Here is a 144,179-nt window from a genome sequence, read left to right on the forward strand (position 1 = left end):
TAGAGGAGAGGAAAGTGATCAGGAACAGTCAGCATGGATTCACCAAGGGAAGGTCATGCCTGACTAATCTAATCGCCTTTTATGATGAGATTACTGGTTCTGTGGATGAAGGGAAAGCAGTGGATGTATTGTTTCTTGACTTTAGCAAAGCTTTTGACACGGTCTCCCACAGCATTCTTGTCAGCAAGTTAAGGAAGTATGGGCTGGATGAATGCACTATAAGGTGGGTAGAAAGCTGGCTAGATTGTCGGGCTCAACGGGTAGTGATCAATGGCTCCATGTCTAGTTGGCAGCCGGTGTCAAGTGGAGTGCCCCAGGGGTCGGTCCTGGGGCCCGTTTTGTTCAATATCTTCATAAATGATCTGGAGGATGGTGTGGATTGCACTCTCAGCAAATTTGCGGATGATACTAAACTGGGAGGAGTGGTAGATACGCTGGAGGGGAGGGATAGGATACAGAAGGACCTAGACAAATTGGAGGATTGGGCCAAAAGAAATCTAATGAGGTTCAATAAGGATAAATGCAGGGTCCTGCACTTAGGATGGAAGAATCCAATGCACCGCTACAGACTAGGGACCGAATGGCTCGGCAGCAGTTCTGCGGAAAAGGACCTAGGGGTGACAGTGGACGAGAAGCTGGATATGAGTCAGCAGTGTGCCCTTGTTGCCAAGAAGGCCAATGGCATTTTGGGTTGTATAAGTAGGGGCATAGCGAGCAGATCGAGGGACGTGATCGTTCCCCTCTATTCGACACTGGTGAGGCCTCATCTGGAGTACTGTGTCCAGTTTTGGGCCCCACACTACAGGAAGGATGTGGATAAATTGGAAAGAGTACAACGAAGGGCAACGAAAATGATTAGGGGTCTAGAGCACATGACTTATGAGGAGAGGCTGAGGGAGCTGGGATTGTTTAGTCTGCAGAAGAGAAGAATGAGGGGGGATTTGATAGCTGCTTTCAACTACCTGAAAGGGGGTTTCAAAGAGGATGGCTCTAGACTGTTCTCAATGGTAGCAGATGACAGAACGAGGAGTAATGGTCTCAAGTTGCAATGGGGGAGGTTTAGATTGGATATTAGGAAAAACTTTTTCACTAAGAGGGTGGTGAAACACTGGAATGCGTTACCTAGGGAGGTGGTAGAATCTCCTTCCTTAGAGGTTTTTAAGGTCAGGCTTGACAAAGCCCTGGCTGGGATGATTTAACTGGGACTTGGTCCTGCTTTGAGCAGGGGGTTGGACTAGATGACCTTCTGGGGTCCCTTCCAACCCTGATATTCTATGATTCTATGATTCTATAATCTAGATATGACCCAACACCTAAACAAATACTTTGCCTCAGTTTTTAATAAGGGTAATGAGGTGCTTGGGAGCAGTGGCAAGGTGGCTAATGGGAACAAGGACATGGAAGTAGAAATTATCACATGCAAAGTGGAAGCCAAACTCAAACAGCTTAATGGGACCAAACTGGGGGGGCTTGGATAATCTCCACCCAAGGATGTTAAAGGAACTGGCCACATGGAATTGTAAGCCCAATAGCAAGGATTTTTAATTTTAAACTTGGGGTGGGGGTTGTACCCTGTGGCTAGAGAATTGCACGTATAGTGTTATAACTCCAGGTTCTCAAACCTGGCCCACAAGGTTCATGCGAGCAGCCATGCACCAACCTTCCACCTGGTAGCCTAATGGCAGTAGCTTGTCTGGGACCCATGAAGCGCAGTCCCCATGTGAAGCTCCACCCCAGAGGTCCAGTTGGCAGAGTCCCAGAGCAGCTGATTGTCTTGCTGGCCCTACTTAAGCCAGCAGCAAGAACAGGAGGCTGTGTGAACTGGGCTCCACAGTGCTCTGGACTGTGTGCCTGGTGCTACCTACTCCCATTCCCCTGGCTTGATTTCCTGGCATCTGACTTTTGGTTCCTGACCTCCAATTTATCTCCTACCTCTGACACCCTTGTTTTCTGACCCAGACCGACTCTTGTTCCTGACTTGTGGTTTCAATCTCCAGTTTGTGTCCTGCTTCTGATCTCCAGGTATCCTGACCCAACTCACTCTTGACTCCTGTCTCATGACTGAGGACTCAGCTCTGACTTCTAGGTCTCGCTGCATTGACCCAGCTGTGACATATTACCTATATTTAAAGGTTGGGGGGGGGAAGTGATCCAGGAGACTATGGGCCCATTAGTTTGACATCAATTGTATGCAAGGTCTTAGAACAAATTTTGAGAGAGAAAGTAGTTGAGGACATAGAGATAAACAGTAATGGGATAAATAGTGTATTCTCTATAATTTGAAGTCCTTAAATAATTATTTGAAGACTTCAGTCACTTAGCCAGAGGGTATGGGCCTACTACAGGAGTGGGTGGGTGAGGTTCTGTGGCCTGCAATGTGCAGGAGGTTAGACTAGAAGATCATGATGATCCCTTCTCACTTTAAAGTCTATGATGACCCTTTACTGGTCTGGGGTAACCCCCAAAACATCACAAGGGAGCAAGGCTGGAAGGAGCATTTGGTAACACAGCTGGAAGCAAATGCTCTGCTGTTGGTCTTAAGAGCAGGTCTGCTGATACCTTCAGCCAGTTGGGTAGTTTGGCCAATCAGGTGGCTCACTGTGGACCCAGCTGTGCTGTCAGACTACCTGGTGGTTAAGTTAGCAGGCAAACAGGCCAGCTGCAGGTCTTTACTCTTGTCATTGTGCACCTATTCTATAGCTACAGCAGCAGCTGAATCTGTAAGGAGACTGGTCTGAGGTATGCAGGATGTGGAGAACATGGCAGGTAGAAGTAGTGGGTGAGCTGTGAAGGGGCCAGAGAGGTGTGGTGAGGGGAAAACCATTCATATGCTGTGTGAATTGGGAGTTGCTACACACACAACTAACTGTATTGGAGAATCTGTGTAGTGGATACATAGGGCACATCTATACTTATGGCTAAATTGGCACTGCTGCAATTGATACAGCAATGTTGATTTAGTGGGTCTGGTGAAGACCTGCTAAGTTGATGGGCAGAGTGTTCTCCCCTCGACTTCTGTACTCCAGCTCCCCTGAGAAGTGTAGGGGAAGTTGGCGGGAGCATCTCCCATTGACACAGCATAGGGTAGGCACCGCTGTAAGTCACCTAAGTTGCATCAACTTTCATTACGTAACTGAAGTAGCGTAAATTAAGTCGACTTTCAGCTTTAGTGTAGACCAGCCCATGATAAATGCTTGCATGTCTTAGAGAACTAAAATGTCTCTGTCACCCAGTAAGCGCTTCAGAAAGAGAAGTCAGAGAGTATTAAGAATGACTTGTCAGGAAAGATAAGGTGAATAGTTAAAAGCGGATGAATGATTTTCTGAACTATAAGACATACACAGCAATGACATAGAATGTTCCTGAACATTTTATTTTAGGATGCAGTGTGCTTCTAAATGTATGGAAAAGGCACTTAATAAAGGTTAAGTGGAAATTTATTCTGACAAGGAATGCTTTGCAAAAATCATCTAGCTTGATAGCATTTTCAGTTTAGGCACAATACGTTTGTGTCTTTTTGGTAGTAGCAAAATAATACAGATGATTCACATATACTGAGATAAAAATACTTCTTAGTTGGGAGAAGTTACTTTTAGTTGTCAATTATGGAGATATTAATAGAGATGGATCCAAACCACATGTAATATCTAAACTTAAACTAAACTCCAAGAGGTTCAATATCTGGATCTAATTTTTGTGGTTGGGCCTAAAAACTCACCTAAGAAATCCACCTACTTTATTGTTGTTTGATTTAAAAGCCTTCCAAATCCAAATCCAAATCCCTAACGCTTTTGATCTGACTTTTTTTTCAGGGCTCACGAACCTTGCCAAAATCAAAAGAAGAAACAGCTAATTCTTAGCAATTAAGGGGAAATTAGAACAATATATTGCTCAATTTTATCACTCTCTTTCTTTACTTTCAATGATTCAGAAGGCATACTTAAAAGTGATGCATAGATTTAATCAATCTGCTTCCTACTTTCCCTTTTGTTGCATCTGCTGCCCTTGGAAACAAGCACATAGAAGTGCTTCTTCACATTTTTTCCTCATCAACCTGACAAAAGGCAGTATCTGTCCATCTGGTCTGATATACAATCAAAAACAAAACAGGGCCAGCTGTTGAGGCTCTTCTAATGAGCAACCCCTCCGGGGTGTGTACATCTTCATATCGTCTTACCTGGGACCTTGCATGGAGCAGTTTGCAAATAAACTTGGGTGTATTTGTTTTTAATTGTCCCACTAGCTAGGCTAATAATTTTTGAATTTCAAATATTGTTGTGATTTGTTTCTTCCTTTATATATAGCCAGCAATTAGCTTGTTGTGATTATTCAGCATTCACAGCATTTCTTTTGAAATTCAAATTAGCATAACAGTCAAAGTATTAAACACATACAGTATCCTTCGAGTTTTCCAAATGTGCTTAATCTGAAAATCCTAGTTCAGCAGGAATCATGAGAAGGCATTTATGCCTTTAGACCAGCCTTGGGAAAAATTAACAGCTGACAAGGAAAATATGCTTTCATTGATGTATTTATTGATCATCAGGAGCTTGATCCAGAGCACACTGAAGTCAATCGGAATCTTTCTTCTGAATCATGCTTTGAGAGGGTGGCCAATTCTGAAATTTGCTTTCTCAGTATGATTAGGCTAATAGCATGTCTGTATTTGGCTGTTGAACATATTGTCCAAAGCTCTCAAGCCTTTTTGGATCAAAGAACTATAGAATTCTTGGATTAATATTGTCAAAAATTTTATATTACAATGTGTCCAGTACAGAACATTATTTCTGGGATATGTATGTTACCAAGTTGCTGTCATTTGCACAAAGGAGGAAAGAAATAGTTTTCATTGGATTTAGTTTATATTGGATCCTTTCATGTTTTCAACATCCTGCTCAATCCTAGGTGCTAAAGAGGAAGCTTTAGGACCCACCTCCATTCTGTATCATCTTCACAGCCAGGGAGGGCCCACTCACAGTGGGACCAGTGCGAGGTTTGCTGCACCACAAGGAGTGAGGTAAGATCTGAGGGGCTATATGTAGGTTGTTCATCCCTGATAGGATGCAGGACCTTAGTACCACAGAGGCTTCCTGTGTGACGATATCCGAATGGCAAGTGAGGAAACAGCCAGGGCAGAATTATGGAAGCCTGGAACAGGCTGGAGGAGTTGCTGCTGCAATGAGGATCCTTCAGTCCTGCACCCCCTGACAAGAGTGTGTAGTGTGCAGAAGGCTGCTACAGCCACTCTGCAGCTGGTGCTTGGGAGGATGTGATTCTTCCTATCCTCCTACAGGCTGCCTAGTGCCCTACTCACACTGGGCACCGGCATGAGGTTTCGGCCCTTGCTCCACAATTCCTATAACCCATTTGGAAAATACATTTTATTTGTAAGAAGTGTATTGTTCATTGTGGGACTGCAGTTATACACCAAAGTGAAAAGACCCAGCAGCAGTAAGGCCATGACAGAGACAGAGAAAAGTGAATTCACAGAGAAATGTTTCCATTTCCCCAGAGTATATGAAGAAACAGGAAAGGAACAAGGAAAAAAATGGAGGGAATAAGAAAAATGGACATTTAAAATCTCCCCCTTTCTACAGGCAGACTCCTGGACCCACCTTGTGCTCCATGTCGGTGAAGGGGACCCTGTGCACAGAGCTCATTGCAGGATTACAGCCTTAATTTGAATAATCTTCCCATTTGCCTCAGGTACTTATATGGCCCCCCATTACCATAGTATATGAGCACCTTATAGTCTTTAATGTATTTATCGTCAGCCCCCTGAGAGGTAAGGAAGTATCTGTCCTCATTTGACAAGATGGGCAACTGAGGCTAAGTGACTTGCCCAAGATCACACAGGAAGTCTGTGGCAGAGAAGAGAATTGTACCTGAGTATCCCAAGTCCTAGGTTTGTGCCCTAACCCTGGACCATCCTTCCTCTCCCAGATATCTGGAAACTGTATCAAGTGGACAAATCATAGTAGTTGCCTCATTAATGACATAATGTATGCTAGAAATCTGGTACCTTGTGGTGGAACAACTTAAATTTATTCCTGCTGTGTAAACAGTGGCATAAAACTGAATAACTTGCTCATGATATAATGAAGCAAAAAAAATAGTGGATCTAATTGTGTGAGATTCCAATCTCTTGTAATAAGGCACACAGGACATTGCTCCAAAGATCCAGAGATAAAAGAAAATCTGTTCTGGAAATAGACAACTAAAGAGATATGGCTGTGATGGGCCCAGTAAAGGAACTTTTGATTTTCAGAGGTGCTGAACACCCATAACGCCAGCTGAAATCAATGAGTGCTGCAGGTGCTCAGGACCCTTTGAAAATCAGACCCCTTAATGAAAAGAAGAACTACTGAGAAGGATTGAGTCAGTAAATATTTTCAGGGAAAACATAAGGGTAGTAAAAAAGCAAAACAAATTAACATGGGTCAATCAGGTTGAGACAGGCTTTTACAAATTTATTCGGGGGGGGGGGGGAGAAATGCAGTGAGAGTAATTTTGCCAACCATTACCATACAGTTCCCACAGATATAACCTACTCTAAATAAAAGGCAAGAACTGTGCTAATCTCAAATTCCACTGTGAAGAACTGTTGGCAAACCTTGACTTTTTAATAGTGGCCCTTGTACTTTTGAGAAAGTAGGCTCATTAATGAGGACGAAGATTAAATTAGTGCTGACTCAAACCTCTCTGTGCTAATGAACTCCTTTTTAATGAACTCCATTTTCCCTCCTTGTCTTCAGTAAGAAGAACATGGAAAAGAAATCTGAATAATTCGGAAGGTTCCTGTGAAATATCCATTTTAAAAGAATAAGTAATAGAACTCTTGGAATGTCTGAACAGATGCAATCAGCCAGTCTAGGAACAGCCCAAGGATATTAAGGGAATTAGCTAATAAATTCCATTTACAATTATTTCTGAATAATAAGACAACAGGAGAGGAATCCTGAATGAAAGCAAATGTAGAGTCAAATTTCATTATCCAGTCAGAAAAGGGAATCCTGACAATTACCATAACTTGTAACTTCTATCCACAGTAAAAAAAGAATGGAACAAAGACAAAATAAACAAATCTAGGGTGAGCCCTGAGTTACAGGTAATGTGTTTTAGGGTTCTATTCCAATGTCTATGGATGTCAATGAAAGAATCACACTCAGTGTCCATGTGCTATGCCACCCAGCTTTGGAATAGTCTCTAGGAGGAGCCCGTTCTATATGCCTGGCCTCCCGGGGCGGGGGGGGGGGGGAGAGAGGCGGTCTCGATTTTCTCAAGGGTAAGCCATGTGGTTTCATCGCTTTCTTAGATTGGACGTCTGGGCCTTAAGCACTCCTGCTTCATACTGTGAGCTCTGTTCAGCGAGTCCAACTGAGAGATACCCTGGTAGAGACTTGTCCACTCTTCAGGGATTAATGGACCTCCAGCAAGCATTTTCAGGGACGCTCAGAGTGTTATCAAAACAGTCGGGTTTATTAGTCAACTGGAACACAGCTAGGAAGTCCTTACAATAGGAGAGAGAACTGAAGGTTAAAGCCTAGACCATTCTGGTTAGCCCGGAGCCCAGACAAGCCATAGTGAACACCATCGTTCAAGCGCCATGTCTCTCCATCTGACCTTTTGGTCAGACTCCAGGTGAAAGCCCTGACTTCCTCCAGCAGCCAACTCTTACTCCCCCCTCCCGCCCCACCTCACACCTTCCCAATCCTTTGTTCTCAAGCTGTGAGACATTGCCCAGCTTCCCTGCAGAGAGGTGGGAAAATCTATCTCCCTCTGGTTATTGCTTGTTAGGGAAGCAGTGGGGGCAAAAAACTTATCTGGCTTTAAGATTAGACTTGATAAGTTTATGGAGGAGATGGTGTGATGGGATAACATGATTTTGGCATTTAATTGATCTTTAAATATTCATGGTAAATAGGCCCAATGGCCTATGATGGGATGTTAGATGGGGTGGAATCTGAGTTATCCAGGAAAGAATTTTCTGTAGTATCTGGTGAATCTTGCCCATATGCTCAGGGTTTAGCTGATCGCCATATTTGGGGTCGGGAAGTAATTTTCCTCCAGGGCAGATTGGAAGAGGCCCTGGAGGTTTTTCACCTTCCTCTGTAGCATGGGGCACATGTCACTTGCTGGAGGATTCTCTGCTCCTTGAAGTATTTAAACCACAATTTGAGGACTTCAATAGCTCAGACATAGGTGAGAGGTTTTTTGCAGGAGTGGGTGGGTGAGATTCTGTGGCCTGCGTTGTGCAGGAGGTCAGACTAGATAATCATAATGGTCCCTTCTGACCTTAATATCTATGAATCTGTTCAAAGAGGCAGTAAAACATTTGTCTCCATGGATGCCCATGGATCTTTTACTCCAAAAATTTCAGTGGAATACAGCAGACCTCTGTCATACTTTGTCCAAAATAACCAAAAACATTTCACATTAAAACTTCAGAAAAACAAAAGTGTGGAAAGGCGGGGAGAGAGAAGGGGGAAGAGGTGGAAAGAAACCAATTAAGCCGGTCAGGTCAGTTTAAAGTATAGGCTACCAGCAGCAAATTAAAGAAACTGAGAAAAAGAAGAAAAGGACATAGTTAGCTCTGAGCCAAGAATAGGCTCCCTGGGTTGAAACAGTTGGGAACCCTTATCCCCAGGTTCTCATTCTGGCTCTGGGAGAAAAGTGGGGGTTGTTACCTGCTCCTGCAAACCCTGCCATTTTGCACTATGAAACATTTTTTCCCTTCCTTTCTTTCTCTCCACTCCCCCAGGATGGAGTCCCAGCTCCAGTCTCTAAAGGTATCTGTTAACTCTGCTTTTGACTTTAAACCCTGGTTGTGCCAAATCATCTTTAACCATCCCTAACTAATTTACAACCCTTCAGCAGCCCTTGCTGAAGCAGCACCAAACTTGAAAGATTACTGGCAGCTTCCCATATCGCTGCCCTTACTTCAAACCTCCCACAAGCAGACTGAAGTGCCTCCTTTCCCCGGAAGGCATCCAGTCCCAATGGGCAGGGACCTTTTTCCACTACCCATATACCAAGGAGGGTGGGCTCCTCAGCCACCCTCCATCCCTCTGGGTCACCTAACACTTCCTCCATTTCCTTTTTAATCTCATCCCAGGTTGACCCCTGCACCTGGTATGGGCCCTGGTTCTTCCTTATCCATTTATCCAAAAAATCCTTTACACTGGCTTGCCAGAACCTGCAACTACTATCATGAGAGTTCGCTATACCCCCTCCAAGCAGTTGCACGGACTGCTGGGGAGCAGGACTTACAGGCTGCCACTTACCTGTCTGATGCGATGTATCCGAGTCACGGCACCAAGATGTTAGAGAGCTTATTCCTTCACCCACTTACTTCCCTGGTCCCTCTCGCATGAACAGAGAGCAACAATACCCGAAGTCCAAAGGTGCAGACAATTCTATTTTTATTGGGGTGAACTTCCAGCAAGCATGATTCCAGTTTCCTTCGTTAGTGTCCCCCTTCCCAGCTCTGACACCACAGAGCCTTACCCGTGTCCCTGTTCCCATTCCCTCCCTTAGCAAAACATGATTCCAATTTCCCCACCCCCATTCCCTGTTCTCTTCCTCCCCCCACTTCCTGATTGACTGCAGACTATATAGTAAAACTTGAGTTCTGCTTAGCTATACCTTAACCAATCATTTTACTGAAATTTAACTAACCAATCCTAACATATTGTAACATGATTATTTAACCAATTATATCCCACCACCTTAATTAGCTTACACCTAGCAAAATTAATTACACAGCAGACAGGAACAATCACAGAACCAGACAGAGATTATACAGACAAACAATAGGGAAATGGGGACTACAGTGATAGAACAAACACAGAAACGAGGATTTCACATCCCCGCTATTGATAAGTGAGTTCTTGCCAGACAGGATGCTATCAAACTAAGTTTTCTTTTACATTTTCTAGGCACTTCCTTTTCTCTGGAGGTGATAGGCACTATCAGGACAGGATTGTATTCCTAACAGCCCAATAGCACCTTATTTCAATGTGACTAGTTTGGAATGTGAGGATGTGACCAGTCGCTTCCCAGCTTATGGCTGCCTCTGCTGCTTAGCCAGAGATCTTAGCCTAAGAAGAGGGCCTCAGACTATCACAGTAAGAGAAGGACCTTACACCGGCACACAGTGATTTTGTTTCTTTCTTTTATACCTCTATAACTAGCTAAATGATAAGAATACACCTAAATTCTTAAAGTATAGGCCTTTACAGTCAGGCCTGAATATCTATATCCTAACAGGTATCAATGTCCTGGTGATTGGCTTTGCCATTGTCTGCATGGAGTCTCCTTTGATATGGGGTCAGCCTGGGCCAGTCTTTTTTTCTATGACCTATTTAGTTTCAGACACCAAGGCAACAGTCATAGCGGTGTCCCTTAGCGTGCCCTGAGAGCAAACAGTCCTTTCCTACCCACTGGATAACAATGCAACAATATAGGGGAAGCTGAGACGCACACTTGATTCATAACAATATTACAGAAAATTCCTAGTTCATCACAGAGAGCCCTCCATTGGCACAGGATCAGTCCCATTAACAATAAATCTTGGCAGAGAATCTGGATGACATTTTTGATAGGAATGTGGATGAAGGGTCTTAGTTAAGTATTTGATGCTCTTGCTCTTAGAAGGTATGCCTACACTGCAACATAATTAGTGAAACTCAAGTCAGTGAACCTTGGGTTTGAGAACTCAGGGCATGAGCATCTACATTGATTGCTGATCCTAAGCTGAGAATTTTTGAACCCAGGCTCCAACCTGGGGCTCTAGCATCCACAGCGCGGTATGCAGGCCCAAGTCCAACCAACCATACCCTAGACTGCCTAGCACCCTCCCGAAATGTGGCTGCTCTAGCGCTTTGTTCATGGGGAAAACTTGACTGTCCATCACTGGATGTTTAAGCAGCCCTCCAAAGCATCCTGCTGAGCTGTCGTTTTGGTCCTCGGGCTCCCAGCAACTAGAGCCAGCAATGTGGTGCAGTAACCCTTTGAAGAGTTTATCTCACTTTCACTTTCTCTTTTGTTTAGGGAAATGGGCAGAAGTTCAGTGATATGATGATGAACATTCTGCAGAGTTTTCTGACCCACTGAAGGTACCTGACAGTTAAGGATGGAGGAGGAAAAAGAAAAGGAGGAGCAGGACACAGACATGGCAGACTCTAATGGGCTGATGCTGCTCGTGACAGTTGGTATAGCTGCTGATGCCCCTTACGTAAACCAGCACTTCTGCAGGAGGGCCACAAGCAAATGTAAATATGGTAAAGGGACTCTACCCTCTATGGGGAAGAATGATTTAGAGTGTGTTCAGGTGAATGCACTGTCAGTTTTCTATGGAAAGGAAGTAGCCCCTCCCTCTGAGAAAGTGAGAGAAGGTGTCCCCTTCTCTTGGAGGTAGAAGATGTGCCAGTTGGAGGGGAAGAAGGGGATGGTTGAGGGATAGAGGCAGGCAGGGATGAGCCTGAATGCTTGTCTCCACTACCAGGTGGATCGACGCTGTGACAAGACGCTGTGAAGACCCACTAAATCGACCACCGAACACACTCCCATCGACTCTGGTACTCCACTGGAATGAGATGTGTTATTCATGTAGCTGGAATTGCGTAACTTAGGTCGACTTTAGATCGTACTGTATACCTGCCCCGAGAGAGAGACAGAATCTGAGAGTCAACTGAGATAGATTTCAGAGTAGCAGACGTGTTAGTCTGTATTCGCAAAAAGAAAAGGAGTACTTGTGGCACCTTAGAGACTAATAAATTTGTTAGTCTCTAAGGTGCCACAAGTACTCCTTTTCTTTTAACTGAGATAGAGAAAGGGAGAGAGGGCAGCCAGAGGGGAACTGGAACTGAGAGAAACCAAGAGTAAGTTGAGAGACTGAGATTGAGCAGGACAGACAGTCTTGCAGAACAGGGTCCCTTTAATTTGAAGCTGACTGGCTGGTCAAGTCAATCCTTGTTTTATGGCGTCTTCCTGAGCACTGGATCCAGTCATCTCATGTCATTGAGTTATTTTGTTCTGGAGATCTGGAACAGGAGAGCCAAATATCCCTCAGATCCAGTGAGTCTGGTCTAATGTATACCCCTGCAAGCAAGCATCACTGGAGTCAAGTCCATTTCTTCAGAGAGGTGCTTGTGGCTCAAAGACTGACTTGGGCTTTAGGCAGTGCCCAGTGAGATGTTTGGGGAAAAGGGAGCTTTGAACTAAAATAATAAAAATCTATAAGATAATAGCCTGTGCATACAGAGCTAGATATAGACATACTTCTTTTATTTAGAAGGTTATATTTAATGAAGTACACTTAATAGTGAGTTATTTTGTGTGTGTGTGTGTGTGTGTATTTGAACCATTGTAAGGTTTGGGTGTGTTTTTTGTTGTTGTTGTCTTTATTATATTGTAGGTAGGTGGAATCCAGTTCCAGTTTAAATAAAATCCCCGTTATGTTATTTTTTTGCCAATGAGTTGTATTATCTTGGCTACCTTTTAAATAACCTTTTATAAGGTGTACCAACTCCCCGCCTTCACCTACCAGGTAAATTATATCACCACTCTGACAGACCATTACTAAATCTTGGTTGGTGGTTTTGGGACAGGATGACCCCCAGATGAATTTCAAATTATAACACAATAACCCTATTCTGAGAGGTTTGTTTACACAGAGACTGGTGGGACCACATCACCATGCAGACCGGGGATGCCCAGCCGTGGGTCTAGAACATTTGCATGAAGAAATCTCTTTGCCTTGGCTTATGAAATTATATCCTGATCTCAGAGGCCCTTACAAAAGAAGGTTTAATTACACTCACAACAGGTGAAGAATGGTGGTTGAATGTATGTTTAGCAGACTGAAATCCTGCTGGTGCTGTCTATAGAACCATTTGGATTCTAGTGTCCTCAATGCTGTCCTCATTATTGTGACTTGCTGTACTGCACAATCTTTGTGAAGCCAAAGGTCCCTCTCAATGAACCTATGACAGTGACAAGATGCTAAACTGGTAATTAGCCATAAAGTGCAGCTACCACAGCTGCACCCAGGCAACAGAAATTAGAGCTGTTTTGTGCTCCCACATCATGGACTTGCATGGCCATTGGAAGATGGAGAATAGTACCATTATGAATGTGCTTGTGCAATGCTTCCAGTACATTAGATAAGGGGGTGTTGATTGCACTTATGATGATCACTTATGAAATGCTGAGGGGAGAGAACTCTGGATTTAGTGATCTGTATTGAGAAATAAATTGTTTGCATACAACTTCAATGTTGCTCCTTATGTGTTTATCATTTCAAATAGACACTATTGGGGATTGGTCCTGCTTTGAGCAGGGGGTTGGACTAGATGACCTCCTGAGGTCCCTTCCAACCCTGATATTCTATGAGACATGTTGTGATGAAGTGATGGCAATACAATTTCTTAATAAAATAAAAAAACTTTCTTTTTGAACGTTTATTAGAAAAGCACAATATGAAACTATTGGACAGCAGGCCAGTAGCCTTTCTAACAAAACACCAGCAATACCAAAACCTTTAACAAAACCATGAACAAAGTGCATAAACAAGTTCAAACAATGAAATCATTTCCAAGATGGAAACCACCTACTATGGTATGTCCCCTGGCCCCCTCTTCTCCTTTCCCATCATTACATGCTTGTCATGCACTGGGCACCAGGATTTAGGGGTGGAGGTAAACATAGAGGAGGGGCTTAGCATGGGGGACTGCATGGAGTACATTTGGCCTGTCCATCCACTGATAGGGTCCGACTCCATAGCCCATCCTGCCATGGAATTGTTCAAACTGTTGCTGATCTGCTGCACATTGCATTGTGGAGGGGACAGCAGGAGCCTGCAGTCTTGTGGGCAATAGTGAAAGCAAATGCTCACAACAGTTTCCTGATGTACTCTATCTTCCTCCCTTAACTGCTATTCCTCATCCAGAAACTGCAAAACTAGTGTCTGTTCCTGCACTGAAATCCTGTCCTCAAGCTGTACAGCAAGTCTGAGCATTTCCACTTGCCTCTCATCTTACCTTTCTATTTGCTACCCAATGGTACAGGCTTCTACTGGAATGCAGGCAGCTGTCAAGATACTACAATCTGTGGAGGTCAATGGTCTGGAAGCAGACAAGACACAGATGGTCGCAGTCTCAAGTGTTTCAGGGCATGAGCATACACAAATTCTTTTTGGAATTTCAAGGACACAAAATGTTATTTTGTAAAACTGTACTTCAATATATTGCTAGAAGGATGCTTCTGACCACAGATGTTCCCTGGACACAGCCAGTTTAATTGCAGTGAAAGACTTGCACAGAGAATGGTAAATTAATACCACAATCACGCTTTTCTAAAATTTGCAGACCAGTTTGGACACTGGGGGACAGTGATCGCTGTGGCATTCTACATAAGCCTTCCCTATCATTTCAGGCATTCCACATTTTGGAAGACAAAACAGTTCCCATAGTTCCCGAGTGGCAAAGAGAGGTTTTGTTCCAAGCTGCTGGGGAAGCCAGCTGTGTATTCAAGCATATGGAGAGTAAACAGCACATCTACGAGTGGAGTGGGGTGGCCAGCTACCAAGGTGGCCCTCAAAAATATGCCTTTTCCCAAAATGTGACGATCTATCTGGAGTTCCTGCTTCAGGAAAAGATTTCAGCTATCAGCACCCAGGATTAGGTCAATATTCATGAGGGAATTGACAGGACAGTGTGTTAGCCTTCACGTGGGATGGTACCATGGATTTGTATAAAGAAAAGGAGTACCGGTGGCACCTTAGAGACTAACAAATTTATTAGAGCATAAGCTTTCGTGAGCTACAGCTCACTTCATCGGATGTAGCTTATGCTCTAATAAATTTGTTAGTCTCTAAGGTGCCACCGGTACTCCTTTTCTTTTTGCGAATACAGACTAACACGGCTGCTACTCTGAAACATGGATTTGTATAGTGGCATCGGAATATTTTCTTTCTTATTATCTATCCCTTTGCTAATGGTTCCTAACATTTGGTTAGCTTTTTTGACTGCCACTGCACAGTGAGCAGATGTTTTCAGAGAACTATCCACAATGATTCTGATCTGGTTTTTGAGTGGAAACAGCTAAGTTAAACCCCATCATTTGTATGTATAGTTGGGATTATGTTTTCCAATATGAATTACCTTGCATTTATCAACAGTAAATTGCACTGGCCATTTTGTTGCCCAGTCACCCAGTTTTGTGAGATCCTTTTGTAACGCTTCACAGTCACTTTGGACTTAACTGTAATTGTGTACCATCTGCAAATTTTGCCGGCTCACTATATATCTTCTTTCCCAGACCATTTATGAATATGTTGAACAGCACTGGTCCCAGTGCAGATCCCTGGGGGATGCCACTATTTATCGCTCTCTATTGTGAAAACTGACCATTTAGTCCTACTCTTTGTTTCCAGTCTTTTAACCAGTTACAGATCCTCGAGAGGACCTTCCCTCTTATCCCAAGACTGCCTACTTTGCTTAAGAGACTTGGGTGAAGCTTTCTGAAAGTCCAAGTACTCTATATTCACTGGGTCACCCTTGTCCACATGTTTGTTGACCCCCTCAAAGAATTCTAATAGATTGGGGAAGCATGATTTCTCTTTACATAGGCCATTTTGATGCTGCCCTAACTTATTGTGTTCATCTATGTGCCTAATAATGCTGTTCTTTTCTATAGTTTCAATGAATTTGCCTGATATTGAAAGGTTTCAAAGTAGCAGCCGTGTTAGTCTGTATTCGCAAAAAGAAAAGGAGTACTTGTGGCACCTTAGAGACTAACAAATTTATTAGAGCATAAGCTTTCGTGAGCTACAGCTCACTTATGAAGTGAGCTGTAGCTCACGAAAGCTTATGCTCTAATAAATTTGTTAGTCTCTAAGGTGCCACAAGTACTCCTTTTCTTTTTCCTGATATTGAAGTTAGACTTACCATCCTCTACTTGCTAGAATTGCCTATGGAGTCTGTTTTTTAAAAATCGGTGTTATATTAGCTATCCTCCAGTCATCTGAGGTCTTTAAACCATGATTTAAGGACTTCAATAGCACATAGGTGAGGTTTTTCGTAGGAGTGGGTGGGTGAGATTCTGTGGCCTGCGCTGTGCAGGAGGTCGGACTAGATGATCAGAATGGTCCCTTCTGACCTTAGTATCTATGAAATCTATGAAATCTGCCACAGAGCCTTATACCACAGTTAGTAGTTCTGCAATTTCATATCTGAGTGCCTTCAGAACGTTTGGGTGAATACCAGTTGGTCCTGGTGACTTATTACTGTTTAATTTATCAATGTGTTCCAAAACCTTCTCTAATGACACCTCAATCTGGGACAGTTCCTCAGATTTGAAGAATGGCTCAGGTGTGGGATCTACTGCAGAGGATGTGAGGGAAAGAGCAAAGAATTTATTTAGCTTCTCAGCAACGGCCTTGTCTTCCTTGAGTGCTCCTTTAGCACCTCAGTCATGCAGTGTCCCACAGATTGTTTGGCAGGCTTTCTGCTTCTGATGTACTTAATAAAATTGTTGTTAGTTTTTATGTCTTTTGCTAGTTTCTCTTCAGATTCATTTTTGGCCTGCCTAATTGTACTATTACACTTGACTTGCCAGAATTTATGTTCCTTTCTATTTTCCTCAGTAGGATTTGAGGGAATTTTAAAATTTTTTAAATTGTCTTTTTGTCTCTAACTGCCCTTTTTATTCTGTTTAGCCAAGGTGGCATTTTTTTTTTAATTTGGAGTATACGTATAGTTTCTGCTGCCAGCGCCACAGTGAGCTGCTCCTCCAGGGGAGCATCAAAAAACGCATCCGAATACATTCCCAGGGTGTTCTGCAGCTGCTCCTGTGGGAAAGCCTCCTTCGGGACTGATTTAATCACTGGAGTCAATTTGGTGGCCTCATCCACCACCTGCTTCTGGCTCCCATTCATTCCCATTCTAGATTTTGGGGTCATCAGGTCACCATCCTGGCTGACCAGGTCATCATGCACCCCAGTTGGCTCTGTCCTAGGTGTAGTAGCCAGCACCCGGTCAAAATTAACAGCAAGTTCCCAGAGGTGGGGTTCTGCTCCCTGGCTAAGCACTCCAAGACCAACTACTGCAAAGTACGTTCCCTGCACTGGTCATCAGTCCAGTACATTTCCAACATGGCCAGCTTAGCTCTATTTAGTGATAGGCATAGTCATTCCTGGTACACTTACTAAAATCATTGCTTCACTCACCTCACACACCAGAGATTCAACAAAATCTGGCTGTGCCACGATGACTAGGAAGGAGCAGGCTTGGCAAAGGACTTCTGGCTGGTGGCCATTGCAAATGTAGATGAAGGTTCACTGTATTTGCTGCGCAGCAGTCAGAATACAAAGGGAAGGTTAAATGTTAAGCTGTACTTGAGCCAAGGTGGTTGCCTCCATTTCCTAGGAGTCGATTGGTGACTTGTGGGATAGAGAGGACAAAGAACACTTGTACAGGGATTTGTGGGACAGCATTTGTGGTCTCCTAGGCCTGAGTCCAGAGTGGCTGTGTCCACACTGTAGAACAATAGGATTTGAACCTTAGGTCCCAGCTGGACTTGGGCTTGTACCCTCCATCCCTGTGGGATCCTAGGACCCTTTGTTTGAGCCTGAGTCAGAGAGAGTTGTGTGTAGCTAGAAGAGGGGTTAGGGCTTGAGCCTGGGTCTGAGCCCAGGCTCATATTGCAGTGTAGGCATACCCAAAATCTTAACTGGAAAGCTAAGTGAAACTGACTTGAATAAAAACACTATCCCATAGACTGAAACTGGATAAAATGACATTAACAGGTAATGATAAATAGCAATCTAGTGAGCTGGCAAGAAGATGGTTTGTGGGGTACTGCAGGGATCAATGAGTCATATTGTAGCCCAAGAGCCTCATATAGAGGGAACCCTCCAGTTGTGTGCCTCTCCCTCCCAAATCTCCAGATCCAAGCACCCTACATTTTAGAAAAGTTTTGATGTATAGATTAAATCTTGAAATGGTTGGAAATGGTTTATTTCTTCAGAAAACAAATTACTTAACAGCAAAAATTAGGGTATTGAAAAATTTTGGCCCATACCCAAAATATTTCAATTCAGAAATGCTCTATGGGCTTCATGTGAGTTGTAGTTTGGTTGCCTCCATGTTTTCATTCTCCTCTACAGCTAGGCTCCTTGGTTGAACTATGTCTACCATGATGCACCATGATCTGCCCTGTGGTAAGCAGATGTCCTGCATCCTTGGACTCACAGAATGTGGTGTATCATTAGAGATTTAGTCCAGTAGGAAGCTTGGCCCACAGAGGAGAATGGGGACATGAAATTATTAAACTACAACTCCTGTGAGGTACTGTGGGAGCATTTCCAAATCAAAATATTTTGGGGTTTGGCCATTTTATTTTTTGATGAAAATCAAATTTTTTAATGGAAATCAGATCTCTTTTTGAGAAATTTTGTTTAGTTGAAAACCTAATTTTCCATTGAAAATAGATTTGATGGATTTTTTTTTAAATCTATTTAAATCCTCTATATTCAATAAACTAAACCCCAGCATAAAAAAGCATGACCTCTTGATAAACCTGGGAAACACTGGACTCAGATCTCAACTTTGAAGTTTAATTTAGCATCTTCATATATTCCCTTTTAAATTAAATTAAACAATTGGACACAGAAGTGGTTGCACTAATTAGACAAATGTACTTTGCTACTTTAGTTTGCTGCATCTCATTGATTGAAAACATTAGGTCAGGATTCTTGGTATTACAAAATTGTATTTGTTGTAGTGTTATACAACTACCTTATAGTGCTCCACAACACTTCCTGAGAAAATCAATGGTGACCTTGAAGTTAGGGATCTATTAGTTTAGTTCAAGTCTTGTTATGTTAGTAGAATACAAAGATGCTGATGTAATTATTATGGAATGCTCCCCTTCTTTTTTGCTTAGAATACACTGTGTTCCTTTTTTACGTCCTTTGCAAGCATGTACTGTGACCTGTTCTAGTTGAAAAATTCTAAAAGGAGCAACATTATAGCCATACATAATAAGTCTGCTCAAGGACATAAGCATCAGAAATCATGAGGATAAAGCAAAGATAGAATTATAGGGCCAGATCCTCAGTGGCTATAAATCGGCATAGATCCATTGATTTCAATTCAGATATGTTGCTTTAAATCAACTGAAGTTCTTGCCCATACTCTTCATTTATATATGTGTTTGGGAAGATATTACTTGAAGGAACAAAGTCATGCTGAAGAGCCAAAATCTATTTGCTGTGTACGTAAAATCTTGACCACAGGCTCTGCCAGCAACTTTTCACATAGGCCGAAAGTCCAAAGCTTGGTTTGAGCTGGGGGCCTAGACCACCATCAACAATATTGGCTAAGAGAAGCTGAATAAACAAGAGACAACCTTGTTTTTGCCAATATAAGCATGGTCAGCAGAATTCTAGATGGGGAGCAGTAATTGGTGTCCTTAACAGAAGCTACAGACATACCAAAGTATTGAAAGGGGCCTTCCATGTTTGCTCTTTTGGGCGGAAGGAAATAGAAAATACCAACCTTGAGTTCATGGAGAGGCTTAAGCATGTCAGTATGAGATATGACATCCTCCCCCCTTAGATGCCTAGGAATACAATGGGGCTCTCTGAAAACAATTTCTATTGCCATGTACTTTTCAATGTCTTTTTGCTTTAACCCCTAGGAATGTACCTGTTGGACAACCAGAAGGCTACCTCCTTCCTATGGACCCCAAATCAGAATTCAACATATATATTTTATAATTTATACACTTTATACATTGTTTAAGGGAAAACACCTGTGTACTAACAATGTTGTATGTTAACCTGAAACCATGGGTGGAGTCATTATGTAATCTTTTAGACTATTGGCTTATTGCACTTATCTTGTCTTGCTGCTAGACCTATCCAGGGGCTCAGGACCTCCCACGGCATTGCTTCCCTCTACCCACAGATAACCTATATAATCTAAAAAAGAAAAGGAGTACTTGTGGCACCTTAAAGACTAACAAATTTATTAGAGCATAAGCTTTCGTGAGCTACAGCTCACTTCATCGGATGCATTTGGTGGAAAAAACAGAGGAGAGATTTATATACACACACACAGAGAACATGAAACAAACTCTCTCTGTGTGTGTGTATATAAATCTCTCCTCTGTTTTTTCCACCAAATGCATCCGATGAAGTGAGCTGTAGCTCACGAAAGCTTATGCTCTAATAAATTTGTTAGTCTTTAAGGTGCCACAAGTACTCCTTTTCTTTTTGCGAATACAGACTAACACGGCTGCTACTCTGAAACCTATATAATCTATTGTAATCAATTGCTTGGCAGTGTCTCTGAGCCTAATAAGCAAAGTGACAGCACTGTGCGGAATAAACCCACATGCTGGATTGTACATGGTGTCCATTTTTGTTCCTTCACATGCTCTGGGTACAAAGAGAGAGATTTTTCAAAGACACAAACGGGAGTCAGCTGCCCACCTGTCAGTAGTGAGCTGCTTCAGCTAAGCCTTAGGAACGGTCAGCCCAGCTTCCAGGCAGGTTCATGAGCTCAGCTGGGTTGTGACAGGTCTACTTGATTGGCTCACCCACCTGATTGGCCGAAGGGAGCCAGCAGGCCTGCTTTTAAGCTTAGCAGGCTCAAAGCTTATGCTTGCAGCTGTGAGTGCTCCTGTACCTGCCTTTTCCCCAGTCTGCACTTTCCTGGCTTGCTCCTGACTCTGGCTTTAACCATTGGTTTGAATCTTAGGTGCTGCCCCTAACTCAACTTCAGCTCTGACCCTTGGTTTCAGTCCTGGTTCTTGACTCAGGTTTTTGGCTTCTGATTCCTGTTCCAATCACTGGGCTTGACCACCCATGCCCTAGTTGTGACACCAGCTCACAATGACTTCCAGTCAATTGGCTAAATGGCAATTTTATCTTTAAAAATAATCTTCTTGGAGCCTGCTTCTCCATTCACACAAATGCTTCTCCTAGCATTTAATAATAATAAAAGTTAAAAAGTCTTGGTACACTTCTTAATAGTTAAATTATATTTCTTGGCTTTTGCTACCTGTCCAGCACAGATCACTGCAGGGCTTAGAATGATGCATAGTGATATTTGGGAGTGGCGGGTGGCCGTGCCTGCGGATAGTCAATGTAAACAAACTGTCTCGTGGCCTGCCAGCGGATTACCCTGCCAGGCCACAGGTTGCCCACCACTGGTGTATGACTTGGCCGGAGGGCTGAGTCACTGAAGACCCTCCACAGAGAGTGATTGCAGGCATATACACTCAGCAAGGGGGCACTCACAAGAGGTGAGTGTGATCCCATTACAGTGCTGCATTAATTTTGTATTGTGCTAACTTTTTTATTAGAATATCATGCTGTGCTAAGGGAAATGCTAAGTCTAAGTATATATGTCAACACAGTTACCTCTGTTTTTGAGGAGATTACAAGTTTGCCTGACAATGTCAATTTCATTTATACTTTTTTAAAATAAAAAATAAATAAAAGGCATCCTAAAAATAGGTGTATTCATAAGAATCAGAACCAAAGTCCACTGATGTTGGATAGAAATGAAATTAGATATTTGGAAAATGCTCCAAGGACTTGTCATTACATTGTTATGCAAATGTATGTATAATCAGGTTGTCTAACTAATTTAAAATAATTTGAATAGCTAAAAGGATAATTTCTGATTCAGTGTTCAGCATGTTAGCTTGCTTCCTGTGAGCATATCTTGAAAAAATGAATGTGTCCAACTTCTACTACAATATACTATGTATACTAACTTTCTCAAGGACACTTTAAATTTATTTTAAATTTAAAATACTATTTATCATCTTAACATGAGATAAAAATGTATAATATCTGGGATCATTCTATCTTAATTTTTATACAGAGCATTTCAAGTGTTAGAAGGAAAGGGATGATTGACGACAATAAAACCATTGAATAAAATCCAAAAATATGGCTGGTTAAAAATAGAAAGTGCCTATTGAATCTTCAGGTCTTAACCATCCAGATTACTTTTATTGACTACTCCTGACAATGAATCGTTAAAACTGATGGCTAATTTACCCCACTGCTTTATAGAAAGAGAGCACAATATTGGGTGAGAGCTATGCAGATTTTCACCAGTTGAGGATCTGGCCCATTAAGTTTAATTAATGAAGGCATCTAACAAATTTATAAAGATGGGAACATTGTACAGGGCTGGGTCTAGCACAATGTCAGTGGAATGGGAAAGTCAGCTAAAATATGGCTACCTGTAGCCAAGATTGCTTTTTCTGACCTGAGCTGCCCATAATCCAACAGAAATTCTCAAAGTCTTCCAGTAGCTTTTTGCTAGACATGCAAAGCCTCATTATCTGAGAAGTGGATCTGAAAAACCCAGCCAAAACATAGTTATTTATCTTAGTGGATGAGTCTGAAGAGCGGTCATAGGGGCATTAGGAACTATTGTCTGCCTCGCTGACGAAAAGAAAACCCAACCTGTAGGGTGGCAGACATGTTCAGTTTCAGTTGGTGCGTTCATATCATGCCAATTGCTTTACTGGTGACACTTAGCTGTTTTTTGTCTGCTAAACTAGTGACCAGACATGTAGAGCCAAAGCCTCAGCTGGTGTAAATAAATGTAGCCACACTGAAGTCAAAGAAGTTATGTTGATTTGACCCCCAGACTGGATTTAATTGATTAACATAGACCTTATCTTCCCGCTGATGCAGTGTATGGAACACATGGAACTTGGTCTTCAACCCTTTAGATGTGCAGGCAGTGAGAGCATGAGCTGAACCTATTGACCTAACCAATGAAGATCTTTTTACAGCTGGAAACTCTCCTTGCCATCACCATCCTCCTTCAGGATTGTGTGCAGGAGACCATCCCACTTTTGCTGCCCCTTGCCATGCGTCTGATTCAAATGGCAGACTCCATGGGTAAAATGGACTCAGGACTGTCAGGTACTGTCTGACTGCAAGTGACTCAGAGTTTTGAATCTCTTGAAACATTGCCTTTTATGGCAGAAACCAATGATGGTTCAGGATGACTCAGTAAGATGTCAAGTGCTTATTGAAAAACGGTATGCGTGTAATACAGTGAGATTGGCTTGAACTATATAATATCTGCATTGCCTGTTGGAATTAAAGAGAGAAAAGTGCTGCTAAGAGACAAATATAAATGGCTCTCTTCAGTGATGCACACTCATTTCTATGTATCTTCAGATTCAAACAATAGGCAAATGAGCCTATCACACAGGCTTTCTCCAAAGACCAATAAATCATAAAAGTACATGTGCAGCAATATGCAGGATTTTAACAGTGCAAGACCCATGAACATTAATGAAATATCCCTTCTGTGGTGCTTTGAAAATGTACAGACACTCATCATACTGTCACCAGAGTTGTCATACTGTCACCAAGAGGATATAAAATGTACGCTGTCCAGATGATAGTCTCACTGACTATAGATAGCCCTTAGGAGTATATCAAAGCTGACAAGCCAAAAAATTTAACGCCCTTCTTTAATTTTTACATGTACAACTCACCAATACACCAGATACCACCAGTCTCTGTCAGGAAGAGGAGGAAAGGCTACAGCAGTCTTAAAAACCCTGTGTTTTGGCTGGGTGACCCACCACACCAAACCCAGAATGCTGATCCTGCCAGGATCAGAGATTTGGGCATGCACATGGGGTTTTATTCAAAGCATATGAAGGCAATGGATAAACCCTATTGACGTCAGTAGGGTTTGGATCAGCTCCATGAAGAAAATGTGTGCGTGCTTGTTATGCCATCATTAGATCTATGCAACAGCTTGCTTCTTGGGAGCTGTCAGAAGTGAAAATGATGAGGAAACCGTTGTTCTTTGAAGTACCTAATGAGCAGAAACCAAATTTGTTAGTCTCTAAGGTGCCACAAGTACTCCTTTTCTTGTCAATTTAGTTCCCTTGCAAAATGGAGCTAGCAGGGAGCATAGTAGAGTGTATGGGGCATGTGTACAGTACTTTGCAAGGATTAGTTATATCTTCAAGGACCCTAAGTAGTAGGATTATTATATTATGGGCTAAATCCTTAACTGGTGTAAACGGGCAGCGATCTATTGAAGCCACTGCAGTTCTGCCCATTTACACCAGCTGAGAATCTGTCCCATTACTGCTTGGGGAAGGTTGCTTGCCCAAGGCTCTGCAATGAAGGAGTGGAAGAGCTAGGAGTAGTTGGGAGTTCCTGGCTCCCAGTCCTGCTCAGTTGTCATAGGGATATAGGACTGGACACAGGCACCAGCTTCCAATTGTTCCTGTGGGTGCTGAATCCTCACTCAGCCCCAAGCCCCTCCCAACCTCTTCCCACCCCTGCTCTGCCCCTCCCCGCCTCTTCCCTACCTCTTTCCCCAAGCATGCCTCATTTCTGCTCCTCCCCCTCCCCGTCCCTCCAGCACCTCCTCCATGCCACAGAACAGCTGATCACAGTGGCCCAGAGGTGCTGGGAGGGAGGGGGATGAGTTGATTGGTGGCTGTCGGTGGGCAGGAGGCCCTGTGGGGAGGGGGGAGCTTGGCTGCTGGTGGGTGCTAACCACCTGCTAATTTTTTTTCCATGGGTTTTCCAGCCCTGGAACATCCACGGAGTCAGCACCTATGGGACTGGATGAGACTTCCTGGGTCATTAAGTCCAGTCCCCTCTGTCACAGGCACTCCATCATATAATCCTGTTCATAAACTTACCAAGCTCCATCTTTAAACTAGATGCCATCTCTGTTTGAAGATGTGACCGTCTTTTCTACTAGCATTAAGAAAAACTCTCAAACCTAAATATTAGGGAATGTCACCCTTTGGGATTCCGAATCTCAACAATGTGCCTTTAAAACAAAAAAGACTTTGTGTCCAAATGATGACTTTGTGTCCTAACTTTTGCAAATGTAACTATATGGCCTTTGTGGTCCCTTCTCACTTTACGGTTCTATGATTTTACATTTTTAGAATTTATTCATTTTGCGTATTCATTGTTTTGATATTAACTTTTTAACATAGTGTAATAAACAGGACTGCCTTACAAAGAGCTGATGACTCATTTAAAATAACAAAATCACCAATATGGGCCTCTGTATAACCAGGAATAAAAACAACCACCCACACAAAAAAGACTGATGTTGGAAGATACTGTTCAGAGTGTTTACATTCTAAATTGCGCTCTTTGAAATCAAGAAAATCTCTTGGGAAATATTTGAATTTCATGTGATTAGGACCTGAAAATAAAGGTCAGTGTGCATTTTAATACTTGAAGCGGAAAGGTTTGAATATTTTATTGTCATTCACCCTGGTAATATTTACAGCTATTAGAACCAATTTTGCAAAACTGAAGCAATATTTACTTTAGATGAAATGCACATATGGTCTTCATGAATAGTCAGTTACTTTCATTTGAGGCTCCATCACTGAGCTTGTTAAGTCACATAATTGTTGCAAGATATTCCACAATAGAAAATTATGTGCATTAATCAGGGTTTTACACAGAAAATGAAAACTGATCACACCTTACACAATAATGTCAAGCTCATCTCAATTCTTTCCTTCTCTCTTATACTTAGAAACTTTATCAACATTTCCTTGTGCTGTGTAGTTTGAGATCCTTTGCAACTGCAAATCTAGCCCTCTCAAAATGTTATTTGAGTGGGCAATATTTGGCTAAAGTCTATTAGCCCCAGTGTGTTTGCATGCAAGTGGAAGGAGAAGGTGCCCTTCCTTCCACTATTCCATCGACTATATAAAGGAAGACAGAATGCCAATGCATTCCCTGAGCATGTTGAGGGAGTGGAGTGGAGAGAAGCCTATCCAGAAGAATTCAACAGCTAAAGGGAAATGACCAAGGCCCTACACCTCTCTCCCATACACTATCTGGTGCTGGGATGGGGGTATGCATACTGCAGTCTTACAGAGGATATACAATAGTGTCATTCTGTGTGCCTCAGCGCTTGGCAGGAACAACGCTTATGGGCTCTGGCCCAGGCATTGAGACAGCTTCATGCTCTCATGGCCCGTGATACAAGCCATGACAAAGACCATAGTGTCTAGCTAGTTCATAGTGTTAGCCAGAACAGATTCTCAGTTACTTCGTAGTGTATGGCTAATATGTATGTGCATGGGATAGCAAACATGGAACAATAATTTAGATAAGGATTTTCAGAAGAAGAGAATTTCAAGCAAATTTCTTGTAGATTTACTTTGTACAAAGCACTGCACCAGATGACAAGGCTCTGTTAGAACATCCAGTAAAAGAAAAGAGGAAGTTTCTGATGAATGAACCAACCTCCAGATAGTGCACTGATGATCAGTTTATCATTGATGATGGGGAGTGGAGGGTCTTGGAGAAAGAGACCCTTGGCACTACCTGCCTTTCCTCTCTATCTTCCCCTCTTCAACAGCCTCATATTGTTGTTTCGCTTCCTCCTACTAACAATGGGCACCCTACAGCATCTCACTGCTCTGTTTGGTGGCTGGGTGTGGGTCATTGAGGTGCTCTCTTTCTGCAGCTGTACCATACTGGGAACCAGCAAACATGAATGTTTTCCCAGTGAAAAGTTCCACATGCTCAACACATTCAGTTGTCACCAGACCTTCAAGTTGGGTCTAGGGTTGCAGTTCCAAACTGGTGCACATCCTCCTATGTAGTAAGACCACTGTGGGAGGGGGTGCTGATGGTGATGACTTACAATCTAATTTAAGAGAAGCCACAACCAGTTCATGCAACAATAGGAGGGAAGGAGAACAAGGGTAACTGTAATATATTCACATAGTTACATAGGCCTGCTATGTGCTCACTACGATAGCTCTGAAGTAAGTGAGTGTGTGTGAGAAAGAGAGAGAGAGAGAGACATTTGGCCCCAACCTAATTTTGGCATCAAGCAGAAGTAGTTCTTGAGGTAGGATTTGGAGAAGAAGAGGTCAGTGACTCTATGACCTAGGCCAGGGATAGCATTTGGGGCCTAACTTTCTTTTACACTAAGGCCTCTTTACACTTGTTTAGCAGTGCAACGGGGCTGTAATGTGAGTGGAAATGTAGCATATCCACTTTTACACCCAGGACCAGGGGCTTTAAGAAGCAGGCCCTCCTGTAAGGCATGGAATGAACAACAGCACAGAGATGATTGTGGGAGATGTGGCTGCATGAACAAAGCTCAGAGTAGCAGCCGTGTTAGTCTGTATTCGCAAAAAGAAAAGGAGTACTTGTGGCACCTTAGAGACTAACAAATTTATTAGAGCATAAGCTTTCGTGATGAAGTGAGCTGTAGCTCACGAAAGCTTATGCTCTAATAAATTTGTTAGTCTCTAAGGTGCCACAAGTACTCCTTTTTCTTTTTGAACAAAGCTGATATCGTAGGCAGAGCGGAAAGGTATGACACAAGAAGAGGCAAGAGAAGATGAATAGAGGTTCAGAGTTGTGAAGGGCCTTGAAAGTGATGACAAGAAGCTTGAACTTGATGTGGTGGAAAACGCAGAGCCAGTGGAGGGACTCAAAAAGTAGAGAAAGATTCTCAGAGTGATGGAAAAGAAAGATGAATGTATAAAATGTTCCTAATATTGGAGGGAGATCTGGAGATGATGCAGATACAAACCAGACTAGTTCAAGTGATGGAACAGACTTCTTTTAGTATAGTGTGTATTTTTTGTCCTTCAGAGAAATAAATACCCTAAGGATTGACAATTGCAATGCCCATTGAAAATAGTTTATTTCTTTAAAAAATGGTTCCTCTTTTAAAAAAAAAAAGGTAAAAGGTACACTCCCATTTGGGTACTAATGACATAATGATGGTTGAGTTCAGATTCCCTCTTTCTCTGTTTTAGTCTCTCAGGAAAGCTCAAACATGTGCTTCAATCATCCTCCTCAATCCCTAACCTCTCTGAGGTGGCATCTTCAACAACTTCAAGTGATTAAAATGACCTTTAGAGTTTAAAAGAGAGTGGAGTCAACTGAATGGCAATCAAAGCACTGGTTAGCACTCAAAACTTATCAGATAAAGGGGGGAACATTTCATGAATATCCTCCCCATGAACACACTTCTCCTTCTCTATTCCAGTTTCTCTCATAGAGTTACGTGCTGGCTGACTGAATAAAGCCTTCTCTCTCTCACTGCCATTATCCTCATGTTAGTACAACCAAATTAACTCTAAATAAGGAAATGATATTTGGATAGGTTCAAGAAATATATTGCACTGTGAATTACTTGTCATTCTTTCTTTTGGGATAGTGGTAGGTCCATGCAGACAGAAGTGGATATACTCAGGGTTGAGTTTGAGTAATGCTGCCATGAACTTACTATGCTTTTGAGCAATGGCAAATGAACTTCTTCAATTCATCATGGTTTCACTGCTGTTTTCTGCTGGGTTTGGTTGGGACAAAGGGAATATTGTTCACTGGAGACGGGTGAGGCAATATAGGAGAGATTGAATATGCATTTAAAAAAATTCTTTATATAGTATTTGTTCAGTGGAAGACAAAATCCCCCGACATCAAGTAAATGGTTCACTAGCTCTCACTGCTCCTTCTTTGACCTGTTGTATATCTGAGCTGACATTATGCAAGTTTTGGCACTGCCCAGATTTAGTTGTTCCAGCTTTGTCCTCATCTGTACACATCAAAAAATTCACCACGTAATTGGGAGCACTGACTACAATTAACTATTGTCTGCTAAAGGGGGACCCAGGACAGGCACAACAAGGATGGTGCAGATCAAGTCTGAGGAACAATGACAGGAGTTTTGTGAGGGAAGTTGCACAAAATCTGTCTTGTAAGCCTTGCACAAGGCAGTGACCTGATTGAATTTATATGCGAATCTGAAAGAATGGAACTGTGAGATGAGGGGTCATATCCAGCTTGCTGTATTCAAACAAGCAGTCTCACTGATTCCACGGGCAAAGCATTGTTTGAATCAGAATTTGGGTCTAGGTTCTCTGTTTTCCTGTTTAGTAGTTCTGGCCAGTTAATATTTCTATTCCATAAAATCCAGCTCCCATGAAGATTTCTCATATATCCTAGAACTGAAGGTGTTTAAATCGTGCACCTTAAAGGACAGCATCAACAGTCTTTGAGACCCTCTGGCAACAATTTATATTGGTGTTTTTCACACTATAGAAAATGTTTGTATATGAAAAGGAATTTCTGAGGGTGTGAATTTTTTATTTTCACATTTCTCCTCATTCATAGCCGACTTTATTTGTTGCTCTAGGCAACACTGGTTGATTCATAAAGACAGGGAAACCTCACTCAGGAAGAGATTCATACTTGGGAAAAGGTTTCTTAAGGTATGTCAATACTTCAAAAATAAATAAAACAGAAAGTAAGATCTGTCTTTTTTCATGCAGTAGTTTCTGCTATATTGATCACTTTTAGTGGGGATATCTGGAAAGTTGTCTGTTTTCTGTCTCCTATGAAAGGGTTAATGACTCAAAGGTGCCCAATATCCTAAACTGTGTGCTTCCCACGTTGAAGTTCAATGAATATGCCTTCAGTAATATTGGGGATGCTTTTCTTTGCCTATTTGATAGGCTCAATAAAAACAAATGGAAATAGATAAGAAATTATTAGGCCTTGTGCCTCACAAGCAGTCAAAGAGGAGCCTGTCATGCTTTCTGGAGTGGCTCATGACCATGAGTGCCAACCTCAGAGCAAACTGTTCAAAGAAGGGCAGACACCCCAAGCTAGTGATGTGTTCTATAATTAGAGTTCACCAACCCAGTAACCAGTGTAAACTCCTCGGATCACTTTAACTGTCTGACTATGAAGTCACAGAGAGTTCCTTTGTATTCTCCAGACTCTATCTTGCCACTCAGCCAGCTGGACTTAGTGATAAATGACAAGGAGTCTGGTGGCACCTTAAAGATGAACAGATTTATTTGGGCATAAGCTTTTGTGTGTAAAAAACCACTTCTTCATATGCATGGAGTGCAAATTACAGATGCAGGCATTATATAATGACACATGAAGAGAAGGGAGTTACCTCACAAGTGGAGAACCAGTGTTGACAGGGCCAATTCGATCAGAATGGATATTGTCCACTCCCAATAATTGGTGAGGAGATGTCAATTCCAGGAGAGGCAAAGCTGCTTTTGTAATGAGCCAGACACTCCCAGTCCCTGTTCAAGCCCAATTTAATGGTGTTAAATTTGCAAATGAATTTTAGTTCTGCAGTTTCTCTTTGCATCCGATGAAGTGAGCTGTAGCTCACGAAAGCTTATGCTCAAATAAATTTGTTAGTCTCTAAGGTGCCACAAGTACTCCTTTTCTTTTTTGCGAATACAGACTAACACGGCTGCTACTCTGAAATCTTTGAAATCTGTTTCTGAAGTTTTTTGTTCAAGTATAGCTACTTTAAAATCTGTTAGAGAATGTCCAGGAAGATTGAAATGTTCTCCTACTGGCTTTTGTATGTTACCATTCCTGATGTCCGATTTGTGTCCATTTATTCTTTTACGTAGGGACTGCCCGATTTGGCAAATGTACATGGCAGAGGGGCATTGCTGGCACATGATGGCATATATAACATTAGTAGATGTGCAGGTGAATGAGATGTTGATGGTGTGGTTGATGTGGCTGGGTCCTCTGATGGTGTCTCTAGAGTAAATATGGGGACAGAGTAGGCAATGAGGTTTGCTACAGGGATTGGTTCCTGGGTTAGTGTTTCTGTGGTGTGGTGTGTAGTTGCTAGTGAGTATTTTCTTAAGGTTGGGGGGCTGGCTGTAAGCGAGGACTAGCCTGTCTCCCAAGTTCTGTGAGAGTGAGGGATCGTTTTCCAGGATAGGTTGTAGATCATTGATAATCTGCTGGAGAGGTTTTAGCTGGGGGCTGTACGTGATGGCCAGTGGTGTTCTGTTATTTTCCTTGTTGGGTCTGTCCTGTAGTAGGTGATTTCTGGGTACCAGTCTCGCTCTGTCAATCTGTTTCCTCACTTCCCCAGCTGGGTATTGTAGTTTTAAGAATGCTTGATAAAGATCTTGTAGGTATTTGTCTCTGTCTGAGGGATGGAGCAAATTCAGTTGTATCTTAGAGCTTGGCCGTAGACAATGAATCGTGTGGTGTGTCCTGGATGGAAGTTGGAGGCATGTAGGTAAGTATAGCGGTCAGTAGGTTTCTGGTACAGGGTGGTGTTTATGTGACCATCGCTTTTTTGCACTGTAGTGTCCAGGAAGTGCATCTCTTATGTGGACTGTTCCAGGCTGAGGTTGATGGAAATTGTTGAAGTCCAGAAGGAATTCTTCAAGGGCCTCCTTCCCGTGGGCCCGTATGATAAAGATGTCATCAATGTAGCGCAAGTAGAGGAGGGGTGCTAGGGGGCGAGAGCTGAGGAAGCGTTGTTCTAAGTCAGCCATAAAAATGTTGGCATATTGTGGGGCCATGCAGGTACCCATAGCAGTGCCACTGACTTGAAGGTATAAGTTGTCCCCAAATCTGGAATGGTTGTAGGTGAGTACAAAGTCACAAAGCTCAGCCACCAGGTGTGCCGTGGCCTCATCAGGGATACTGTTCTTGACAGCTTGTAGTCCATCCTCATGTGGAATATTGGTGTAAAGAGCTTCTACATCCATGGTGGCCAGGCATGGTGGCCAGGATGGTGTTTTCAGGAAGACCACCAATGCATTGTAATTTCCTCAGGAAGTCGGTGGTGTCTCAAAGATAGCTAGGAGTGCTGGTAGCCTAGGGTATGAGGAGAGAGTCCAAATAGCCAGATAATCCTACTGTAAGAGTGCCGATGCCAGAGATGATGGGGTGTCTAGGGTTTCCAGGTTTATGGATCTTGGGTAGCAGATAGAATGCCCCTAGTTGGGACTTTGGGGATGCGTCAGTGTAGATTTGTTCCTGTGCTGTAGCAGGGAGTTTCTTGAGCAGATAAATGGTCACTAACACCAAACATCACAAAATATTCAGGTTGCTCCCAGTCCCAAGAGACCAGTCACTTATCCCAGATCAACTTGTACCTAAGATCACACACCAAAGAGTCCAAACTGCAAAGAGATGAAAAATCTTCATTGTCAACTTCTTTATTTCCCTTCTGTAGCATTCCAATCGATGGGATGAGGCCTTCTGCACTTACTTCTCCATGGGTGGGTGGGGCAATCAACAAAGCTTTTGTCCTACAATGGCCCACTTAATTTTGATAGGACTCCTGGATGGGTAGGTGGAGCCGCTTTTCCTATCTGAGTTCACAGGTTCAGAGCAAGCATTTTTACAATTATACCAAACATATTTTACTTTGTAGCATGGAATATAGCCATTACAAGTACGATTAACTCATGCAGCAATTTACAAGTATTTTATAGAGTCTAAACACTAAACACATCCTTACAAGTATAATGTCTATCTTCAACAATATTAACATGTAGCTGAGCTGGTTTGGTTTCCAACTATGAATTTGTCAGTGCTCAGCAGATGCCTACAAACTTGGCAAGAACTGGCACCTGGTTTATCAATGTTGCAGAACCCATAATCCAGATAGTTATCATGACTTTGATGGTTAATGTATAATTAGCATTAAGAAGTTATAGAAAATTTAGAGATGTACACTAGAAAAAGTCATTCTTGCTCTTTGTACAACTGGGTTAGAGATACATGAGAACTACATAGTAAGGGTGGCTACAAGATTGTTTCTGTCTACGCATGAAAATATAATAAAGATATAATGGGGTATGTTTGCATTTTAAGCAGGAATTGGGTATGTGGCTTCCTGTGAGATCATTTGCCCTAATTTTGCTTTTGTATTGGTTTCAAAGCTTTCACAAAGTCTCACAATAACAGGCAAGAATTGGTATTCTTTTTTATGAGCCAGGCTGATGTAAGCCCTGTGGCCTGAAGTTCTAGAGGGTAAGGAGTTCTCTGCTCCCATCTGTTGGTGAACAGGGGGAAGAATGGTCACAGAGTTGCTTTATCTGCATATTTATCCAAAGCTCAAGGTGGACAGATGTTCCAGAAGGGAATGAGCTCTCTGAGCCACCTATTGCTGAACAGGAAGAAGTATGGCAACAAAGCCGGTTTCATTTGCAGAATCTTTTTACCCAGAATTCCTGCAGTAACACTTTGGGAGTCACCATAACTGTACACTACCTCAGAATGGTTGGGCAGTGGAACTGAAATGAGAGTGGGGGAAAGGGTTTCTATATTGTAGCAAGGAGTATTTCCCCAGTGGCAGGGATTATGTTCAACGGTCCTATATGTTCCTGGTTATTCTGTACTGAGGGTCTTGTACTACTTGGAAGACTTGTCAATGGGATGGGATGGGATGTTAAGATGGCTTTTTGCTGAAGCTGCAGAGGACTGCACCAGAGCTGAATAGATGCTAGAGGTCCTTTCTACATGGCCACTAAATAGAGCTTAAATCATGTTAGGTGGTAGAGTCTCAGGAGAGAACCATCTTCTGCCCTTCTCAAGGGACAGGAGACCAGTCTGATTGAGTGCACCTCAGGATTTTGAGCCTGTCTCCCACTGATACCAACTGTGAGTGGGGTTTAGTGGGTATGGAAGGGGAAAGTGACATGGTAAAGGGACCTTTGCCTGCTGGACATTCACACTGGCAAGTGGGGAACCAAGGTAATGTACCATGAGGGACTGTTTATTTATTATTCATTTAGATAGATTGTTGCTGTGTTTCCCCAAATTTATGCTGTTCTCTTTCCTCCTACTAATATATTTTCTTGTTTAATACTGACTCAGTGCCTGTGAGTGGGGAAATATTGCCTGTTAAGCCACCCAGAGAAGGTAGGTTTCAGAGGAGCAGCCGTGTTAGTCTGTATTCGCAAAAAGAAAAGGAGTACTTGTGGCACCTTAGAGACTAATGAATTTATTTGAGCATAAGCTTTCCTGACACACTTATATCTTTTTGTCTACTGACTTTTGCTCAGAGAAGTCAGCCTCCAGTCACTTTTATAGTATTTTAAAGTTTGGTCTGTCTTATAATTTAGATTAATAGATCTTTCTGGGCTTGTTGGTTTTGTATTTTCAAATTTGATTACTTTTGTTACTTGCCTTGGTATATAAAGCTCAGGGACTTGTGTTCTATGCCATATGACACATTAAACCTAAATTCTGCAGCCAGGCTCCCTGATGAGTGAGGCATAGCTGGGCTGATTTCAGCCACGTGTTGGAAATTATGTAGGCATGATGCACAAGTCCAATGGAGCTATCAGGCGCGGGAAGCAGGAGAGAGAGAGTCAGTGTGAGATCTCATGAGCTGACCTACAGCTCTGGAATTCTCTTCCACAGGTGTTAAGATTGAATGACCACAAACCAATACTGCCTTCAGAATGAAATATAAAACCCTCCTTTGTAATAGCTTCCTTACAGTGAATAAAAACATCAATAACAACTACTAGCTATTTGTGGAAAGAGATGGGAGAGTAGGGGACAGGACAACAGAAGATGTAATCTGTTTGTTTATTAATGTTTATTATATTGTACTCTAATCAGGTCAGGGCCCCATTGTAGTAGATAGTGCACAGACATACAATAAAAGACAGCCTAGTCCCTGCCCCAAAGAGCTTACAATCTATGGCTCCAGTCTGGCAAACACTTATTCATTTGCATGACTTCACTTGAATAGAGTTCGCTTGACATCAAGGTGCCATTGAAGTCAGCAGTCTTACTCGCATGCATAAAAGTAGGAGCATGTATATGTATTTCAGCTGTGGGATCTAAAAGTCAAGGTAGGAGAACGGCACAGCACAGTGGTGGGGGCCCCTTTAACGCCACCTTTGCACCCTCTAGATTTTGAGCTGCTGGGTGGGGGCTGAAATGGCCACTGGCATGAGTTAAATCAGCCTCAGTGGCAGATCTAACATATGGAAACCTGATGAGAGTTGCGTATGGGCCAAACTGCTGCCCAGAATCCCCACAATGCTCAGCGCTACAGGGATGCCTGTTCTGCCCCATGATCCCCCCGTCATGCCCTCTGTGACAGTGCCCATAAGTGAGGGACAGCACTGGGCCTCTTCCATTGGCCCTACACTGCTTCTGCACTGGGGGGAATTCTCCTCAGACTCTTTGCCTTTACATCTACAGCCCCCATACACCACAGAAGCAGCATGTAGGAGCCATAATCAGCCCAAAGATGTAATGAGATGGTGAGCAAAAACAAGCCAATGGAGGGGGTTGGTAATAATAATTGGATGTTTGCACTGTGTGCTTGGGCTTTATTTTAAAGGCTTTCAGTTACCATAGTGATGAATACATAATGAAAGGGCGTTGGGTCAGGGCCATCATATTTTCTTCCTTCATACAGTGTCCCTAAATGGGAGCAAGGGATAAGTGAACTGAAAGGAATGAGGTCTGCTAACCTCAACATTTCCTGGCACCTTGAGATCCACCATGAACAGACTGGGCCAGAGAGAGGGAATCCATTATATAGCCAAAGCTGGTGGAAGTAGCAAAGTTCTTAACAACATCTGGAATGTGGTATTAAGAACAGAACAGAACGTTCTTACTGTTAACTCCTCCCTCGTGTGTCCTGTTCCTTCCCCACCTTATTTTTTCTCTTTCCTATCTCTCCCTTTTTGCCTTTTGTTTCATAAGATGGCTAAGACAACTCCATCTTTTGCAGCACTGCTGTGAACCCATGACCAGAGAGGCAACTAAAAGCAGTCTACTAAACAAGCCCGCACTGGTACATTTGCCAGTTCTCAACATGGCTAATTGACCATGTGCTGTGCCTGTGGTTCTCCATCAGGGAGGCTGCAATTAAGAGTCACAGCTAGAGACCGAAACAGAATTTTCTCTCTCTGCTATTCCTTTCTGTCCCCTTTGGTGTGTGTTTGTCTTAAAGAAAACAGGATTCGACTTTAATAACAGCAACTCTAGACCATCCCAACTCACTTTCTTTTCTTTTCCCCAAAAGGACAATTAATACTATCTTGACTACTATTTAAAAGACTGTCAAACAGGAGCCTTTTTCTTTCTAGAAACTCCCTACAATTCACAGCAAAGGGAACAAGAATATTGTTAAAATCAAAATCTTACTTAATATTTTACATGTCAAATGCTTTAACTGGTTTCCCTCCTTTCCCTGTATCTTTAATGGTTTAAAAGATTTGCAATGGTGGTTGTTACAACAGGTGTAAGGAAGCAATAATTAGAACACCCTGAACCACACCTAACTGTTTAATATTATAACAGTAAACAAAGGTTTTATTAATATCTTATCCCTTGTTGGGCCTGAGACACGCCTTTCCTACCTGGAGCTAAACTCTTATACATACCTTTAGCCGTTTTAGAATCTCCAATCTGAACTCAGATGAAATGGCTGCTTATCACACATTTAAACCCTTGGACCAATGGAGCTTGGTTGATTTATACTAGCTAATGGTCTGGAGCTATCTCTTACTGAATAAAATGTTACTCTATTAATTAAATGAACACAGTGATGTCCTGATCCAGGATACATGTAGGCATGTGAATTGTCCCAATGACTTCTTACATATATAAAATTATGCAACTATTCAGATCTTTTCAGGGTTGAGGCCTTAGCCACTTTGGCTCTAATTCAGGAAAGCATTAAACAGATACTTAACTTTAAGATCATGCTTAAATTCCATTGAAGTCAACAGGACCAAGGCATATGGTTAAAATTAAGCATGTGTTTAAGTGCTTTCCTACTGGCGCCTTTGTAATCTGCTTGTCTTCCTTCTGTTTCCTCATTCTTCTTTTACCAGATTTTTATAGCTTTCTAGCTGTGTTTAATTTCATGCATATGAAACAGGACTACATACAGCACCCCATCGATTACATTAGATGTAGACAACACCAGCTGCATGAGACAGAAAATGGAGTAACCCACAGTGGAATAAGCATTTCAAGTTGCTTACAATTTCTATCATCATTAATTATAGGCTACTTTTAGTGTCTCAATAGCTGGAAAATACTACCTAATGCTGTTTGACTGGAGTGAATCACAATAACTGCAGAGGGAAATGGGACAATAAGTAAACAAACAACTCTTGACACAATGACATTTTTATTTGTGTGGGCACATATTACAGCTGTGCTAAATAATTTCAGTCCATTCCATCCATCCTTCTAGATTCTTTTCTTGTGAGGGTTACAAACTGTCTAATGAAAATGAAATCAACAAGTGACTGGGTAATTCAAGGGACGGGTAGTAGAAATTAATCCTAGAACAGTTCAGTCTCTGATTTAATGATAGTTGACCTTACTGTGCTTAGGAAAATGCAAAAAGCTCTCAAGTGCTCTACAAATAGGGGCTGAGATTTTCAAAAGTGGAAATCTAAAATTTGGCTCCAAGGCCAAGATTTTCATAAGGGACCAGTGATTTTGGGTGCTCCATTTTTTAGGTGCCCAACTTGTGATGCCTTAAAAGGGTGCAATTTTCAAAAAGTGTTGAGAACTCCTGTGACATTGCACCCCATTTTCTTCATCGTGATATTAGTATAATGTAATTGCATCATAATTATGATGTTTTTCATGCAAGATAAGTCATGTGAGGTGTCACTGGAAAGGTTATGCTTTGCTGAATATGATTATCCTATTTGTATGAATGTATCATTTTTGTATCCGAAGTAATGAATATTGACTGCGTATCTATTTCACATGTAACTATTCCTGGGTAATGTCCACTTGGAAAAATTCTCTCAGTCTAGATGGCTGGCTGGGAAGGGTTCATTCAGATTAATGAGCCATTAGGAAAAACAATAGGCCTTAAGAGAAGCTCATCTCCCACCTAATGAGCCTTTCTGTGAACACTCCAAACAGCCAGTGGGGGATGGCTGCAGTGACTCTACAGGGACATGTGACCAGGTCACCTGGTGCTGGGCTCCATCTTGTAATGTCAGTATTTTTCCACTGACTCGCATGGGAATCAAGCTTTGAAACAAAGGGTTCCCGCCATATGCAAAAAATATTTAAAAGGCAGGGCAGTAATATCATCCAGATTCTTCACTGACTCACCACCCAAGAAGACTCCTGGAAACAAAGACTAAACTGCGGGAAGTGCGGGACCCAGGCTAAAGGGACTTTTAGCCTGTGAATGGAACACCTGGGGATGCCAAGCTGTAAGCAAGTGCAGCTTGCCCCTTAAGAATCTGTAGCCTGCTTGTATCATCACTTAGGGTGAGAATCTGCTATTCATATCCAATCTATTTATTATATTAAGCTTAGTTTCCATTTTTGGTTTATTTGCTAGATAATCTGCTTTGATCTGTTTGCTATCTCCTATAATCACTTAAAATCTATCTTTTGTAATTCATAAATGTGTTTTTGCTTTATCTAAACTAGTGTGTGGAAATGATAATTCAGGGGCAGAAAGTTGTTGCATATTCCTCTCCACATTGAGGGAGGGATGAATTTTATGAGATTATGTTGTACAGTTCCCTGTGCAGAGCAAGACCATAATTTTGGGATTTTATTCCAGAGTGGGTGCATGCCGGAGGAGCTGGGAGGCACCCTAGTTGGAGCCTTCCCATGCAGAGGCTGATCAGAGAGCCTGCCTGCATGTAACTGCAGCTGGGTGTGTCCCTAACTGTATGTATGCTGGTGAAAGTGCAGGCTGGAGAGGGCTTTGCGGCTTGTCACAGCAATACGGTGTAAAACGGATCCCAGGGTGGTGGGTCTGGGGGGCTCAGTGATACCCCAGTTCCAGGTGGCACCCCAGGGGGAACCCATCACACCTCCCCCATAAAAATCAGGACCCGTTTTGATATGTCAAATCATTACGTACTTTTGACAAATCCTGGCCTTGAATCTTTATATAGGCTCCTAAATAAGTGATCTGATATTCAAAAGTACTAAGCACAGCAGCTCCCACTGAAATCAAGGAAAGTTACTGGGTGTTCAATTTGTTTGAAAATCATATAATTTGTTCAGTTGCCTAAATACAGAGTTTGAAGCCTTTAGGGCCTCATTTTTTATAATCTTGGCCTGTGAACCCACCTTTTAAAAGTGGCTGGCTAAACTGCATGCTTATCTTCCTCATTGCCATGCACAATTTGCATGGCAATACTGAAAATTTGGCCATCTTTATGAGAGAGGAAAAATATTCTTGCTCTTCAGGCACTGGACTTGGTAATCAGACAACTGGGGTTCTATTCTCAGCTCTGCAACTTGTCTTAACATGTCCCTTGGTAATCTGTTCCAATGCCTAATGCCCCTCATTATTAGAAATGTTTACATTGAAACCTGTGTAATTCTCTCTCAGTGAACACTGAATATGTATATTGGGGCTCTAAAACCTCTCTTCCGAATGATTGTTATGCCATGTGGCAACATTTGAATTGAATAACATTCATACATTTACTGTATTAAAATAGACATAAATCCTTTTAACCTATATAAGTGAAAACCTGGCCCCAGGGAAGTCAAGGGCAAAACTCCCATTGGCTCCAATGGTCCAGAATAGAGCTGACCAGAGTAGGTCAAATCCATTTTGCAGCAACTTTACAGGTTTTGACATTTGTTTTGATTCTGCAGGGGAACAGAAACAAAACCTTTCAAATGTTTTTGGTGTCAAAATGTTGGTTTTTGGTTGAAACCTGAGCTTCTTGTTTTGGGAAGGGCTGCATATGAGTTGCCCCAAGGAGAGATTTACATCTCAGGTTACTCTGTCACAGGTAGGGTAAGGACTTGAACCTACATCTTCTATATGGCAGGCCAATGCCCCTTCAAAATAGCAGTATACATGAAATGTTTCAGATTCAGTAACACAGCATATTTCAATTACAATCTGTTGCCTGTCCATGGTGTTGGGAGGCCATCAGTTCTTCTATGTGATAGACATGGGGCAGACTCTGCAAAATAAAATGGCTTCTTTTCCTTCTCTTATTTTTCCCCAGTTCAAAGAGCCAATGCCATTCTGGAATTCCTACTCCAAATTCTGCTCACAGTTAGTGAGGAGAATGGTTCAGTGGTTAGGGCACAAGCCTAGGTGTAGGGAAAGCTGGGTTGAAGACCCTGCCCTGCTACAGACTGTCACTTAGGTGCTCTGTGCCTCAGTTTTTCACCTGTAAAATGGGGCTGATACTTCCCTACCTCACAGTGGGGTTGTGAGATGCTTAAATACTGTGGTAATGGGGAACATATAAATAGATTGATTTACACCTGTGTAAATCCAGAGTAACTTCATTGAAATCAAATAAGAGTAGATTTAGTCTAGTATTTGTTGGTCTCCATTAATTTTCCATTCTTCTCTCTTTACGCTACAATGTTCAAAACACTACAGTTCATTGCTACCGAAACGTTTTGGATTATTAATCTTAGAGGACTGTGATTTGCTTTCACAAGGGCTCCTCCAGCAGACTCTGCTTTTCAAGAGAAAGGTGCCACCGAGCCACTGCCAGCCATCTCAGCTGATTGGTAGGTGGGGAATTTCAAAGTCATGGCTGATTCCTGAACAACTTTCTGGGAAGCTCCGTTCCCACAGGAGAATGTCATTCAGCTAGTGGTCAGGATGTAAATGAGAGCAGAATTTGACTTAGTAGGTGAAATCCTGGACTTACTAAAGTCAATGGTTTGGTCATTGACTTCAGTGGGGTCAGTATTTCACCCAGTGACTTTATCATGCACAAGAAGAAGGTCAGGGAAAGTGTGGAACCCTTACTGAATGGGGGACAGATGATGTCATAGAATCATATAAGATTAGTGTTGGAACAGACCTCCAGAGGTCATCTAGTCCAACCCCCTGCTCAAAGCAGGACCAATTCCCAACTAAATCATCCCAGCTAGGGCTTTGTCAATCCTGACCTTAAAAACTTCTAAGGAAGGAGATTCCACCACCTCCCTAGATAATGCATTCCACTGTTTCACCACCATCCTAGTGAAAAAGTTTTTCCTAATATCCATTCCAGATGTGACAGATGATGTGGAAAAGCTGAAGTATTCAATGTTTCAGCTCCCAGACTGCTGCACTGGGCAGCACAGTATGGGGAAGAGGTGAGCAGCCCTCAGTGGTGAAAGAACAGGTTAAGAACTATTTAGAAAAGTTGGACATGCACAAGTCCATGGAGCCAGATGCAATGTATCCGAGGGTGCTGAGGGAGTTGGCTAATGTGATTGCAGAGCCGTTGGTCATTATCTTTGAAAACTTGTGGTGATCAGGCGAGGTCCCGGACGATTGGAAAAAGGCAAATATAGTGCCCATCTTTAAAAAAGGGAAGAAGGAGAATCTGGGGAATTACAGACCAGTCAGCCTCACCTCAGACCCTGGAAAAATCATGGAGAAGGTCCTCAAGGAATCCATTTTGAAACACTTGGAGGAGAGGAAGGTGATCAGGAATAGTCAACATGGATTCACCAAAGGCAAGTCATGCCTGACCAACCTGATTGCCTTCTATGATGAGATAACTGGGTCTATGGATATGGGAAAAGTGGTGGACGTGATATACCTTGACTTTAGCAAAGCTTTTGATACAGTCTCCCACAGTATTCTTGCCAGCAAAGTAAAGAAGCATGGATTGGATGAATGGATTATAAAATGGATAGAAAGTTGGCTAGATTGTCGGGCTCAACCGGTAGTGATCAATGGCTAAATGTCTAGTTGGCAGCCGGTATCAAGAGGAGTGCCCCACGGGTTGGTCCTGGGGCCAGTTTTGTTCAACATCTTCATTAATGATCTGGATGATGGGATGGATTGCACCCTCAGCAATTTCGTGGATGACTCTAAACTGGGAGGAGAGGTAGATATGCTGGAGGGTAGAGATAAGGTCCAGAGTGACCTAGACAAATTGGAGGATTGGGCCAAAAGAAATCCGATGAGGTTCAACAAGGACAAGTGCAGAATCCTGCACTTAGGACGGAAGAATCCCATGCACTGCTACAGGCTGGGAACTAACTGGCTAAGTGACAGTTCTGCAGAAAAGGGCCTGGGGATTACAGTGGATGAGAAGCTGAATATGCATCAATTGTGTGCCCTTGTTGACAAGAAGGCTAACAGCATATTGGGCTGCATTAGTAGGAGCGTTGCCAGTGGATTGATGGAAGTGATTATTCCTCTCTGTTCAGCACTGGTGAGGCCACACCTGGAGTATTGCGTCCAGTTTTGGTCCTCCCACTACAAAGGGATGTGGGTAAATTGGAGAGAGTCCAATGGAGGGCAACAAAAATTATTAGGGGGCTGGGGCACATGACTTACGAGGAGAGGCTGAGGGACCTGGGGTTATTTAGTCTGCAGAAGAGAAGAGTGAGGGGGGATTTGGTAGGAGCCTTCAACTACCTGAAGGGGGGTTCCAGAAGGATGGAGCTTGGCTGTTCTCAGTGGTGGCAGATGACAGAACAAGGAGCAATGGTCTCAAGTTGCAGTGGGGGAAGTCTAGGTTGTATATTAGGAAACACTATTTCACTAGGAGGGTGGAGAAGCACTGGAATGGGTTACCTAAGGAGGTGGTAGAATCTCCATCCTTAAAGGTTTTTAAAGCCTTGACAAAGGCTTGACAAAGCCTTGGCTGGGATGATTTAGTTGGGGTTGCTCCTGCTTTGAGCAGGGGGTTGGACTAGATGACCTCTTGAGGTCTGTTCCAACCCTAATCTTATATGATTCTATGATTAAGAATATTACATAATCATGAAAGATCCTGGTGTAATCAAGCACTGCTTTAGTTAGCCGTGTGTGTGTGTGTGTGTGTGTGTGTATAGAGAGAGGGATATTCATTCAGCTAGTGGAGGGGATAAGGCAGTTTGTGAGGTTTGCTTAAGCTTTGTAAGGCCTATTACCTTCTCTTATTATTTCCTTTCTAAATTAGTTGCAGATTTTGTACTCAAGGCACTAATAATATAATGGATTGGTTACCAGGTTAATTCCATATAGTCCTATACTGGTGACTTTGTCACAGTGGGACTGTGAATCTAAAGCAGAAGAATTCTATTGTAGTTTTCTCTGAACATGCTTTTATTATATAGTTATTTATGTTACTGTATCTGGAATGCTGCTATATCTTGGTAATTCATAGTTGCTGGGTAGAATCATTCATAACCGGAAGGTTTGTTTAGTTTGTTATATCTGGATTAACCAACAACATTCTTATCCATCTTTTAATTAAAGCTAAGCATGCTGCAGGGTTCCATCTGTATAGATCAAGTTGCAGGATCTGGGCCCTCACTGGGAAGATTAAGCACAGACCATTAATTTTTTTCTCTTTAACAGGACTGTAACGAAATGCAAAGTTGGCTCCAAAGAATAGGAAATAAATAACTAGTTCCTTCTCATGAAAAGGGCAAGTGTTCCCTTTTAAATTGTGTAACATTGGCTAGAAACTGCAGTGTGGGGTGTTTTAGGAATCTCAGTCATGCAAGATGACAAAGTGTTGCTAGCTGAACTACAATTTCTTAAAATGCTAATCTGCATTGTTAACTGCAATGGACTGAAATACAGATTGTTCCTTTAATTACTTGAAAGAAAAAAGGGGGAACACCTCCTTTAATGATTTTCCAGTTCAAGGGCAATTTAGTTTCTTGCCTTCAGCCAATTTAATGATTAAAATGTGGCTTTGTATGATTTATGGGTATCAAGATTTCACACCAATCTGTTAACCTTCCAGTCATGCATTGATGAGTGAACCCAGTGATGTCTGAGTCTGTACATTTGAACCCAGGGTTGGGGCACATTTTGCCCAATTCTGTTTTACTCTAAAAAGGAATGGATGAATCTGTAGGAGGAAGTTTGGAACCTAATTTTCTTCATCCAGGGAGGTAATACTCTCCTGTGGCAGGAAAAATAGACCCAGGTGTTCAGCCTCCAGGTTCACAATTATGAAATACTTTCTCCAAGTAATTGGGGAAGGGAAATTAATTAAAGGGAAATTTATTAAAAAGGCATTTTAATAGACTTTGCTATTCTCCAGGGAACCATCCTCCCTTGTCCTCCCTGCGGTGCTTCTCCTTAAACAAGGAGAGACATAAGAGCTGCATGTCTCCAGCATCTTACACGTACAATGGAAGAAATGTATTTTCTAGGGTGAGGCATGGCAGTTGGGAAATGCCTGCCTGCCTCCCAATGACAGGGATCCCATGAGTCTGCAATGAGTGTGGCAGCAGCAAATGGAACTTGGAAACTGTGTTGGCATGTGATGTGCCTGGGCATGAAACCTATGGCACTTCGGAAACTTCAAAGTACAAAATGCTGCAGGGCATTTCCTGAGCAACACCAGCTACCATGCTTGGCACACTGCTCTTGGCATTGCTTCCCACAGAGTTTCTAATCAAGTTCAATGTTTTAGTCCTTTTCTTCAAAGAGTTCCATGGTCTGGGCTCCCAGCTCAGGGTACCTAACAGACTAAAGCTCCTCCAGGATGAAACCTATGCTTGACAACTTTGCTCCTGCAATACAGTGGAACTCTTAACAAGAAGAGTAAAGCTTGTCTCCAGGGGCGGTCCAAGCCTATGGAATGAACTCCTCCAGCTGCTAAGAACCATTTCAAATCTCACCACTTTCCACTCCAAGTGCAAGGGGCATTTCTTTGACTTTGCCTTCTCTATATAAACACATAGCAGCAGGTATAATAAAGAACAAACCAACCAACCCCTACCTGAACAAGACACCCAACTGCGCACACTTCTTCCTCTGGGGAGAGGATGAGGGAACAAATAACACATGCCAGATGTGTAGTCATTACTGGAAGATGCTCAGTTACTATGGTGATGAGCATGCTGTAAGAACCTATATGGAATGGAACAGACTAGACAGTGTGGTACTATGCAATGAGCTTCTGGCTGATTTCTGAGTTGCAGTGTGTTCTCACTATGGCATAGACCAGAGGTCATCAATTATTTTTTGTCAAGGTCTAAATTTCTTGGTCAAAATCCAGACTCCAGAGAAAATAATAAAAAACCCCAACAATAATGATAATAAGTAAATAAAAAGATTTTGGTGTCTGTTCAAAAGCATCTAGTTGTCTAGACTTGGCCCACGGTCCATCTATTGACTACCCCCGGCCTAGACTGTGACAGAGATGCACAACCCTAATTAAGGGGCTGTAGTAGGAAGAGAGCCTGAGACATAATCCCTTGTATCAGAGGCCTGGTATGAGGCAGGACCTGCTCACAGAATTTGGCAAGAACAGGGCTGATATTTCAGAAATACACATTCCTAAGAAGTGTTAAGCACAGAGTGCTCACTCAAACACAACCTGATATCAAGTGGTAGCAGAACATTCCGATATCAAGGTACTAAAACATTACCCAAGGTATAACAGGAACACACTGACCCCTCCTAAAGGATAAGATCAGGATGAAAGTATGTAATAAAAATGTTTTAATTGAACCAACAGGTACAAGATGATGGGTGAAAACTAGCAACGTTAGGGGGCAGTAACTAACTATGTCAAAGGATCAGTACTAACTTGTTTGTATCGGGGTATAAAGAGCATCTCAGAGGGAGTATCTTTATCTGGACTTAGGGAGGAATGGAATGTCCCGCCATTCACTGAGCTGATCCATTGTTACGGGCATACATGTATTAGTGGTCTGGTAGAGTCTGCGGGATACTAGTACCATGCTTTGTCAACAATAAACCTGGCTGGGTGCCTTCAACCCTTAATGGATCTTGTCATCATTGGGCCTTTTGCTCAAGGTCTCCCGTGCCAGCTGTCTGCACAGGGCTGGGGCAGCACACAGGACACACACACACACACACACACGTAGCCAAACATCTAACCACAAGGGCAGTACAATTTTCACCTCAACAAGGACAGCTTGAGGGGGATTGTGGCTCAGGCTGTGCTGTCCTTTAGAAAATGTGCCCCTAGACCTGTGGGCTTTGAGGGAAGATATGGCCTCATCACCTTCCCTGGAGCAATGTGCTCCTCAGGGCAGGGCCCTGCATTCTCCTGAACACAGGGGCTGCAATTTTGACCGGCCTTGAATGAGGAGTCAGGGAAGGGGTGCTTCTTTCATCCTGTGCCTGCTGAAAGAATGTTTGGTTCATGGTAATTATAACCTCATGGGATATGTGAGAAGTGGTATGAAATTTGCATTTGGAGTGGAGCTGACCACTAACTGCAATATGAAGATGGTCCAGTGCCTTCAAAATAAACCCTTGGATTCATGTAACTCTTATCCAAAGCTTGGATGAGAAAATTCCAAGCCTTACTTCTTAGCACCTTCAGTTATTCTAATTCTTAATCTAGCTCTAGCCCTGCTTCAGTTACTCTAATGAAGATCAATTCATTAAATTCTGCCTCTGTAAATAGTTCTTTTATAATAAATGTAAAACCAGAAGTGCTCAATTATGGGAAGCCTGCATGAGTCCAGAAGAATTCTGGAAAGAAAACTAAGTGCCATGGCTTGTGCTATTTAATAATAAAAAAAACCAACAACATTTAAATGCTTGCAAAAATAGTTGTGAAAACACAGCAATTACCAGAAATAGCAGTCAGGCAGCAGCAGAATGACCTTGGCATCTGCTTCTCAAGCCAGCATTATGTTTCCTACCTAATTCTCTGCTCTGACTCTATCTTTCAGCCCTATCTTTTGGCTCTGTAGCCTCTCATGACTACATAAAATGTCTGCTTTTACCTGCCAGCCAGCGCTTCTGAACAGCTAGAGCAGGGGACTTATGCTTGGTATGACCCACCTGCAAAACACCTCACAGCTTTCTTTTTCTCTATATAAAATAACCTGGTTGTTTGAGATGTGGGAGTGGTTTTATTCACCATCCAGGACAGCTTGAGGCTTTCTTGTTATAGGCACACTGACCTAGTTCTTTAGAAAGGTGCACTGGTCACACCTTTTATTAAGGGTAAATGGTCGATAAAGGGTTAATTAATGATTAGTAGTTATTATAAGCATCTTACAGATATTACTATGTGTTTTAGAGGGGGGGGGGTGTTAAGTTTTCCCCTCGATGCCCAGTCCATAGAGGATGTAAGTCAGTTACAGCTCTCAGCTACAGCGCGGAGCTAGTTGGAAAAATTCTGTTGAAATGTTTTGTGGTCAGAATTTGCTGATTTCTCAAAATTGAAAAGTTTTACAGAGACCATTTGATTTTGATTAAGTTCTGACTGAGCCTTGGTAGGTTTTGGAACCTCCCTGGGTTTCTGCCAGCTTCCCCACCTGGCTCCTTGGCGGCCTGCTTGACAGATGGATGGGGAGCCGAGAGCCAGGGAGTCCATGCATGCAACTCCTTAGCAGCTCAAGTACCACCAGGGCTTCCATGGTCCATACTTCTGGAGCAGTCCACCAGGCAGAGTGCCCTGGAGCTTGGGATCCACTCCCCCTTCCCAGAGAACTTTGAAATTTTTGGGTTTCATTCCAAATCAGAACAAAACTATACTTTGGAATATCAAAATTCTTTGCAAAATGGAATTACCTGTGTCTGCACTGCTTTTCACTCTGGAAGCATCCAGTTCTGTCTCCAGTGTCAGTCAAGATGGCGGCTGTCACATAAATGGGGGCTTGTCTGGGATATGAACCAGGGAATCTCTTCATCAGTAGAAGGTGTTATATAGGTGGCTATAAACAATCTGCTGGACTCTATAACAATTGATTAATCATTTATTAAGCCTTTATAAATGGACCCTAAATATAAAGTATGACCAGTGCTCTTACAATAGAAAGCCTTACTACACAAGGTTAGTATTTGCAAGAGTTACAGCTGATGTGCAGCTGAGGCAATCAAGTGGTGTGTGAGAAGTATTATAATGTGCTACTTGCTTGGATGCATAACTGTCTCATCAGCACAGGGCCCTTCACTCTCTTATACCAACAGTGTAAAAAGTACATCTTATATAGATTAGGACTAGCATGAGCAGCAGATGTGCAAGCTTCTTCACACTGCCTTGCTAATGTACCTGAGACCTGATTTATAGGGACCCCGTCTGAAGGTGACAAGATAATTCAGTCTCAAAGTCCATATAGTCCTCTGTCTTTCTGCTGGTATTACCAACAAGGGTGCTGTCAAGGTTCCTTCCCCACTCTGAACTCTAGTGTACAGATGTGGGGACCTGGGTGAAAGACCCCTAAGCTTATTCTTACCAGCTTAGGTTAAAAACTTCCCCAAGTTACAACTTTGCCTTGTCCTTGAACCCTATGCTGCCACCACCAAGCGTGTTAAACAAAGAACAGGGAAAGAGCCCACTTGGAGACGTCTTCCACCAAAAATATCCCCCCAAGCCCTACATCCCCTTTCCTGGGGAAGGCTTGATAAAAATCCTCACCAATTTATAGAGGTGAACACAGACCCAAACCCTTGGATCTTAAGAACAATGAAAAAACAATCAGGTTCTTAAAAGAAGAATTTTAATTAAAGAAAAGGTAAAAGAATCACCTCTGTAAAATCAGGATGGTAAATACTTTACAGGGTAATCAGATTCAAAACATAGAGAATCCCTCTAGGAAAAACCTTAAGTTACAAAAAGATACAAAAACAGGAATATACATTCCATTCAGCATGGCTTTTTTACCAGCCATAAAGCAAAGGAAATCTAACGCATTTCTAAGTAGATTACTTACTAACTTTTTACAGGAGTTCTGAGTGCATTCCTGATCTGTTCCCGGCAAAAGCATCACACAGACAGACCCTTTGTTCCCCCCCACACTCCAGCTTTGAGAGTATCTTGTCTCCTCATTGGTCATTTTGGTCAGGTGCCAGAGAGGTTATCCTAGCTTCTTAATCCTTTACAGGCGAAAGGGTTTTGCCTCTGGCCAGGAGGGATTTTATAGCACTGTGGACAGAAAGGTGGTTACCCGTCCCTTTATATTTATGACAGGTGCCTGCTATGATGGCATTTTCTCTGAAGTGGTCCACTGGGAACACCACAGAGACCATAAAACTCATTTCACATACACTGCTGAGCAGCATTTAACTTCTGAGTTGAAAAATTGCCTATTTAAAATCAGATTATATATTTTTCAGGCAATTATCACTTCAAGCATAATAGACCAGATCCTGGCCTACAGTACTGATAGCACAAAGGGCCAGAATACTGTCCCAGGATCTTCGAGTAAGCAACCCACTGACAGGCTGTCTGCAGACTTGGCCCAAATCCTGAGGATTCCTTCAGGACAGAGAATGTCTTGGGGCTACACATCAGTGTAGCCTGCTCTGCATCACCTTCTATCAACCCTTCCAATGGACAGATATGGCTGGAGTGCTGCAATTATCTGGGACCAGTGCAAGACATAGGCCCTGTAGGCTCATGTCTAGGCCCTGGCTTGTGAAGTGATGTGATTATGTGAGAACTTCAGCTTTCATTTTCAAAGTAAGCCTCCTAGCCTCAGGGTTCAGAAGAAAAGCTTGAAAATGTGAAACAAGTGTAATTAATGCAGAAAAGTCTGCAGACAGCCTACCAATGAGGTGCTAACTCCACAGCTCTGGTGGTGTTCTACCAATGCCACCCAGCAGAGGACACTTTGAGTGGCAGGAGGAGAAGACTTTAGTAGGCCTAGGCCACCCAGTCAGATTCATACAAGCTTCTGGAGTAAGTATTGGGAACACTTGGCTGCTGCTATCCCTGCCAGGGGTAAAGAAGGGATCCCTCCTATCACAAGGGATCCCTGCTGTTGCTGCCCTTACCTGTATGCAGTTTCCTTTGTTACTGGTATTTACCAGTTTTCACCTGAATTTTGGCTTTTTCAGAACCGAGGAATTTTTCTTAGGGGAAGTGGACAAGTCTGTGCTAAGGGCCATCGGGGACAGGAGGGGGCTCTGTCCAGAAATGGGGGGGTGGGAATCTGTGCTCACAGGTTGCACATTTCCACACTCCTTTTAACCCTGGCCCTTCAGCCTGGGCCTGTTTCCTTCTGCAGTGGGCAGAGGAGGAATGAGAAAGCATGGTGCCTGGCCATCAGTCCCTGTGAGTAGTGGTCAACCCCCTTCATCTGGTCACTTGGGTACCAGGTACCCCACTCTCACTGCCTTTGTCCATCCCACTCCTGGCCCCCATGAGTACTGGGCAACCCCCTCTCCCACTGTCCTTCATTTTCGTTTTTTCTAATTTTATCCTGTTTTTAAATTTTTTTGTAATACAACCCGATAAATTTCCAAGATATGGGAAAATTAAAAAACCCTGAAGGGCCTTACCTGTGTGGGACCCCTGCCACGATCACTAGAAGTGGTGGTGGAGCCAATGTGGAGGGATGAAGTTGTAGGGGGTGGAGCCATGGAGAGGCCCCTGATTGTCTCTAATTCTGCCCTCTCCTATTTAGGCCCCGTGTGAGCTGGTGCCAGCTGATATCAGTAGCTCAAGACTGTGGGAACACAAATGTATAGTAGAACAATCTTCCCCAACTCCCATACCTCAGCATAGGTACTGAACAAAGAAGCACTGTTCAGCCACACTTGAGGATTAGAGCCATTATTCCTTCAAATAGAAAACACTGTTAGTCTCTTTTCTCAGCTCCCCCAATTGCTTTAATTTAACACTGAATCTTGTTGGGAACATTATTCCAATATTTAATTTAATACATATCTAGTAATAGGTTTTAGTGGAATTTCTGGAGTTTTATCTAGTTTTTCCATAATATACTAGACATGACCAGAATGAAGGGAACAGCTGAAATGGACTAACCACACTGTAATCATCTGAACTCTTATATATATTGTGTCAAAGTTCCTGCTCTATCTTGCTGGGTCTTGCGCTTATTGGTGGATTTGCTCGCCTTGGAGCTTCACAGCATCCCTCAGCTTGGCCGTTTACGCTCCTGCATCCCTCTGGCCTGGAGGAAGAAGGAGGGAGAGGGCTGCTACTCCTGCTCCTGCTCCTGCTAAGCCCTGGGCTCTCCCTGCTGTCCAGCTGCTCCCCTGGCTAGGCCAGACACCACCCACACTCCTTCTCTGCTACCTGGTTGCTGGCTGGCAGCTGGACCCCCCACCCTTGGGTGCTGCTACTGCTCCAACTGCAGCCCCTTGGGGTGGCCTGCTGGCCCACTCCCCAGAAGGGAGGAGTGAGGGACCCCAGCCCCAGCCGTTGCTGCTGTGGACACCACCACCACCACCACCACCTGAGAGGGGTCCTTTCTGCCTGCCTGGATCACCACCTGGAGTTCCTGGAGCTGCTGCTGCGGAGCTTGCTGCCTGGAGCTGCTTAAGCCCTGAGGAGGAGAAGAAGAGGACCATCTACCAGTGGGGGAGAGACTTTGCAGACCACCGTGGAGGGGGCCTTAAGACTGAGTAACTTTCAAACTGTGCTTTTGTGGTGGTGGCCTTGACTGTGTTTGTAGGGACACAGGGGGTGTGGCATGGAGCTGCCCCCTGACCCATCTGTGTCCCACCCAACCTCCACCACTACTACCACCACCGCTGCCCCCTCCACCACCCCCACTGGCTGTATACCATCTGCCTCAGCTCCTGCCTCTGGACTCAGCTGCTTGCTTGGCTTGCCATGCCCTGATTCCACCCTTTAGCCCAGAAGCCGTAACCAGCCCAAACTGACTTTGTGCAAGAGCACGTGGGTGCACGTGCCCCCCTCCAGATTGCCTACCTCACAGCTTTGCCCTTGCAACCTGCCCCATTTGCCCTTTGCAGCTTTTGCCCCCCTTATGCCCCAGCCCCTGCTTACTACCTTCAGTTTGTTTGCCTGCCCCACCCATTTCCTCCTGCAGCCTCTGTTTGCCCTGCCCCAGCCTCTGAAGCTTCCCTCTTGGTTTCCCTGCCCTACCTCCAGCCCGCTTAGCCCCTTGCTCTGTGTGCCTATGCCCCCTCCCATGCGCTTGTGCAACTCCCCATTTTAGTTCCAACCCTCTTCACTGCACCCCCAATGTTGTTGCATTCCCCCCCCAGTGCAGCTAGAGGAGCTGGAATTCCACCCTGTGTTGGCGACTGACCCCTAACCCCTGATTGCCCCCATGTCCAGCCCATCCCTTTGGCACCCTCCTCCCCTGCCTGCAGCCTAGCGGGGAGGAGTGGTCGACCTGCTTCCCATTTCCCCTCCTTCTTCTGCTATCTCCCCTTCCCTCCCTGCTCACGATGCTGGGGGACGAGATGGGTGGGCCCCCAGCAGTCCCAGCTACCCTCCCCCGCCTGCCCCTCTGTCACCCCCGCAAGCCTCTACCTCCGCTGCCAAACCATCTGCCATTACCCCCGCTGGGGCGCCAGCAGGGACGGGCACCGGGATGACCTCCACTGCTGCCACGTCTCTCACCCCCTCAGATTCGGGGGGAGCCCCTCCAGCCGGCGGGAAGGGCCAGGGTAAGAAGAAGGTGAAGGACCCCGCTGAAAAGACCAGGCCCTCCATGGCAGGGGCTGCCCCAATGCCCTGGCCCCACCACCAGCTCTGCGGGTGTCCCTCCCCCGGCCCCCAGGGCGTACGCTCAGGTGGCGGCAGCTCCCCCACCTGCCGCTATGTCATCTTTCCTGCCCACCGCCTCCGCTACCATCTATAGTGGCCAGGGCCCCTTTCCCACCATGACCAGGAAGCACAGCGTCCGTTGTCTCCTGGTGCCCACCTCACCCCACGTGGAGACCTATGTGCAGGCGTTGGCGAGGGTGGTGGGGCCCACAGCCATTGTGGCAGCCTCCAAAATGTATGGCAAGGTTGTCTTCTTCTTAGCATCGGAGGCCGCCGCCCAGGAGGCGGTGGAAAAGGACCTGGCAGTGGGGGGCGTGTTCATCCCCCTGGAGCTGCTAGAAGACCTGGGCATCCGCCTGGTCCTGACCTCCATCCCTCCCTTTCTTCCCAATGTTGCCCTGTTACCTGCCCTCTCTACCCTGGGGAAACCCATCTCTGTCATCAGCCCTCTCCCGTTGGGCTGCAAAGACCCCGCCCTCCATCACGTCCTCTCGTTCCGCCGGCAAGTGCAGCTTCAACTGCCATCGGCGGCGTGTGACGGAGAGGTGCTGGAGGGGTCCTTCCTAGTCCCCTACCAGGGGGCCCATTACTGGGTGCACTACTCCACAGGGGAGGCCCGGTGCTACCTCTGCCGGGCGATGGGGCATGTCCGGAGGGACTGCCCCTTGGCCTGGCAAGGAGGGGCATCCGGGACCCCCGAGCCCCGGCAGGGCACCGGCCCCGTCATCACCAGCACCTCTGGCTGCCCAGCACCCGTAACCACCCCTCCTCCTTTTCAGTCCACCATTGCTCCCGCTCGGGCGCAAGTGGCACCTCCCCAACTATGCCCAGACAAGCTGGAGAGCCCCAGCCCTGCTGCTTGCAATCTGGCGGGGCCTGTGGAGGAGGGTGCTGCAGGGACACCACCAAGCATGGGAGAGGACCCGCCCCAAGGGGAATCTTCCCTCCCTGGTGCTGCCCCGCCGTTATCCCCTCGAGTCCCTGAGCCATCGCCTCTGCCCCCTGACATGACCCCTGCTAGCCAGCCCCCGGATGATACCATGGACGGCTGGGCCCTAGTTCAGGGGAAGCGGGGCAAGCAGAAGGCTCGAGCTCCGCTCCTCCCATTGAATGCGGAGGCCCCCCCGGAAGACCAGGAAGGGGGGCACCGATGCCGAGCCTTCCACTCTACCCACGGGAGTGTTCCATCCACCGGAGCCGGCTGGGGAAGACGTGGCAGCACTGGAAGGAAGTATCTCCCCTCCACGGGAGTCCCTCCCCTCTGAGGCCCCCGAGGGAGCCCCCCCGCCCTGGCGCCATCTGAAACCTCAGTGTGCCCCGAGGCAACCATCGCATCAGGTGCCGGCGGGGAGAATCCCGGGGTGGCGGAAAATGCTTTCCTGTCCATATATGAGGAGATCGAGGCGCTGGGTCTGACCCCGGTCACCCAGGGGGAGGACGACTCCATGCCAGCGGGTCTTGATCTGGGTGACTTCACTCCACCCCCCTTTCTCCATGGTCCCTCCCCCTAACCCTTGCTTCTGCTCCCACCTCTGAGGAACCCCTGGACTCCTCCATCAACCCGGCTGCAGATGGCACCCCTCTGAGGGCCACCGAGCCTGTTGAGGCGACGGCCAGTGGCACGCGGCCGGGACCTGAGCCACCAGGGGCACCCCTCATTGGTGAGGAGCATTCAACCTCCTTCCCGGGAGGGGGCTCTACAGAAGAGAGTCCACCTTCTGATGCCATGGCTGCCAAATCCACCATAGAGCCTGTGCCCAGCATCACTGAGAGCCCTCTCCCCACCCAGAATCTTGCCTCTAACCCTGCCCCTGCCCCGTCCCTATCCCGTCCACCTCCCGAGATGTTATTGCCACCCCTGGGGCTATCTCCTTCCCTTTTCCAATCGATGACCCCCAGGAAGCGGCCTTTGTGTTTTCCTGTCCTGACCCACCAGGGGCCGCTATACTCCCTCCGCCGCCCCCTATCGCTCCAGGGTTTGAGGCGGGCCTAGTGGCGCCAACCCATCGGGAGCCCCGAAGGGGGTCCGCACCCTGTCTGCCCATCTCAGTGGGCCATGGGGCTGCACCAAGGGCCCCGTCGGGGAGTAACCAGGAGACTGTAAACCTCCCCCGCTGCGAGAGGAGTTGCGGGAGTTTTTAGAAGACGTCTATGGCTCCCACAACAAAGTACAGCTTGCTCTCCAGCGATGGGGGGACTTTCATCAAATCCTCCGGGCCGCAAGGGCCCTCATGGGGGAGGGTAAAAGGACCGGGAGGCAGGGCGCCACGGCCTACCAGCAGGTCCGCCTCTTCCGTGACTCCTTATTCACCTACGGGGTAGGTCACGGACTGCTGTGCGGCCCGTCGGGAGCCGCGACCATCCCTGCCGGCGAGGAGCCCCCCCAGCCCTCCTCATGGCACCTCTTACCAACATTGAATACCCGCGGCTGTAGGATGGGTCTCTGCAGGTCCCAGGTGCTCTCCTTCCTTCGGGAGGGGGGGTACTCTGTGGTTTTTCTGCAGGAGACCCATACAGATCCGACCACCGAAGACAGCTGGCGGCTGGATTAGGGGGACAGGGTCTGCTTAGCCATCTCACAGTTCGTACGGCTGGAGTGGCAACCCTGTTCTTCCCCGACCTACGGCCCAAGGTGCTGGGGGTCGCCAAGGCTGTGCCGGGCTGCCTGCTGCACCTCCAGGCCCACATGGAGGGGCTCGTAGTCAACCTCATTAACATCTATACCCTGGCAGCAAGCCTGGAGCAGCTGCAATTCTATCAGCAGGTGTCCGCCTTCCTCGGCATCTTGGATCTTCATGAGTGCCTGGTCCTGGGAGGGGACTTTAACATCACCCTCGAGGAGCGGGACCACTCGGGGACCGAGGAGAGCCTGGCCGCCGTCCTCCAGGAGACAGTCGAACACCACTCCCTGGTGGACGTCTGGCGCGACCACCACCGGATGACACTTCTACGTTCACTTTTGTCCGGGTGGAGGCCCATCGGTCGAGCCCCTCCCGGTTGGACCCCATCTACTTATCACGTTTCCATCTTTCACGAGCCCACTCCTCAGGCATCTGGCCGGCCCCATTTTCTGACCATCATTTAGCCACTGTGACGGCCTCCCTCTGCGCGGAAAGGCCGGGGCCGGCCTATTGGCATTTCAACAACAGCTTGCTGGAGGATGTGGGCTTCGTGGCATCCTTCCAGGAGTTCTGGCTGGCCTGGCGAGGGCAGCGGCGTGCCTTTCCCTTGGTGTGGGGGTGGTGGGACCTAGGGAAGGTGCGCGCCCGGCTCTTCTGCCGTGACTACACCCGGGGCACCAGCCGACGATGCAGCGATAGAGCCGTTGGAACAGGAGGTCTTAGAGCTGGAGAGGCATCTGGCTACCAGCCCCAAGGATCCGCCCCTCTGCGGAGCGTGCTGGGAGAAGCGGGAAGAGCTCCGGGCCCTCAAGGACCATCGGGCCCGGGGTGCCTTTGTTCGATCCCACATCCATCTCCTTCGGGAGATGGATCGCGGCTCCTGCTTCTTCTACGCCCTGGAGAAAAAGAGGGGGCCAAGAAACATGTCATCTGCCTTCTGGCGGAAGATGGCACTCCCCTCACTGATCCGGTGGAGATGTGCGGGAGGGCGAGAGCCTTCTACACAAGCCTTTTCTCCCCGGATTCAACCGATCCTAACACTTGCAGAGTGCTCTGGGATGGACTCCCGACGGTCAGCGCGGGTGACCGAGACCAGCTAGAGCTGCCTCTCACTCTGGCCGAGTTCTCGGAAGCCATCCGTCGCATGCCCATCAATAAATCTCTGGGCATGGATGGGCTGACCATGGAGTTCTACCGCGTGTTCTGGGACGTCCTCGGCCCAGACCTAGTCATCGTCTGGGCCGAGTCTTTGCAGAGTGGGGTCCTCCCTCTTTCGTGCAGGTGAGCTGTGCTCGCCTTATTGCCAAAGAAGGGTGACTTCCGCGATTTATGGAATTGGCGTCCCATCTCGCTCCTCAGCACAGACTATAAAGTCATGGCAAAAGCAATCTCGCTGCGGCTAGTGTCCGTGCTGGTGGACGTGGTCTACCCGGACCAGACCTACACCGTCCCGGGCCGCACCATCTTCGACAACCTGTATCTGGTCCGGGACCTTTCGGAACTCAGGTGTAGGGATGGTCTGTCGTTCGCCCTCCTGTCCTTAGATCAGGAGAAGGCATTCGACAGGATGGATCATGGGTATCTCCTGAGCACTCTGCAAGCATTTGGCTTCGGACCCCAGTTTGTGGGTTTTCTCTGGGTGCTGTACGCCTCCGCAGAGTGTCTGGACAGGCTCAACTGGACCCTGACCGAACCGGTCAGCTTCGGGCGAGGAGTACGGCAGGGGTGTCCCCTCTCAGGCCAGCTGTACGCTCTGGCGTTTGAGCCCTTCCTCTGTCTCCTCCGTAGGAGGTTGACGGGGCTGGCGCTGCATGAGACGGAGCTGCGCCTAGTCCTGTCGGCGTATGCCGACGATGTGCTCCTCGTGGTCCAGGACCCGGGCTACTTGGCACGGGTGGAGGCTTGCCAGGCCATCTATTCGGCAGCCTCCTCCGCACGGGTCAACTGGGTCAAGAACTCTGGCTTGGTGGTAGGGGACTGGTGGCAAGTGAGCTCCCTCCCACCCTCGCTTCAGGCCATCCGGTGGAGTGCGGGTCCGCTGCTCTATCTCGGCGTTTACCTTTTTGCCACACATCCGTCTCCGCCGGAGAACTGGCACAGTTTAGAGGGCAGGGTGGTAGACCGGCTCCGAAGATGGACAGGACTACTCCGGTGTCTCTCCCTTCGAGGGAGGGCACTGGTGCTTAATCAACTAGTCCTGTCCATGCTCTGGCACCGGCTCAACACCCTGGTCCCAGCCCCAGGTTTCCTAGCCAACCTCCGGACATCAATTCTGGAGTTCTTTTGGTCAGGACTGCACTGGGTCTCTGCAGGGGTTCTCCATCTACCTCTGGAAGAGGGAGGGCAGGGCCTGAAGTGTTTTCGCACTCAGGTCCATGTCTTCCACCTCCAGGCCCTGCAGAGGCTCCTTTATGGTGCAGGTAGTCCGGCGTGGAGCATACTGACGTACGCCTTCATGCACTGCTTCCGAGGGCTCCGATAAGACCGGCAGCTCCTTTATCTCCATCCGAGAGGTCTTCCACGAGACCTCTCCGGGCTGCCGGTCTTCTACCAGGACCTCCTCCGGACCTGGAAACTGTTTTCAACGACCAGGTCCGTGGTGTCCACCGAGGGGGCAGAACTCCTCACAGAGCCCCTGCTACATAACCCCCAGCTCCGTGTGCAGGTGGTGGAGTCCCGCTCGGTGTGCCAAAGGTTCGTCCTGGCAGAAGTCACAAGAGTTGGAGACCTCCTGGACTATGACCGGGGAGACTGGCTGGATCCCCTGATGCTTGCTCAGCGCATGGGGCTCTCCAGACCTTGTACTCCCCGGCGCATACTTCAGGAGGTGAAGGCCGCTTTGCCGCCCGCTGCTCGGGTTTATCTCGACTTGGTTCTGCACGAGGGTACGCCCCACCCACCCTCTACCCCAGGCCCACTGGACCTTTTAATTGGATCCCTGGCCCGTGGACCTAACCGATCCCCTCACCCCTTCACTGTAAGCCAGCTGCACGAGATGCAGCCGGTCTGCTTTCAACCTGCGCCAAGAAAACATCTATACATGCTCGTGCTCCACACCCTTCACACCCTCACCCTCATGTCCCACCCTGATACAAAATGACGGGACCTCCTGCCACCTTTGCAGGGTGAGGAGCCCCGATGGGCCAGCTTATATTCCACCTTAGTCCCAAGGCCCGCTGGGGATGTCAGTTGGTGGCTCCTTCATGGAGTCATGAGCACGGGCGTGTTCTTGGTGCAGTTCACCTCAATCCCAGATGCCTGCCCCTTTTGCGGTGTGAGGGAAACCCTGGCACACACATACCTGGAGTATGCCGGGCTGCAGCCCCTATTCCGGCTCCTCACCAATATTTTTATATTACGTTTTTGGTTGCACTTTTCCCCTCACCTTCTTATTTATGCCCTCCCTATCCGTGGCCCCACAAAGTCACGGGATCTCCTGGTCACCCTCCTCCTGGCCCTAGCTAAAATGGTCATCTATAAAACCAGAGTGAGGAGGTTGGCCAATGGAGTTTCCTGTGACTGTGGAGCCTATTTCTGATCCTCGATCCGTTCACGTATCCGGGCAGAGTTCCTCTGGGTGGCTTCCTCTGACTCCCTTGATGTCTTTGAGGAGCAGTGGGTGCTGTCCGGGGTTCTCTGTTCGGTGTCCCCATCCGGTTCCCTTCGTTTGACCCTTTGACCACACTCCTGTCCCTGTTATTTCATTAGTTGTCCCCCAGGATTTTTTGGTATCTAGGTCCTGTGGATCCCCCTTTTAGGTTGGGGGGGATCCTTTAGCAGTGGATGGGCTTCACCCGCCCACTTCCCGGATTCCAATAGGATTACTTTCCTGTAGCCATCTGGCCCGACCCTGTCACAATATGTATCTTTCTTTACTTATTCACTAGGTAGTATGTAGTAATTATACAGAAGGGGATTTGTGTGTGTCACTGCTTTAGCAATTAATTCATGTTCAGATACACTAAAGCCTGACCATACTATTAGTCTATTTTTCCTCTTCATATTCTGTATTACAGGGCCCTGGATTTCTATATGCATTACTTCAAATTATATAGAATTTTAACTCTGCATAAAAGCTTTTTTTGTACTAATATCAGGATAGCAAACTAGCATCTGCTTGTTTGAGAGGAATGCAGTTGAGCGGACATTTTTCAGAAATGGATTTCAAGTGGTTTGTTGTCTAGACCTGGTTGTATTTTAAGTGTTTGTTTTCATTTTGTTTCCTCACATCTGTGCTCATGAAATTCAGCATGAGAGAAATGAGAAGAAATGTTTAAAAAGAGATTTCTCCCTAGCTGCTTTTATTATTAGATGTTTGGCTGCATGTGTGTGTGTTCTGGCAGCTGGCACAGCAAACCTTGAGCAAACCGCCCAACAACCACAAGTTCCAGTAAGGTGCAAAGGCACCCGGTCAGGTTTATTGTTGATAAAACATGGTAATAGAACCTGGTAGACTCTACGAGGATACTAAGACATGTATGCCCATGACAATGGACGCAGCTCAGTGAATGGTGGGATTTTCCATTTTCCCCCTCGGCTGGCCAAAGATACTCCCTCTGAGATACATCTCTATACCCTGAAACAAACAAGTTGCATACTGCCTCTGCCCCCTGACGTGGCTAGTTATCACTCATCACCTTGTACATGTTGGTTTGATCCAAACATCTCTGTTATGTACTGTCATCCTGACCTTATCTTTTAGGATTGTGTGTTCCTGTTATCCTTGGGGAATGTTTTTGTACCATCTTTGATATTGGGATGTTCTGCTACCACTGGATATCAGGATGTGTTTGCATGAGTACTTTGTGCCTAGCACTTCTTAGGAATGTGTATTTCTGCAATATCAGCCCTGTTCTTGCCAGATTCTGTGATCCAGTCCTACCTCATACCAGGCCTCTGATACAAGGGCTTATGTCTCAGGCTCTCTTCCTACTACAGCTTTAACTCCAGTATGCAGTGTTGTTGTAGTTGTGTTGGTCCCAGGATATTAAACAGACAAGGCAGGTGAGGTTATATCTTTTATTGAACCAACTTTTGTTGGCGAGAAAGACAAGCTTTCGAGCTTACTCAGAGCTCTTCTTCAGGTCTGGGAAATGTACTCAGAATGGCTATGGCTACACTACAGCTTATATCAACATAAATTATGTTGCTCAGGGGTATGAATTAGCCACCCTCTGAGTGACACAATTTATGCTGACTTGAGCACCAGTATGTTGGTGGATAGAGCTTCTCCTGCCAACATAGATACCACCACTCATGGGGGCGGAGTAATTAAGCTGAAGGGAGAGTTCTCTCCTGTCAGCTTAGAGTGGCTACATTAGATAGTGTACAGTGGTGCAGCGGTGTTTAGCATAAGTAGTCAATGTATATTTCAAGAGACCATTCAATGTGAAGTGGTCTGTTAACATCTCTCCAGTCACTGGGGACATGGGGAGGAGAAAACTTTGGGAGAGAGAGGTTAGAGGGTTATAGTTTGTTATAATAAGCTATAACTCAAATGACTCTATTCAGTCCATGATTTTTAGTGTCTAGCAAAGTTATGAATTTAAGCTCCCAGATGTGTCTTTTGACAGTGTTGAGCAGGTTTCCTTTGAGGACTATGACTGCGAGTGATATAGAGTGATCGCTTTGTGAAAAGTGTTCACCCACAGATGACAGTGTGCTTTTGTCTTTGATCAATTTTCTGTGTGAGTTTATCTGAGAGCATAATGATCATCTCGTTTCACCACAAGGTTGTTAGTGGAGCATCTAGTACACTGGATGAGGTATACCACATGTTGTGATAGGCATGTGTAGGACCCATGGATCTTGAAAGGTGTGTTGTGGGGGGAGTTATGCAGATATGTCTACAGGTTTTGCTTCTGTTGTTCTGACAGGGTCTGGTGCCATTTTGAATTGGTGTGTCCTGATTTATGGGAAACGTCCTTTTATTATGAGGTTAGGGAGTTGTTTGAAGGTCAAAAGATGGTGTTCAGGAAAGATTTATTTCAGGATGAAAGAAACCCCATTGATTATGGGTTGTAGTTGTTGTTTTAGATTAAAGAAACTTGATTGATAATTGGTTGTAGTTGTTTGATACCCTGTATGGGTTCCAGTATGGGGTGATAGGTGACAATGAGGGTGTGCAGTTGGAGGGAGTTATATTTCTGGAGTCAAACAGGTTCTTTCTGGGTATTTGGGTGGTCTGTTCCATGATGTGATCTAGTTCTTTGATGGAGTGTCCTTTAGTGAAGGCGGTTTCAAGTGTGTTAAGGTGTATATCCCAGACTTTCTACTCAGAAATTACTCAAACTTTCTACTCGTATTCTGTGATATGTGACTGCCTGGTTGTAGATTACTGATTTCTTGGTGTGTTTGGAGTGGATACTGGATCTGTGAAGGTAGGAGTGGCAATTCATGGGGTTTTTTTGTATATAGTTGTTAATGGGCCACTTAACATGCATTTGAAGGGACCATTCAAGGTGAGTCATAATGGGGGAAGTGGAAAAAAATCACAAAACAATCTGTTCCACCTTGTATTTAACTGTGACACTGAGTACATTTCCTAGACCTGAAGAAGAACTCTGTGTAAGCTTGAAGACTTGTCTCTCTCACCAAGAGAAGTTGGTCCAATGAAAAGTATTATCAAGATATCACCCACCTTGTCTCTAACTCCTGTAGACAGATCTCTATTCATACATAGAAGGGAGGGTTAGCTGTTAGGCACTCACAGGGCTGGAAGTTAGGAGACCTGGACTCTGTTGCCAGCTGTGCCACAGATTTATGTCATTTATCTACCTTGTGCCTCAGTTTTCCCATCTGAGTAATATGGAGGTGCTGATGATAATCCTCGGGTATTGTGTGTCATGAAGTGCATTTCTTTGACTTTGCTTTCTCTAATACAAACACAGAGGAACAGGTATATTTATATAAATAAATATTTAATAACTACTAATAAAAAGATATACACTATCAAAACAAGACACTTCCCTGGACACACTTCTTCCTCTAGGAAGAGGAATAGAGAAGAAACAACACACAACAGATGTCTAGTCACATGGCTTAATGCATGACTGGAAGGGAATGCACTATAACAACCTATAGAGAATAGAATGGAACAGCAAAGGGGAATCAAGTTCAATGTACCTTGATTTCTGAGTTAAAATCTTTTAAAAGTTACACTCTTCTTTCCCCCACAATAACCCCTCTTTTGTTCTCTGCTTCCTATTTATGGTCATGTGATAATTAGAAGCTGGAATTACCTCACATGACTTCACTGCAGCCAATAAGCCTGTTCAGTGCAGTCATTAGAGGAAATTGGACTCTGTAATGGAAGGGAAATAGGAATAAAAGACCAGATTGAGGACTGCCACAGCCCCCAAGTTAACTGCACCTCTGACCTCTTCATAGGCTCCTTGAGGGCATCCCACATATGTTTCAGGCCTCTAGTAATCATCTGCCTTGGAGGGGGATTCTGCTGCAGTCTCCTGCACTTCAGTGTAATCACCTCAACAGGCTGTCCTTTAGTTCAGCACCTGCAATCCTGTTCTCTTATGGGCAGTGATAGGGTTAATCAGTGAGCAGCCAGCTTTCATAAAGCAAAGTACTATTTATTTAGAAGAAAAGCACTGCTGAGGAAATATAGTTTAAAAACAATAAGCAGTTTTTATGCAAGACTAGCTTAGCAGGTATCGCCCAGCTTCTACATGGATACCCTGGCAGGTTTCAAACTACTTCAAGTCCTTTTGCAGAGTTTATCCCTCTTGGTCACAATCTCATGTCATTTCTTGGATAAGAGGAGAGTGACCTCTCTCTCTCTGTCAGGATGGTCACTTTATACAGTTTTCAGTTCTTTGTTTTCCAGGCATCAAGGTCAAATTAATATATACAACTTCCCTAGACTTCTCCTGGCCTGTTACCTACCTAGGAATTTTAATTCCTGCAGAAAACCCTGTAAATCCCCCATGGAGCCAGAGTACAATCCCTTACCCACAATGAGACATATAACACTTATAAAGCTGATGCAATAGTCTTGGACTCTGGATGCAATAGCCTTGGATATTCCATGTGTCTATAGTATCTGTCATAAGGATACTGTTTATCCAAAATATCTCACAATGTAATCAGGAATTGGAAAATTTGTGGAGGTTGGATAAACCTGATAGCAAATGTTGATTTTCTTTGGAAAATTCTGGGGTGAAAACCTGCTTCTATTGAAATCAATGGGAGTTTTGTCATTGACTCCACTGGAGTCAGGATTTCATGCTAATTCTGAAAGACCACAGGAATTGCCAGACTGGATGAGACCCAAGCTCTTTCTATTCCACTGTCCAGTCTCCAGCAGTGGCCTGTAGCAGATTCTTCAAAGGAAAGTGCAAGAAACCCTTCAGAATACCTTTATGGGATAACCTGTCTGTAGCAAGTTTCCTCCTAATCCCCATTAGTTAAAGCATGAGGCATTATATTAATAGACTGTATTTTGTTAGTGGTATAGTTAAAATGCTAATTTTCTAGCCAGAAATGACTGACTGGTGAGAGTTTGAATCATGGGAATTATGAGTTGTTGAGTCATCTGACACACATACATAGCTGCAAATTTTGACCAAATAGAAGCCTCTGTTGACAACAGTTTCCTAAATTCTGCTAAAATTATGTATCATGAACATTTAAGAAAAAATAATGTTAGAATGCTATAGAAATCTCCTAAAATATCTGCTCACAATTTCTTAATTAACCTGAAGTTGCCAGCATGGCTGAACTGTGGTGGTGGTCCATATAATCATGGCCTTGATCCAGCAAAGCACTTAAGTATGTGTGCCATGAATGTCAGTGGAACTTGTCATGTGATTAAAGTTATGCACACGTTTAAGGGGTTTTTTAAAGCAATACTCACTGAAAGTAACTTAGTGTCTCTGTTCCTGAATGTGGAATTTCAAAGATCAGGCTTTATCTTTCAAAATTCAGTTTTCCTGGGGGAGAGGGGGAAATATAAATGATTTAAAGGTTGTTTTCCTGTCTCAATTATACAAACTATAATAAAATTAGATGAATCTTCCCCAGATGAGTGCTTTACATTGAATGCTTTTCACTGTTCTAGGGCAAGGTTTTATCAGTTTAGAGTTCAATTGACAAAGTTTTGTATTTATATAACAGCCAAGCATAGCTGGAACTATGTTGATGGATTTTTTGTTGTTGTTGCTTTTCGACAAATGTTAATTTGTCTCATAGCCCTGTAAAAACCCACAAAAGGATATTTAATGTAAGATGGCCAGGCCAGACCAGTCTAAAACATGGTGCAGGAGCTTGCAGCATATTCTATCCCATTCTGTTCTCTTCAGAAGAAGAGTCACTATGGACTCTAAGGACTTTTCAGTAGAGCATTTTCTGACATGGTTAGCATGCCTCACATGTTGTTTCCTTCTGACACTTTTTTGGGGGGAATGCATGTGAATTGTTTTGTTGTGAATGTTTATTATTATGCATATATGACGTGCTGTGTGTTTGCATTGGTGAGGGTAAGGTCAAAAAGTGTACCTTGAACTTGGAATGGAAATGGATGCTGTGTGAGGTGGTTCTTAGTTCCTGGGAAAGTCCCATCTGTGGTCATAGGGCACCCCCACCCCCAGGGAAAGTCATGGCTCCCTCTGAAGATCCTCAAACAACAGCTTATCATTTTTTAGCCTGGCAAGTTCATCTTGCACTGACACAGGTTTTAGAATTTTCGGGAGGAAGAATTTCTTTCCTGGCCCTAAATCATTTTGGTTTACGCTTGAATTCAAAGGCCAGCCTCAACATCGGAATTCACCAGACGCTTTTGCTATGTGCTTGTTAGTATCAGCTGTTAACGCAACGGGGTGGGGGTGCCTCTAGGTGCTAACACAAAAGCTACTAATAATTGAATGGGAGCACTTGTGGCACCTTAGAGACTAACAAATGTATTAGAGCATAAACTTTCGTGAGCTACAGCTCACTTCATCGGATGCATAACACGGCTGCTACTCTGAAACCTAATAATTGAATGGTAAGACAGAACTCTGTTTCCCCTCATGAACTAGGTTGAAATTGTCTCCTTTCTTTACATGTCATTGATCATTTTCCCTTTTCAATTTCATCTGCTCCTGTGTTAATCCTTGTTTTGATGTGTTAACTTTCCTTTGGTTAGCACAGGGCACCCTGCAGTCAGCCATTAGAAGGGAGGCACCCTCTATCTTTTCGCTGTTGACTCAGGTCTCTGCTCTGCTAAAAGCCTCATGTGCCTTCCTGCAGAAGGGAAGGGCGCCGCTGGGTTTTACCGGGATGCATTGTTTCGCTGGCAGCGCCGCGGGGCGCTAATACCCCCCGGGCAGAAGGAGCCCTGACGTGCTGGGCCGTAGTCACACGGGTCTGGGTTCAGCACCCTGGAGAGCTCCCGTTTCTAGCCGGCTACCTGCGCCGAGCGCTGCTGCCGCCCGGTCCCTGCAGCATCACCTCCGCCTGGCTCAACGGTTTATAGCCCGAGTCACGCTCCCGGGAACTTCCCCGGGTTTAGCCCGTCCCCCGCCCTCTGAGTGCGGGGCGCTGGGGCTGGCGCCGGCTGCCCGGGAGCCAGGGCTGAGTTTTGCTGCCCCACTGGACTCAGCCGGCGAAGTGATCGGCTTGAGAAGGGGTTGGGGACGGACACCGCGCAGCAGCCGGTGACCGACCCGCTTCTCAATGAGCGAGGAGGGGAGAGAGGCGCTGGGGCGAGCGAATAAAGCCAGTGACTGGCTCGGAAACTCTCCCCAGCCGCGGATCATCCTGCTCGATTATTGCAGGCGCTGGGTTCACACTATTGGCTGGGGGCAGACAATGATTCCGGGTCCAGCTCCGATTCCCATGGCACTTAATTAAACAGGAGGCCAGGGTACCTGATTAAAGGTAGGAAAAGCCTCGAGGGGCTGAAAAATACCCAACTGTCGATCTCACTCGCTTTGCTTTCCCCTAGTCCCCTGCCAATGGGGATCTATTTGCACGTGTGTCTGGGGATCAACGTGTCGCTAGTGGCGAGGGTCATTTAGATCTTCCTCCAGGTGTCTTTAAAACTTTGTTCTCCGGTGACTGGGGATTTTTCACACGGCTCTGTGGAGAGAGAGAGAGAGAGAGAGAGGTGTCCTTATTCGGGGTAGTCCTTCATCCACTTGCTTTTTTTGATAGTACTTCCTTGCTTGTTGCATCATGTATTGTAATTATGGATCATTAATATATGATGTATCTGATTATACTTTATTACCTTACTCCATTTGCTTTTCATTGCAATCTATGTCCCCGGCGAGATGTCATTGCATGCCTGTCTGTGGGTAGATGTCTGCTCGTGGCCATTTATAGCATCATCTGGGTGCTTTTTCTCTTTGCTTGAATTTCCGAGAGGGCCGGGATATAAACGGGAAGTGTTCCTGCAAGCAAAGGGGGTCATTGATTCTGGTGTCCTCTTATGTTCTTCATCGACGTGTTTGCACGGCAATCCTTAGCGCTCACGGGAGGGTTTCACTGCAGGGATGTTTCTAGAAGGGATGGCCTTGAGTATCTTCCTCCATGTGTTTTCACTGTAATTGTTATTCTCCAATGATCGGAGGATTGAACTGCACATGTGCCCATGTAGGTGGTGTAAGGGTGGAGGGGCCATAAATGCCCCTAGGGTGTGTGTGTGTGGAGGGACCACTAGTTCCTGTGGTAGGTTTGGAAGAGGAAGTACCACTAAGGCCCGTTAGGGGAGTGGAGGAGGAGGTGCAACTAGTGACCATAGAGTGAAGAGGGGTCACTAATTTCCCCCTTTCTTTGCCCTCTAGGCAAAGATGGTTGATTTCTTGGAAGACTGGGGCCCGGACTCTGCTCACCACAACCAGAGCCAGTCTGCACTCACCCCACCCACCAATGGGACGTTGGTACAGTTCCAGAGCTTTCAGCTGGTGCACCAGCTGAAGGTGCTGATCATCCTGCTGTACACAGCCATGATGGTGGTGGGCATGGTGGGGAACTGCTTGCTGGTGCATGTCATGGTGCAGGTGAAGAAGATGCACAACGTCACCAACTTCCTGATCGGGAACCTGACCCTGTCAGACGTGGCCATGTGCACCACTTGCATCCCACTCACCTTAGCCTATGTCTTTGAGCCCCGCGGCTGGATCTTCAGCAGCGTCATGTGCTACTTCATCTTCTTCATGCAGCCTGTCACCATCTATGTGTCTGTCTTCATCCTGGCCACCATTGCCGTGGACCGCTACATTATCATTGTGCATCCACTACCGTGCCGCATCTCACTGAAGCTGGGTGCCTATGTGGTGCTTTTCATCTGGATCCTCTCTTGCTGCCTGGCACTGCCAGCCATGGCCCACACCTACTACATGGAACTTGGACAGCAGGAGCTCACCCTGTGCGAGGAGTTCTGCGGGGAACAAGAGCACCAGCGGCAAATCTATGTTCTCTTCCTGCTGCTTATCATCTACCTCTGCACTCTGCTAGCAATCCTGGTCTCCTACACCAAGATCTCCCTCAAACTCAAGAACAGGGTCATTCATCGATTCATAGATACTAAGGTCAGAAGGGACCATTTGATCATCTAGTCCGACCTCCTGCACAGCGCAGGCCACAGAATATCACCCACCCACTCCTATGAAAAACCTCACCCATGTCTGAGCTATTGAAGTCCTTAAATCATGGTTCAAAGACTTCAAGGAGCAGAGAAGCCTCCCTCAAGTCAACCAGGCCCCATGCTACAGAGGAAGGCGAAAAACCTCCAGGGTCTCTCCAATCTGCCCTGGAGGAAAATTCCTTCCCGACCCCAAATATGGCAATCAGCTAAACCCTGAGCATATGGGCAAGATTCACCAGCCAGATACCCAGGAAAGAATTTTCTATAGTAACTCAGATCCCATCCATCTAATATCCCATCTCAGGGGATTTGGCCTATTTACCCTGAATATTTAAAGATCAATTACTTACCAAAATCCCATTATCCCATCATACCATCTCCTCCATAAACTTATCGAGTAGAATCTTAAAACCAGATAGATCTTTTGCCCCCACTGCTTCCCTTGGAAGGCTATTCCAAAACTTCACTCCTCTGATGGTTAAAAACCTTCGTCTGATTTCAAGTCTAAACTTCCTGGTGGCCAGTTTATACCCATTTGTTCTTGTGTCCACATTGGTGCTGAGGTTAAATAATTCCTCTCCCTCTCCTCTGATATATTTATAGAGAGCAATCATTCCTGGTACCATCACTCAGAGTCAGGCCAACTGGGACAGAGCCAGGTGCAAGAGGACCTTCTGCCTGCTGGTCATGGTGGTGGTGGTCTTCGGTGTGTGCTGGCTGCCCTTGCACACCTTCAACCTCATCTGGGACATCAACATCATTGCCATCGATGCCTATTATTTTAGCCTTGTCCAGCTGCTGTGCCACTGGTTTGCTTTGAGCTCTGCCTGCTACAACCCCTTCATATATGGCTGGCTGCACAATAGCTTTAGGGAGGAGCTAAAGAAGTTATTGGTCTGGCACAGGAAAGTGGCTCCTTATGGGCAAAGCATGACCATGAGTGTTGTCATCTGACCTGCTGCCCAGCAGCTCCTCTTGCAGGGTCACTGACCTACACTGAGCTCCTATGGTATATTGGCTCAAGTTGCAAACAAAAACAATAAGATGTGCCATCCGAATGGCTCCAATCCTGTGCCAGGCACAAATTGCCTGATTCCACTTTGAAAGCTATGGACATCAATTCTGTTTAAAGAACATATGTCTCTAGGTGAAACTTGTTCTCTGCAGACTGTTCCTTTAGAGGGGCTAGCCCAGGACAGCAGGATTGGGGTGTATGTGAGTGTGAGAGAGTGAATGAATTCATTTTTTTAGTTTTGCTACTTAAAATACATTAAACACATTCATAGATATTTGTTTTGAAAGTCAGTGGAAACTGTTTTCCCCTTCCTACCTCCTTTCCTGGTTTAATCTGGGATATAATTTATAAAGGAAATGGATGCAAGGGACGTTTAGTGATGTGTTTCAAGAGTTCCCTGAAAAGAAGATTCAGTAAATAAGGAGAGATGCCCACTCTGAGAGATGCTGTGTATCTGCAGCTCCACTGTAGATGCTCAGAGCCTTCCAGAACTTGGTGTATACCATTATACAATTGGTGATGACTATAGTGGGTGCGTCCCTATAGATCTCTTCTTTTAAAAAAAATCTGGAAATGTTAGTGATCAACACATTTTCCTATTTTGTGCAATTAGAAAGACTCCTTTGTAATTTTCAAGAGATTTTATATTCTCTGTCTGGTTTTGATTTTAAAATAATAAAACTATCAGTACCCTAAATAGCTCTGCTGTAGGTAAGAACAGAAAAGATGAACAATGAAGGCCGGGGGGAAGGGTGGAGGGAAATAATATAAAAGAGAGCAACACTGTCCTTGGTGGAGCTCCCAGTTAAGCCATCTGATGTAGAACATCTTTCATGGACTATATTCTGCAGCTAGATGTGCAGTGTTACACAGATGTGCCCAGCTGTGATATGTGTTTCATTTTATATTTTAGCAACCCAGAAAAGTGGAGTAAGGACTGACACATGAAATGTACAAACCAAACAGCACCAACAAAAAGATGAATAAAAGACACCTTTAAAAGAGCATATGGTGAAAAGTAAATAGAGATGCTTTTATTTGGGTTCACCCCCATCTTATTAGAAATTTACAGACATAAATATTGAAGTCTATAGCTGGAGCAACTGTTCCTCATGACCAGCTGTTGAAGTTACACCATGTGTCATTATCAACACAAGCCTGTCTCTCCATCTATCTAAGTTCCTATCATATTCCCCGTCACCACAGTGTCTGAGCATCTATCGTGATTAGCATAATCATTTTTTAGAAGACAGCAGCAGGAAGTTATTGTGAATTAATGAATATGCAAGGAGTCAGAATATGCAGGATAGCAATGGGAAACTTAAATCACATTCACTCCCTGATCAGGCTCTTTATTTTCACGGCTGCGTAGTAGGATATCACTTTTGGTTAGGAACAGATGGACACAGTGCCTTAGCCAACACTGAATGTCTAGGCACATAGCCGCCACATGCTTTTTACGGTTTTTGCAACAGATGATTTAAACATTTGTCAACACATTTTGTTGGGTGGAACACAGTGCTCACCAAAGGTGCTGAATTCTGAGTACTGGAGACTCAGGTCTTATTTCTCAAACAGGTCCAGCAGAGGCTAGGGCACTGGACATCTGGCATGGAATATCTGGCCTATATTGCCAGCTCTGCCTCTAAGCTGCTGGGCAAGTCACTTTCACCTCTGCATCTGTTTTCTCCCTATTTAAAACAACTTCCTGCCCTCTTTAAGATCTAAGGATAAAGAGTGTAGTAGTCGTATTCTCGGCTCCTTAGAGCTAAGATCAAGTGTAAGTAGTCTCTCAGCCTATCAAAGGCTGTGATCACGTGTCTTGATGAAAGCCTTGTCTATGTGTCTGGGACCGTGAAGTAGAAACATTATCTCCTTAGTTCAGTCCGCAGGTCCCTATCAATACTTGACCTCATGCTGAGTCTGCCTCCAAAGTCCAAATTAGTGTCAGTTGCGGTGGTGCGTTTTAGTACACCTGTCAACTGGGAACTAGTCTGAGACCACCAATTTATTTGACATATGCTACTGAAGAGCGATCAGAGTATTAACTCCAGACTCCCTTGCCCCTTTTAAATATGTACCATTGAACTGGAGGTGAGAGAGTCCATACCTCATCACTAATTCCCTGTGTAGTCTTTTCCCTAGTCTGTCTTTTTTTCTTCTTAATTAAGCAGTAATCTCTGTTAGGGCATGAACTGTCATCTCACTCACATTGAATGTGTTTGCTCTTTTATCTAGGTGTGAATTAATACAACAGGCATCTAAAACTCTTTGTGGGTTTATAAACTGTCATTTAAATATGGGAATTGTTAATTAATTGAAGAGACTCAGATTGTGAGCTCTATCTGAAATCAACAAGGCTGGATTTGTCACTGTTACAGGATGCATGGATCCCATGATTTTCATGCTTTTTAAAATAAAAAAGAACCATGGCTTTTGGCATCTCTGTTTCCTTGTTTGTTTTGCTGGTGGCAAGTTGATGGGTGGGCAATCATCTGAACAAACTTCACTACTTGGTTAAATTGTAACTGTAGTCTGCATGAAGAGCTGTTGAAGAGCAGGAACTCAGAGCAACACTGAAGTGGGACAAAGGACTAGAGAATTGGACTGTTAGTGAAAGATTTAATTCTCAAAGAAGTCATGGGACTGGAAAAATCATGGGATCAGGAAAATTGGTGATTCCACAGTTCTAGGGCAAACTTTTAAAACCAGCCTCTGTTTTGGTACCTATAATTAACTGATGCCAGTATGGTTTCATACTGGATAAGAGTGCACAATATCAAATGCCCATCTGAAGCTTTATCAAAATTAGCTACATCTTTGGAGAGGTTTGCAAGATTTTCACTTCGCACCATGAATGCCCTGCAAATTTCCTTACTAGCTGAAGTGTGATAATGATTGTTGGGAACTGGGCCCATAGACAGAGGGCATCTGACACAGCAGTGAGTCACACAGCATGGTGCATGCTTGTCATCTGCTGCCACTGCACGAACCAGGGAAGTGGAGCTGCATCCTAGGTTCCTGGTGATTCTCTAGTCAGGTCAGTGAGAAGAGGAAAGCCAGGACTTCGTTGGTAGTTATGTGACTCCAACTTGGCTGATGTGTCCTTTCTCTGAGGGGACAGCTGAAGGTTTCTTGGTGGGATCAAATTTTGACTGATCTGTGGCTTAGCTCTTCTGCCTTTTCCCTTTAGTAATTTTCTGATCCCCTAACCACTGTTATCAGATAGGCCCAGCAGCCTGACTACACTCTTGGACACATCTTCAGGGTTGATCTGGTGGACTGAATCAGACAGACAGTCCTGTTCCTTTGCAGTGTGGTTGGAGCTTGGCAGGCCCTCTCCCCTTCTCTGCCTATTCAGGGGTTGGGCTGGTGTTCCCTCTCTCCCTCACAATGCAACCTGGGAGCGGCCATAAATATAATGAGAACAGACTTTACCATGGTGTTACAGCACTCTTGGCACAGGTCCTAGCCATCAATCAGGGAGAAGAAAAAAAATCCCAGAGCCAATCATCTCAGAAGCTCAAAAAGCATTGTCTTGCGAGGTAGCATGATCCGGTGGCTAGATCACTAGATGGGGAATCAAAAGACCTGGGTTCTATGCCTAGCTCTACTATTGACTTGCTCTATCATCTTGAGACAGTCACGTCCCCTTTCTGTTTCTCTTCCCACCCAGTGGTGGTTTAACACCTGGGGCCCCAGTCAATTTGGGAGTCCATGGAAGTAGCTCCATCTCCCACTGGGGTAGGAGAGCATGGCGGCTGGTGCCATAGTGGTGCCATCATGTTGGATGTCAGGCTGGGCATGGGCCACCCTCCACCAAAGGCAGCCCCTGCATTTCTGTCTTGGGCATCCCTAGGTCAGTGGCTGAAACTGGAGCTGTGGAGCAGGACCAGCAGGATGGGAGGCAGGGGAAACCTGGAGAGGGGAGTCCAGAGTGGGGCCCGGTTGGGGAGGCAGAGAAAACCTGGAGCCCAGGACGCAGCGGTGCCACGGAAGGGAGGAAGGGGCTCCAGCAGAGCCTGGGGGAACCCGAGGCAGACACAGAGTACAGTGTCCACAGCAAAGCTGCACGGCTGGCAAGGGGAGCTGGAGGCTTGTTCCTATTGCCACCCTCGGCCCTTTGCCAGTCCCAAATCCTGAACTTGGTTTACAACTTGTGGGAGTTGATAAATACTCCGTGTGGGCTGATCTGTGAGATTTAAACTCTGCTTGGCATGTGCCTCTCAGCACCTCTCCTTCTGCTGATCCTGGTAGGGATGACGTGACTTGTTCTCCCCTAACCCCCGGGGTTGGGGAGCTGCCATTCTAGCCCCACTCTTCTCATTGCCTTGGCCCCCTCTGCCTCCCACTGCCAACCTCTCACATTCTCCCTCTTTTCTCTGTCAGATGTTCCTGTCCCCCACCTACCTCTGCACTCACCTGTGCTCCCTCCCTGCTCCCATTCCCACTCCTTTTCCCTTGCCCCTCTCAGCGCCTGCTCTGGACCCACATTCTCTTGCATTCTCCTCTGTCTTCTCCCAGACCAAGCTCCCCAATCCCCCCCTTGTTTACCACCTTCCCTCCACATTCCTCAGCACACCCCTCAGTCTTCCTCTTGCCCTGCTCTGACCTTGCTACTACTTCATATTTTCCAGTTCCCCTGACAACCTCCTCCTGCCCCTTCTATTCCCTGCACATCCTCCTCTCTCCCTTCTGACTCCCCATATGATATCATGTTTGCTCTGTTTGTAGTCTAGGTTATGTAATGTGATTGTGTTATTAAAATGTAAGTGTAATGAGTACTTAAGAGAGAGACATTTACAGTTTATTAAATGTAGCACATTTTCCTCATTTCTATGTACAGATGTTACTGGGAATGATACACACAGTCTGGCTGTAATTAGTTTCCTAAACTACTCTCAGATCAATAGATGATGGTGAAAAGGACCTTTGATGGGGCACAAGTGACAGAATCAAAATAAGAACATGTAATCTCTTTAAAAGGAATATGAAACTTTAAGGGCATGCACGTAGTCTTTGTGTTAATGCATGTTGGTATATTTCTGTTTTTAATAGGGTGTGGGGGACCCTCATGTCCTTTGTTCCCAGGCCCCAATTAATCTTAATCTGCCTCTGTTCCTGCCGCTTGCTCTTTGAGTCAGGGACTTTCTCTTTGAGTCAGGGACTATTCTTAGCACAATGGGGTCTTGATTTCAGTTGGGGCCTCTAAGTATTAATGTAATACAGATAATAAATAACTTCTCAGTTCTGAAGATTAGCAGAGGTTCAGGTTTTATATCCAAAATGACTCATTCACCTATCTATAATTTTGAGTTGATAGTAAACAGTGCATCATCAACAAGTTGCTGCTTAATATTATCATCTGTGGCTGCAAACAAAAATTTTCTTTAAGGGGCAAAGCTTGTCTTCTTCACTGCAGTGACCAAGGCCTCCTGTGCAGCTCAGTCAGAGCAACTGTACTTTGCAATTGGGGTTGGCTTGATGGGCCTGACTTGGGGGAGCAAAACCCTCCTGTGTACAGTCCCTTGTCTGGCAGTGTGAAGAAGACAGTGAAGGGGTGGTGCATGAGCCACAGATCCTCCAATTCCTCCCTCATCAGAAGTGTCACCTACAAACTACTGCAGTGATTGAGCTGAAGTACCTTCATGGAGTGGCTGTACAATCTTTGAAGAAGAGTCCTCTGGCCTGCTCATCTCTCCAGCAAGTGCCACAGTTACCATGACCGGGTGCCAAGAACTGAAGCATGAGAAATTTAAGGTGCAATAAAAGGACATCTGACAAAATGTCATGGGATGCTGTTCTGGGAAGAAAGACTGCTAAGCAAAGTTGGAGTCCACCTATCGAGGAAAGGGAAGAGCATATTTGGATACAGACTGGCTAACCTAGTGAGGAGGGCTTTAGATTAGTTTTCACGGGGGGCAGATGACAAAAACCCACAGGTTGGAGACCTGGGAGAAGGGTTGGAGTCTGGGGGAGCATGGACATTATAGCAGGGATAAGGGAAAGACAAGAGAGAACATAGGGGGAAAATCAAATCAATATCTTAATGTCTGTATGCCAATGTGAGAAGTATGGAGAATAAGCGGGAAGAACTTGAAATGCTAGTTAATAAACACAACTATGACTCATCTGGCATCACAGAGACTTGGTGGGATAATATACATGACTGGAATGTTGGTATAGAAGGGTACATCTTGCTCAGGAAGGACAGGCAGGGAAAAGAGGGAAGATGTGTTGCTTTATATATTAAAAATGTATGCACTTGGACTGAGGTTAAGATGGAAATAGGAGACAGTTGTTGAAAGTCTCTGAGTAAGGATAAAAGGGGTAAAAACCAAGGGCGATGTCAGGGTAGAGGTCTACTGCAGACCACCTAATCAGGAAGAAGAAGTGGACGAGGCTTTTTTTAAACCAACAAACAAAAGCATTCAAAGCACAGGACTTGGTGGTGATGGGGGTCTTCAGCTACCCAGACATGGAAAATAGCACAGCAGGGCACAGATTATCCAAGTTCTTGGGATGTATTGGAGATATTTTTTTAGTTCAGAAGGTGGAGACAGCTACTAGGGGAGAGGCTATTCTAGATTTCATTTTCACAAATAGAGAGGAACTGGTTGAGAATTTGAAAGGGGAAGGCAGCTTAGGTGAAAGTGATCATGAAATGGTAGAGTTCATGATTCTAAGGAATGGAAGGAGGAAAAACAGCACAATAAAGATAATGGATTTCAAGAAGGCAGATTCTAGGTGTGTCATGTAATGTGTGAATTTAATGTGGAGTGCAATGCTGAGTACTTTCCTTCTGAAGCCTTTCTTGGGACCCACCATTGCCGATCTGCCATCAATACATATGCCAATGCATGACAAGCCATGTGCTCTGAAGAATTCATTCACAAGACTGAAGATGTCTTCTCCCATACTTTGCCCCTCAAGTGGTTTGCAGAACAGCATATCTTCCAGAATTTCATCCTCATAGCATTATCTGACAAACATGAGTTGAGCCAAATTCGCAATATCCGTGCTCTCATCAAGTTGTATGACAAACTTTGTGCTTTGTTTAACTCGAGTCAAAAGTTGCAATTTGATAGCTTCAGAAAGTTCATTGATCTGCCTGCTCACCATATCCTGTGACAAAGGAATAGTTTTCAAAGTTTCACCATATCTATCTCCATCCATAATCTGACACATCTTTACCACAGCTGATAATACTAATTGTTAGGATATAGATATTCAGGCCTGTCTGTAAAGGCCTATACTCTAAGAATTTAGGCATATTCTTATCATTTAGCTAGTTATAGAGGTATAAAAGAAAGAATCAAAATCACTGTCTGCTGGTGTAAGGGCCTTCTCTTACTGTTAGGGGGCTTATTCCTTCACCCGCTTACTTCCCTGGTCCTTCTCGCACGAACAGAGAGCAACAATACCCGAAGTCCAAAGGTGCAAATAATTCAATGTTTATTGAGGTGAACTTCCAGCAAGCCTGATTCCAGTTTCCTACCTCAGTGTCCCCCTTCCCAGCTCTGACACCACAGAGCCTTATCTGTGTCCCTGTTCGCATTCTCCTCCCTTAGCAAAACATGATTCCAATTTCCCCCCCCGCCCGTTCCCTGTTCCCATTCCCCCTCTTTTCTTCCTGATTGACTGCAGACTATATAGTAAAACTTGAGTTCTGCTTAGCTATACCTTAACCAATCATTTTACTGAAATTTAACTAACCAATCCTAACATATTGTAACATGATTAGCTAACAAATTATATCCCACCACCTTAATTAGTTTACACCCAGCAAAATTAATTATACAGCAGACAGAAACAATCACAGAACCAGACAGAGACCATGCAAATAAACAATAGCAAAGTGGGAACTATAATGACAAAACAATACAGAGGTGAGGATTTCATAACTACATCTATAAAGACATAAGGGTTTCCCAGCTGTGTCTATGGATAAGTGAGTTCTTACCAGACGGAAAACTATCAAACTAAGTTTCCTTTTACATTTTCTAGGCACTTCCCTTTCTCTGGAGGTGATAGACACTATCAAGGCAGGACTGTATTCTTAACAGCCCAATAGCACCTTATTTCAATGTGACTAATTTGGAATGTGAGGATGTGACCAAACGCTTCCCAGTTTATGGCTGCCTCTGTTGCTTAGCCAAAGGCCTCAGACTGTCACAGTCAGAGAAGGCCCTTACACTGGCAGACAGTGATTTTGATTCTTTCTTTTATACCTCTATAACTAGCTAAGTGATAAGAATACAACTTGGTGCTTTTTATGATGCCAAAGTCTGTGCATTACTGTAGAGCCTTGTGCAGGACTATTTTTTAAATTCTGCTCCACAAACAACATTGCCGGAGCTAGCAGCCACGCTCTCCAGCCAGCTCTGAAGGCAGTACCACCAGAGCAGTGCAGAGGTAAGCATGGCAATGTGAAAAGGGATATTTGTCAATATCGCTTTCCACAGCAGACTTAGCGCCCCATTGCCAGCAGCAGCACAAGTAAGGATGGCCATGGGATGCTAATAAGTCTGCTGTGAAAAGTGATATTAACAAAGTTTCTTCACTTCCCCTCCAGAGAACCTTTTGCACCCGCTGGGGTGGGAGTGCTCCCCCCAATTTGTGCACAACTGTCCTATATAATAAACCTTTAGATAGTTTATTATAGGATTATCTGCAAGCAGTGTCTTTGGTGTGAGATGTAAAGTGTAGATGACCTTGAATAACTGACTGATCCTTTGAGACAGGGATTAATCCAAATATTGCTGTGATCCTTGATGTAAGGATGGGTGGGATCTGAGTTACCCAGGAAAGAATTTTCTGTAGTAGGGGAGATTGCAGATTATGTATTCCTTACGCCACCTGCTCCTAAACTGAACTTCGCACCCCTTGATAATCTGTACCTTATTCCCTGATAACCAGAAACTTCTATGCTTAAACTCTGTACCGTTTTCTTTTTACTTCAACATTATCTTAATAAAATGAGTAAATCTGGCTGGTGAATCTTGCCCATATGCTCAGGGTTTAGCTGATCGCCATATTTGGGGTCGGGAAGGAATTTTCCTCCAGGGCAGATTGGAAGAGGCCCTGGAAGTTTTTCACCTTCCTCTGTAGCATGGAGCACGGGTCACTTAATGGAGGATTCTCTGCTTCTTAAAGTTTTTAAACCATGATTTGAGGACTTCAATAGTTCAGACATAGGTGAGGTTTTTTGCAGGAGTTGGGGGCGGGGGTGAGATTCTTTGGCCTGCGTTGTGCAGGAGGTCAGACTAGATGATCAGAATGGTCCCTTTTGACCTTAGTATCTATGAATCTTAGTATCTATGACTCCATTGTAACGTTATTATAGTGCCTGAGGAATTTACACTTGATAATTGATAGGTTTCAGAGTAGCAGCCATGTTAGTCTGTATTCGCAAAAAGAAAAGGAGTACCCGTGGCACCTTAGAGACTAACAAATTTATTAGAGCATAAGCTTTCGTGAGCTACAGCTCACTTGATAATTGATGAAATCTAAGTAAAGAATTCACAGCCAATTTGGGGCTTGTGCTTTGAGTCTGCCCTGAAGCTGGTACTCACGCTTTTGAGTCACTGCAGATCAGCTTGACAAAAGTAACTAAAAAAATACAAATGCAAAATGAAACTAAAGTTGATTATTTAGATGTTTAAATCATGACTGATAAAACTTTACTCCTATATACACCTTCCATCAGATGATTCCAAAACATGTTATCAATTAGGTGATTGTTTCTCACAACTCTCCCTCCACCCCCTTGCAGGCACACAACCCCATAAAGTGGATAATGTGTTTAATATTCTCATTTTACAGATGGGAATACTGAGGAAGAGAAAAGTTAATGGCACCAATTTCAAACTTAGGTATGTAAAGCTAGATGTCTAAATCAAACCTATATTTATTCACCTAAACCATTTTCTGCCAGACTAGTAGAACTGGAAACTGGAAGGCTGGCAAGTTCCTTGCCTTAAAGAGCTTAGACACAAATATACAATAAAAGAAAGATATGAGTTGATATTTTCAAAGTAGTCTAAGGGATTTAGACATGTGTCTTCCACTAAAATTAATGTGTCTACCTCGCCTAGAGTGCTTTGAAAACCTTAACTATGATCTCTGCCCTGAGGAGCTTATACGTTAATAAAAAAAACACTTATGAGACAGCACCTCAGCTGGTGGAGACTGGACTTCTATGGAACTACATTGATTACACCAGCTGTTTTAATCCTATGTGTTAACACCAGACTTAAAGGAAAGAATTCTGAAAGTAGAACAAGGGTTATGATTAAGACCAGGCAGGTCATATTTACTTAAAAGTACACAGTCCCAAGGGCTGATTCATTTCAATAATGCTTCTGAATACCAAAACCATACAAAATAAATCCCTTTCAGTGCTGACTTTTAGAATATAAATTCTTTGATGCAGAAATAATTAGTGGCTCAAATTCCATTGTAGAAAAGAAAAATTCCTCTATAGCTGGGCAACTATAATGGCATTAATAAGCATTAGGGACAATGATCAGTACCTTTCATTGTTCCTCATCAGATGAATCCATGCAGTGATTAGGAAGGATGGTCCACTGGTTAGGGTACTAACCTAGGACTGGGAGACAGGGACTCAGTTCCCTGCTTCACTACAAATTTCTTACCTTGGGCAAGTCACTTAGCCTCTCTGTAGTTTAGTTGCCCATCTGTAGAAATGGGGATGATGGTAATACCTCCTTGCCTCACAGGGGCATTATGAGAATAAGATTGTGAAGTGCTTTGAGATCTGCTGCTGAAAAAAACACTATACAAGAGCAACTTGTGATTATTAGCTCTTTTCAAACCATTTTAAATATATAATATGTGTAACATCACAGCTCTTTTTATTCTATGTCTAAAATATGTAAATACCATGGAAAATACCACTGTGGTTTGATAGAGAATTTCATTTCTAAATGACAGTACAATAACTTTTTAAAAAATGCATACTTCATTGCTATTATAATGACAGGTTTCAGAGTAGCAGCCGTGTTAGTCTGTATCCGCAAAAAGAAAAGGAGTACTTGGGCACCTTAGAGATTAACAAATTTATTTGAGCATAAGCTTTCGTGAGCTACAGCTCACTTCATCGGATGCATACTATAATGTGCATCAATATTCATAACTTTTATTCACCATCCAAGTAGCTGAGTCCCTCTAGTGGCAAAAATTCAGCATTTTAGTAACATTCCATTTAAAAAATCCAATTATATCAGTAGATTCAATGCTAGCATTTTTTGAGGCTCTCTAAAGGACTACTGTAACCTGATCTTGGGTCAGACACTGTACATCCATATTAATGAGTATAAATTGATTTATAGCCATGTGGCAGCAAGTACAGATGCACTGGAAGAGATGGGAAATTCAGAGAATGAGTGATATTGATATTCTAGGATTCTAATTGCTTTAAATAAGAGAGACAGTGTCAGGAATAACGTAATGCCCAGGGTAGCCAATAGGGATATAGGCTTATAAAAATTTTTATTGTGAGGAAGGAGCCAAGTATGTTAAGTGCATTGATCTCTGCTTATCTTGTAAATACACATCGCTCTCACTCTCTCTTTCATGGATATTTGGAAGACAGGAATCTAAGGCACCAAAACCGAGCTGGCATCCACAGGAAAATCAAATGGCATGAAAAACCCACAACAGTAAGTATTCACTGTATTAGATGTTTATTAAACTGTATGGATTTAATAGCAACTAAAAGAGAGAACTTTAATGGCTATTGGTTGCAGCTGATCTCTCTTAAGAACCATTTAATGGAATGCAGCCTCTTGAGATTTGTAATTTCACCTTTGCCTTTCCAGATGACTGTTTATTATCCATGTGGTGGCAATCTCTGGACAGTGAGTAATCCATTCATTATCAAGGCTGATTGAGAGCAAATGTGTGTGCAGCAGTGACTCCTTAACCTTGCTGACAGCAAACTACAAAGAAGGAAAATGATGAATCTGGACAATTTAACCTCCCTAAACTTCCTCTCAGCAATTCATAGCAATGCTAGCAATTTATTCTCAGGGCTCCAGTTTGTTCAATCTTTCAAACCACTCATCATCCTGTGCTACTCCCTGGTGGTTTTTGTTGGCATCATTGGGAATTATCTCCTCATTTATGTCATCTGCAAGACTAAAAAAATGCACAATGTCACCAACTTCCTTGTAGGCAACCTGGCTTTCTCAGACATGCTTATGTGTGCAACCTGCGTGCCCCTGACTCTGGCATATGCCTTTGAGCCCCGGGGATGGGTTTATGGACGCTTCATGTGTTATTTTGTGTTCTTAATGCAACCGGTCACTGTGTTTGTGTCTGTCTTCACCTTGACTGTCATAGCTGTGGACAGATACTATGCCATGTTGTATCCTCTCCGGAGGAGGCTCACTATATCAATCTGTGCTTATATTCTGGCTGCTATTTGGCTGCTGAGTTGCATCTTGGCTGCCCCAGCCTTGGTCCACACCTATCATGCTGAGTTCCCAGAACTGGACTTCTCCATCTGTGAAGAGTTTTGGTTCCATATGAAGAGAGACCATTTAACTTATGCCTACAGCACTCTCATTATCACATATGTACTGCCTTTAATAGTCATCTCCTTGTCCTATCTGCGGATCTCTGTCAAACTGAAAAATCGAGTGGTTCCGGGAAACATCACCCAGGGCCAAGCTGAGTGGGACAGGGCTAGGAGGAGGAAAACCTTTCGCTTGCTGGTCCTGGTGGTGGCTGCCTTTGGAGTCTGCTGGCTCCCTCTGCACATCTTTAACATGATAAAAGACATGGATATTAACTTAATAGATAAACAGTATTTCAACCTCATCCAGCTGCTGTGCCACTGGTTTGCTATGATGTCTGCCTGCACCAATGCCTTCCTTTATGCCTGGCTACATGACAGCTTCAGAGGGGAATTGAAGAAGATGTTTACCTGGCGGAAGAAGAAGATTGGACCTGCCACTAACTGCATTATGGCCAGTGTGATGCTATAAGTGTGTGTGTGTGTGTGTGTGTGTGATTCAGTTACAATTCATTTCTTTCCCAGTGATGAGTGTAAAGCTATGTCTACACTGGAGCACTTACAGCAACACAGTGGTACCAATGCAGCTGCACGGTTGTAAGATCTCTCCTGTAGCCCCTCTGTGCAGATGGGAGAGGGTTCTCCTTTTGACATAATTAATCCACCCCCCAATGAGAAGCAGGAGCTATGTCAGCCGGAGAAGCTTTCCCACTGACATAGCACTGTGCATGCTACCCCTTCCACCGGCATAACTTGTGTCGCTCGTGGGGGTGGAATATTCACACCCCTGAGCACCATAAGTGGTAGTGTGGATCTAGCCTTAGTCTTTCCTGTTGTTATTGATGACCAAGTTGTGTGTTCCTCCAACATGTTACCCTCAGGACTTGACTGTGGCAATCCAGGGCCCCAAGCACAGCCCCACATGAAACCTCTGTGGCCCCAATCCCACCAGGGTAGCAGAGGTGACCTCTAAGAGCTCTGTGCTGTCGTGGCAAGACCCTACACAAGGTACAGAGCCTTCTGCTGGGTTGTCAGGGGAGATTCAATCCTGATCAGTCCCCCACCCCGCCCTACTGTGGCCCCACCCTCTGTTTAAGATGATGGTAGTGGGGGCCATGCATACAAGACTTCTCTGGTGAGGAGGTAGGGGTCCTTTTAGCCACGTGAAGAGCCTTCTGCTGGGGTGCCCTTGAACTATTTTTGTGGCTTTTTCCTATACTCTCTCTCATTTTTCAGGTTTCAAAGTAGCAGCCGTGTTAGTCTGTATTCGCAAAAAGAAAAGGAGTACTTGTGGCACCTTAGAGACTAACAAATTTATTAGAGCATAAGCTTTCGTGAGCTACAGCTCACTTCATCGGATGCATCCGATGAAGTGAGCTGTAGCTCACGAAAGCTTATGCTCTAATAAATTTGTTAGTCTCTAAGGTGCCACAAGTTCTCATTTTTCAACATCCTTTTAAAAATGTTGACAGCAGAACTGTACGCAGTGTTACAGTGACACCACTGCTATATACAGAGATAAGCTCACCTTCCTATTCACTGTTCCCCTGCTTATGCACTCAAGAATTACATTATCCCCTTTTGCCACAGCATTGTACTGGGAGATCACATTCAGTTGTTTGTCCAACATAACCCCTAAATCCTTTTCAGAGTCCTTCCAGAAGAGAGTCCCATATTTTGCAGGTATTGCCTGCATTCCTTGTTCCTAGATTGGAGTGTTGCATTCCCATTGTTTTGTTGGGACAAGGTGCTGATGGTCTTTAATGACCATCTGTGACATGGAGGCCCATTGGTGGTTCACTACTCTGTCAGCTATTTTTGTCAGACCTCACATACTCACTACATCAAAACACTCTTGTCATAAGATGTATCTAAAAGATGTCATGTAAGATATCATATGTGAACTGTTAACACACTGGTCAAAAAATCACTGCATGGTGTATATACAGGGTGTGCACAAAGAGTTATAAATATTTGCTAGAATCATTCTTAAAATGTGTTTTGCAAGCTATGCATAAGTCTAGTCCGCCCTTGGAAAAGGAAAGAGTATTTTCTTGGCTAACCAGCCAGATTGTCAGGCAGAGACAATGAAAGTACATTTACATATAAGGTAAACAAAGCTATCTAGTTCACAGGTTGAGGAGAAGATAACATGGCATTTTCACCCCTGCAGGTCAGGGAAATTTTGTCTGGGCTTGCTTTTTAAAGAATACATTTCAGAGATTTACTGAACTATAAAAAGAATGGGAGAGAACCCCATAGTTATCTTTCATCTGAGGAGTCAAAGAAATCAAGCACTTTGAGCTCCGTATGTTGGGTCCTGACTAAAGAACAGGCCAGCCATGCTGGAAGACTGACTGACCTGTGAGAAAAACCTCTTTGAACAAAAGGCTCTAGTTTTCTGAGTTTTGGTCTTGAAAGCATTTTTAATTTTGTTTGTTTGTAACCATTTCAATCCTTATTCCTTATACTGGTATCACTTAAAACGATATCCTTTTGTTAATCAACTTGTTTACCATAAATCAATTCAGTGCTTTAACGTATCAGCAAACTTGATAAGGTTTTTGGGCGTTACAATAAGGGGGGCTGCACACTGTGGAGAAAGACATTTTTGGGGAGAACTTGTGGCTGGATGGTTGCTTGAGGTCCCTCTGCAAGGAACAACTGGGTGCTGTGAGCAAAGTGTGGGTATCAGGGCTCTGAGACAAAGCTGCAAGGCTCAGAGGCAGCCAGGGTTACAGGGCAGGCAGTGACACAACCCCTTACAGGTCCAGAATGAACCCCAAACTGTCACACCATACTACTCAGAAACAGACACCTTAGCACTCCTCCCTCTGTTCTTAGCGCAAGGAGACTGAGACAAGCGTAAGGAGGGAGAATTATAAGTGCTTTAACATATAGAGAGTTCATATTATCAAACAAATTCATAACTTGTACATAGATTCCCCAAATTGTCAGAGTGTGTTAGTTGCATTTTCAATTTAAGCAAATGTCCCTAGCTTGAAAGTTACATTGGAAAACCATTATTGTTTTACAATTCAGTATGCGACTCTCAAAAGTACTTGTATGATAATTTGAATGATGCAGGTAGATGTTATGCAAATTGAATACTATGCCTAGGTACTGACTTGTCCACAGGATTGGATAAGTTATTTTCCTAACCAGACATGGTGACCTGGACATACAGTGCTGAAGAGTTTTTGATAGTGAAGATTCTCTCTCTCTCTCTCTCTCTCTCTCACAAGCACCCCCAGGTGGTGGTGGGTGGGGGGTGCATGGAAGAGATGACAGCAAAGTCTTCAGCTATTCCTGAAATTAATTCTTATGCCAGGTGATCATGTTGGGTCAGATTCTGATCTGAGTTACATTGATATAAACCTAGACTGACTCCAGCAATGATTTACATGTTTGTACTGTAAACGAAACGTGCTTCCTTCCTGTTGCTTCTGGAAGATTTGTGAGACATGCAACAATGCATCTTGGCATCAGGAAACAAAACCAAAGTGAGTTCTCAAGTGTCCAGTTGTGCTGCTAGCCTTTATGTAAAGATTTATTTTTACAGTTCATTAAAGAGACAGAATTTAGAAACAAATTCTTTCCTAGAAGCTCAGTGAAGAAGTTAGCAACTCAGCTGGATACAATTTAACATTGAGCTGACTCCAAAAGAAGTGTTTCAATTCAATTCAACCAAATTTTTCAGTTCAGGTCAACCCAAAAAGAAACAAAATATTTTGTTTATATTCTCCCACTGGATATTGAAAAATGCAGGCAGGAGTGATAATGGCACATTCCTGACTGGTTGAGATTGGCCACAGTCCTAGGGAATACAAGTATGTCAATGATTTGAGACTATTTCCTCTTCTTTCTCTCCTACTCCATCACCTTCTTCCCCACCACTTCAGTTCCTGACTGGGGTGGAGAGGAAAAAAAAGAGAGAAAAGGGAATCTACATTACAGTCACTGTAATAGCGTATTGCTTCTCACTGTTATGCTCCTGACTCTGCACTTTTCTGATTTGCGCTTCCTAGTCTGCCACTGGTTCTGAGTATTCGTAGGCTCAACTTGACTTAGCCCCATGCATCCATTTTTAGGGTATTCTCAATGAAGCCGGTATATTCTCAGGCTCTAACGTATTTGGGAAATTGAGTTACCCTGACTTATATAGCTATTTTATTCAGATGATACACACATATCTGATATTTCTGTGCTGTGTCTTCCCTGACTTAGAGGCACCTCTCACAACTTTGTCAAGTCCCAGACATCAGTGATCTTCTTGCCTCTATTTAAAGGGCCTTTCTACTGCTGCGAGGATGCCTCTTTTCAGAGCCTAGAATTATTTCTGAATTGTGCTTGTTATCTCTTAGGCAGTGGGCGTGGAGCTATGCAGCCCCCTGAGTTACTGCAGGAACATTCACCCTTCAGTAAAACACATGGGATCAAACAGAGACCAAGAAAGCATAATGTGAAATAGGTGTAATGGCATTAGGAGACACTACCATTAATGCATAATTGGATGACTAACACATACAAGCATAAAGAAAAGGAGTACTTGTGGTACCTTAGAGACTAACAAATTTATACAAGCATGACTACAGTGTCTATAAAATAAAGCTACTGACAGTTTAACAGAGTGTACAGGCATTGCATAATGTACAAAGAAGAGAGCCAGCAGGGCTGTCCCTTCTGGCACTTCTGCACAGAGGACAACCAGAATGCTGCAGCCTGCCCTGCCCAAATGCATGGGACCCCCTAATGCCCTGCCCAGCAGTGCTGAACAACTCAGATGTCAGTAGGTGGGCTGTAGCATGGCCAGGACTCCACCTCACTCCAGTCCACCAGCAAGCACCACAAGGTTAGCGTTGGGGGTGAGAAGCCGGGGAGGAACAATCAGCATCTTTACTACTTTTGTAGCATCTACCACCAGAGAGTGCATTCCTCCCAGCACCCATAGACACATCACACCTTAACCTGGACTCTGCTGTATTCTTCTCTTAGGGCCTGAAGACTCTCACTGAGCTTTAGACCAGACCATTATTGCACATGATCTCTCAATCCTGGAGGTTGCAGAATGGCCCAGCAATGCTTCCCCTCAGTGTTAGACACCAAGGATTATTCCACTTACCAAAACTGCCTAAAACAAGGGAGAGTTTGGAACTTTTTTGGACAGTGTAATAGGGCACTGGCCCTGTTAGGTAGTCTGAGAGGCCAGTTACCCCATTCCAGCTCTCTGAGATAACTGAAGCAGTCATTGGGAGAGAGGAAGGTGATCCTGGGGAGTAGTCAGTGTCTGGGAGAGGGAAAGTATGAGGTCATCCAGACCATTGTTTCTTTAAGGGCCCAGAACTGACCGAGAGCCTTGTAGAGTGGACTGGGCAAAGTTCCCCTCCCTGCCATCCAGTGAAGACTGGTGCCTGGGATTATTAGGCCCACCCAATAAGGCTAGGGAGGATTAAGGGGGTGTTCAGGTGACTGGGCTGATGGCTCAAAAGGAAGCTCCAAGCCTAGATGGGGAAAGCTGCTGAAACTGTCAGAACCCGCAGGACTGGAATCTAGGCCAATGGGGGGTTCTAGGTGACCAACACTTCCACATCACCACTAGCAACTCAGACCAAGTTTTCCTAGGGAACCCTGTGACGCTAGATGCTGCAGGAAGTACCGCCCAGTGAGGCCTGAGTGGCAGCCCCCTCACAGCCCATTGATTGGCCCATGCTGGTATATAAACCAGGAAACCAGCACATGGAGCAGTCTGAGCAATGATGTAAGTTATCTGCTTCCTTCTACTCCAGACCTTGCCTTGCTGAGAATGCCAGCTCCTGACCCAGCCTTTTCCCCAACTTCACTATTTGTCTCCTGTCTGCAACTTCATGCCTGACTCTGACTTCTAGGTATCCTGAGCTAGCTTGACTGGCTGCTACTATCTACCGACTGCAATTTGTAACTGACCCATGCACACAGCCTGCCTGTGGCCTGGCCCTGGCAGAAAGGCGCTGATGGGGGTGAAAGAAACCAGCCAGCACACAGCTCCAGGAAGGGGTTACTAAACTTGAGGGGTGAGTTTCAGGCAGGGAGTCCAGAAATTAAAGCCACAGTCCCCAGGAAGGAGGACTGGAGACCCTAGACTTGAGTGAGTTTGTGGCCTGGGAAGGACAGAACATAAAGCTATAGTCCCAAGAATGAGGACAGTCAAACCCTAAACATGATGAGTGAGCAGAAAGCTGAATAATATCAAATAAATTAGATCCCAGGAGAGGGGGAAAATTCTTTCACAAACACTGGCTGTGGTGGGATTATTCTGCAGAGGTGAGAGGGAAACAGAGGCAGGGTGCCTGCAGGTGTCCCCAAGGTCATGAGGATAGGAATTATGGCACTGTCCATTGTATAAATGGCACATTTAGAAATACACAGACTGAAAGATTCCTCAAAGACATATTGATGAACTGCATTCAGCGTGACCACAAGAATCTCTGCCTAAAGTGTAACTATTGTTTTCATTAATATTCATAGTAATACATAAGATTTAGACACACACAGGACATGTCTCTTAATCCAGTTATGCAAATAATTTATTTAAAATAACCATGTGAAATGTAAAGGAGTACTTGTGGCACCTTAGAGACTAACACATTTATTTGAGCATAAGCTTTCGTGAGCTACAGCTCACTTCATCGGATGTGAAATGATCTCAGGGAATTCCCCATGGTTTACCAAAGGACCAGGGCTCTTCAGATTAGTATGGGTTTGGGGTGTATCTTTAATTACAATTTAAGAAATAATTGCATACTTTGATTTTTATGAAGAGGTATAGCTATAAACTTAGTTGACCTATTTATTATCTAGTAAAATTTTTTGTTTTGGATTGTTTTATTTTCTAATCCAGGAAATGGCAGGACAGCTCCTTTGCATCGATAGAGTGATGTTAAAGCATGAGCTGTTGTAGAGCAAAATGTTGCATTTTTTAAAAACTATCCCTCCATTTTGACTTATCCATGTATTTATTATACGTACTGTGGCATCTGATTGTCTCAGCGGAGATTTCAACTTTCCAGCTAGGATTCTCGTTGTTCACTGACGTTCTGCATCTAAATAGTGCTGTAAGTACATGTTTAGAACTCCATGCTATTTACAACTGCAAGAATTGCTTCTAAGACTTCTCTCGGCACTGTGTTACTCAGAGTGGCTTTGGCAGACAATCCAAGCATTACCATATTGCTTGGGTGTTTACATGACTGGCTGAGTGATATGTTTTTATGCCAATTTTCAGACATCAAATATTTTAGACAACAATATACTTCTGAGAGTATGGGTGGAGACAGGCCTAAATTGTCATATTTGGAGCTGGATCCAGACCAGAACTTCTCCAAAGTATGAGGTGGGAGAGAGGCTCAAACTGGAAAACCATTTCCAAAGCCCCACCTACAGTATTCAAATCAATGCCAAAATTCCATTAGGTTCAGGCCTCTACTCTTCAAAAGGTTTGAAAATTGTGATAAGACTCAAGACTAAAAAGAAATGGGGCTGGATCTGAGGGGAAACTTACTCAAAGTGAGAAGAATATTCACATTAGGGGTGTCAAAGCTAGGAAGCTTCACAACTTGGCTAGTCCATTCTGTGAATTGTGTGGGAGCTGCAGGATATTTTTGGTGAAGACTCTCAGGACAGTGATTTAACAAATCTGTACTTCATAGAATCATAGGACTGGAAGGGACCTCAAGCAGTCCCCTGCACTCATGGCAATCCAGTCCCCTGCACTCATGGCAGGACTAAGTATTATCTAGACCATTCCTGACAGATGGGAATTCTTAGATATGTTTTACTCTGTCACTATGGGTAAATATAGCCCTACAACTAGGGAATCTGGCATCTTCCTTAGACTGGAGTTTGTGTGGCAAAGATGACCTAATTCTCCAGCAAATTCTATTGTATTCTGCAGCATCTCATAGTATGAAATATTTATTAGTGAGCTTGCTCTTGCAAAAGTCTCAGCTCTTCCAGATATCTGGCTCTTTTTACAAACTTCTAGGTAAGGGCTATCACCCTGGGCGTATGCTTTATCTATTTCTCCCTTGCAATACGTGTGTGCATGAATACACCGTGATGTTAAAAGAAATTGGCAACGGCATATCCAACAGTAGGCTACTGCTTTCCCACTGAAGTTCAGTACCAGTCTCACAAAATGTTAGAGAGACTGTGAAAATTGCTTGCAAGGGAATCACCTGTGTTCTCACATCCCCATCATCACTCCATTTCATCACAGGCCAGGCCACAGCTTAGCAAAAATCTGTATGGAGGTGCAAGGCAGCAGAGGCTGTGTTAGTCAATCTGGATGCTAGAGAGGCAGAGAAAAATGCAGCGTCTGCATGTGTTCAGCACCCAATATAAAGAACCATCTTTGTGTTAGTTCATAGATACCAAAGTCAGACGGGACCACTGTGATGATCTTGTCTGACTTCCTGTATCACACAAGCCAGAGAACTTCAATGAAAAAAATTCCTAGAGCTTATCTTTTAGAAAAACACATCCAATCTTGATTTTAAAATGGCCAGCATGGAGAATCCACCACTACCCTTAGTAAATTGTTCCAATGATTAGTTATCCTCATTGTTAAAAACTTACACTTTATTTCCAGTTTGAACGCCTAGCTTCAACTTCCAGCCATTGGCTCATGTTATGCCTTTCTCAGCTAGACTTGGGAGCCCATTGTTAAATATTTGTTCCCCATGTAGGTACTTATACACTTTAATCAAGCCACCCCTTAACCTTCTCTTTGTTAAAGCTAAGTAGATAAACTCAAGGAGTTGAATTGTTATACTGCATGTTTTCTAATCCTTTAATCATCTTCATGGCTCTTCTCTCAACCTTCTCCATTTTATCAACATCCTTCTTGAATTGTGGACCTGAGAAATGGGTAGTGTTCCAGCAGTGGTTGCACTAGTGCTAAATAAAGAGGTAAAATAACCGCTCTACTCCTACTTGAGATTCCCCTGTTTATACATCCAGGGATTACATTAGCCCTTTCAGCCACTGGGAGCTCTTATTCATCTGATCCTCCACCCCATCAAGAACCCCAAATCTTCTTCAGAGTCACTGCTTCCTAGGATAGTCCCCTGTCCTGTAAACATGGTCTACATTCTTTGTTTCTGGATACATACATTTACATGTAGCCCTACTAAAACACATCATGTTTGCTTGCGCCTAGCTTGCCACATACTGTTCTGTATTGGTGAACAGCCTGCTTTATTTTTCACTACCCAAATCTGTATGTAATCTGCAAACTCTATCAGTGATTTTATATTCCCTTCCAGGTCACTGCAAAAAATGTTAAATAGGATAGGGCTAAGAACTGATCCCTGCAGGACCCCCACTAGAGACTTGCCTGCTTGATGATGATGATTTCCTATTTACAATGACATGGAGACCTATCAGTGAGCAATTTTTTAATCCATTTTGTGGGTGCATTTTATATCTAGTCTCTTAATCAAAATGTCATGAATAAGTCAAACACCTTAGAGAAGTCTAAGCATATTACATCAACATTTATTACCTTTATCAATCAAACTTGTAATTGCATTTTAAAAAAAGAGCCTCTCAAACATATCTATCTTCCATAAACCCATGTTGATTGGCACTAATTATACGTGTCCTTTAATTCTTTATTAATCAAGTCCCATATCAGCCGCTCTATTATCTTGCCCTGGATTTAACATTCCTATAATTTCCCACATCATCCTATTTACTCTTTTTAAGTACTGGCACATTAGCTTTCTTCTAGTTTTCTGGAGCTTCCCCAGTGTTGAAAACTTACAGAAAATTAAAACTCCTGGATACAAGTTATCTGGACCAGCTGATTTAAAAATGTTTAACTTTAGTGGCTGCTGTTCAACATCCTCCTGAGATGCTAGTGGAATGGAGAGCATTATCATATGATATGACTATAGCATCTCTTCCCCCCCCAATACAGAACAGAAATATTTATTGAACATGTCTACCATTTCCCTCAAGTAATGGTCCAATACCATTGTTTGTTTGTTTGTTTGTTTGTTTGTTGTCCCTAGTACACTTTAAAAAAAAACTCCTTATTGTTCTTAACTCTGCTGGCCATAGATTTTTTTTTTCTTGTGTGCCTTTGCGTCTCTTAGGAATTGTATAAAATCAGTAACTCTTCCTGTTTTTCCATGTATTTGTCTATTTTTTCAATGCCTTCACTTCCCTTCTAAACCAGGTCACTTTTTAAAGCAGTACAGCTTTATCCCTCAATCATGGGATTGTACACTGTGTCTTATCTTCTGCCTACTGTGTCCCACAGCAGCACTCACCCCCGTCCCCCAACTTTCCACCACTTCTGTGGTCCTCTTTTTTAAAGAGGACCAGATCCTGTTCCACTGAAGTCAATGAGAGCTTTGCCATAGACTCGGATGGGAGCAGGATCAAGTCATTTATTGCCCGGGTTGCAGGTTCCAGCACTTCAGGTACCGAGATGCTGCCAGAAGCAAAGGTGTACCACGTGTCACTGCATGGCTTGTAATGCCCTTGAACTGGTTCTGAAGGGGTTCAAGGCTTGACTTTTTTGACAGGAGTTGGGGAAGGATGGGGTGAGTGGAAGGGGTTTTCTGTCCCATGAGCATTTTGTGATTTAGAAAATTTTCCTGTCCCAAGTTGGGACAAATATAGAAACAGTGAATTGCACAGAGCAACAAACTAAAATTTCCATTTAGTTTAATTTTGTTTTAATAACTATGAAAGAGTTAACTTTGGTTTTGACCTGTTGCACTTTTAGATTAAACTCACAAATATTTAAGAGTCATTTTGACTTATGAAAATAAACTCTGTTATGAAAATATCAGAATAGTGCAAAACTATTTTTGGGTAGGAAAAAAATGGCTTGAAAATACTCACTACCCAAACTAGTTAGCAGCCTTCTTTAGGCCTGTTGCAACTGGTTCATTTTGCTATGACAAGTGTGAATGAGCAATACCTTGATTCAATAGGAAGTGGATAAGCAGTAGCTGCAAAGAAAGCAGCTTGAATCTGGCAAGAAACAAATTCTCTCTAGTTAGTTTCCTTATGGGAAACTGTGATAATTGCAGCAATATAAAATCACCATGCTGTAATAGTCTTGTGGCCTCTGAGATACCGTTGTGCAGTGTTCCTCTCATGTCGAAGTTAGATCAGAGCAAAGTTTGTACTGCCACTCTCCCTGAAGGCAGAATTGGAACAATAGCGGGGTATTGCTAAATGTATATTCAGTAGTTTTCTATTGTCCCATTCAATGACGGCCAATCTTCAGGCCCAGCAACAAGCCCAAAATGGCTGGGGTAGCAGTGGGGAGATGCACTTCGGACCAAGATCAGGATCCTTTTCCCTCACAGCCTTAAACTAGTTCAGCTTAGTTACTGAAATAGCTGTTTCAGAGTAGCAGCCGTGTTAGTCTGTATCGCAAAAAGAAAAGGAGTACTTGTGGCACCTTAGAGACTAACAAATTTATTAGAGCATAAGCTTTCGTGAGCTACAGCTCACTTCATCGGATGCATTTGGTGGAAAAAACAGAGGAGAGATTTATATACACACACCCAGAGAACATGAAACAATGGGTTTATCATACACACTGTAAGAGAGTGATCACTTAAGATAAGCCATCACCAACAGCAGGGGGGGGGAAAGGAGGAAAACCTTTCATGGTGACAAGCAGGTAGGCTAATTCCAGCAGTTAACAAGAATATCAGAGGAACAGTGGGGGGTGGGGTTGGGAGGGAGAAATACCATGGGGAAATAGTTTTACTTTGTGTAATGACTCATCCATTCCCAGTCTCTATTCAAGCCTAAGTTAATTGTATCCAGTTTGCAAATTAATTCCAATTCAGCAGTCTCTCGTTGGAGTCTGTTTTGAAGCTTTTTTGTTGAAGTATAGCCACTCTTAGGTCTGTGATCGAGTGACCAGAGAGATTGAAGTGTTCTCCAACTGGTTTTTGAATGTTATAATTCTTGACGTCTGATTTGTGTCCATTCATTCTTTTACGTAGAGACTGTCCAGTTTGGCCAATGTACATGGCAGAGGGGCATTGCTGGCACATGATGGCATATATCACATTGGTAGATGCGCAGGTGAACGAGCCTCTGATAGTGTGGCTGATGTGATTAGGCCCTATGATGTATCCCCTGAATAGATATGTGGACAGAGTTGCAACGGGCTTTGTTGCAAGGATAGGTTCCTGGGTTAGTGGTTCTGTTGTGTGGTGTGTGCTTGCTGGTGAGTATTGCTTCAGATTGGGGGGCTGTCTGTAAGCAAGGACTGGTCTGTCTCCCAAGATCTGAGAGAGCGATGGCTCGTCCTTCAGGATAGGTTGTAGATCCTTGATGATGCGTTGGAGAGGTTTTAGTTGGGGGCTGAAGGTGATGGCTAGTGGCGTTCTGTTGTTTTCTTTGTTGGGCCTGTCCTGTAGTAGGTGACTTCTGGGTACTCTTCTGGCTCTGTCAATCTGTTTCTTCACTTCAGCAGGTGGGTATTGTAGTTGTAGGAATGCATGATAGAGATCTTGTAGGTGTTTGTCTCTGTCTGAGGGGTTGGAGCAAATGCGGTTATATCGTAGCGCTTGGCTGTAGACAATGGATCGAGTGGTATGATCTGGATGAAAGCTAGAGGCATGTAGGTAGGAATAGCGGTCAGTAGGTTTCCGATATAGGGTGGTGTTTATGTGACCATCGCTTATTAGCACCGTAGTGTCCAGGAAGTGGATCTCTTGTGTGGACTGGTCCCAGGCTGAGGTTGATGGTGGGATGGAAACTGTTGAAATCATAGTGGAATTCCTCAAGAGCTTCTTTTCCATGGGTCCAGATGATGAAGATGTCATCAATGTAGCGCAAGTAGAGTAGGGGCATTAGGGGACGAGAGCTGAGGAAGCGTTGTTCTAAGTCAGCCATAAAAATGTTGGCATACTGTTGGGCCATGCGGGTACCCATCGCAGTGCCGCTGATTTGAAGGTATACATTGTCACCAAATGTGAAATAGTTATGGGTCAGGACAAAGTCACAAAGTTCTGCCACCAGGTTAGCCGTGACAGTATCGGGGATACTGTTCCTGACGGCTTGTAGTCCATCTTTGTGTGGAATGTTGGTGTAGAGGGCTTCTACATCCATAGTGGCTAGGATGGTGTTTTTAGGAAGATCACCAATGGACTGTAGTTTCCTCAGGAAATCGGTGGTGTCTCGAAGATAGCTGGGAGTGCATAGCTGTGTGTCCTTAATGTATTCCCAACATAAGGGGAAGAATGGAAGCAACCATCCAATGCCCACCTCAACTCAGATATTTGTGTGCTGATGAGCAGGGACTACCCATGCACCTGTACTCTGCAATATAAACATCACCCCACACTACATCCACTGCACACACACAGAATTCAGCATGCACTCTCCTGAACCACACACACTTTTCTCTGGGATGTCCATAAACTTGGAATCCAGCTGCCCTATAGTGTTATATTCGATCTTGACCATTAACTATCTGTTAGATTAGAGTGGTCTTATATTAACCTTGACAAGGACCAAATCCTACCTTGCTTAATCAAATCTCCCACAGACAATTTTAATGCCTATTTCATCAGCTATTCTCTGTGTACTGGGGGGGTAGAGGAGAAGGGCACATAGGTGGCTTTTCATAATCTTTCTGCCCTTCCTTCTGAAATGTCTGGATGTTAACTCAGCCCCCAGTGCTAGATAGAACAGCCTCAGTTCTGCTTTAACTTGCCTTGGTGATTAATGTTTCTACAAGCTGCTCTGACAGCCAGGTTTGCAAAAGTACACTGCACTCTGGCCACACCCTAGTCTTCCCCAGACTGCCCACTAAGTTAGGGTGTAAGGAGTGGCTACAACAGCCCTATGTACTTGAGAATTCCCCTATGCTAGCAAATCCTCCAGATACTGCCTCAAAGCAGCTTTAAAAGTACCCTGGGTACCATGCCCGTAGCACAAAAGGGACTTAGCATAGGCCAAGAAACCGATCATTAATTTTTAATGGTCTAGCTGTAGGTACTATCTAATAAAGATTGTATATTGAATGGGAAGGGCTAGCTTCCTAAATATAGCCACTCCTATGTACTCCATACAACCATTTTATATACTGCATTACACGAAACAACATGCAAATAACCTACACTGATTTGGGATTTAGTTTTTAAAACGAATGAATTAAAAAATTAAAGCGAACTAACTTTTTTGGTAACAGTTGAAAGCAGCAAGGCTGTTTTATAGGTTCCCAAGAAGATCGCCTGGGCAAATGGATAAACTCTAGCAAGTAAACCAGCTTTGGTGTGTTCAGAATAGAAGACAGCAAATTAAAATCTCTTATTAAATCAAATATGCAGGTTGGTCAAAATGCAGTACCAACTAATATAAATGAGATGGAAAGGAAGAGTCAGCTCTCCAGGTGTAATGTGTAAGAATTAATCACTCAAGACCAGCTTGTTCATAAAATGTATTTAATAGCTTACATGAGTGATGCCCTCAATTTATGAAAGGCTGAAGGTACGAGTGCTGAGTCCTTTAATTATATCCATAAAAACAGTAAGTGTCTCTGAAAAATACTTGATTACTTGGAATGGGCTATGGAACCAGATCCTACAAACCCATATTAATGCAATTAGTTTGCTAGGGCCAGATTTCCAAAGATAATTAAGCACCTAGGCCCAGATGCTCAAAAGGTATTTAGGTGCCTAACTGCCATTGATTTCAATTTAAATCAATGGGGGTTAGGTGCCTAAGCAAGTTACTGGGATTTTTAAGAGTCTATCTGAAATATAGGGTGCTGAAAATGTGGCCTTAACTCATATGAATAGTACTATTGATCTGGCAGAACTGGGCCTAGCCATGAGTAATTGCCTATATTATTTTAACGAAATAAGCTTTGCTGATAAAGTAACCATCATTTATAATCAGACATTTTACCACTATTCAGATTACAGCTGTAAATCAGATCTCTGTACACCTGCACAAAGACACCCATGTCAAAATTACAGTAAATTACAAATCACAGTTCTCACATATGAAGCAGAGATAGGAGAGAGAAAAATCACATCAATGGCAAATCTTCTGTAATAGCTCTTGTAGTCAAAACAACAGGTTTTGCATTTGCAGCTCATTCCCCTGCCCCTCCCCACCTCCTGGTTTTCACAAAAAACTAAAATACACACCTTTGCAAAGGCAAAATTGCTTCAGATGCAGAACTGACAAATTTTCATTTCAGGCAAATTGGGTAAGTGTTTCAGAGTTTTAAAAAAAACCTACTTAAAATTATATATACTTTGCCATAAAAACCTGCTTTTGTTAGTGAAAATACCACATTTTTGCCTTTGACCAAAGTTAAATCTCACTTGTGGCCTTTATCATGCAACATACTATTGGATAGTTTCACATAAGTCTAATGTGAACTAAATATGCTTAATTATAATTAGTGGGTTGGAGAGATTGAATGACCATTGGAAATGATAAACAACTTCACAATGCCATAGAAAAGTAAACTGAGTAATTATTTATTGCTGATCTCTAGTGGCATATTAATGGAAATCAAGCTCCTTAGTCACCTGGAGCTACTGTACTAGAAAAAAAAAATCACACAATACAACCTTAACCTCTCTGGGGTTAAGCTTACCACACTCTCTGGGTTGTTATCAGTGGAATGTCTTCTGAATGGTTAGGATCTAGATTGTTACCTTTAAGCCAGAGCCCTGAGTAGGGGATGGTGTGGAGATGCTTTGTCCCCTAGAAATTGTGGATCTGTCAGACTCAATCTCTCTGAGGCTGCTCCTTGTGCATTTGCAAGCAGCAAACTGTTACCTTAGGTTTTATTAACTCCACTTTCTTTTGCTTATTCTTCCTTCTTCCTGGGGAAGCAGTAAAAGTTTCCCTCTGAAACACAGTGGAATTTTTAAAAAAAATCAAACATTAAAAAAAGGAACAAACCAAAATGAAAATTTTTCCACTTGGGAAAGAAGCTCAAACAGGTTTGCACTAGTATTCAGAGCCCCCATTATCATAGAGTCTAAGTCAGACTGTCAAAAGTATTTAGGTGCTTAAAGATACAGCTAGGCACCAAGTGGAATTTTCAAAAGTCACTTAGGTGCCTCACTCATTTAAATCTAGATGTTTTTGAAAATCCCACTACTTGAAAATCCCCGTGACTGTTCCACTGTGGATTAAATACTTAACTAGTCCTAGACAGGAAATATGACTGTAGAGTAGTGGTTTGGGCATCCATGTGGGAGGTGAGAGACCATTGAAGCAGGGGGGCTGGACCTATCACTCATTATTTGACAGTGGAACAGCTTCCACAGGAAAGACTGATGGAGCCTTGCATCGGAATATCCCATAGTTCAGTGGTTAGACCATGCTTCTTGGAGGTAGGATTTGAACAGACATCTGTCTTCTTTCCCCCTCTAGCAGAAGGGGGTGGATTTGAACTTTGGTCTCCCACATCCCAGCTGAATACTCTAACCAATGGCTGAAAGCTATAAAGTAGGCACCACTTCCTTTGGCTATTTTGCTGTAGAATGAGGCAGGCACCCAACTCATTCCTGCAAGAAACATCTTAGGCATCTAAGCTGCCTAAGTCCAAGGAGGGTTGGATCTTATTTGTTGTTTGTTCGGGAGAAAGAGGCACGCAGACCGAACTGCAAAGAGATACTATCTCCATCAGAGTGGCAAAGCTTAGCATCTCCAGCTGCCATCAGCATCTCCCATCGACTAGTTGAGGCAGCTCCACAGCTAGTGTGCTGGCTTTTGTGGATCCCATTCTAAGATGCCCATCTCACCCTGTGCATTGTTTAGGGAGCCAAAGATGCATTAACTCAGGCTTTGTGAATCAGTGCTGCTGTTGCTGTGATTTTCTAGGTGCTTAAAATTAGGCACAGTGACACATTGTTGCAATACCTAAGTCCCTTTGTAGATCCCATCCCCAGAGGAATTTTTGAAAATGCCTAAGAAACTTAGGCACCAAACTCACATTTTCATGGAATCGGTTGAGGTTTGGAAATTGAAATCAAGGAGCATTAAGCACCTAACCTACTTAGGAAAAAATTCAGTTTAGGTACCGGTCTGTATCTTTAGGTCTCTAACTACCTTTGAAAATCTGGCCCTCAATGACATGAGAAATCCCATCCCTGGAAAGCTCTGTACCTCCCCAGCTAAGAGCTGTTGCTCCCTTTTCCTTCTTTCTGTGCATTTCTTTCCACAGCTTAGTTTACCACACTAAGCTAATAACGGCAACAAATAATTAAGCACAATTGGTTCTTGGCCTTTATTTGTGTCTCTCACCTATTGGAAATAAACTTGTGATCAGTGTTTGCTTACAACTGACTAGGTTTTGCATTCTTTACATTAATTAACATTAAATTGTAATTTTCTGGTTTTTCCTCACAGGAAGCATGCAGAAGGGTAGAAGAAGGTATTGACACTTACATCTTTATTAGGCTCTATTAATCCCAGAGCAGCTAGCATTGCTGTAGATAGATATTGATATCTAAATTCAGGGTGAGGGACTAAGATCTAGTGCTAGTGAAAAATCTGATACTGAAGTAAAACGATAGCTGTGAAGAACCTGTCATAGGTTATAATAAGTTGAATCCCAGGCTTGTATTCCAAGACTTATATGGAAGTGCAAAACAGAGCCAATGTACTGTAATGTAGTACAGCAAAGGTGGTGTTCTATTATTCAGTTGGAATATATGGCTAAAAGTGTTAACATGATCATGTAACTGTCCAACAATAAAGAGTTTTAACTATGGTTTGGAGGTTGGTATACAGAGACCTTAGTCTGCTTAGGATCATGGCGCACACACTATTAAAGATATAAAAAAGGGAAAACAGTAAAAACACTTGAAATCTGAAGTATTAAGTACGGGTTTATTTTAACAACAAACCGTGTTCCCTTTAGCTGTAGAGTTTCAGAGGGAACCTTTCAATCCACCCATCGCCATCTGTCAGGGTTTTAGATGGTGGTAACATCCTTTTTGGGAAAAAGAGGAAGTTAGCTGAGATGGGTTTTTGCTGTGAAGTCCAATCCTGTTAAGAAAACAATACAAGTCAAACCGTGATACATGCACCAGGGAAGATAAAAGAATAGCAAAGATAGAAAATGCACTTTCTGTCTCTGCTGTTGACTTTCACTTGCAACCTCACTGCTGAGAAACGCAGGCACAGCACATGGTCTTATCAGCCACGCTGAGACCTGGCAAACTTGTAACAGCATCAAGCAGTTTAGGACAATGCTTTTAATTGCCTCTTTCTGGTCACAGACTTGCAGTAATATTGTAAAACATATACTCTTAGCCAATTAAGCTAAGGTGGGGAGAGAAAAGGACACATGAGGTATGGAGAGAAATAAAATCTCAATCCTTGGTGGACTTTGGGAGTTAGCTGGAGCTGGTGGTGTCATCTGGGCCCCTCTCTCGGGCCAAGTCTGGTCAGAACATCCCTCGGGATTAGGATGAGGAAGGCTTGGGGTCCCAGGAGATGGTGTGGCCAGCAGCCATGACAGGGAAGCTTGTACCCAGAGCCAATTTTCCTCCTAAAGTCTTTCTTTAAGGGCCTCAATAGAGAATGATGGGCAGAATAGCTCATCTCATTACTTTGCCCACCAGTTAGGCCTAGTTTCCGATACACAGATTTTGGTTCATTGATTTCTGATCCCACACTTCTCTTGTTTACCGGGCATGCTTTCAACACAGTCCTTGAATTATATCAATAGGCCTTTATGTGTGAACAAATTTGGTTTGTCTCCTTTTTGCACCTTTTCCCATCAATTATTATAAGATTTATACCAATGCTAGAAGTCTAAACAATAAGATGGGTGAACTACAGTGCCTCATATTAACTAAGGATATTGATATAATAGGCATCATAGAAACTTGATGGAATGAGGATAATCAATGGGACCCAATACCAGGGTACAGAATATATCGGAAGGACAGAACAGGTTGTGCTGGTCAGGGAGTGGCATATGTGAAAAAAGCATAGAATCAAATAAAGTAAAAATCTTAAATGAACCAAACTGTACTATAGAATCTCCATGGATAGTAATTCTATGCTCTAATAATAAGAATATAGCAGTAGGGATATATTACTGATCACCTGACCAGGATGGTGATAGTGACTGAAATATTCAGGAAGATTAGAGAGGCTATTAAAATAAAAACTGAATAATAATGGGGGATTTCAACTATCCCCATATTGACTGGGTACATGTCACCTCAGGGCGGGATGCAGAGATAAAGTTTCTTCGCACCTTAAATGACTGCTTCTTGGAGCAGCTAGTCCTGGAACCCACCAGAGGAGAGGCAATTCTTGATTTAGCAGAGCACAGGATCAGGTCCAAGAGGTGAATATAGCTGGACCGCTTGGTAATAGTGACCATAATATAATTAAATTTAACAGCCCTGTGGTAGGGAAAATACCACAGGGGCCCAACACTGTAGCATTTAATTTCAGAAAGGAGAACTACACAAAAATGAGGAGGTTAGTGAAACAGAAATTAAAAGGTACAGCACCAAAAGCAAAATCCCTGCAAGCTGCATGGAAACTTTTTAAAGACAACATAATAGAGGCTCAACTTAAAAAACATAGTAAGAGAACCAAAAAAGAGCCACTGTGGCTAAACAACAAATTAAGAGAAGCAGTGAGAGGCAAAAAGGCATCATTTAAAAAGTGGAAGTTAAATCCTAGTGGGCCACTGGAGCCAACCTGTCAAGTGTTATGGCTTCTGTTGCCAGAATGATCTTGTACTAGATGCAAGTGAAAGAAGGCCTGATGCAAAAGACAGAGGCCAATAGCAGTCTAAATATGGAATTTGACACTAAAGTATACATTTTGATGCCAGTCGATCAACCAGTGCATCGCTCAGTAATTGCATTAATGGGAGCTGCATGTGGGTCTAGACAGTGAGATAAAAATGCAGTGTATAATCATTGTGTCCATGTTATCAACCACTTTACCAGTTACCCAAATTGCTTTGGGTCTTTAGTTACAATTCTTTCAAAGTGTAAGAAAAAAATCCCACAGTTTAATAATTACTTTCGCTTCAATTTCTGGATCCCTTTTAAAGCTAAACATCTGTAAATGTGCATAATTTTCAGAATTAAGTCAATTTGTAACCCTATGAAACACTAATCACAGCATATGGCAGACCTGTTAAATTTTCTTCACAAAGTCAATATTATCATTTGTGAATCACTCACTTGTTTACCCTCATTGCTTTTGATCATATTTAATTAACAATTTTATTTGCGCTACCTATTGGAAAATTGCCACTAAAAGAAGGAACAAGCTCAGGATGGATGAAGTTTAAGCTATCTATAGGGAAGCTCTTCTCCTGAAGAGCATAAGAACAACCATACTGAGTCAGACCAAAGATCCATCTAGCCCAGTATCCTGTCTTCCGACAGGGGCCAATGGAGAGAGGCACTTCTCCAAGAGTCTAAGGAGACTGGAAGGAACAGTCCTGTGTGGTGGTTTGCCAGGTTATTGCTGTGAAAGGGGCAGTGTCATGGCATGGTGCTCCAATTGCTATGTTACCAGAGTTAGATAGAGAAGTCGAGTAGAGTTGGACCTTGCAAAGGGAATTAAAACCAATAGTAAAAGGTTCTATAGCCATATAAATAAGAAGAAAACTAAGGAGGAAGAAGTGGGGCCACTTAACACTGAGGATGGAGTGGAGGTTAAAGATAATCTAGGCATGGCCCAATATCTAAACAAATACTTTGCCTCAGTCTTTAATAAGGCTAAAGAGGATCTTGGGGATAATGGTAGCATGACAAATGGGAAGGAGGATATAGAGGTAGATATTACCATATCAGAGGTAGAAGCGAAACTGAAACAGCTTAATGGGACTAAATCGGGGGGCCCAGATAATCTTCATCCAAGAATATTAAAGGAATTGGCACCAGAAATTGCAAGTCCATTAGCAAGAATTTTTAATGAATCTGTAAACTCAGGAATAGTACCGAATGATTGGAGAATTGCTAATATAGTTCCTATTTTTAAGAAAGGAAAAAAAAAGTGATCCGGGTAACTACAGGCCAGTTAGTTTGACATCTGTAGTATGCAAGGTCCTGGAAATAATTTTGAAGGAGAAATTAGTTAAGGACATTGAAGTCAATGGTAAATGGGACAAAATACAACATGGTTTTACAAAAGGTAAATCATGCCAAACCAACCTAATCTCCTTTTTTGAAAAGGTAACAGATTTTTTAGATAAAGGAAATGCAGTGGATCTAATTTACCTAGATTTCAGTAAGGCATTTGATACCGTGCCACATGGGGAATTATTAGTTAAATTGGAGAAGATGGGGATCAATATGAACATCAGAAGGTGGATAAGGAATTGGTTAAAGGGGAGACTGCAACGGGTCCTACTGAAAGGCGAACTGTCAGGTTGGAGGGAGGTTACCAGTGGAGTTCCTCAGGGATCGGTTTTGGGACCAATCTTATTTAATCTTTTTATTACTGACCTTGGCACAAAAAGTGGGAGTGTGCTAATAAAGTTTGCAGATGATACAAGCTGGGAGGTATTGCCAATTCAGAGAAGGATCGGGATATTATACAGGAGGATCTGGATTACCTTGTAAACTGGAGTAATAGTAATAGGATGAAATTTAATAGTGAAAAGTGTAAGGTTATGCATTTAGGGATTAATAACAAGAATTTTAGCTATAAGTTGGGGACGCATCAATTAGAAGTAACGGAAGAGGAGAAGGACCTTGGAGTATTGGTTGATCATAGGATGACTGAGCTGCCAATGTGATATGGCTGTGAAAAAAGCTAATGCGGTTTTGGGATGCATCAGGAGAGGCATTTCCAGTAGGGATAAGGAGGTTTTAGTACCGTTATACAAGGCACTGGTGAGACCTCACCTAGAATACTGTGTGCAGTTCTGGTCTCCCATGTTTAAAAAGGATGAATTCAAACTGGAGCAGGTACAGAGAAGGGCTACTAGGATGATCCGAGGAATGGAAAACTGGTCTTATGAAAGGAGACTTAAGGAGCTTGGCTTGTTTAGCCTAACTAAAAGAAGGTTGAGGGGAGATATGATTGCTCTCTATAAATATATCGAGGGATAAATATAGGAGAGGGAGAGGAATTATTTCAGCTCAGCACCAATGTGGACACAAGAACAAATGGGTATAAACTGGCCACCAGGAAGTTTAGACTTGAAATCAGACGAAGGTTTTTAACCATCAGAGGAGTGAAGTTTTGGATAGCCTTCCAAGGGAAGCAGTGGGGCAAAAGATCTATCTGGCTTTAAGATTCTACTTGATAAGTTTATGGAGGAGATGGTATGATGGGATAATGGGATTTTGGTAAGTAATTGATCTTTAAATATTCAGGGTAAATAGGCCAAATCCCCTGAGATGGGATATTAGATGGATGGGATCTGAGTTACTATAGAAAATTCTTTCCTGGGTATCTGGCTGGTGAATCTTGCCCATATGCTCAGGGTTTAGCTGATTGCCATATTTGGGGTCGGGAAGGAATTTTCCTCCAGGGCAGATTGGAGAGGCCCTGGAGGTTTTTCGCCTTCCTCTGTAGCATGGGGCATGGTTGACTTGAGGGAGGCTTCTCTGCTCCTTGAAGTCTTTGAACCATGATTTAAGGACTTCAATAGCTCAGACATGGGTGAGGTTTTTCATAGGAGTGGGTGGGTGAGATTCTGTGGCCTGCGCTGTGCAGGAGGTCGGACTAGATGATCAGAATGGTCCCTTCTGACCTTAGTATCTATGAATCTAAGATCAGTAAGTGCTGTGCCATTTCATGTGGTGGTAAACAAAGTATTTGTTACTAGGGGGATGGAAAGGGTGGAGCATTTTTAAAAGTTTTACTGGATGTATAGGGAGGGATGCAAAGCTGATACTATTGTGTTTTCAGAGCAAAGTTGCAGTTAGGCTTATGGGATCACCTTATCAGGTATGAAGGAGACATGACACCTCTTCTCTTGATATAAATTACAGACCTATGTTCCAGTGCATGGGACTCCAACTGGTACAATATTGCTGATTATATCAGAAGAGTGGGTATTTTAAGCTAGAGCTAAAGGTTCTTGAGTCCTTGTAGATATGCATGATTCCTTCCTACTTTATTAACTAAGATAACTGCAGATAAAATTGTTACTTTGATTCAGAAACAAACTGATTTAAGTATCCATGTTTATCACCCACATGTTCTTTACTATACTTCTGTACACTTATTACAAAAGTAGTCATAACAATTTAAATGCTGAATTTTTATATTTTGTGCCACATGTTTATACTACAGTTGTGTGTGTAGGGTGTGAATAGAAGGGAACATTCTGTCACAACATGGTAGAATAATTGAGGCTTAAAATTTAAGATCCCTTTCTGGTTAGTGCAGAAAAGTTAGTGTACTGTAAAAAACCACATTAAAGTAAGAATCACATAGTAAAACTTGTTTTGACAATGCTTTGACCCACAGGTATTCAATTATACAGGTGGTAGTATGTCTTAAGGGCTAGATCACAAGACCAACTCTGAGGAGACCTGGGTTCTGTTCCTGGCTCTGTGGACTGATCCTGGGAATGTCACCACTCTCTGTGATGTAGTTTTAGATATGCCTACACTGCAGTGGGGAGCATATTCCCAGCATTGGTAGATAGGCAATACTAGCTCTGCTCAAGCTAGCATGCTAAAAATAGCAGCACAGCTGGGGCACCACAGGCAGCTGTCTGAGTAAAAACCCTCCCAGACCCTCTGGGTATGTACCTCAGCTGATGCTATCTCAGCTACACTGCTATTTTTAGAACATTAGCTTGAGCAGAGCTAGTATGGGTCTGTCTACCCACGCTGGGAAGCACGCTTCCCACTGCAGTGTAGACGTACCTGAAACTACATCACAGGCTTGTGGGTTGAAATGCCAGCCCCATAGAAGTCAAGGGGAGTTTTGCCATTGATTTCAGTGGGGCCAGGATTTGACCCATCATCTTTAATGAATCCACTGGAAGAAAGGCACAGCAGAGCTCCAACACTTCCACTTTCCACCCACATCTGACCCCAACATGCCCCCTACACTGAGGTGAAGGGGCCCACAAAGGCTCAGGACCTGGCTGTAGCACAGACACACCAGCAAGGAGCTCCCTACATCAGAAAAATCCTGTGGCTAGATTGTAGCCCTTTGTACATCACATGAGTTATTGTGTAACTGGACTTGAGAGTTTAGCCATGAAGGCACATGCCAGCTCAGTCACTTCCAATAGAAGACACCCACCCAAAACAACAGGCAGCCTGCCTGGGGCAGCGCCACTAGAGCCAAAAACCAGGAAGTGGCCCTTTGATCAGAAAGTCATCAAAGTTCAGAAGTTATAGTTATTGACAGCTTGGTGGGAGACAGAGTTAAGGGTATTGAGTTTCTCCTTTGCATTCTGCAAGCAATAACTGGAAGGTTTTGCTTCAACCATACGCTGAACTTTATGTAAACATGGGTTTTTTATAAGCACCCATCACCATAGTACCTGGGGGGCATGGAAAAATGTTCATATCACACTCCCCCACTCAGAACTCAACCCTGGGGAAGCTAATGATCCAACCAGCAGACTGAATTCAGTGAGGAATCCTAGTCACATACCACCTGTGGTACATTACACATATGTTAATAAGAGGACCATAGTACCTAAACACTTTGGGCTTGCAAAGAGCTTTACAGGGAACATTATGTTCATATCAGTACTTTAACAAATAGAAATAAAAGTTGGTATTATCTACACAGGACCATGTACTATGCTGATGAGCAGTGCTGGAAATGGGGCTTCTGAAACAGACAGGTGCTTGTATGCCTATATGTACAATGCTCTTCTACCCATCAGTCAGAGCTCAAGAACAGGAGCCCTAGAATCATAATGATTTTGTAAGCCAGTAGGCCAAACTTCTAATAAGCCAGCATACAAATATATACCCCAGCCAAAGTAGAATTTGAGCCTCATTCTTTGTGGTTTCTTTAACAAAGTCCTGTCTCAACACAAACCTTCCATAGACATGGGAGTTCCTTCCTGAAACCCAGAACTTGCTACCTAGTCCCTCTTAAAGCCTTTTACCCTTGAGATTTCTATCTCTGCTCCTCACAGGTTCCTCCTACCAGATCTTGTACACGGCTGGTATAGTGAGCCCCCCCCCCCCCCAGCTTCTTCTTATGCTTTGCTAACTCCCTTTCTCACTATGCAGGCTCCCTCTTATTGGAAGTGCTGACTCTGAGATGTCATGTGACCTTTGGCCACCTGACTCAGCCAATCAGCCATCTCCTTTAAATAGAGTGATAGGCTGTACACATTCACCTTAGACTCAGTGTTCTCTTAGATAGTGGTCTGGCTATGTTTCCTTTGTTAGGTATAGAAATCTAGTTTAATAAATGGGAATCACTACAGCAAGTTTCTCTTATCTGATTAGGAAACAGGAATAAGCTCAGGCATCTTAGAACCTACCATACTTCAAAGGCACATTAATTTAGCAGTAATTACTAATGGAGAAACACCTTATAATGTGACAGGTTTCAGAGTAGCAGCCGTGTTAGTCTGTATTCGCAAGAAGAAAAGGAGTACTTGTGGCACCTTAGAGACTAACAAATTTATTAGAGTATAAGCTTTCTTGAGCTACAGCTCACTTCATCGGATGCATTCCGATAAGTGAGCTGTAGCTCACGAAAGCTTATGCTCTAATAAATTTGTTAGTCTCTAAGGTGCCACAAGTACTCCTTTTCTTCTCATAATGTGAGTTAGCAAGTAATGGCACAATTAACTGACAAGTATAGCAACTGATTGACAATAAGTAATTTAACAGAATAATCTAAAAGAAAATAGAGTAGGTAGGAAGTGGGCTCCTTTCATTTTTTTTTTAAAGTTATGCTTGACGCTCTCAGGTGTACTTAACACTTGATAAAAGAGTTTAACTCAAATAGTGAAATGTTGCTTTCAGTTCATTGTATACATCACTTACCATCCTCTAATGCTCTTTTATCATGCTGCCTTTGGAACCTTAGTTAATCATGCTTTTTAGTTTGAATTTGTCTCATTTGGAGCAGGAAGATGCCTGCTACTGCAAGAATTTCAAGCTCCTATAGCTTCATAGGCAATCTGATGCCATGGTCAGCGCTTCTATAGCGTGATGCCAACTTTTCCCAACCTAGCGCTAAACATTTCCCAAATCTGGTCAAAAATTCCCAGCAGTGCTTCTATATCCTGGGAAATTTCCCACAATCTGGGAATTTTTGAGTAAAATGTTTCAACTTGGGAAATTGGGAATTTTCATTCAAAACATTTTACTCAAAAATTCCCAGATTGTGGGAAATTTCCCAAGATATAGAAGCACTGGCCACGGTGATGGACATCAAGATAAGAATCTGGATAGATAGCTGGGGAAAGGATGAGTCTCAGTCAGGTTGCCTGAGATGAAGGCACTCCCTGTATGCCTCATTTATGATAGCACAGACAACACAGAGGAAGGAGAAGCATCTAATCTTCCTTTACTTTGGTGAGCTGCTCTATTACAGCTGTGAGAGTGAAGAAGAGAACAATAGTTAAAATAAACCTCTGCAAAAGGGATGTATGAAAATAGGGCTATCGCTTTTACCAAAGCTATACAATTGTTTTGTAAAACTTGTGCTTATTGGAGCTGTCGTGGGATCCAAAGTGGGTAAAAGGGGTTTCAAAGATTGTGTCTACACTAGTATTTCTTGTTCCATTTATCTCATACAGCACCAAATACGTGGGGGTCCTGGTTCGTGTCTGAGGTTTCTAGACTATGATAATACAAATAAGTAATAACAATAAGCTCCATGATGGAGCTCTACTTTAGATCAGGCACAGACAGGCCTTTTTACTAGCATGTTCTCTAATCCTACTGTCATTTGGACTGGTGCTAAGCAAACACTACATAAAATCTTAGTTTAGACACATATGAAGAAACGGGAGATCTGTCATTGTCCCTCGAGTGTAACTTTTTTGGGGCTTGTATAAAACCCCAGGTTTGCTATGTTGAAGGATTGTAATGAACTAAGGAATAAGGTCATGTAAGTTTGTCCCCACAAACCCCTGTTGCTTTACTTTTAGTCTTTGAAGCTTAGATTTACACCCTGTTAGATCCTTATAGGTATAGGAAGACACATCTCATAAGTTACATTAGAATCCTGAACTGGGCCACTTCTGAAGTCAATGGGAATTTTTACTGGTCTTTCTTACTAGTGGGTAGGTAAGGTTCTGTGGCAGGAGGTCAGACTAGATGATCATAATCATCCTTTCTGGCCTTAAAGTCTGAGTCTAGTGACGGTACTTTTCTAATTAGGATGAGACTCTTCTGTTTACTCCCTTGCTCACATTTCAGATGCAAAAGAGGTCACCTAAAGACCAACTTAACTTCAAATGTTTAATTTAGATCTTTTATTGGCTTCTTACAGTAATAAGAAAAATGTGCAGTAGGAAAGCAAGCTTCAGACGTCTTAAAAGCTGGCATACAGCACTGTGTTCAGATGCCCGTGAACTATGTGAACATGGGTGAAGTCAATAGTAATTAATGACCCTGGAAAGTTAAATAATTTGATGTTTACAGAAAACAGAGGAGCAAATGTTGCCTTATTACTGGATGTAAACAGCAATTTGCACATTTGAGCAAGAGTCTAAGCACGTTGGATCAGAAAGGTCACACTATGCATACAGATTAAAGGAGTCGGTAAAGCTACAACTTGAAAAGAGGGCTGGAATTTTTTTATTCTGAAGATGCATCAGCAAATATAGAGGTGTTTTAAACTTGGTTGACTGTTTGATAATTGCTTCTGGTGATTTTTTTTCTTTTAGCCCAATCAGAATTAATGAAAGTTTTATAGATCCTTTCATTATATTATTCTGCTGTAGTTCCTATGACATGTTGGAATAAAAGAAAGCAAAACTGCATCCATAAATCCATATTAACCTATTAATAAATGGATAATCTTAGCTAATGCCTGGTACCTCTCCCAAGCTATTACAGAAAGTTTCTTGCATTTGTATTGAAGAGATTATAAAATGCAAAATCAATAGATATTGCATTAGTTTAATTGAGGCTCTGAGGAAGGACTCAATAGTTTGCTGGCTGTAAGAACATGTTTCTATAAATAAATCTGTCCCTTTATTCATATAAGATCTCTTAGCAAATTAACCTTTGGGAAATGAGGGAGGGTCATTAGGGAGGCATAGAATCTTCCCTCCTTGCAAACCCTTCAAGGGAGGTTTGTTCTTGCAGAACACAAGCCATTTTGTCTAATTGCTTTGTAAAAGTACATCATGTTATAAAATGCAGCATTCACTGTACACTGACTAGCTGAGAGTTCACTTACATTTGTACCTGGAGAAGTAATTTGTCAGTTAATTATAAGCATGCATCTAACCGTTCAGAAAAGAAAACAGAATATTGTGTTATGTTTAAAAGGTCAGTCAGTCTGTTGTCGGGGGGCACAAGTGGTGTGTTAGATAGTAACTGCTTTCCCGTTTATATGTTTTACATTGTATTTTTCAATAAGTTAACAGCTAGTGCAATAATGCTTTGTATTTATATAACACCTTTAAACACAAAGCTACCAGTGCTGCCAAATGTTAAAGAATTAATCCTCACAATTAGGGTTGCTTGAATTATCCAATGCTAATAAATTATCCACAGAATTTAGCTCATTGTTCCCCCATTAGATCTTGATTGATGCAAATGTATTTGTTATGCATAAATATTCACCAAATGGTTGGTGCAAATAAATTTCAACCTGGTATTAGTGATCCGTTTTCTTTGGCTGTTTGCTATTCATGGTACCTGATTGGTCACCTAAATCACATGGTATTGTCTATTCTCTCTGACTGGATGCCTGAAAAGTTATTAAATAAAAGAATGAATAACAAATGCTGAATATCCAATATGCTTGTTTGTGCATGAACCACCAATATTTGCATGAGATTCAATATTCACATTCAGAACAGCCATTTCCCAAATATTGATGCATAGAAAACCAAGCTTTGTAACTATGAAATCATAAGGGGTAATTACAAACATGGTTGAAGTGAAAGCCACTTGCAATTCAAATATTTGCAAGCAAAGGGTTTTTTTTATTTGACCTTTGAAGTAATATTAACCCCACTTTAGAGATATGGAAAGAGACAAAGGTTAATTTGTCCAAGGCTATAGTCACCTGCATGGAATTTGGAGGGGGAGGGGGTCGAGGAGCAGGAGGAGGCACCAGCATGTCAGTCTGTGTGCACAGGGCTACAGTGCTAACTGCAGTTACAACATATCTGCAAATAATTATCTTAATAAAGAGTCTGTTTAGTTTTACCAGCATAGCTTCCTCTCACATTATCCAGCATGCTTAATATGAAACAGATCAGTGAGTAAGGCCCCAGTTTCACATGCTTTTTAGGTAGACTCGGGCTTATCGGTGACCAACAATTTACAGGATTGGGGCCTAAGAAACCTGATGACATAGCTTAAATTATTTCTAAGTTAACATTGAGTAATCAAACTATCCTCCTTCCCCTAAAAGTCAGCCCCTAGATTTAAATACAAGTTCAATTTGTTCTATTTCCCTAACAGTAAATATAGTATTGGAGGGTGGTGGTGGTGGTTGTTTTCAAGAATGGGGGGGAGGTCTGCGAGCAGAATAATTAACTAAATATAATATTTCAATACCCTTTATTTTCTGTCACCTATTCACTAAGTTTATTTTAAAGTCTGTCTACATTTAGGCTATCTAAGCATCTAAGTAAGTGGCCCGTTCTCCAAAAGTGCTGAGGATCTTGCAGCTCCAACTGAAGCTAAACTGAAATCCAGCTGATAATATTTTGCAAAAACATCTACAAAGGGAGCCTTCTCCTGTACAGAGAAGTCTGTTTATCCATTTCAAAATTAAGCCTCCATTGCTATTTATTCAACATCATGGACAACATATTTTGGCCTTTTCTCCAAGTGACTTAGCGTGGATAAGATTCTGTGCATAGAAACATGCTATTTAAGAAAAATCCTCTAAACGTCTCCTAAATACATTTGCTGCCGCTGTCATAATTGAAAATGTGCCTCAACTTCACCATTTATCAGTAACAAATAAATACGCATTGCTTTACTCCACTGCTGGATGTGCTTTGAGTACCACCTTGTGCCTATAAGCGGCATTTCACTTTTGAATCAATTCTCAAGTGAAAGTTTTACATGAGAATTGGAGGGCGGGAATGAAGGAATGAAATGAACCTGAAATGTAGAATTACGTCGTGCAAGTAAGGGGAGGGGGGTTGCATTGGGGTTGCACTGTTGGAAACTGGACCACCACATTTAGTACACTCAGTGGGCCAAATTTTAAAAATGTGATTTCTAATGTTGTATGTGCAAAATCTGTTTTCTTCTAATTTCCTTTGTCTCTACTAATTTTAAAGATTACTTGTAGGGAGGTAAAAATGTCTAGATAGAAGAGGGGGATAGTAAGACCAGACTGGGAGAACTTTGGGCTCCATGGCTTATGAAAAGGTAGCCTTAACTGAGATATGAAATAAGACTTTTTGGAGCTTGAAAAGTATAGTGGGCACTGCCAGAGTGCATTCATAGGTGTTAATTGTATACAAGACATTTCAAGTTTAATTCAGTCTGGTATGCAACTGTGGTGAATGAGGATTTTGGCAGCGGCCATTGAAGAACCCTAGCATATTTGTCGGGGAGCCCCCTCCCCCCCCTTTGGCATAGGGGCTGGAACTAGTGGTGCTGCATCACCCCCCTGGTTTGGAGTGGTTTCCATTATCAGGATTTACAATTTGGTTCAATGGCTTTCAGCACCCTCACTATAAAAATTGTTCCAGCGTCCCTGCTCTTGGGGACAGGGCCCTTGTAACTAGAGAGCAGAAAGAGGAGTGTCCCCAGGTAAAACGTCCAGTTGAGAAGCTTGGTGGTGTCAGGAAACATTAAAGACTGGGTCACAAGAAACCTGGGGTAATTACAACTGGTAGATATGTATGGGAGAGAATCTGATTGCTTAGAGTGAAACTTTAAAACTTTCTTTGTTGTCTGTACAGAGATGTGAATTGATGAAAGAAATCATTTTTGCTAATTTAGAACACCCTGAAAATTTAGGTTCCAAATTTATCCCTGGTGCAACTCTGCTGAAGCCAATGGAATCAGACCAGGGATGATTTTGTTCCTACTAATTGTATATTGCTGGGCCATATAAATGCATAACCTCATTACTCCTACTGTTGTCCTCCCTTTCTTCTATTGTTTTGTAGCACTCATTTGGATCTTGACCATAAACTCTTGGGGGCAGGGACCATGTTTTTCAAGATGGCTGTAGACTGCCTAGAAAAACTGGGCCCTCATTCTGAATGAGACTTTTAGGCATTCTCATCATACAAACAACAACAGTAACAGATTTCATGCTTACACTTTGACATTGGCAAATTGGATTAGCCCGCTGGATTTTTTAAATCAGTCTTTCTGCAGTGATCTACTTAGATATTTTTAGCAAACATAACAGCCTCTCGGACAGAGTACTCCTCAATGGAGTTGGTAGGAATGACTGAGATAGAAGTCAGACAAAGAATGCAGAAAGCACTGTTACTATTATGCAGTACGGTCACTTGACCATGGAGTGTGTGGTTCTGTATCCTGTGCAATTGGGAAAAGAAGAGCAGTAGTCCTGTATCAGTAGCACCATAGACATGTCTTCTCCATGTGTGGTTATTTGATTGGTGGTTTGGTGAAATTTCTAACACAGAGTGGATTTTTTTGGTTATGTTCTTCCTTAGGTCAATAATGCCAAAGTGAAAGCTTCCGGCAGCACACTTAACTGGAACTCAGAGCATCCATTTGCTGTAGGCATGTGACACATAGTGTACATTGCCCATTTATGATTGTATTAAATCATGCCCTCATTCCTGTTTGGAGCAGTTTGGCTGTGTGGAGCTATAATGACCCACAGGAGGTTCTCTGAGGTCTTCTGCCTGAGTAAGCCAGAGGCAGGAAACCTCCAGGAACACTGGGGGGAAATGTTAAGTGCTGAAATTTAAAGAATGCACCTTTCCTAGCACCAGTTCCAGGTGCTAACAAGCATGCTCAAGTGACAAAACCCTGGGCCATGTCTCTTACCTAGTTGTCCATATCACCTGCTGAGGGCTGTTGTGCACCACCAAACACCAGTCACCTTGTTGCTATTAAGCATTCTACCTACTTCTTGCACAGATGTGCTGGAGAGGAGTTAGAGGCTCCCGTCATCACCTTCTCTCCTCTGGTGTACCCTTGCACGATGGGCCAGAATTTAGCCTTCAATCAAGCAATTAGATTAACAAGCACTGTTTCCACCTCCCTGAAGCGTTATTCAACCAGGAGAGGGAAAAAACCCTGTTTATGTACAATAATGAATGCAAACAGAATAATTCTCTCAATGAGCCTCTAATTAGGGAAGAGGCAGCTATTTTCTCAGTAGGGAGTAAGTACAATGATGCAGACTTATACTGCAAATATAAAATCGTGTTTCCATGATACAAACACATAAATGGTTTTCCTCGTATTCTTTTTTACACAAAGCAAAAAAATCACCCACTAGCTCACAGACGATGCAACACAAATGGGCTGTCACTATTCCAGACATGTGCACGAACCTGTGCTTCATTTCCAAGAGAAAAACCATGGTGGCTTGCATTTCCTGGCTGGGTCTATTCTCCCTCCCCCTCCCCCAGCAACTTGGATAATGAATTTAAATAAACGAACCAAGAAAGGGCTAAGAACAGAAATTTGTCTTTCTCCACCAGATGTCAGTGAAAGCTGCAGAACTGAAGAGCTCTACAAGAAACCAGGTTTCAGAGTAGCAGCCGTGTTAGTCTGTATTCGCAAAAAGAAAAGGAGTACTTGTGGCACCTTAGAGACTAACAAATTTATTAGAGCATAAGCTTTCGTGAGCTACAGCTCACTTCATCGGATACCAGGAATCTGTTAACCTTATCTTGCAATTAAAGATGCTCATTGTTGAGCTATGCAGCTAGGCCGTAATATTCCCTTTATATTAGGAATAAGTGTCATATTTAGGGCTTGATTTTTTTATCACCTTTTCTCGCACTGGGTTAGTAGTTCAATCATTTTAATGGGAATTTTGTGAGCATTAGAAGTGGACAGTGACTCGACTACTGATGTATAATTTGCAATTGGATTTGTACAGCTCTTTAAAAGTGATTTTTCTTTTAGTCAGCGGCAATATTTATTTGATTCCCTCACATTACTAATAGTAGTTTAGGGCCAGATTCTGTCACATTTATTCAATTGAGTAGTATCTTACTCTACATAATGCATAAGCATAAATGGAATTCAGGTTGCAACTTTAAAGATTTACATGTCCTGACTTTTGAGTGCTTCACTTTGCAAATTTAACACTCTTCTAATGTAAACATGTATGAATTTCCCAGTGTTAATCCTATAGTCATTGCTTACGTGGAATTGACCACAGGCTTATGCTACAGTTGTGGCTTTGTGAACTCTGCAATGTTTATACAATCTTGTTCTGGAGTTTGGTTCACAAAGCTATTGCCATTTTCTTTCTTTCTTTAGTATATGGCTTCACAGTATGGTATGTGTCCTTTCTGCCTCATAGCTACCACCATCCCCTTCATCCAATAACATTAATGGTACCCTGTGTTTAAAAGGGGAGGCAGATGTGGCTGAACAGAGGGGGGGGATAGGAATGAGGGAACATCCATATTTTTCTTCTGTACTCTTTGACCCTCATTAGAGCAGATTCCCTGTGGAGAAACTAACATGCTTACCAAACTAGTTATGCTTACTAGCATGCTTACCAAACTAGTTATGCTGCCAGGTTTGGAGAGGTGGCTGGGAGAGAGAATGGGAGAGCAGTCTGCATATCTGGTCTAAGATCAGCAAAGGTCACCACTGTCTCTTCCAATGGGTCTCAAATCAACACTTGGATTTTGTGCCATAGTCTCTGCTGCTCTGTCACCACCATTGTCTGTGAAAGAATGACACCGATCTGGAGAAGACAAATGTCGAGTTTGTCAAGTGAGTTTTGCATTCTGAGAATGTTCATGCAGGAGGGAAATACAGGGGCCTCATTTCCACTATTACACAGTAGTTGTTTTTTAGTGCTTACACAACTAAGGCTTGGAAACTTTTTGCATACTTTTGAAACCATGAAACTTCCCCGAAGGGCTGGTTTTGTCCATTTTGCTAATTCTTTCTTAAAATAATGTCTCTGCTATGAATAGTATCACTTTTCTCCAAGCACAAATTCCATCTAGTCAGTATGTGTCAAATAAAAATGCTAATATGCAGATATAGGCTGTGGCAACAATGTTTGAATCCAGATGAGGGTTAAGCTGGATGGTAGGGGTTGGTAGGGATAAGTCTGAGAGGTCCTTGTGGGATTTCAGCCCTCTTGACTGACTAGATAAATGAAGAAAAAGAGACCAACATTTTTCCCTTACGTTATTGAACAGGGTTAACTGACTGCCACAAGCCACCACCCTTCTCAGTGACAAAAGTAGCTACATACAGTCACAGGCAAAACCAAAAATATTTTTAGCTGATAATCAAACTAGAAATGAGGGTGGGCCCTGGATTGATAGGCTTATAACAAAGTCCACCCAACGTAAGGCTAGATTTTTCAAGTGCTTAGCTCCCACAACTAGAGGAAGAATTTCCAAAGAGTTTAGTTCCCGTTTAGACACCTAGATAAGGGCCAGATTTTCCCAAGTACTGAGCACCCCATTCAACATATTAGATGCTGAGTTCTTTTTAAAATCTAGCCCATAGGATCTAATGATCAAAGCTGCTGGATATCTCCCATTAACTTTGATGGCAGTTGTGGATGCTCAGTCCTTCTAACAAGGCCCATAAAGTTTTGGTCTCTGCCAGTCCATTATAAGCAGAAATGCAGTTGGCTGTGTTCAGTTTGATAGGCTAATCTTTCTTAAAGAAGAAAAAATAGAATCAATAGAAAATGCTCTTTTAAAAAGGGCTTCAGAATGTTTGACTTTTGTCACTTGCCATGCTGAGAACTTTTCCAAAGTACACACCAGAGCCAGATTCGAATACCCTCACTTGTGCAGAACAATAAATGTGCTCCATGAGCAATCCCATCAACTTCAAGATAAATTTACTGCAAGTAATGGGACTATTCATGGGAGAAGGTGAGTAAAGTAGAAGAGGGCCCCTCAAAAGAACATAAGGTCAGATTCCATCCCCTGTTATCATGTTCAGTAGTCCCTTACTCTACAGTTAGTAACATTCTATGAGACTATCCAAATAATAATGTGACTAAGAGTGGCAAAATCTGGAGCTTAATGTGTTATTACTGTCCTCTATTGGAAGTTTCTTCTAAAGAAAGTTCCTATCCCCACACGTTATTCAGAGTGCAGGAAGTCTCACTTAATGGCATTTCAAAAGAGAACATTTCTCCCTTTTTGTTGGATATTAACAAGAGTAGAACCCACCTCTCTTATGTGGATAGAACACTCCGCATGATGTTTTATTAACAAGCTCATCCAAACTCATTTGCAAAGCTTTTCATGATCCTCTATCAATTGATCCATTTGCATATTCAGAAAATCAAACTTATTAAAAGATGCGCCCATTATTGAACAATGACACTAAAGTCTTTAAAGATTGTTGGCTATTTCATGAAATCAGTTTCTTATTAACACCATGTATTGCAGGAAGATGATTTCATCTTGCTATCGTTATCTGAATTTTCAATTTGCACGCAAGAAAATCTCATCTTCATTAATTCTTAGGTTTGTAATTAACAGCTCCACTGTGGTACCATACATCTAAGATTTTCCAGTACCTTCCTTCAGTACTATTGTATTAATTCATAATATTGCGATGTCATAGTTCAGGGTAACGGGTTATTTGATTCCTAAGTCCTTTTGCAAACATTTCTCCTTAAAATAGAAGCAGTGAGATTTAGGGCTTTATCTTTAACTGATAGAGGATGGTGGGATGTTTAAAGAAATTATTTAAAGAGAATTAAACAATAGCCAAAAGATTACATGGCAATTTTTTTAAAAAACAGTAAGAGTCAGATTCTCCCACACTTACTCACATTGGGCCATATCCTCAGCTAGTGTAAACTGGTATATTTCATTGGTGTGGCATCACCGAACTCAATGTATACCACCTGAGTATTCTGGCCCATTGTTTTCCTATTTTTATAACTAATCCTATTTGCCCAACCCTCACCCATTGCTTTTAAACTAATGTGACTGCCACATGTTTGTTTGTTCAACTTTCCAAAGCTGTCTGACCTTCCCATCAAAATATCTCCTAGCAGGGGACTAAAACCTCTCACAGGCTGACCTCAGAGCTGAGTGGTGGGGTTCCTGAACCCATCTGCTTCCTAAAGAGGGTGCTGGGGACACTACTGCTTTGGAGTTGCTTTCTGCAGTGGCTGGGGTCTGGAAGGAGTGGCTGGCCCTAGATTTATATTGTGATAAGGATATCAGTTACATTCGAGAATATGGGGATGAGGAAACGTTAGTGAGAGCAATCGTGGTGAATTGGCTCAGCAGTGATGGGTCAGCAGAGGGATTGTGGTGAACTCGCTTTGTTCCTCAGGAAGCTGATAAGTCAGCGGCTGGGGATGATTCTGTGGCACGGGGAGCAGTGGGTCATGCAAGTAGTGTGTCTGGGCTCTGGGGGGAGCATGGCATTGCAGGTTGAGTGCATGTTGGGAACCCTAAGATGTTAGGGTCCATAGAGCCTAACAGCTGAAGTGCCTTGAGTACATACCTGAGCTGCACTATACCTGTTGGCATGCTACCAGGGATTGTTCAAGATGAGCTGGTGTGTACCATGGCACTGCTGCAGGGGGTAGCAGTTACACTGTATGCCTCACTGATGGCCCTGCCACCCACTCAGTCTGCTTTTTTCAATGCTGCACCTACAAACCAGTCTGAGCTCTCACAGGATGAGGAAATAATGTATCTCACTTCTTGATCTGTCATATAAAACGTAATCCTTCAACCATGATAAAATTAACTGCTGCACCCAACTGCACAGAAATGCTGAGATTCACAATCCTGCGATGATGATGTTTTCCCTTTGCCATCTAGCGGAGACAGTCATGGTATTTGGTGATCAGTAAATGGCATGAGCCAGAACTCAACCAACGTCCAACAGGGTGGTAGTGGGCACTGTGCTTTTGGAAGACATCCTACAGATCCTAAGAGTGGGAATGTGCCGATCTGTGTTTTGCACTATACTGCTAACAGGATGCACCCTGACCATTGGTGCTGAATAATCAAGTTGTATCGGAGAAGAGGAAGAAAAAAGGCAAATATAAATAGTAAATATATTGGTTAATGTGGTCATTTTATCATGAGACTGAAATCTGTTGGACAAGAAAAGTTATGTCAGAAAATATCTAGTAATTATCTAGTACTTAATTTCACTTTTGGCTGTCTTGATCAGGTAATTGAACCCTGATTCCTGTCATAACAATGGAATATAGAAAGGAAATATAAACATTAGCATCTTTGGCAGTTCTGTTTTTCTTAAACGTATGACTGATTATCTGCAGATACTTGAAGTGTTCTGTGATCTCAACCAGCATTTTGTTCATTCATAACCTCTCTGTTTGTTTATTGATTTATAAGCCCTTCAGTGTGGTGGTATAACTGCTAGCATTTTACTGTCTGTGGGAGTAAAAAAGTATTTCATTACTGGTGAGTTAGAAGCCATTTTAAAGCTGACATTTGTTTTCAAGCTACTTAAGAGAAGGGATATTATATTTGACAACAGAAGAGCTGGTTGAAAAGGTTCCAAATTTTGGATGAAATTTTTCGTAAAAATTTGATTGTATATTTTTCACTCTCTACAGGACAGATTGGAAAAATAAATTTAAAAAAATGGAAATTTCCTGCAAATTGTTGCAAAAATTACATTAACTTTATAGAGTGTTAAAGTTTCAGGGCAGAAGAGACAACCAGATCATCTAGCCACCCTCATATCAAGGCCAACAACCAGAATTTGATCAGCTCTAAAAATAAGTCCTGTGTAATTGCACATATAGGGTGGAATCATGACTTCCATTGAAGCCACATGGAGTTTTGCAATTGACTTCAATGTGGCCAGGATTTCACCCGGAAAATGGATTTTTACTTGGGAGCCAATAAGGCAACCATGGATGTCCAAAACTTGCTACTCTTCTTCTTAAAGGCTATTTTCTGGGGCAGGGTACATCAAGGCAGTGAGCTCTCTGATAGGGGGACAATAAACTTTGGTACATCCCGCTACACATCTCCCACTGCAGAATGGGCCCGGAGTGACTAGAAGGGCTGAAAGCAGGCAGCAGTCAATCAGGGCCCAGCAGGCCAAATAAAAAGTGCTGTCTAGATCTATCAAGTGGCAGTTCCTAGGTAAAGCCAAGAAAGTACTGACTGATTTCTTTTTCCTCTACCATAACCCAAGAAGCCAGGTCAGTTCAGGGCCTATTGCCGACTACCCTCTGTTACCTGTTTGACTTATTTTGTGTAAGTTAGACATTGGCTGCACTACTGAAGCTATATGAGCTCACTTCACAAGACATACCCTGGCTTAGGCATGTCAGTGACACACTACATGCCAGTAAACACCATTATTTTAACAAATCTATTGGTGTGATGTTAAGGGTGACAGTAAATGTTCATATGGAAGGCAACTTCTCTGCTTGGCCTTGAGATTCACCGTCATAGAATCATAGAATATCAGGGCTGGAAGGGACCTCAGGTGGTCATCTAGTCCAACCCCTTGCTCAAAGCAGGACTAATCCTCAATTTTTGCTCTAGATCCCTAAATGGCCCCATTGAGGATTGAACTCACAACCTTGGGTTTAGCAGGCCAATGCTCAAACCACTATCCCTCCCCTATAGACAGTGAGAGCAGAAAACTATTTTTGGAAACATTCTGACTGTTCAAATTTGATTCTGACACTTTTTTTCTGTTTTGGAATACAAGAAAGACATCAGGCCAAATCTTCTGATCCTGCAAATGTGTCAAGTGCCACCAAAGTTATTTACATCAGCAGAGAGTTTAGCCCATGTTTGGTACACGAGGAGATACAAATGAGACCAAGGTGCATATAACAGGAAAAAGAATAGAAAAGTGGGATAAGAAGAAAAAAAAAACTATAACTCATGTAAAAATGATTTGATTGTCAGAAATTCAGAATCAGAATTAAGATGCACATTCTAGTTCATTCCACTGAACCCCAGATCTGTTTCACTGCAGTAGCTTGTCCCTCCCGTTCTTAAATATTACCATATTCCATCCCTTATTATTTCAGGCTATCAGTGTGGATGATATTGTAATGGAGATTGAATCTGCTCAGTTAAGAAAGCCCCAGAGAGTTTGTAATATGAAGTCATGAGTGAGCACTACTATACAATACAGAAGAATAACTGGGTGCGTTAACTATTGAGCTAATTAAATACAGGTTACAGTATCTGCTAATTTAACTCTTTGTAATTGCAACTGCTGATTTTAAAAAGAAGCAGTTCTGTCAAGGTTATTTAGAATCATTTAGTTTAACACAATATCATTGTACTGTCAGTCTGATGACTGGTACTAAACTGCTCAGAGTCCTGTTCTAAAAATGTTTGGTAAAAAAATACAAAAAAGTGTCACCCTGGCTAAACAGAGTAAAAGAAGCAGTTAAAGGCAAAAAAAATCCTTTAAAAATTGGAGGTGAAATCCTACTAAGGAAAATAGAAAGGAGCATAAACTCCAGCAAGTCAAGTGTAAAAACATAATTAGGCAGGCCAAAAAAGAATTTGAAGAGCAAATAGTAAAAGCCACCAAAAAAGCAGCAATTTTTTTTAAGTACGTCAGAAGCAAGAAGCCTGCCAAACAATCAGCATGGCCACTGATTGATAGAGGTACTGAAGGAGCACTCAAGGAAGACAAGGCCATTGCAGAGAAGCTAAATTAACTCTTTGCTTTGGTCTTGACTGCAGAGAAAGTGAGGAAGATTCCCACACCTGAGCCATTAGTTTTAGGTGACAAATTGGAAGGACAAATCCATTTTGAGTGTCAAGGGAGCAGGTTTTTGGAACAAAATGATAAATTGAACAGTAATAAGTCAGTAGGACCAGATGGTATCCACCCAAAAGTTCTGAAGGAACTCAAATATGAAATTTCAGAATTACTAATTGTGGTATGTAACCTATCACTTAAAATAGACTTTGTATCAGATGACTGGAGAATAGCTAATGTAATGCCATTTTTTAAAAAAGGATCCAGAGCTGAGCCTGGCAATTATAGGCCAGTAAGCATAATTTCAGTACCAGGAAAACTGGTTGAAATTAAAGTAAGGAACAATATTATCAAAAACATAGATGAACATGATATGTTGGGGAAGAGTCAACATGGCTTTTCAAAAGGGAAATCATGCCTCACCAATCTATTAGAATTCTTTGAGAGGGTCCACACACATGTGGACAAGGGTGATCCAGTGGATATAGTGTACTTGGACTTTCAGAAAACCTCACCAAAGTCTCTTAAGCAAAGCAGGCAGTCTTGGGATAAGATGGAAAGGCCTCTCATAGATCAATAAAAGACCGAAAACAAAGAGTAGGAATAAATGGTCAGTTTTCCAAATGGAGGGAGGTAAATAGCGGCGTCCCCCAGGGATCTGCACTGGGACTGCTACTGTTCCACAGGTTTGTAAATGATCTGGGAAAAAGGGTGAACAGTGAGGTGGCAAAATTTGCAAATGGTACAAAATTACTCAAGATAGTTAAGTCCAAAGCTGACTATATCCAAAGTGCAAAGAGTTACAAAGGGATCTCAAAAAACTGGGTGACTCAGCAACAAAATGGTAGATGAAATAAAATATTGATAAATATAAAGTAACGTACATATAATCCCAACTATACATACAAAATGACGGGGTCTAAATTAGCTGTTGACTCCAAAATCTCTTTGTGGAATGGTATCATGGATAGTTCTCTGAAAACAACATAAACAGTCGGAAAAAATAGCAATGTTAGGAGCCATTATGAAAGGGATAGCTAATAAGACAGAAAATATCATAATACCAATATATAAATCCATGGTATGCCCACCCCTCAAATACTACATGCTGTTCTAGTCACCCCATCTCAAAGATGTATTGAAATGGGAAAAGGTACAGAGAAGGGAAACAAAAATAATTAGGGGTATAGAACAGCTTCCACATGAGGTTAGATTAAAAAGACCAGGACAGTTCAGCTTAGAAAAGAGATGACTAAGGGGAGATATGATAGAGGTCTATGAAAATCATGAATGGTGTGGAAAAAATGAATAGGGAAGTGTTATTTATTCCTTCACATAACACAAGAACCAGGGGTCACTCAATGAAATTAATAGGCAGCAGGTTTAAAACAAACCAAAGGAAGTGTTTCTTCATGCAACACATTGTCAGCATGTGAAACTTATTGCCCTGGGATGTTGTGAAGGCCAGCACTATAACTGGATTCAAAAAAGAATTAGATAATTTCATGGAGAACAGGTCTATCAGTGGCTATTAGCCAAGATGATCACCCATGCTCTGGGTGTCTCTAAACCAGTGGTTTCCAAACTTGTTCCGCCGCTTGTGCAGGGAAAGACCCTGACAGGCTGGGCCGGTTTGCTTACCTGCTGCGTCTGCAGATTTGGCCGATCCTGGCTCCCACTGGCCGCGGTTCGCTGCTCTAGGTCAATGGGAGCCGCTGGAAGCAGCGGCCAGTAGGTCCCTCGGCCTGCACCACTTCCAGCAGCTCCCATTGGCCTGGAGCAGCAAATCGTGGCCAGTGGGAGCTGCGATTGGCCGAACCTGCGGATGCAACAGGTAAACAAACCAGCCCAGCCGGTCTGGGGGTTTTCCTGAACAATAGGTGGAACAAATTTGGGAACCACTGCTCTAAACCTCTGACTGCCAGAAGCTGAGACTCGAAAGGAGGGACAGATCTATCAGTTTCACTCGATTACTCTGTTCTATTCATTCCCTCTGAAGCATCTGGCACTAGCCACTGTCAGAAGGCAGGATACGGAGCCAGATGGACCGTTGGTCTGCCAGTATGGCCATTCCTATGTTCTGTCCATGGCATGGCACCTATACCGTTTAGCCTATCCATTTTTGCAGCTGAGCTGACCAAATTCATACCAATGGAGACTTCCAGGTAACATTCTACCACTGAGGGTCTACGGTATGGGTTCTGCATGCAGTAGCAATGAATTAAATCCAAAGAGTTAGGGTGAGGCAACTCCATGGAGGATTTTATAGGTCAGGAGGACAATAGAATAAAGCCAAGGAACTGGTGATGAGGCACCTCAAAGAAGGAAGAACAAGCACCACAAAGCTTTCACTAGAAATGATAGAAGAGCTGTTGGAGAGATTATTTAAATCAGATGATCAGTAAGCTGAAGTGGATTTGCACTCAACATACTCAGAAGGATGGTATGAATTAGTTACACTCTGCTGAGATGTTTGTGGGGAATAGGGAGAGGGAGATATTACTACACCAATATATTAAAGTAATCCTGCATTGCACAAAATGTTGACTCCAGTTAGGTGGTAAGGTAGGACACATACAATTCTCAGTTGCTAAGGTAAGTTAGGCTTTTCACATATATTAAAAGTAAAATAGTTGAGAAGAATGATTATGTGCTTGGAAATTTCTGACTTCAAAAAACTGGTCCATTTATGTGTCTAGCTAAATAATAATTTGTGAGATTTTGGGGGAGGAACAACCAAATGACCCACTAATCTTCAGCCTTTTTAAGGCACCCATCACTCTAGTATGTATGCATGGACCTTTGTTATTAGCAATTGAGAGGCACCACACAGCCTCATCTCCTATTTAAAAGGTGCCTGCCAACAGTATCAATACTGGCACCATTCAGTTTGTTTCCAATTTAAAATGTATCCAGAGAAGCTGTGTGTTATCTCTGGCAGCATCCTCAGAAAATAACAGAGACAAGCTGTCACATTTGGTCACCAGTGGCTTCCTTTTGTTACATGGTGGGTTGTTGAGGCATGTAGTGGAAATAGCATGCTACTTCATCTCTGCCAAGAAGAGAAAACGCACATCATCACAATTACATCAAGGAATTCTTCACCGGAAACAAATACAAGCGGCAAAGAGTCCTGTGGCATTTTATAGACTAACGGACATATTGGAGCATAAGCATGCATCCGATGAAGTGGGTATTCACCCACAAAAGCTTATGCTCCAATACATATGTTAGTCTATAAGGTGCCACAGGACTCTTTGCCGCTTTTACAGATCCAGACTAACATGGCTACCCCTCTGATACTTAATGACAAGAGAGCCAAAACATGCAAGGGCAAACGCTAGAATGGGGGAGCTCAAACGTTGCCTACTGAGAACCACTTGGGGAAACTGGCCACTTGGGGAAACTCAGGGCCACTCCTCATTTCCATTTATTAGAGCAAATTGCAGCTGCTCTCAGCATTGATATAGAGGTGTGGCCAATGGAGGCTAGAGATCTACCATGCTCTGCTCCTGCCTGATGCTAGTTGAAGAGCTCAAAATAAAATAAAACATGGCATGCAGTCCCTGTGGACTGTTGTACTAAATTTGAGGGCAGCCTGTAGGCTACATTGCAGAAATCTATGGATCTCATTCGGCCTATGGGTAGCACTTTGGCCTGCTCTGATTTAGAAGCTCCTGATAACGAAGCAAGCTAAGGAAGACCTAAAACTGGTTTTTCAGTTAAATTTATTTTTTTCACCATCTACTTGAGAGAATAATGTGATGTCAGTACACATTCACTTTTTATACTCTGCCCTCCTGGTATATTTCTTATATACACACACACACACACACACACACCAGAGGTATTTGAACCAGCAGTCTATTTGATGTTGTTATAAATCATGTGTGACAGTCCAGTTGTTTATGGAGAAGAAAGTACTGAATACATGCAACATCATAGTTATTAAATAATAGAACAGTCAGCTATATGCAGCTGGATATCATCAAATCAAAATGAGAAACTAATTGCAAGTAAAGGACAGTATTTGCACAGATTGCCTATAAATCTGCAATAACTAGGTTTCCCTGGGCATAACATCAAAAACATTTTAGTATCTCATTAGCAAGAAAATGTATTGCTCAGCTATTGAACTGTCAGTTTTTGAAAACATTGTGTGAATAATTCCAGAAATAATGTGTTTGATTTGTATTAGTTTTGTGCCACTGGATCGAGTGAGTGGCCTTTTTCTCTCTGATGGAATGACACTAATCAAGAAATTAAAGGGTACAGCATGTCTTCCATTTGAAAGTAAACACATTGTTTTTATAAAGATGCTAACACCTTCCTCTTCCAATAAGTCAGACTAACATTACATCCTGAAAGAGCTCATATCCCAGATGAGGTTTGTTTTTTTTAAATAAACAGCCCCATTACTGTTCTTCAAAGGAAAAGCATTTTTTCATGTGGCAGTGTGTTTTCCAGCTGTGCTTTTTGGCCAGTTTTGTGGTGTGAATAGTCTGAAAAAACTAAAAAGGAAAGAAAAATGAGTTAGAATTCAGTGAAGTACATATGGGAGCAATGGAAAATATTTCATAAGTATCTGCTGTGGGTAGCAGATTTATTGACAATAAAACATGTACATGGGGTACGTTAACACTTGGGTGTTGTTAAAATATTTTCTTGCCATTTTACCAGTAGATAAAATAGGATTGATTCTAATGTTATTCACCATAATGGGCCCAGTTTTGCAACCTCCACTCATGCTGGAGAACACTTTCTCAGGGCAGTAGTCCCAGACATTTTATAATGGAACTACCTGGGTACGTGCTCACGGACAAGTGAAGTTCATCCTTCTAGAAAGGACCAGCATGAGATTTATGCACTACTTAAGTCCTCAAAATGGGTCTTGTATTTGCACAAGTTTTGTGCTGAACTTCTGCTCCGAGTAAATTTCACCTTAATGCCAATAAGTGTTTACAATCAGGCCTCCAAGTATAAGGAAAGTCCCCTCCGACTAATGACATTTCATCTACTGGGGAAAAGATTACAAACCACACTATTTGTACTATGTAGCACTTCCCAATGCCCCTGTGAGGCAGGACAGTAAGTATTATCACCATTTGACAGATTGGGAAACTGAGCCAGAGAAGTAGGTGACTTCCCTAATGTCTGAGCAATTGCAAAGGTGGTATCTGTGGGGGAGAGGAGGAATCATTCTCACAGTGAAGTGCAAGTCAATGCAGAGTGACCAAAATTATACAATATGATGCTAACGTGTGATAGTCATGGGAGTGCAGAAGAGCTGAGCTGCTGCCAGAGATCCAGAGCTAGGTTGATTTGCACCAGCTCAATATCTGGCCCAGAAATTCCCAAGGAGGAACCAAATCAGCCGGGACACCATCTAAGGACATACAGTGAAGAGCTGCTGGCTTGTGTAAATCATGGAGATCTATGACCTTGCTTTCACCCTGCCAATCTCCATGCCACTGAAAGCAGGGCCTGTTCTCCCTAAGTACTAAGTACATTGTAGCTGTTTCCTGGCCTGACATGCAAGATGGGTGAAGGTATTTTCCCCTTTCCTCCCCTGTAAAGAGGCTGGTCTCATTTTGATACATTACAAAATATATCTGAATTGGCTCCCAGTAGAGATGGGCCCATATTGGATCCTGTTGTCCTATTTTAAAAATCAGATAAATTCTGACTCTGGACAATAGTCTTCCCTCCAAAGGAGGAGCACAAGATACCACATGAATGCCTCTGCAGTGATTGCAGCAGATGCTGGTCTGCACCAATACCAGTCCTGTTCCAGTTTCCTCTTCTCAACTGTGCAGTTTGTTTTCTAGTAGTGCCAACTTCTTTTAATGTAGTAGTATTTTGGTGTGTCTGTAGTTTAAAATGACACAACATAAAATCTCAGTAAATGCTCTTTGATCTTTGCAGATGTCCTGTATAGCTGCCAAGAGGCCTAGCTTGGGTGGGGTCAGGCCAAGTTTAGAGTGGGCCAGCAACTTGACTTGGACTCAGGAGCAGATTGGTTGATTAGTAAAGGGGGACGGGGGGTACATGGATTGTGAATTTAGATTAAAGCCACTATAAAAGAGGCTTAATTATTTTTGTCAAATTCTGATTGAAATTATATTAGTGCCTAGTGGCCCCAACCAAAATGCTCTGTCCACTGGACAATGTAAAATACACTCATCTCCTTAATACGCTATACTCTATGTGGGTGGAAAGCATTATTTTTATTGCAAAATCTCATAGGCTGAATACAACCAAGAGAAAAGTTAGTCTCCTGCAGAACTTAATTTTACTCTCTCCTGCCTCTTTAATTTGCCTTTTAATAATCAATCTCTGCTCATAAATAATTTAATCTGTGAGTCACTTTCACCATCAGTCTGTGAATTATGGAAATAAAAGAAAAGGTGGATTGTTAACTTCAGGCCCTAAAACTACAAGTACGTACTACCAAGTGTATTGTGTATAATTGTGTAGTGTATTGTGAATAATATCATTGACCCCAATAAGCACTATGCTTCGTAGTGTTTGCAGGATTGGGTTCTTTAGTTTATTTGTTATACAATTGAAATCAAGCATTGTAGCTGTTCAGTATCCGATATCAGGTCACTATATCCTGACTTTACTGAGAATGGACCAAGATATGAACAAGTTTTCCCCATTTCTAACCACTGTGATGCTAAATACACTTTAATAGCCTCTGTTCCACACGGTTTTTGAACAAAGGCTTTGTATTTAACTGTTGGTTTAAAGGGGCACTCCTTCCACTCCACTTCATGTGGGAGAGGTGAAGAGAAGAATTATCCTCTTTCAATAGGGAGGTGAGCTTCTGACTTCAACAAAACTTTCCAGAGTACCTTTCTGGCTTGTTAACAAAGGCCTTCGAGCACTGCTCTCCATGACACCAGCCAAACTCCCCCACTCTTCCAGCTGTGCGGAAAAAAATCTCCCCCAAACACTCTCACATAATGAGAAAATGCAGACGTGCCTCTGGCCTTCGCTTAAATGAAAGGGCAAAAGCGGCATGCTTCCTCCAGTGCTGCTCTGTAAAATGAGGCCATTTGGTCCGAGTGGCAGAGGATGAAGGAGATTAAAGGGTGGTTGTTGCTCCCACATGGAAAAAAGGCCATAGGTGTCATAGTACATATTATACAATGCAGATAGAACATATTGTATTCTATAAAATGAAAATGTTGTATTATATGTATTAAATATATGTAATATAGAACATTGTATTCTATAAAATGTTATGTATGTAAGTATGTGGGTATATATACACACAGACACAGTGTATATATACACCAAAGTCAGTAGAATTGCATATGTATCATGTGGAAAATATACACTGAGGGCAATTAAGTGACCTTGCATACTTTAATATATACATCTTATAATCAAACATATAATGGGAGGCAGTGTGATCCAATGATTAGGGCACTGACTTTGGATGCAGGAAACCTGAATTGTATTCCTAGCTATGCCATGGCCCTATGGTGGGACCTTGGGCAAGTTACTTCACCTCTGTTCCCCTCTCCATTTTTGTCTGGTTTGTCCATTTCCCCTAACAGAGTTGGGAACAAAGAACAAGGATTTCTTTGGGAACAAGCAAAACCTATTAAATGTCATTATAATGCAGTAATGGAAACATTTCTAGGGAACAGATTTCAGAGTAGCAGCCGTGTTAGTCTGTATTCGCAAAAAGAAAAGGAGTACATGTGGCATCCTAGAGACTAACAAATTTATTTGAGCCTAAGCTTTCGTGAGCTACAGCTCACTTCATCGGATGCATTTGGTGGAAAATACAGTGGGGAGATTTATATACACAGAGAACATGAAACAATGAGTGTTACCATACACACTGTAAGGAGAGTGATCACTTAAGATGAGCTATTACCAGCAGGAGAGCAGGGGGAGGGGGGGCGGGGAGGAAGAAAACCTTTTGTAGTGATAATCAAGGTGGGCCATTTCCAGCAGTTGACAAGAACATCTGAGGAACAGTGTGGGTGGGGGTGGGGAAATAACATGGGGAAATAGTTTTACTTTGTGTAATGACCCATCCACTCCCAGTCTCTATACAAGCCTAAGTTAATTGTATCCAGTTTGCAAATTAATTCCAATTCAGCAGTCTCTCGGTGGAGTCTGTTTTTGAAGAACGGCTGCAAGATGTAGTCTCAGCCACAGGGTGGCATCTGGAAGATATATTGGTGTCAAGTTAATGCTGATTCAGTGAATTCAAAGTCAGCTTTTTAAATATTAGCCTAAGTTGGGAAATGTCATCCCAAATGAGAAGATGTTTTACTGGTCAAAACCAATAACAAAACCACAGCCCTTTTTTGGATAGGAGTCAGAGATAACCTCTGCCAGGGTAATCCTGTTGCAGAACCAGGCTACAAATGCTGAGGTAGCTTTATTACAGATTTATAAGTGTATACAAAAATATATTTTCATCTATGGATTTCAGGGCTTTACAATCTTTGATTAATTAAGCATCACAACATTTGTAAAAGATGCAAAGTACAGATGGGTAAATTGAGGCAGAGAGACTCAGGGATTTTCTCAAGATTATGCACAGTCATTGTCACCAGGGCTGTCACTTCTCCCTGGCTCCAAGGAGGTTTATTTCTTTAAACAGAGGTTATGGAACAAATAGAAAGCAGTTGTAACTAAGTCCTTGGCCCCAGGCTTCAGAGACTCACCTCCTGGGATCTCTCCTGCTTCAGCTCCTGGGAGCCTCCCAGCCTCAGTCAGCTCTGCTCCCCTCCTGGAGCAGTACCCTGGGCTGCTTCCTTAAGCCTGTGGCTCCAGGTACCCACAACAGGGGCTAGCTCTCCACTTCAGCATGGCTTTCTCACCTGTCTCAGTCCTTCTTCCTCTCCAGCTGCCCACTAGCAGTCCTTTATAGGCTCAGGTGTAGCCCAGCCCTCTTTAATTGGCTGGATTGGGCTCACCTGCTCCAGTCCAGGGGCGCTGGGTTCAGTCTAATGACAGGGACTGACCACCCTGTGACAATCATTGACAATGTTTCCTCACTCCTAGTGCCAGATCTAATAACCACTAGGCCATAAACCCTGAATGGCCGTGCCTCGTTTCTCTGAAACTCACCCAAGGGAATTAAAACAGAAAACCTTGTTTAGGGAATAATTGAAGCACTTGGATAGAAACATGGGAATTGCAAAACTGGATCAGACCAGAGATCCATCTAGCCCAGTATCCTATCCGAGAGAGAGGGCAGTACCAGATGTTTCAGAGGAAGGTGTAAAAAACCTCATTTTCCCCAACCACTGCTTCTGAATATACACAGTTTTACCTTGGAGCAATAACATCTTCCTTTGAGCTATCGCTGCTTGAGTTGGTTTTGTATCTGACAGCCTGAACTGACCCTTCCTCACTGACTCTCTGTAATGATAATTTTAAAAAAAGCAAATGCAAGTGAAACTTATCTATGTGATTGCATCCCTCTCACTCCTCCCACCTTGCATATATTTTGCCTTCTTAGATTGCAAGCTCTTTCGGGCAGGGATGTTGCCTTTGTGTGGATTTCTACAGCATGCACAATGGGGACACTTTTTAAGCAGGAGACTTCTCCAATAGAATGGAATAATGGAATATCACCAATAATAAATGGAAAATCGAGTCTGTCTGTAAATGGATTGGAGTACAACATGGAGTAAACACTCTGTAACTTAATTTTGCCCCCAGTTACTAGGCCAGCAGACATCACCTCTGTGCAGACACGTGAGGAGAAAATCCAGCAAGCTCCATTCAGACACCTACAAAAATTCTAGTTATTAAAGTTTTCAGTTTTGTTTTCAGTTTATTCACCAGGTTTTGGCAGCATCTTGCATGGAGATGTGTGCACATACGTTCCTTTGAATTCCCGGCCCAGCCTCCAAGGATCCAGTTACCAGCAATGCATGTGTGTCCTGACATTCACGTTCGGGGGGAGGGGTCTGGTCTTCAGATTTCTTCATCGTTGTTATTCAGATTCACAATCGGAAACAGTGAGATTTTTAAAAATTGCCTAAATCCATGACAATAATGAGAAATAAAAGTGCCCTAGGAGGCTGTAATTAAGGTTACATTATGGCTGGGATGTGGGAAGTGTCGTTTTTTTTCATTTTCTCCTTCATGGCTGAGGCTGGGTTTTGGCCCATAGATGTGTGCAATCAGTAGGGGGCCCGCACCCCCGCACAGGGCACAGTGTCTGCAGTGCTTCAGCTCACCCTCTTCCCGCCCCATGGATCAATCAGCTGAGCTATTTTCTCATCTCTCTTAAAAACCACCCGCTCAGCTCCCTGAGGCACTCTGGCCTAATACCCACCAAGTCGGCAGCCTCAGACTCAAAGGCAAAGCTTATTGTAGTTGAAATCGCTCAGGCAGGTTATTTGTACAGGGCACTTACACCCTAGAATAATGCCCCCCACAATAAATTCAAGGACTAATAGTCTGCTCAACCCCTATGCCTGATCCTGTTGCCCTCTCCCTACCTTCGCTTTGATCCCTTTAGTGGATCATTGACTAGGCGCTTGGGAGGCAGATTCATGGGCTGAATTCAGGCACAGCACTCGATTAGCCACAAAGGCATTCCGGCTGCATCTCAAGCAAACGTTGCAGCCACAATTCACGGCCAGCACAGCTCCCCCAGTGCTTGCTGTGGTAGAAGCTGTACTGAGGTAATTTTTACCACTAGATCTTGTCTCTCTATGCTGCTTCTTCTCCTGTTGCTGCCTGGGTGATGAATTATGGCACTGGAGGTGGCTAGTGTAGAGAAGGTCTCTGAATCTTCTTAGGCTTCTGGACACATCTAGTTTACCCTGGACAAGCTCCCAGGCCTAAAACAGCTATTAGCACAATCACTCCCATAGTGATATTATGTGATCTCATTTACCACTCCCACCCTTCCACTGATGATGCTCATCCCACTTTTGACTTGCTGTATATCATAACCCTGTGCTAGTCCTCCAGGATATTGGCAACTATTTCAATGGAACCCCTTTGAGTTCTCTCCCCTGGTCCTTTCTGGCTAAATATTTAGGATTACCACAGTGCCCATTTTTGGCAGCTAGGGGCACTTCCTCCATATGAAAGCAACTCACGCAGGATCTACCCACTTGCATTTGGGCCACGGACTAGACTGAAATATCTGCCTGGAACTCGAGCAAGGATCACCAACAAACAGATAGCACTGTCCACGTTAAAAAAAAAAAATCGAGCCCATACTACAAACATTTTACTTCAGCATTTACAGCAGCATGATAGACTGTAGTTTATTCTTACACTCCTGGACTTGGACTTCCATGGCCAAAGCCTCAGCTGGTATAAATCTGCACTGTGCCATTGACTTTAGCAGAGCTACTTCAGCTGAGGAGCTGGTCTTTTAAAATATGATACTGTCGACATAAGCAGCCTATGCAGACAAAGATGGAAAGTGGTTATGCTCAGGCTATTTTCATGCCTTTGTACTTTAATTAAAACCGCTGGCCAGTGACTTCAAATGATCAGAATACTGGGAGACATAACAGTCATGGATTTTCTCACCCCCGCCCCAAAGCCATGCAGAGACCACAGTCATTCTCTACCTTCACAACTCCATCAATGGACACATTTTCTTCTTCTTCCTGCTCTCCTCTTTTGTCTGATCACCTAGTCCTATTTCTGGGGCTTACAAGCAGCAGTGTTGAATGGTGATGCTGGCATTTGATCCGAGTCCAAGCGGTCATTTTTTCAGGTAATTAGTTTGGGACCTAGAAACCCTATGAACCTGAACTTTTTCAGTCTCAGGCAGGTTAGGTTACCTGATGAGTTAGACAGGTTACCTGCAGAAAACTGGTTTTTCAATTCTAGACCTGTAATAGCACATAATAGCTGTACTAGCATGGGAAAACCTGCCTAGGTAGGGAAGCCCTTTAAACAAAACCACTAGAAGTCCTCACCTCACAAGCCTAAGGACAGGCTTAATTATAAATTCCTTTAAAATATCCTCCCTACGGCTTCGAGCTACTGAATTTCAAAAACTCTGGTGCCATGTCAAAGGGGAAGCAGGCATATATTAAAATGATGGGTACAGAAGATATTGTTGTTCTTTACTCTCCCAACTCCACTGATTGCTGTGCTGAAAAGCTCTTATGTAAACATTATTTAAAATCAACACAATAGTCTTTCTTTGGCCTTGTCCATCTAATGAACAGGTTATCACTACCTGTTTATCTTTTCAAGGCTGCCTCCTCACTTCAGGTTCCAACTCCATATCAAGACTTGGCCCCAGAGCCCAGGAAGATTTTAAAGGCTATATCCCATCTCTGGCAGTACCACTTCCCACTGAAAGCTGTTCCAGAGCAGATCTGACAACAGCACTTTGATATCAACAGATGCTTGGTCACTGTGAAGTAATCAGAAGCTCCTTGTTGCGGGGATTCTTTGATTTTGCTGGATTCAAATTTACACAAATCTGATATTTAAAAAAAAAAAGTTTGGACCAAATGCTGAGAGATGTTGGGTACCTGCAAATCGGTTTAAATTCACTGGGAATTGAAATTGCTCAGCATCCTTCAGGCGATGGCTGTGTGAATCCTGAATACTTAAAATGGCTGCTGCTGAGTGGTTATGGCCATTTTAAGCCTGGGCCAGCTTCTTTCCTCCCACCCTAACTGTATTCTGAACCCCCGCCCCCCCACTTATGTGGTCCAGTTTGCTCCTGTCCATGGATTCTGAGTCTCTTCCAGCTTCCCTTCTCTTCACCCTGTTCCCACTTTCGGTGTCCTCCTGCTATAGTGGCTATCAGAATACAATATCTGCTGGCTTCTGATAGCCACTACTTGGTATCAGATGATTGCAACAACAACAACAACAAAAAGTGGAATCATCACATTTCTGGACTTTGATTTAAAGGTAATTACCATATAATCCTCACTGTGTAATAAGAAGAAATAACCAAACTTGCCTTGAGTCCAACTAAAAATTGAAATGAAAGGCACTGTTAAAAATGAACCCAAGGTAGAGTGTATGCATGCAGGTTACCTACCAGCTTGCCATGGACTATCATTGTTCAGTGTAAATGAGTGTCATATTCTGCTCTGTGCTGTTAATGTATTGTGGATTTTATTTCTACAGATTTATAATCACAGGTCTGGAGTACTCTGTAATTACATGAGTTTACACTTGCAGGGACAAAGGCTGAGTAAATATTTTATTAGGCAAATTTTTATCTTATTGAAACTGAATACACAAGTGATAATTCTTCTGGCAAGTGGGGTGATGGATGGTGAAATAAATAAGACAGTTTACACAGAGCCTTGTTTGTGGATTTATCTTTTTGAAAAACTATTACATGTAGAAGCACGACAAACATACTGCTCTACATGAATTATAGGTAGAGTGAGCATCATTTATGGGAAGCATGACACAACATGTGGAGGAAAGTAGAATGAAAATCATGAATTCTTTCAGTGTGTGTGTGTATAATATGCATATCATAAAATGCATATATTCTGGTTATAGTGAACCTTCACTTATAGGGAAGTTGTTCTATGAATGGCAAGATCTTTATATCAGGTTTTCAAGATATTTCTTTTCTCAGGATGAGGAGCTTCAGAATGTATCTCCAGTTTCCTCCAAATTTCCCTTGGGTACAGGGCAGCCTTCATTCTTTCATTAGTCATTTCCATACTCAGGTGCACAAGCTTGTAATAATATGTACACATGCAAATGAAGGAGCTCCGGCATATAGGACTGCCTGTGGAATGGTCCCACCATCTCACATACCTTTAACAAGAGCCTGCATCTTGTTCTGTCTTGATTAAAAGACATACTGGGAGTGAGATGACAAATGTTACTGTCCTAGCCAACCTCTCCTGTAGCCAATCGTATATTTTGAAGTTTCCTTGCAAGTGGAACCCATGGATTTCCTTATTTACTGTAATAATCAATGCATCCATTGCATTGCTTGCTCATCTACATATTTTCTATGATTAGGAGTCACTGGGTTGAACCAAAGACCTTCTTCACTAAAGCATCAAAATAAAGAGATCAAAATGAGGACAACTCTATTTGAGCTATTACAGTGTTTACCATAGCACTACATATTGGCTCCACAAGGAAAGACAGTGAAGATACTTCTAAAATCAAATATACAAGCAAACTGTTTTGCCTGCTATTCAAAAATGCCTATTTCTACATTAGTCCATTAGCCCCTCTCTTCTCGGGGCTCATTTTCTGGCTCACCTCCCTCCCAGAAGTCAACCCTGAGCCCCAGAAGGGGAAGAACTCTAGCAGTTGCTGCCAGAGCTACAACAACAGGGGGTAGGAGGAGTAGAACTATCACTAAGGGGTGCTGAAAGGTTGCCACAGGCATCTACTCTGTAAGTAAAATTAATTCAGGGGAACTAACATGATCTTTGCTGCCCTCATATTGCTTTCTTTGTGGGTTATAGCCATCTCCCATCCTGTGTCTGGTATATTTAGATTGTAACTCTACTACTCTGTGTTTGTACAGCTCCTAGCACAATGGGACTACATTCCTTGTTGACACTTAGGCACTACCACGGTAAACAACTATAATGGTAGCAGAGACCAGTACTTGCTCTTAGAAGAGCATAAGGATTGAAAATGTGGCCAGCCCTTGTGTGGAGGGTATAAGGAACATGTAGGTGTCATGTGGAGGAAAATTCTAAACTGATGATCAAAAAATGGGGAAAATCTTGTGTAAATTTTCATGAAAAGTTCACCCAATTTTTTTTTTGGCAGAAGTTTTGAACATTAAAATGTTTTGACAGGCATTACCACTGCTTGAGAAACAAGATGCAGTTTTCACAATTTTTTGTGCACAAAATTCATCCTTCTTTTCACTTAATTTTAAAATGTTGATGAAAAATCCTCTCAAAAAGGAGACTCAGAAAACTTCAACCAGCTCTAGTATTAAGAGTGCAATAATAAGCAGACTCCCAGAGAGCAACAGCATTTTCAGAACAGCTTGGCATTGTGGACAATAGTTTGACTGCTGAATGCTTCGATTTTCAATAAGCTATAAGAGAAACTTAATGAAAGCTACCGGATATTTAACTTCTGAGAAGTCACACTTATGTATTATGAATAAAAACATCAAACAAAATCCTGCATTCCACTTTGTATTTAAGAGGTTTGAGTTTCCAGCTCACATTCAGCAGTGGGCCCTACTGGAACATTAGATCAGTACTCCCTTGAGCTTTGTGCGTTCAGCCCCAATCTGAGCTCTGCAGTCCAGCCAGCAATCACTTTCCAGGAGTGTTCCGGTCATGGCCAGGCTGAGGGGAGCCTTATGTGATGGACATTAGGCAGCACAGGCTGTGTTTAGTTAATATTGGAGTGAGAGAACCCAGCACCACAGTATCTTGTGTACGTCCTGTAGCTCCAACAGAAAATGCACTCTATTGTCATTGCAACAGCAGTCTCTTTTCAATGAACGTTCAAACACAGTGGCTTCGGCCATCTCTGCTCATAACCCAACCACTCACTGAAAGTAGATGGAACCAGTTCCCCCCTCATAAATAATCAAAAATTGCAGACATTTACAAATCAAATTAATATCCTAGGCTTGTTTGTGTATATGCTTCTCATATCCATAGGAAGGGGAAGCAATGACCAACCCCCCAAAATGGACTCAATAGACCACAGGTGAGCAAACACTTACTTGTGAGCCATATACGGCTCTTTTACAGTTAAAGTGTGGCTCACAGACCCCCCCCCCATACCTCCCCAGTCCCATTCTCTACCTACCAGACTTGTGAGGGAGGGAGCTTGGGACCTCTGCCTGGCAGTGGGGTAAGGGGCTTCTGCCCAGCTGAAACCCTGAGTCCCAGCAGGCTCTTGAACTTCTGAAGATTGTTGTTTGTGGCTCGGTGGGTCAATAAGTTTGGCCACCCGTGCAATAGGCTTAAGGCTTTATTTTGATCTCGCATACATTGTGTTAACTCCATTGGTTTCAATGGGGTTACTCCTAGTTCACACCAATAATGAGAAATGAGGTCAGAATCAAGACTGTAGAGTGTTCAGAAACCCCTTTTGGACTCACCAGTGCTCCTCTTCTCTTCTAAATTAAATTAGCTAAGAGATGGAAGTTCCTTGGTTTACAGTCTGCAAGAACCCCTTCCCACTCAAATGGTAAATTGATGCGCCATTCCAGACACAGGAAACTCAGTGCTGCTAAAGAAAGCATTGAAACCTCACTGTGGATTGCACCTTTGAACTCGTCTCACATTTGGCCTCCTTTTAAATTTGTCATAATTTAATAGGAAGGTCTTCTGCATTTTAAACATGTTTTTAATTCTTCCCTCTGTCATGAAGAAAGATGTAATATATAAGATCAGAAACAACTTTTGTTTAGGGAGAACCTACATTTTTCTTAACTTTTTGTGCTTTGTTCCCGGTTGGGTCACCCAAACAGCTGAGTGAGCACTTACTAAAATGACAGGCAGAATTGCGTTAATATGACAGCACTGATAATGCTGGTGCATGGTCAAGGCATATTTATTTCAATTCTATGGCAAACCTGTGAGGAGGGATGTGAGTCACATTCATGAGAATTTAAAAAAGAATGTTATTTTCAAATTTATAGGAGGCTATTGAAACCAATAGCGAGATTAAGGCAATAGAGGATCTATAAAAGATGTACTTAAACATGTCTGTGTCATAAAATTTTTGCAGAGATTGTTCATTAAAAGGTTTTCAATGTCAGCCACCAGGTAAATGGCCCTTGCATGGAATAATAGAGACAGAGCAGGGCAGGATCATTGCTCACTGGAATGTGGCAGGTGCTCTTTGGAGACCCTATATTGGAACCAAGGGTTTGTTGAATGTGCAGTTCTCATACTGTGGATTTTTGGCTTTGAGTCAGCAAATAGCAGCAGCTCTGCCTTCCTTAGAAGAAAAACTAAGCTTGCACTGCCACCTTATGGCCAAAAGGTTCAGTGCATCGTCTCTTTTGCTTTATCTGTGCTCTGGAGGAATCCCAGATGTATGCTTGTTTTTTTGTTGCCATAAACTTGGTTAATTATACAGTTGTAGGTAAATATGCTCTGTTATTCCTCAGTCATCCCAAGAATGGACTTTGTAAAGCAAGGCTTGGGTAAAATGTTAAATTTCCGATACCAAGAGTATGAAACTATCACTAGGGGGTGCTAGAAGGTTGCCACCAAGCATCTAGTCATGAGAATTAGTCAGTAAGTAAATTTAATTCAGGGGAAGTACTTGGGACTTAATGGAGTTTCACCCTAACCCCAGACCAAATTCTGCCCTTGATTTGTTACACCCTGTGCAGCCCTACCAGAGTTAAAGGGCAAAATTTGATCCTTCATTTGAAATGCTTGTTTTCAGTCTTCACATGATTACCTCCTCAAACTGTGCAACTATAAAGTCTCAAATCCACACTTTATAAGCACAAGGCACTCTTAATAGTAAACACAAACTAAATCAAACTCTGCCTTAAAGCTGCCAGAGCACCTTCACTCGGAAATGTTTTGCCTAAGCATTGCAGTATGGCTGATCCCTGGACAAAGGGACTTGTAGAACTGGGATTGAGGGTGGGGATGTTTCATCCCTGGCATGGGAAGGCTTGTTTTATAAATCATATTGGTCTGCAATGCTGCTGTTTGAAGCGGCACCCAAACTGCTACTTATTCTTTGCTTATGTTGTTTATTGGTAAAATACATATTGTCCAGGATGAGTGCCAGGGCAGCAATGATCTACGGCATGATTCTTATCACTGACACCAAGGTCAGGATGAGCAAAATGGCTAGTTTGGGCCCTTTTCCAAATATATATTTGACTGTGAGGTTTTTGATAATTCAGGGTCCCCATTGGCCCTCTCGCTTTCCTTTCAAATTGCTGCTAAAAGCCCTGCCAATGGAGAATCCTACATAATTGCCAGGGTGGGGACACATCAGGCAGCAGTAGCAGTTTGAGGAAGCTACAGCAGCTCTAGTATGAGAAGAGGTTTTAACTGAGGTGGAGCAGGTCTGGGAGGGGAAAAGGCAGCTATGCCCCTTTGCAAAAGGCATTCAGATACTATGGTGATGAACCCGGTATGAGAACCTGAGTAGGATAGACTAGAAAGGTCCAGTGTAGCTTACGGGAGGACACAGCACTTGGGCCATAGACAGAACCCAGACCCGATCTTCTGTTGATGTTAATGGTGGCCTAGCTCAAGATAACGAACCCATGAGGCAGTCAGTACAAGTTTTCCTTTCTTCAAAGGATAATGTGCATACGCAGATATCAAAACGAGCTAAAAAGGAGTAATAACAAATTCCTCCAGCCTGGGGTTCAAGCCTGTCCTGTGACCCTGCCTTCCCTTTGGCAGTTTTTTGGGGTTTTTTTTAATGGCATTGAATGGCCTCTCAAAATGAACACATTGTTTTCTTTCCATATTCATTTGACCAGGCAATAAGAGCTAGATTCACATAGATACTGAAGCGTGGTGACATCAGCCACCACAAACTAACTTTGGGTGCCTAGAAAATCATTAAAAGAAAAGGAGTACTTGTGGCACCTTAGAGACTAACAAATTTATTAGAGCATAAGCTTTCGTGAGCTACAGCTCACTTCATTGGATGCATCGATGAAGTGAGCTGTAGCTCACGAAAGCTTATGTTCTAATAAATTTGTTAGTCTCTAAGGTGCCACAAGTACTCCTTTTCTTTTTGCGAATACAGACTACCACGGCTGCTACTATGAAACCTAGAAAATCATTGGCATTCACAAAACCTGAGTTCAGCACTTAGGCTCTATATGCAATGAAGTGGAGGGGGAAGAGGCGTCTTTGAATAAGCACCTCTCTCTGATTGGGATTCTCAACTGCAAAACCTCTCTTGGTGTTAGGCACATAAGCTGTTTTTGCAAGGCCATGGGGAGAGGGGCAGCAGCATTTTGACAAGATCCTGGGTCTCCCATCTCCCAGGTGCATGCTCTAACCACCAGGCTCCAGAGTCATTCTTGCTCTTGCTTTCTCTGGCCCAATGAATTTTCATTTATTTTAATCCACAGTGGAACAGCTTCAACAAGAGAGACTGAGGGAGTCCTACATTAGCATATCCCATAGCCCAGTGGCTAGGGTACTCATTTGAGAGGAGGCAGATCCCAGTTCAAAACCCTTCTACGTTGCAGGTGGAGTGGGGAGTTGAACCAGTGGTCTCCCAACTACTCTAACCTGCCCTCCTCTTTCCCCCGCACCTCCAGCCATTTTGTGTAAGTTTCCTTAGGGATATCTGATCTGGGAGGCAGGTCTGAGCACACTTACCAGATTGGGCCCTACGGGTGAGTTTAGGCAGAAGAACACCTACAATCCCCCATTTCATGCATTGCTCTGGAGTTTAGGCATCTGGACACCTGGCATGAGGCTGCAGTTTGCATCTTCAGAAGTAGAAACATAGATGTTCAGGGAACACTTACAGGAAAAATGTAGACACCTACAAGGAGTTTGGGGGCAGCTGAGCAGGGGCTTTGTGAATCCAAGTGTGGCCAGATTTAGGTGCCTACAGTGGCAGTTTTCAGAGTAGCAGCCGTGTTTGTCTGTATTCGCAAAAAGAAAAGGAATACTTGTGGCACCTTAGAGACTAACAAATTTATTTGAGCATCCGATGAAGTGAACTGTAGCTCACGAAAGCTTATGCTCTAATAAATTTGTTAGTCTCTAAGGTGCCACAAGTACTCCTTTTCTTTTTACAGTGGCAGTGAGGTCACAAAGTCCTTTCAGCCTGAAGTATCTGTTCTCACGTTTTTGATCTCCTGTGTTCAGCTCTCTCCACTAAGATATAGACTAAATCCAATGCTGTTTATAACCAGCAAATGGTAAAGCATGATCTAACATTATGTTGTTCTGCCTCAACCTAGAATTTATCAAAGGTTAACAGTTTATTTTTCTCCCCAGTGCACAAAGTGATACACTGATAGTCATTCACCTCTCTCTTCCTTGGTCTTCAAAGCTGAGATGAGGGAGAACACATATTAGCAAGATCCAGATAATTTTTCCATGACCTACATCTTAGACAACAGATGTCAGTTGTTCTCCCTCTCCAGTTTTCAGTGCTCATGGATGGTCTGATTAAGGTTTCCTGCCGCTAGTTAAATGCCAAATCAAAGCCTCAGTGGCTATAGACAATACATACTGAGGTGAAGAGGAGCCATTTATTTTCAGTGTGTGACCGGTTTTTTCCAGTAACAGTTAACTTGATAGGTTTCAGAGTAGCAACCGTGTTTGTCTGTATTTGCAAAAAGAAAAAGGAAGACTTGTGGCACCTTAGAGACTAACAAATTTATTTGAGCATAAGCTTTCGTGAGCTTTCATCTGGTTACTGGTTCAACTCCAGCCGAGATTGGTAATTGCTGAATGGTATTATCATCTGACAGCCTAACGGAAATAGATCAATGATCTCAGTCTATGCTAATGGACAGCCATCTGAATCATAAATAACACTGCACAGTTGTCATTAATTGGCATTGAGGAGTTTCAGGAGAGAAGCCAGGGATTGAATTGGCAAAGGCCTCCATCCCTGGGTCTGGCTGAGCTACTTTTCGCACACTATCTGAGATGGGGCCCAAAGGTCTGTTTGTGACATCACTGCATTATCCTGATCCCAGGGGTTCCTAGGAGTTGACTCAGATCCCAGAGCCAGTTAGAACAGCCTTTTAGATGCTTTATGTTAGTCTGACTGGTAGCGGCGCCAAAGGGCATTTACATCAGTTGGGGATTATCTGAACCTCAGTGGTGGTCTGGCGCACACCTGTTCCCCTTGGCCATGCCCCAGTACATACCTTATGATGGGGTTAGTGAGGGGGGTGGCCCTTCCAGGGGAATCCTCAGCTGTTTTTAAGGCATATTTTTGGCCTCTTTGCATCAGCAGTTGTAGAACCAATTCTTAAAATAAGAGTACGTGGATCTGACTCCCACTGAAAAATAATTTCCAGACCTATGGTTAATGGCTCCTGGCTATTGGGGCAACATACTGATGGCTGTTCTTGATGATGAGATATTAGTTTACCTCCATGACAGCTACCCATTCCATTTCTAGCCATGGGTGCATGGTGAAAGATGGAAACTTCAGATGCACATTCTGGGCTTCATCTAATATCCTTTAAAGTCAGTGGGCCAAATTATGTTTTCATTTATCTTGGATTTACTCCACCATAACTGAGATCAGAATATGGCCTACTCGGGAGCATGCCCATTGACTTTCATGGGAATTAGATTGGGCCTTAATATGAACAGTGGACTCCTACTAGTTTACGGATGTGAGATCAGTAAACAACTGGATGCAATCGCCTGACACTGACTGCAGCCTTAAAATGAAGAGCCTTATAAAGAGGGAACGGCGTAACTGTATTCTAGCTCCCAAGTCATTCAGTAAATGTTTGATTAAGTGTGTATCTAATTAAAATAGTTCAATGCTTACAATACTATTTCAGCAATTCATGTTATTATTCTATTTTCAAAGAATAATAGTCCATTATGATAAGTCCCACTGCACAGAAATTTTCGAGAATAGTTAAGAAAACTCCAAATCAATTTCTATGATTTGGTAATCATTTTCAGCTTCATTAAATACGCAGAAGCCTAATAATACATTATCCTTATCTTGATGCTAAATTTAAATTGCATGAAGTTTGGTCCCTCAATAATTAACACATTGTATATGCCACCTAATTCACAAACTAACTGTCATTTCCTAGATCTTAATGTTACTTGCTAATTCTGCCAAGGATAAAGAATTTTACTGTCAAAACTCCAGAGGAAGTGACATTCTACAGGCACAATAATGGCAAAACAAGTTAATTTACTGCAAAGTCACTGCTAGATGAGGCTTTTTTAATTGCATATTTGTTACCTTCATTAAAAGGTAAATGACTCTTCAGTTACATATTTGCCCATTCCTTACACATTAAAGAAGTGTTAACTAGCCTGATTAAAATTAATTGAAAAGGTCCAAGATCTGTGAAGAGATCTAAAATCAGCAAACTTCTAATTGAAGCTGAAAGAGAGCGAGAAATAGGGTATTTGGATGAAGGGGAATTCAAGTTCTATTTCCATGATATAACTGAGGCCTTGTCTACACTGCAGAGTTAAGTTGACTTAAGTTACGTCGATGACCATATACTGCTTTAATTGCATTGATTGTGCACATCCACACAATGCTGCTTGTGTTGGCTGAGTGTGTCCACAGTCAGTGCTCTTGCATTGACAGAGAGAGTGTTGCATTGTGGATAGCTATCCCACTGTGCAACTCGTCACCCTTGGCTGCTGGGAGATCTGGGAACAGATCGCACTGTATCATGCTCATCATCCCATGATGCAATTGTTTCTGGCCCATCATTCCATGGGCTTCTGACTTTGTTTCATGCCATTTTTTAAGAGCCCCTGTAAACTATGCACCCTCCATCTCTGCCTGAAAGCCTGGATCTCTGCCTGAAAGCCTGGATCCTGGAACTGCTGATCAGTCAGGTGATGAGCATTATGAACACAATGTGGCTGGGCCTGCAGTATTTCATGATCTGGGAAACAGAAAGTGAATCTGTGGTGCCTGCCCTGCTGTGTGCAAAGGAAAGAAACAATTCAAGATTGCTGCTGGCATTCACAGAGCAGCTGCACACAGTGGATCCTCGGTACCGGGAGTGAGAAATAAGCAGTGAGTGATGGGATGGTATCATGATGCATGTATGGGATGATGAGCAGTGCCTTCAGAATTTTCAGATGCGCAAACCACCTTCCTGGAACTGTGTGCGGAGCTTGCCCCTGGCCTGCGGCTCATGGACACCAGAATGAGAGCTGTTCTATCAATGGAAAAGTGAGTGGCAATCTGTGCAGAAGCTGGCAAATCCAGACTGCTACCGGTCATTTGCGAATCAGTTTGGAGTTGGAAAGTCCACTGTGGGAGTTGTGATGATGCAAGTGTGCAGGGTCGTTAATTGCCTTCTGCTATGAAGAGTGTGACTCTGGGCAATGTGCAGGAAATAATTGATGTTTTTGTGGCAATGGGATTCCCTAACTGTGGTGGGGTAATAGATGGCATGCATATCCCAATTTTGTCCCCAGACCATCCTGAAACAGAGTAAATCAACTGACAGGGCTACTTCTCCATGGCCATGCAGACGCTTGTGGATCACTTGGGCCTTTTCACTGACATCGGTGTGGGTTGGCCAGGAAAAGATCATGATGTAAGCATCTTTAGGAACACTGGACCAGAGCTGGCTCTTGGGTATGGTGAATTGGGG

At 43.2% G+C, this 144,179-nt stretch overlaps 2 protein-coding genes across 2 annotated transcripts; both read left to right on the forward strand.

Annotated features, from left to right (window-relative positions):
* The first annotated feature begins 11,134 nt into the window (after positions 1 to 11,134).
* LOC119859029 (prolactin-releasing peptide receptor-like) lies at positions 11,135 to 68,388 on the forward strand. Its single transcript, XM_038410630.2, has 3 exons — positions 11,135 to 11,236; positions 66,602 to 67,321; positions 68,008 to 68,388. The coding sequence occupies exons 1-3, from the start codon at positions 11,135 to 11,137 to the stop codon at positions 68,356 to 68,358; spliced, it is 1,173 nt and encodes a 390-aa protein (XP_038266558.2). The 3' UTR covers positions 68,359 to 68,388.
* An 11,907-nt stretch (positions 68,389 to 80,295) lies between these two features.
* Positions 80,296 to 81,461, forward strand: LOC119859186 (prolactin-releasing peptide receptor-like). Its single transcript, XM_038410978.2, has one exon. The coding sequence runs from the start codon at positions 80,398 to 80,400 to the stop codon at positions 81,430 to 81,432; it is 1,035 nt and encodes a 344-aa protein (XP_038266906.1). The 5' UTR covers positions 80,296 to 80,397; the 3' UTR covers positions 81,433 to 81,461.
* Positions 81,462 to 144,179: the final 62,718 nt, after the last annotated feature.

This window comes from Dermochelys coriacea, chromosome 7 (genome assembly GCF_009764565.3).
Source record: "Dermochelys coriacea isolate rDerCor1 chromosome 7, rDerCor1.pri.v4, whole genome shotgun sequence".
In the NCBI taxonomy this organism is placed as follows: domain Eukaryota; kingdom Metazoa; phylum Chordata; order Testudines; family Dermochelyidae; genus Dermochelys; species Dermochelys coriacea.

Bases quoted from the DNA above. Each gene is read 5' to 3' on its own strand.
- LOC119859029 (XM_038410630.2), top strand. From the start codon at position 11,135: ATGGAGGAGGAAAAAGAAAAGGAGGAGCAGGACACAGACATGGCAGAC. The intron at 11,237-66,601 runs GTAAACCAGCAC...TTTGCCCTCTAG, and splicing joins TAGCTGCTGATGCCCCTTAC to GCAAAGATGGTTGATTTCTT. The intron at 67,322-68,007 runs GTCATTCATCGA...ATATATTTATAG, and splicing joins CCCTCAAACTCAAGAACAGG to AGAGCAATCATTCCTGGTAC.
- LOC119859186 (XM_038410978.2), top strand. From the start codon at position 80,398: ATGATGAATCTGGACAATTTAACCTCCCTAAACTTCCTCTCAGCAATT.